This window comes from Lithobates pipiens, unplaced genomic scaffold, assembly GCF_037356315.1.
Source record: "Lithobates pipiens isolate NorthernLeopardFrog02 unplaced genomic scaffold, aLitPip1_a1.2 Scaffold_25, whole genome shotgun sequence".
Lineage (NCBI taxonomy): Eukaryota > Metazoa > Chordata > Amphibia > Anura > Ranidae > Lithobates > Lithobates pipiens.
The window spans coordinates 206,314,707-206,436,736 of NW_027507787.1; the positions used below are offsets into that span (position 1 = coordinate 206,314,707).

The 122,030-nt window shown below is 43.7% G+C and overlaps 2 protein-coding genes across 2 annotated transcripts in view; one reads left to right on the forward strand and one right to left on the reverse strand.

The window, feature by feature from the left end:
- The window catches only part of EDRF1 (erythroid differentiation regulatory factor 1), a 142,161-nt gene extending 129,701 nt beyond the window's left edge, over positions 1-12,460 (forward strand). Inside the window, exon 24 of the mRNA XM_077455495.1 lies at positions 7,085-12,460. Coding sequence (XP_077311621.1) covers positions 7,085-7,256 — 172 coding nt within the window. The 3' untranslated portion in view covers positions 7,257-12,460. The remainder of the gene's footprint in view (positions 1-7,084) is intronic.
- An 11,786-nt stretch (positions 12,461-24,246) lies between these two features.
- MMP21 (matrix metallopeptidase 21) lies at positions 24,247-87,934 on the reverse strand. The gene is made up of 7 exons (XM_077455497.1): positions 87,706-87,934; positions 73,498-74,128; positions 64,693-64,832; positions 58,189-58,330; positions 34,178-34,435; positions 29,786-29,958; positions 24,247-26,450 (listed from the first exon to the last, which is right to left on the reverse strand). Exons 1-7 carry the CDS (start codon positions 87,859-87,861, stop codon positions 26,151-26,153), a joined length of 1,800 nt encoding a protein of 599 aa, XP_077311623.1. The 5' UTR covers positions 87,862-87,934; the 3' UTR covers positions 24,247-26,150.
- Between the last annotated feature and the right edge of the window lie 34,096 nt (positions 87,935-122,030).

Sequence of the window (122,030 nt, forward strand, 5' to 3'; positions counted from 1 at the left end):
CTCTCGATCTCTCTCGATCTCTCTCTCTCTCGATCTCTCGATCTCTCTCTCTCTCGATCTCTCTCGATCTCTCGATCTCTCTCGATCTCTCTCTCTCGATCTCTCTCTCTCGATCTCTCGATCTCTCGATCTCGATCTCCGATCTCGATCTCTCGATCTCGATCTCGCTCTCTCTCTCTCTCTCTCTCTCTCTCTCTCTCTCTCGATCTCTCCTCTCTCTCGATCTCTCTCTCTCTCTCTCGATCTCTCGATCTCTCTCTCTCGATCTCTCGATCTCTCTCTCTCGATCTCTCTCTCTCGATCTCTCGATCTCGATCTCTCGATCTCGATCTCGATCTCTCGATCTCTCGATCTCGATCTCTCGATCTCTCGATCTCTCGATCTCTCGATCTCTCGATCTCGATCTCTCGATCTCTCGATCTCGATCTCTCTCTCTCGCTCTGATCTCTCTCTCTCTCTCGATCTCTCTCTCTCTCTCTCGATCTCTCTCTCTCTCTCTCTCGATCTCTCTCTCTCTCTCTCTCTCGATCTCTCTCTCTCTCGATCTCTCTCTCTCTCTCTCGATCTCTCTCTCTCTCTCGATCTCTCTCTCTCTCTCGATCTCTCTCTCTCTCTCGATCTCTCGATCTCTCTCGTCTCGATCTCTCTCGATCTCTCGATCTCTCTCTCTCTCTCGATCTCTCTCTCTCTCTCGATCTCTCTCTCTCTCGATCTCTCTCTCTCTCGATCTCTCTCTCTCTCTCGATCTCGATCTCTCTCGATCTCGATCTCTCTCGATCTCGATCTCTCTCGATCTCTCTCTCTCGATCTCTCTCTCTCGATCTCTCTCTCTCGATCTCTCTCTCTCCTCTCTCTCTCGATCTCTCTCTCTCGATCTCTCTCGATCTCTCTCGATCTCTCTCTCTCTCTCGATCTCTCTCTCTCTCTCGCTCTCTCTCTCTCTCTCTCGATCTCTCTCTCTCTCTCTCTCTCTCTCTCTCTCTCGATCTCTCTCTCTCTCTCTCGATCTCTCTCTCTCTCTCTCTCGATCTCTCTCTCTCTCTCGATCTCTCTCTCTTCGATCTCTCTCTCTCTCTCGATCTCTCTCTCCTCTCGATCTCTCTCTCTCTCGATCTCTCTCTCTCTCGATCTCTCTCTCCTCTCGATCTCTCTCTCTCTCCTCGATCTCTCTCTCTCGATCCTCTCTCTCTCTCTCTCGATCTCTCTCTCTCTCTCTCTCGATCTCTCTCTCTCTCTCTCGATCTCTCTCTCTCTCTCTCTCTCTCTCTCTCTCTCTCGATCTCTCTCTCTCTCTCTCTCTCTCTCTCTCTCTCTCTCGATCTCTCTCGATCTCTCTCTCTCTCGATCTCTCTCTCTCTCGATCTCTCTCTCTCTCGATCTCTCTCTCTCGAATCTCTCTCCCCGATCTCGATCTCTCTCGATCTCTCTCTCTCTCGATCTCTCTCGATCTCGATCTCTCTCTCTCGATCTCTCTCTCTCGATCTCTCTCTCTCGATCTCGATCTCGATCTCTCGATCTCGATCTCGATCTCTCTCTCTCGATCTCTCTCTCTCGATCTCTCTCTCTCGATCTCGATCTCGATCTCTCGATCTCGATCTCGATCTCGATCTCTCTCTCTCGATCTCTCTCGATCTCGATCTCTCTCGATCTCGATCTCTCTCTCTCTCTCTCGATCTCTCTCTCTCTCTCTCTCTCTCGTCTCTCTCTCTCTCTCTCGATCTCTCTCTCTCTCTCTCTCTGATCTCTCTCTCTCTCTCTCGATCTCTCTCGATCTCTCTCTCTCGATCTCTCTCTCGATCTCTCTCTCTCTCGATCTCTCTCTCTCTCTCTCTCGATCTCTCTCTCGATCTCTCTCTCTCGATCTCTCTCTCGATCTCTCTCTCGATCTCTCTCTCGATCTCTCTCTCTCTCTCTCTCTCGATCTCTCTCTCTATATATATTATAAAATTTAGGGTAACAAACAATTTAAATTTTTACATATTACCTTTTTTCTCCATCAGGCCTGCACTGATAAGTGATAGTTGGTGTGTTTTTTGGATCTGAATGTAAGTCTGAACATAAAACATCAGCAAAACAATGCTGCTGAAGTACATGCTCATTTTGGTGCCTGCATGTTCTTTCAGATTTGGAATCTTCAGCCACCTGGAGTTCAGTTATTTCCAGCACCAAGGTGTGCCAAGAATGTACACTGAGCTGAGCATGCACATCTCCATGTACATTCTAAATATTTCAAACAGGCAGGTACATTTTGTTTTATTGCAGAGGAGACATAGCATGTCTATTCTTCAGTAAAGAGCCTGCCTGTATATAACTTCTCATTCTATATCAAGTCAGCATAATTTAGGGTGAAAGTACATAATTTCATAAGCAGGATATGCGCCCCTTTTCTGCCTGTACACTAAGCAATCTCCTACAAATGGGACCAATTTTTTTTAAAGTGGCAATAAAAAGAAATAAAATCATAATGTGCTAGTATACATTGCAAGTATGAAATACTTACCTTAGCTCCCACAGTGCGCCCGGTCAGGGCTGAGATGGCTGACCTGCTCCCCCGGTGTTCCTTCCAGGATTGCTGGGTCCGGTGTTATGAGTGGCAGGAGTTGCGAAGATGTCACACCCACGCATGTGTGCAGGAGCCCTTTGTCCCGGCAAGTTTCAGCAGGATTCATTCTTTTCCTCAAAATTCTGCAAACAATTCCCCATAATGAAAATGTGAAAGAAGCTTGTTTTGAAATCTTTGCAAATTTATTAAAAATAAAAAAATTAAATCACATTTGTACAGAAGTATTTACAGCCTTTGCCATGATGCTCAAAGCTTAAGGTGCCTCCTGTTTCCACTGATCATCCTTGAGATGTTTCTATAACTTGATTGGAGTCCACCTGTGGTAAATTAAGTTGATTGGGCATGATTTGGAAAGGCACACACCTGTCTATGTGGTAAGTCCCACAGTTAACAGTGCATGTCAGAGCACAAACCAAGCCATAAAGTCCAAGGAATTGTCTGTAGACCTCCGAGAAAGGATTGTATCGAAGCACAGATCTGGGGAAGGGTACAGAAAAACTTCTGCAGTGGCCTCCATCATCCATAAATGAAAGACTTTTGGAACCACCAGGACTCTTCCTAGAGCAGGCCGCCCGACCAAACTAAGTGATTGGAGGGGAAGGACCTTAGTCAGGGAGGTGACCAAGAACCTGATGGTCACTCTGACAGAGCTCCAGCTTTTCTCTGTGGAGAGAGGAGAACCTTCCAGAAGAACAACCATCTCTGCAGGACTCCACCAGTCAGGCCTGTATGGTAGAGTGGCCAGATGGAAGCCACTCCTTAGTAAAAGGCACATGATGGCCCGTGTGGAGTTTGCCAAAAGGCACCTGAACGGCTCTCAGACCACGAGAAACCAAATTCTCTGGTCTGATGAAACAAAGATTGAACTCTTTGGCCTGAATGGCAAGTGTCATGTCTAGAGGAAACCAGGCACTGCTCATCACCTAGCCAATACCATTCCTACTGTGAAGCATGGTGGTGGCAGCATCATGCTGTGGGATGTTTTTTAGCAGCAGGAACTGAGAGACTAGTCAGGATCAAGTTGAATGCAGCAATGTACAGAGACCTCTTTAATGAAAACCTGATCCAGAGAGTTCTGGACTTCCAGACTGGGGCAAAGGTTCATCTTCCAACAGGACAACATCCCTAAGCACACAGACAAGATAACAAAGTAGTGGCTACGGGACAACGTTCTGTGAATGTCCTTGAGTGGCCCAGACTTTAACCTCTCTGGAGAGATCTTAAAATGGCTGTGCACTGATGCTCCCCATCCAAACCTGATGGAGCTTTAGAGGTCCTGCAAAGAAGAATGGGAGAAACTGACCAAAAATAGATGTGCCAAGCTTGTAACATCATACTCAAAAAGACTTGAGGCTGTAATTGGTGCCAAAGGTGTTTCAACAACGTATTGAGCAAAGGCTGTGAATACTTATGTACATGGGATTTTTTTTTTCCTTTTATTTTTAATAAGTTTGCAAAGATTTCAAACAAACTTCTTTCACATTGTCATTATGGGGAATTGTTTTGTAGAATTTATGAATGAATTTAATCCATTTTGGAGTAAGGCTGTAACATAAAATGTGGGAAAAGTGAATACTTTCCGGATGCACTATATCTGGTCTTATCAGTACACAGTAATGCAATTAGTTTAGTAAATATAAACTGCTAAATAACTTTTCTAATCCGTGTATAGCAGTCTTTTGACTTCTTCAGTGTAAGGCTGAGCACTGGTTAAAGTTCATAGGAGGTTATTTTTTATTTTTTTTTAAATATGGAATATTACACTTCAAAGAAAACATGAGGCATTAGCAGCAAACAGTAGTAATATATGCAATAATATAATAAACACAACATGACTTGTGAGTACACAAGGAACACTTGGGTAATATACTAAATAATCAAGAAAAATAAAATATTTATTAAAAAAAATAAACGTGACATGACGAGTGGTAAAGCTTATGAGGCTGCATGACCATTGACTTTGTCTGGACAGTGCCGATTGGCCCTCTCTAGCAATACACACCAAACTGAGCATGTGCAGCATGCCTCCAAGGCTCTGTTCTATCAGCATATGGATTGGGGACAGTAAAAAAATAGGAGAATCAGAAAAGACGGTATCAAACAGCCTTTTTACACAATGCAGAGGATTAATCCACAGTGAATATAACAAGCATGCTTTACTGCATATACAGACATAATTTACTGTTGTGAGTTTAGTAACACTTTAGGACTAGGACCAGCTTTGTGGATTTCCACTAATAATGAAAGTGCTTTTTATAAAGAATAATGTTTGACTTTTGTGTGTAGTCTAATATTTGGCGGATTTTGAATGTCCACATCCCTGGATGTAATTTCCAGGCCTCATAAAGTGGGAGAGACACACAATTTTTACACCATTAAGGCAAACGTTAATCCTTTTGGAAAGGAAATTAGGACAGTGGAAAGGGTTCCATTACTCCAGTATCGCTAATATATGTTTATTACCTTGAAATCCTTGTAACACTTTAGCCTAACCATGTATGGTCACCTAATACAACATGTGCCATGCATCCCTGTGTTTTCGATTTATGTATTATGAAAAGAAAATGGAAATCCTAGATAGCTTAGGTACAGATGTTCCCCATGGAGAGCCAGTGTACTGTGAAAAGTTCCCACAAGATGGCACTAGAGACACAGCGTATTCCGCAGACATCCAGGCTTGCATTCTAAATAGATGCTTGTTTAGTGTGATTGTCCACAACTGGTAATTGTTTCTGCTCTCCAGTGTCATGATATTTCATCAGCTTAACGCTTTATCCGGTGTAATATGAGGAAACCTGATCGTCTTTATCTCTTTATACACTGTATCAGCTACCTACGTGACTAATCTGCAGTGTCATGTTAGTTTTATGCTTCGACCTGACTGTAAATTTAGGTGGAGGTTTGTCAAGGGGAGGGGTTGGGGGAATTTATCAATAACAGCAGCGGGGGGGAAATATCTTTCCCCTGCTCTACAGGTCACTGTATAAAGCAACAAGCACATAGCTCATTTACAATCTCACCAGTGATCTCTACTGCTGATGAAAGAGCTGATGTTACTCACTGGATGAATAGGCAAATAAGGATCTTCAACAGCACATCTCAGCAGAGTGATGGGGGATCCTGCGAGTCCTGAAGCAACGACTTGTGATGCTTGTTTATGTGAATAGAGAACAAGATCATCACTATGCCAAGGTGTGCTGGTTTTCCTATGACTGCATGGTAGCATTATCCACCAGTTCATTACAGCACCCTGCATGAAATGTGGGCAAGCCTGTAATCTGTGCGATGGATACAGTACAACTTCTACGACTCACTAGATGGATTCTCCATTTTGGTTTCATTGCATTTTTAAAACTCATAATACTGCAAAGAAGGCTGGTCTTGGTTGTATTTGGAAGGAGTCATGTTGTAAGGTCTGTTTTTAGTTCTTGGCCTCATCCAATGCTGTATGTTACTATGGCAGTACTGGCAGATTATCCTGTGGAAGAGTTAGGTGTGACGGGCGCAACTCTCATTTAGCACCTTGGAACATCTCTCTACAGCTGGTTTCCTCTGCATTGCTTTTCAAATAATAGTGACACGCATGTATAGCGTTTATATTTTTATGGTCTATAATGTACAAAACCCGATTGCTTTCTCAGAAGTGGTGTTCAGATATTTATTCGATCAATTTTGCATGTTTAAAGGTCAAAATGGGGATTCTAGAATGCCAGCAAAGTTCAACTTTTCCAAAAGTCTTTCAATTAATAAAAAAATGGAGCTCTACAGCAATTGGCAGCTGGTGGGAGGTAGAGGAGAAAAAGCTGTCTTTCACCCTTCCTTCCCAGATATAAATCACCCTCCTTTCCCAGATACAATTCACCCTCCCTTCCCAGATGCACTTCACCCTCCCTTCCCAGATACAATTCACCCTCCCTACCCAGATACACTTCACCCTCCCTACCCAGATACACTTCACCCTCCCTTCCCATATGCACTTCACCCTCCCTCCCTTCCCAGATGCACTTCACCCTCCCTTCCCAGATGCACTTCACCCTCCCTTCCCAGATGCAATTCACCCTCCCTTCCCAGATGCACTTCACCCTCCCTTCCCAGATGCACTTCACCCTCCCTTCCCAGATGCAATTCACCCTGCTGCCTATGCCCAGTACAAGAGGACCGGTGGGTACCCTCTTATCCATGGCCCTAAGCAGAACAGAGGATGGAGAGAGTCCCTTTCTGAGGAGACTCCAGGGGGTGTTTTCTCTGCATTACTGTGGCATTCAGTGGCAGACATGGGTATTTTTTTTAAAGCAGCTCTTTTTTATTTTAATTTTATATATATTTTTGTCAAGGCTACAGGTGCATGTTAATTGTCTTTTTGAAATTTGAAAAAGTATTTTATCTCCAGCGTTTACAGTCAGAATGTGAGAACGTGGTATTTTCCTGCAGTAAGTGTGCAGATAAAACACGGGTAATGTCTGGGTTGACAGAGATTATGTTGTACTTAGTGTCTGAGCTTGGCTGATTTCTCTCCTCCAGTAACAGCACAGAAGAAGAAAGCTCTCTGAAAACCTACAAGCAAGTCTATTCCAACCTGCTGCGGGCTTCAGCCAGCAAGATTTCCACACTGTCCGAGAGACTGAGCGTGCTCATAAATTTACTGGATCAGCTCACCCCTAAGAGCCAGGCAAATGAGACTGTCATGCAGTGACACACGATGGTGTTTGGGATACAAAGCGGATGTTGTGCCTTGTTAAACCTACGATTGCTGCTTTGTTCCACTCGCTGCTCGGATCCATCTGTCATTAAATAGAATATGTGGCGTGCAAACCACCTGATGCTAGGGAAAGTAGTTCAAGGACGTCTCTGTCAGAAGAGAGCCAACGTTGCGCTTTTTTGCAGAATGTAGACCTGTGTCTGCAGAAGAATTGTAATTTGCCGCCCCCTTGCCACTTCCTGTAGACTTAACCCTGCCGCTGCCACGATGGAATCTAGGATGATTTATGCACGACTGCATACTGGCATTTTTTTTTTTTTTTTTTTACACCTCCTCTTCCGCTTTGGTTTAAAGGCACTACCTCTATTTTTATATTAACTTTGCCTTTGTATAATATAGAGACTACTGTAAATAATCCTATTTTTGTTTGCACTTTGTAAGCTTCTGAAGTGGTGTGGCAAGCTACGCTTTGACAGCACAGAACTGTTTTATTCCCTTTGTCCTCTAATCCCTTTACCTTCTCCAAGGGATCTTCAGTCAGGTGATGTCGTTGTTGGTGGAGCCAGGTATCACAACATGGGGGATAGAGGTCCTAAAACCTAGAGGGGGATATGAGAGCTAGTATAAGACCCCTTTCACACTGGAGGCATTTTTCAGGAGCTACAGCGCTAAAAATTGTGCCTGCCTAGCGCCTGAAAAAAGCCTCAGCTGCAAACCCAGTGTGAAAGCCCGAGTGCTTTCACACTGGGGCGGTGCGCTGGCAGGGCGTCACAAGAAGTCCTGCCAGCAGCTTCTTTGCAGCGGTGGAGGAGTGATGAATACACCGCTCCTGCCCATTGAAAACAATGGGGCAGCACCGGAAAAGCACCACTGCAGTGACATTTTGCAGGCGGATTTGACCCCTTTTCCTAATGGGGAAATATGAGAGCCAGAATAGAGGTCTAATATGGCTCTTGTATATCCAACGTAATATTCAACCTCTATCCTGGCTCCCATATATCCTCTGTTATTAAAGGTCTGATGATATGAGAGCCAGGATAGAGGTCTAATATGGCTCTTGTATAGCCACTATATTATTGTACTTCTCATATATTCTCCCATGTGATCAGACCTTTAATAATAAGGTGGGTATGTGATAGCCAGTGTAGAGGTCTAAAAACCTAGGTGAATATATGACAGCTAAGATAAAGGTATAACAACATGGTGCAATATATGAGCACCAGAACATAGATCTAATAGCAAGGAGGATATGAGATTCAGGATTGTGGTCTAATAACATGAGGGTATATATAAGAGCTAGGTTAGAGGTATTAAAACCTGGGGGGGGGGATATACGAGTTCTAGGATATATATAATAGTGTGGGGAAATATGAGTCGAGTTAGAAGTCTAATGCCAGAGAGAACATATGAAAGCCAGGGTAGAGTGCTAATAACATGGAGGAACATATGAGAGCCAGAATAGAGGTCTAATAACTTAACTAGGCCTCTATCCTGGCTCTCGTATATCCCCTTGGTTATTAAAGGTTTCCTGACATTGGAGAATATATGAAAGCCAGGATAGAGGTCTAATTCTGCTGGGAGATATGAAAGCCAGAATAATAACTTGGAATATATATGAGTGCCATGATAGAGGCTCTCCTATATTCTCCTATGTCATCACCTTTAATAACAGGGTGGATATATGAGAGCCAGGAAAGAGATCTAAAAACCTAGGTGATTATAAGACAGCTAGGATAAGGGTATAATGGCATTGGTGGAATATATGAGAGCCAGAATAGAGGTCCAATAACATGGAGGATATAAGAGTTAGGATTGAGGTCTAATATCGCGGGGAGATATATAGAAGACAGGATAGAGGTTTAATAACATGGGGAATGTATGAAAATGGGTTCACTGTTTACCAAATGTGAGACTTGTTATTGTATTGACTTACATTACTGACTTTTAATTTACAACCATTCTCGATGGTGAAGGCCAGGGGGAAAGTGTCCTTATCTTTCATAGATCTGTTACACCATACCAACTCTTTCTTTCCTTTCTACAGTTAAGTTTAAGCATAGCAAGACATACTGTACATTCTAAATCGGGGCACAGCCTAAGCCCCTGTACACACGATGGATAATCTGACCGTGTGTGGGCTCCATCTGACTTTTTCCGTTGGAATGTCCGACCAACAAAGTTTGAGAGCTGAATAATAAAATTTTCCCACAACATGATCGTTTGTAGAGAATTTCGATCGGACAAAGTTACGAGACCAAAGCTATTGGCTACTAGCCTGAACGTAGTCCCATCGTAACGAACGAACGTCATCACGTTACGAACCTTCGGATTTTCCAACAACTTTGTCTGACCGTGTGTATGCAACACCAGTTTCGGAAAAAATCTGACGGTTTTTGTGGTCGGAATGTCCGCCTGTGTGTACGGGGGCTTAAGCTGGCCATACATTATACAGTTGTGCAATTTCCATTTAAATTTACCAAAACCATATAATATGAGGTCAAATATAAACACTGTCAATTTGTATGCAATCAGGCAGGCCCTTGTACTACATAGTTGAAGGTAAATTTAGCAAGAAAATTGTATAATGCCAGCTTTAGCCTGTGTCTGGCCACGAGAGGGAAATTCACACAAAGGGCCAATAGCCAAGTTAAAAGGAATGTGTATTGGGAAAAATATCAAGGCTGACATTCCTAAACTCACTGATAATACTAGTTTCCTGGCTGTCTAACAGAATTAAAACTTACGTTTTTAGTGTTTTTTTTTATTTATTTTTATCAGCATTGGAGACAGTTCTTACATTGAATGAGAAGTATCCCTTATGCTGATGGCTGCCCCCTGCATTAAAATCTCTCATTCTCTGACCCCTGCCCCTTCCCCCAATACCCCACTGCTGTGATCTTCTGGTTCTGCATGTAGGTCCAACAGCTCATATTAACCCCTGCAGCGCCAGAATATCCCATCTACCGAGCAGTATCCCAGGGGGTAAGGGGTCAATGGGTAAGGAATGAAAGTTTTCAATTGACAAAGCAGCCACCAGCACAAGGGACACTTCCAATTCAATGTAATTACCTGGTGCTGATTTATATTTAACTAAACTTCAACATTAAAGACTTCTGGACTTTCTGGAAAATGGGTATTAGGACCTTCCACAGGGTGTCTGAACCTAAACTGCGGCCTGTTGGCTTCTGGATGCAACAGTGATAACACACAGATGGGTGCACTCTACAGCAAGGATGTCAAACTCGCAGCCCTCCAGCTGTTGCAGAACTACAAGTCCAATTATGCCTTGTTCTTTGGGAGTCATGCTTGTAAATGTCAGCCTTGCAATGCCTCATGGGACTTGGCATTCCTCAACAGCTGGGACGCCGGTTTGACACCCCTGTTCTACAGGAACAAGAGAAGCCACGCTGCAGCCAGATCTATAGAAGGTCTCCAAACTTTAACCAGTGATCATATAATTCTGCTTGGTATGGGCAGCAATGTACTCTCTGGCCAAATCAGCTGTGTGTGGGTACCAATTACATTGCAACGGACCTAATGCAGACATATAACACCATGCTGGAAGATGTTTTAACCAATGTTTCTTATTTATTTCCTTTTTTACCCAAGTTTTGTATGCATTGTTTTGGAAAGTAGCCTCTGTACATTCAAACATATATTGTTTGATATGGATTTTGGGTACAGCTGGGTATTCTCACAACTGTATTTAGGGCATATTGCCATCCAGAAGTGCCTCCATATTGTAGACACTTTTTTTTTTCTATGAAAAAAAAGACGGGTTGCATGTAAGATGTTAGACAAGAGTCATGAAACCTAGAAGAGTAACCACAAGAGAAGACCAAGTGATCCATTGAGTCTGTACCCTTAGAATTTTTTTTTCTTTTTAATAAAAAAAAAATCCAAATAAGAGAATGCTTAGCAGCAAAACGCCACAATTGGCAGGCTATGGCCTGTTTCACACAGGCTTCAGCTTTTATAAGAGCAGTGTCAACAGCAAGCTTTGACAAAAAGCATTTGCAGAGCCTTCAGCAAGCTGAAGCTTTTAAAGTGCCATTGGACTTTAGTTTGTATATGTTGAACACATATCCCAAGGGCGGGTTCACATATATGCACCCTCAGGTACGTACCTGGAATCAGATTCGTGTCTGTTCACTGGTTCAGGTGCGATTCAGGTCTGAATTTTTGCCTGAACTCCCAGCTGAACTGAACCCAAGCACGCACAGGACCCTTTTTCAATCCAGACCGTGCCCGTCCCAGACATGATAGGTTGGAGATTTTGGCAGGACACCGGCTCCATTGAGAGCCGGCCACACTCACGTTATGCGAATTGGATGCGGAGAAACTCTGCATCCAATTTGCATATGTGTGTGAACCCAGCCTAATGGGAATACTGATTGCTACTTTAAACAAGCGGCTAGCAGATTCAGCGCTTTTTGAAGCTTGTTGAAGATTGCCAGCAGCTTGTTTAAAGTGGCAATCAGTAATGCCATTAGGATCTATGTTCAACATATACAAACTGGAGTTGAACGGTACTTTAAAAGCTTCAACAAAGCTTGCTGAAAGCTCTGCAAATGCTTGGTGCTCACACTGCTACAAGCTGAAGCCCATGTGAACCAGGCCTATGTGCTTTGCTAGTTGTAGCATGACTTTCACATTGAGGGTTAGATTCCCCTTAGCTGTGGTGGGCGGATTTCTACTGCTTTGCTACTGTAACAGGAGGACTTGCCATTGTACAGCATTGCGTGCAATGGTTGTTATTTTATAGAGAATTCCTAGAAGGACATGGTTAAAGCCTTTACTACTTATTGGGCCAACCATTTACTGAGCATTTTCGATTTTCTTCTTGCATTCAGTTTCTAACAAACGTAGTGTTCAAAAGCCTTGTGATTTATTGGCAGCCACACGGAGTGTCTGACAGGACTGGCCAAGCTTTATTGAAACCTCAGGGCAGTGTATGTCTCCACTAGCAAGCGTAGCAGCCATCAACTTGTCAAAAACAACCAATCAACAGTCGCCTCTTTTGTTTCCTGTAAGAGATGATGAAAGCACACACGCCATTGGCTGATGAGGTTCAGTGACCCTACATGCAGTGTTAGCATATTTTTCTTATGCTCTGTTACTGGTACCATAATGTTTTTTTCAACCTGCAAATGTGAATAGCTTGTTAAATAAAGATGCAATATTTTATTTATTAAAAACTGAGTTCATGGCCTTTTTTTTTTAATTATCTGTCTGTTAATTAGAAGAATAATGCAATCAATGAGAATGTGTTTTGACTCGTTTATACTAATTAGAGCTGTTAGATTTGTTTATTACTTGTATTTACTGCTGAGATTTCTTATTGCAGAGAGGTCATCGCTTCACATTACCAAAACCTACTCAAATTATTTTCACACTAAAAAGAGATTATTTGTGCAAAGGAGATGATGGGAAAATCACTGGTTTAATTTACCGTATATACTCGAGTATAGGCCGACCCGAATATAAGCCGAGGCCCCCAATTTACCCCCAAAAAAACTGGCAAACTTATTGACTCGTGTATAAGCCGAGGGTGAGACATGCCTGTCCATCCCTGTGTGTGTGTCCGTCCATCCCTGTGTGTCCGTCCATCCCTGTGTGTCCGTCCATCCATCCCTGTGTGTGTGTGTGTCCATCCATCCATCCATCCCTGTGTGTGTGTGTCTCCATCCATCCATCCATCCATCCCTGTGTGTGTGTGTCTCCATCCATCCCTGTGTGTGTGTGTGTGTGTGTGTGTCCAGCCTACCTGTGTCCCGAGCCTTTGTCCCGAGAGCCTCCGTCCCGTGCCTTGCCTCCTTGCCTCCGTCCCGTGCCGTGCCTTGCATCCGTCCCGTGTCGTGCCTTGCCTTGGCTCCGCTCCGTCCCGTCCCGTCCCGTCCCGTGCCGTGCCGTGCCTTGCCTTGCCTCCGTCCCGTGCCCTCTTCGTCGGCGGCCATTGTAAAATTCAAAAGCTGCGCCGCCGCCTTCGCCTGTGATAGGCGGAACACTGAATTTCCCAGCAGCCTGTGTTCCGCCTATCACAGACTTCGTATCATCCTCGTCCGTAGTACGAGGATGATACGATGTCCGTGATAGGCGGAACACAGGCTGCTGGGAAATTCAGTGTTCCGCCTATCACAGGCGAAGGCGGAGCCGGAGGCGCGGCTTTTGAATAGAATGGCCGCTGTCTGTCTGCTCGACACGCTGATCGAGCGGGCAGACAGCGATGACTCGAGTATAAGCCGAGGGGGGCACTTTCAGCCTCAAAAAAGAGGCTGAAAATCTCGGCTTATACTCGAGTATATACGGTATATACTGTGCATTGGTCACAAAGCTATCTGAAAAACTAGATTTTTTTATTTATATATATATATATATATATATATATATATATATATATACATACATACCGTTCAATTTAATTGTGTGCTTTCTGTTGCGGTTGAGTCCCTCCACTTAAAACAAATTTCACAGTTGTGCATTAATATGTACAGTATATTTTGCACACACACTTATATAGCACTGATGGTGTGTGCTGCACATTACAATATAAAGTTAGACAATACAGTCACAATCCAATGTAAGACCAGAGGATTAGGCAGGCCCTGCTTGTGAGCATGTATAGGAATGCTGCTGCTAGACTAATACACTGACTGCTGGCTTCCCCTACCCCGCCGTATAAAATTTAATATACATATCGCAACACACAAGGCCATCCACAACGTCGCCCCCAGCTAAATCACCAACCTCATCTGCAGATCTCACCCTCTCCGCTCTTCCCGAGATCTCCTGCTCTCTGGCTCCCTTGTCATCTCCTCCAGGACTTCTCCAGAGTCTCTCCCATCCTCTGCAACTCCCTGCCCCAGTATGTCCGGTCAGCCCCCAACCTGTCTGCCTTTAGGCAATCCCCTGAAAACTCACTTATTCAGGAAAGCCTACTTCACCTCCATCTAAGAACTGTATTCAAGTCACCTCCATCAGAGCGAATGAAGATAAATTGGAAGAACCGGCACTCTGATATCCATCCATATTCTTTATTCCAATAAAATCAAATTACAAGGTAATTTCTGTCATGTTTCTGCGAGTAGCCTTGTTCACAGCATTGTTACCAACACAGATATATGTATAAAACAAAGTGACTGTGACCACTCCCATTCGTTAGTTGGTATAATTAGCAGTAAATCAGAAGTACTGCTGTAAAGAGTCTCTCTAGGAATAGAAACTTGTCACACAAATATATACAAAGATATATATGCTGATACACAAGCATAATATACATGAATGGAAAAGAGAAAAAATGTTGCAATTTCATAGAACCAAATTCTGTAATATGAAAAAATGTATATATAGATTTTCCAGCCATCGGTTGAAAACCCTGGAAGGTCGTCTGTTCCTGAGCAACTGAAGTGGAGTTATCAGTGATCTACCATATTTGAGAGTTCTCAGAGTCAGAGCAGTGCTTTTTTTATTTTATTTTTTTTGCACCTCCATCAGTTCATTCACCACAGCTATTACCTTTTGTACCACCTCCCCCTCTCTTTAGATTGTAAGCTCCATGAGCAGGGCCCTCCTAGTCGTCCTGTATTGAACTGTATTGTAATTGTACTGTCCCCTCTCTACACTGTAAAGTGCTGAATAAACTGTTGGCGCTATATAAATCTTGTATAATGTGTGTGTGTATGTATATATTCTGTCCCAGCAGGAATTACAAACATGATTGCAAGTAATCATCAGAAACTAAGCATCATCCTTCAGAGTTCTGTAGAAAAAAGAATAAATTGACATCTTCAATACCTATTTTTTTAACAGTTCACTTTCAAATGCAATCAAAACAGGGAAAACTGCAGCAATTTCACCAAAAGCAATCAGATTTTTACCGTAGGGCAATATCGATCCTATTTCCCTGCAGTCGATCAAGACCACCATTTTATGTTTCATGTCCTTGTGATTTTGACAATCAATGGAATCAAAAGTTTGATTGCCTTATCACAATTCCCACATGTATGGCCAGCTGTGAAGTGTGTCCCACAGGCTGTACTGTCTCTTGTCATAGTAAAGTCTGCTTAAAAACGTAAGTTTTAGCACACAATAAAAAAAAAAAAGTTTAAATAGGTTTTAGTTCTTTCAGACATAAAAGACTGTTTATAAATGGTTTCAAAACCCAAAATGGTCTACAAAAGAGCTGAACATAAGTGTGCCATTAAAGCTGGTTGTGCTTTTAATAGAATCCATTTCCCGGCTTGGCACAAGGGCATTGTTCTCAAGTGTTGTAGAACAATCACCGCTTTAAAAAAGCTTTCAAAAGCTCCAATGCAGCATTCAGTGTTCCCCCCGTCGCCCGGCTATGCAGGCATGCCATTAGCTCCTGTACGCCGACAACAGTAGTAACTGGTCACTAAGATGGCTTTCACAGAGACACTGCAGGAGTCAAATAAGTATTTTCTAAGGGAAAGTATTTTAACACCAGCAGGTTTTTTATTAAAAAAAAATATTATTTTATTTTTTTTTGGAATTATTTCTAAAAAGGATAAGTACTTTTGTACCTTGTATCTAGAAATGAAAAAGAAAAATCAGTAGAAATGCTTTTTTAAGCCTTTCTGTCATGTTTTCCCCACACTTAAACCGGCCATGTAACACCCTCAATGTAAAATACTCTTCCTACAAAAGAAAACCAAAAATGCTCCTCACATGGTTTTCCCTGTTTCTTCGCAGGTGGATGTTGAACTAGGACCTTTAGCTTTGCTTCTCCTGAGGGGATTTAAACCAGGGGTAGAAAAAAAGATTATCTCACACACATTCCCCATATTAGAATTCTTACACTGCATTGAGTTTGGGCAGAATGCTTGTATTTGGTTATAGTTAATGCTTTAACCACTTAAGCCCTGGAAGGATTTGCTACCTTAAGGACCAGGCCATTTTTGCGACACGTCACTACGTCGCTTTAACTGGCAACTGCGTGGTCGTGCGAGGCTGTACGCAAACAAAATTGACATCCTTTTTTCCCAACAAATAGCGCTTTCTTTTGGTGGTATTTGATCACCTCTGCTTTTTTTTTTTTTTTTTGCATTTATAAACAAAAAAAGGTGACAATTTTGAAAACCTATTTTTAACCTTTTGCTATAATAAATATCCAATAAACAAAAATGTCTTCATCAGTTTAGGCCAATATGTATTCTACATATTTTTGGTAAAAACAAAAATGGCAATAAGCATATATCAGTTTGTGCAAAAGTTATAGCGTCTACAAAATAGGGGATATATTTATGACGGCATAAGTTTTTGGGGTCTTTTTTTTTTTTTAGTAATGGTGGCGATCTGCAATTTTTATCGGGACTGCGGCGGATGCTTTTTTTTGGGATCATTGACATTTATACAGCAATCGGAGCTAAAAAAATAAAAAAGCGCACAGATTTACTGTATAAATGTCATTGGCAGGGGGTTAACACTGGGGGGGGGCGATCAAGGGATTAAATGTGTTACCTGGGGATGGGACTGCCTGGGGGAGGAGGCCGATTGTTGTTCCTAAGCATTAGGAACAACTGATCAGTCTCCTCTCCCCTGACGTAACGGAGATCTGTCTATTTGCACTGACAGATCTCCATTCTGTCTCTCAGGAGTGATTGCGGGTGCCCAGCAGACACCGCGACCAACGGGCACGTGCATCGGCTTTGTCGACACACCACCGCCGTGTGCGCCCCCTAGTGCTCTTAAAGTGGCTAACATACAACTGCGGCGGCTGGTCGGGAACCAGTTAAACAGTTCTCCATTCTACTGTAACCTTTCATTTTGTTACATGTCAGACCAGCAATGCTTACTGGAGATGAGCCTGGGCAACCTGTGAACTAGCAATCTTTTATTTTTTTAATCCAATAAATTGCAGACCAGGTCATCCCCACCTCACAGCTCACATAAACAAAGCGGTAGGTTTGGAATGACCCAGCCCGCAGCTCATTGCAGTAAAAAAAATCAGAGTGCAAATTTGGAGGATGCTCAAGGTCATCCCTAATGCTTGCCAACAACTGGGAATTGTGAGGTTCTACCAGATTTGGATGCAAGCTGAACAGATTGTTGCTTGCATAGTTGTATGTAAATGTTGTTGCACCAACATAGCCTTTCTCAAATGTATTACCCCAGAGGAACTCTTAGGTCTTGGGGAACCCCAGCTAACATCTCATAGGGGGTCAGTGGGAAGAATTCTTCCCTTTAAGACAGCTGAAAGGGTCATTGGTGTCATGCCACTGTGTTTTCCCAAGGGTCAATAGGTCAAGAACTATGCAGGCATGAATACATGGTAGTCTATCAGCCACAACTCAAAGCCCTAGCAACCTCTTCTGAAACCCTGCTTGAGAAGGACAGCTCTTGCAGATGAAATTTCCAAGAAAATGGGACAATGGGGTTTAAGTACTAAAACTGAAGAGTGCAAAATCTAGTGCAGCTGTGCATGGTAGCCAATGATTTCCTTTTAGATTTACCAAAAACCATGTAGTGCAAGGCCCTGCCTGATTGCATCCAGCTTTACTTGAGCTTGTGCAATTATGAAAAAAAAAAACTGGAAGCTGATTAGCTCCTATGCAGAGCTGCACCAGATTTTGCACAAACCAGTTTTAGTAAATCAACCCCAGGGTGTGGTCAGCTTTGGGTCTTTTCTTGAGAGCCCTTAAAACCCAATGAGCTAATCTCTTAAAAGCTTACATTCACCTCTGGTAGATATACCCCTGATTACTTATGATCGGTCTCTAAGGCCATCTATACACTTAAAGAGACAAACAAGGAGGTGCAGAAGACAGTTGGTCAAAGCAGAAAGGTTAATGATTGATCTTCCTGAGTAGGCTATATAAAGGCTAACGTGTGCTCTATGGGGTGCCTATGTTTCATGCCAGAAGCTTAAAGCCAGTCTGTTGTGGTGTTAAAAAAAAAAACTCTTTTACTCACCTCTCCAATGGCTTCTGTCTTCAACCTTTCTTTCGTTAAGTGCAGCAACTTTGGCATTTCAGCATCTGACACATCTGTGTGTCTGCCGTAGTTCCACTCTCCATTTGCTTTGTCACTAAAGATATCCAAAGTGAAATTACATTTTGGGGGAAGGAGGCCAGGTGTCTGACACTCCAAAAATTGACAAATGCTGAAGAGACTGAAACATCCTGCAGTGCTAGAATGGAGGAAAGGTAGGGCCTATGGACCATCTGAGAGGTGAGTATAAGTACTATTGTACTGCAGGACATTTTCAGCTCAAATGCTCACTTTCTGTGGAGTTTTACTAAATTTGTAAAAGTTAACTAATAAAGTTTTAGATTCTTGGGTATAAACAGACAGCCAAATGTCATGCAATAAATATCTTGGCAGACTAGAAGTGTGTCTTGGTTATATACTAAAGCGGGGAACTCATATTCCGAAGATCCAATAGAGCAGTGATGGCGAACCTTGGCACCCCAGATGTTTTGGAACTACATTTCCCATGATGTTCAACTACACTGCAGAGTGCATGATCATCATGGGAAATGTAGTTCCAAAACAAGGTTCGCCATCACTGCAATAGTGTTGCGTAAATGTGAGAGCGCTATATGCCAGATAATTCCATGACTAGATGTAATTCAGCTCACATTTTGAAAGTAACTTTTAGGTTAGATTTATTATTTTCTGTGTGCATGCAGCTCACATGGTAATGCACATTTTTAGTTGTAAATTAGCTCATAGAGTTTCCCTTTGTCTTGCACACCAAATTGCAGTATATACAGTGGTGAGAAAAAGTATGTGATCCCTGCAGTATTTTGCCATAAAATATGAGCTGATCCTCATCTAAGTCACAATAGATAAACATGCTTGAGGAAAAGGTAAGTGAACCCATAGTCTAATTATTTCAAATAAAGCTAATTGGAGTCAGTAGTTTGCATACATGGAGTCCAAATAAAGAAATACGTTTGGAGATGTGTTTTAGAGCTACTCTGATAAAAGACACTCAAACATTGTAAGGCTGCTGTTCATAGTGCACATCAGCTCTTGTGAACCATGCCTCGCAAAAAAGTAGCTCTCTGAAGATATACAGTCAAGAGTAGTTGATCTGCATAAGGCTGGAAAAAGATACAAGGCAATCTCAAAGTATTTAGGCATCCATCAATCAACAGACAAATCGTCTATAATGGAGACAGTTTAGTACTGTGGCTACTCTTCCTAAAAGTAGGCTCCCAGAAAAGGTTACTCCCAAGGCACAATGCAGAATCCTTAAAGAGGAAGTAAACCCTGATGAGTTTACCTCCTCTTTCATTCCCTGCAATGGCAAAGCATAATGGACTACTATGCATCGCATAGTAGCACATTATGTGTCACTTACCTGACACAGGAGCCAGCGAAGTCGCCGCTGTCCCCTGTAGTCCGCCGCATCCATCTTGTTGGTGGGGTCTCGCAGCTCCGCCGCTGTCATTCGGCGAAGCCGCGATGACGTCACTCCGGCGCATGCGCACGGGAGCCGACACGCGCGGCATCTTCGTCTTTGACGATGCCGCGCTCAGTGCACCTGCGCGCCGCTGTCTACGGCGCATGCGCCATAGACAGCGGTGCCTGTTTTCGGGCAAATATCTCCTAAACCATATTTTGACCTACAGGTAAGCCTTAATCTAGGCTTACCTGTAGGTCAAAGTGGTTTGTAAGGGTTTACAACCACTTTAACACAAGGTAAGGAAGAACCACGAGTAACAACTAAAGGCTCGAAGACATTAATGGAACTGCCAAACATCCCTTCTCATGAGTCTACCATACAGTGGGGAAAATAATTATTTGATCTCCTGCAGATTTTGTAAGTTAACTGACTTACAAAGAAATGAAGGGTCTATAATTGTTATCATAGGTGTATTTTAAATGATAGAAACGTATCATAAACCAAAAATAACACATGATACTAATGTTATAAATTTAGTTGCAGTTCAGTGAGTAAAGTAAATATTTGATCTTTTACCAACCAACAATAATTCTGGCTCCCATAGACTAGCTACAGTATGTGCTCTTGTGGTACAGAGATTAGTCCTGTCAATTTAAGAAGGTGATCCTAACTACAGCTCGTTAAGGGTATACAAGACACCTGTCCACAGAATCTTTTTCTTCCATTCAAACCTCACCATCATGGGCAAAATCAAAGGGACTCAGGGACAAGATTGTAGACCTGCACAAGGCTGGAATGGGCTACAAGACCATCAGCAAGAAGCTTGGTGAGAAGGAGACAACTGTTGGAGTGATTATTCACAAATTGAAGAAATACAAAATAGCCATCGATCGCCCTCAGTCTGGAGCTCCATACAAGATTTTGCCTTATGGCGTAAGGATGATCAGCCCAGAAATACACAGGAGGAGCTGTTGAATGATCTCACAGCAGTTGGGACTACAGTTGCCAAACAAGCCATTGGTAACGCAATTCGCCGACATGGATTGAAATCCTGCAGAGCGTGCAAGGTCTTCCTCCTCAAAGGCCATCTGAAGTTTGCCAATGAACATCTAAATGATTCAGAGAAGGACTGGGGGAAAGTGCTGTGGTCAAATGAGACCAAAATTTTGCTCTTTGGCATTAACTCGACTTGCTGTACTTGAAGGAAGAAAAATGCTGACTCTGACCCTAAGAACACCATCCCTACAGTCAAGCACGGAGGTGAAAACATTAAGCTTTTGGGCTTTTTCTCTGCTAAAGGTACAGCCTGATTTTGCCACATTGAGGGGCCAATGGACGGGCCCATTATTGTAAAATCTTGGATGAAAACCTTCTTGCCTCAGCCAGAACACTGAAGATGGGTCGTGAATGGGTCATCTAGCATGACAATGACCCAAAAACATGTCTCAAAGCAACAAAGGAGTGGCTCAAGAAGAAACGCATTAAGGTCGCGGAGTGGCCTAGCCAGTCTCCAGACCATAATCTTATAGAAAATTCATGGAGGGAGCTGAAACTTCGAGTTACCAGATGACAGTCAAGAAAACTTAAGGATTTAGAGAAGATCTATAAAGAGTGGACCAAAATCCCTCCTGAGATGTGTGTAAACCTGGTAACCAACTATAAGAAGCGTCTTGCTTCAGTGGAGAAGCCCTTTGATGGCGAGCACAAAGTACGAAGTCATGTCTTGCTTGAGGATAAAATACTTATTTTACTCACTGAACTGCAACTCAATTTATAACATTTGTTTCATGTTTTTTTTTGGATTTTTGGTTGATAGTCTGTCTCTATCATTTAAAATACACCTATGATAAAAAATTATAGACCCTTCATTTTTTTTTTAAGTGGTCAAACTTATAAAATATATAAGTGCTCAAATAATTATTTTCCCCACTGTATGTAAGTCTTTGACTGGGCAGGGTGTCCATGGAAGAACACCACAGAGGAGGCCACTGCCCTCCAAAAAAAAGTGTAGTTTGCCAAAGAGCACCTTGGTGAAAGAAAAGCTGAATTGTTTTGGGAATAATAATAAGCGCTATGAGTGCTGCTTACCAAAATCAAAATATCATCCCAACGGTGGAGGGAACATCATGATTTAAAGTGGATGTAAACCCTCACATATACCCAGTGAAGTGGACAGTCTCAGATGATACACAGGGATGAAACAAATCATCTCACGTATGTTTTACATGTATAGCTGCTGTCTTCAGTTTTATATATCCTTTAGAAAGTGCACATCGTGTTACAGATTTTCTCTTCCCGTTCAGCAGATTGTGAAATCTGGGCTTAAAACCAAGACTGCTGATTGGAGGAAAGGCACACACCCCCACTCCATATAGGCAGAGACTTGCAGAGCTGTTTTGTGAATAGTTCAGTTCTCTGCTAATATATTTATAGCAACATTCTATAATACAAATTTCAGGCTGGCTTTTTTTCAGGTGTCGAGAACTTGTCAGAAGTTATCATACTGATAACAGAAGAATGGAGAAGGAGAAAGCCACGGGACTTAGTGCTTTGAAGAGAGATAAGAAAACACTGCAGCTCAAATTTCTTGAATCATTCAATTTAAGCTTGTTTCACTGCCTCAGGGCTTTGGCCTATTGCTATAATCGAGGGGAAAATGAATTTCCAAGTTTACCAAAATATACTGCCCCCCCGCCAGCTGAAGCTTAGTAGGCTTTGGCTAATGCAGCAGGACAATGACCATAAACATCTAAGTAAATTCACCACAGACTGACTTCAGAAAAACAAAATGCGCCTCTTGAAGTGGTCCAATGAGAGACCAGACCTTAACATCATAGGGATGCTGTGGCATGACATCAAAAGAGCCATTCACATCAGACATTCTACAAATGTGTCTCAGCTGAAGCAGTTTTGTACAGATGAAAGGTCAAAATTCCTCATGAATGTTGTGTAGGTCTGATCCAAAGCTACCAAAAGCTCTACCTTGAAGTCGTTGCTTCCAAATGAATTTCGACCAGCTCTTAAAGAGGAAGTAAAGGGGAAAAAAAAAAAAACACACCCTGCAAGGCAAAGGCATAATGAGCTAGTATGCATAGCATACTAGGTCATTATGAATAACTTACCTGAGAACAAAGCCTTCGAAGCGGTCCTCCGTCTTCCTCTTCGCCGCTGCCATAAAGTCTGGTCAGATGAGACCAAAATTTAACTCTTTGGATGCCATAATACACACCATGTTTGGAGGTCAAATGGCACTGCACATCACCCCAAAAACACCCCCCATACCAACAGTGAACATTTGGAGGTGGGAACATCATAGTGCGGGTATGTTTTTCAACATACGGTACTGGCAAACTTCCTGTCATTGAAGGAAGGATGAATGGAAAAATGTAACAAGACATAACAATTTGCTGACACCTACCAGGATGATGAAGATGAAACGAGGTTGGACATTTCAGCAAGATGATCCCAAACACAAAGCCAAGGAAACTTTCAACTGGTTTCAAATAAAGAAAACAAAGCTGCTAGAATGTCTCAGCCAATCACCTGACTTGAATTCAATGGAAAATCTATGGAAAGAACTGAAGATCAGAGTTCATAGAAAAGGCCCACCCAACCCTTAAGATTTGAAGACTGTGGAAGAATGGCCCAAAATCACACTTTAGCAATGCATGCGACTAGTTTCTCCATACAAGAGGCGTCTTGAAGCTGTCATTGCCAAGAAAAGTATTAAATAAATTTCAGTTAGCTTGTTCAATACTTTGTTCCTGTGTCATTCAATTTTATTACACATAACTTAATTTATGAACTTATTTGTTTTGGTTTCTTTGTATGTATGGATTGCATGGGTTGTTCCTGACATGTGATGAACATTTCATGTCAATAGCACCTTTTTACCTAGAAAAATGGTGACGTGTTCAATACTTATTTTACCTGCTGTATATTCTCTATATTTTAGAGTGAAGACAGACAACTATGTTCTTATCCAGTAGCAGCTTCTCTGTGATGATGGCCTGGACCTTCTCCCCTATTTGCATTTATATAACATATAAGTGATATGGAATGAACGTTCATGTTAAAATAACCTGAATTAAAACAATTAAAGATCAGATATTGCCCAGAAGTCCAGTTAGCAAGTAACATTTAAAGTGGAAATTCACCCAAAACCTAACTATAAATCTACTTGCATCCACATTATCAAACAATTCTATCTAGCCCTGTAAAGAAGAAATCGCTATACATGCCTTCTGGTCCGGTCTCCAGCGGCAGATGCTGAGTGAAGGAGAGAACCGACAACGGCTGGGAAGTGAGATCATCCATAGAGTTACTATGGGGGTTCTGCCGTTGGCTGCCTCTACTGCACATGCCTACACACTGAAGCCGCCACTGACAGCTCAGTGTGGGACCAGACCGGAGCGAAAGAGGTTAATAAAGCAACTGTTTCTTTGCAGAGCTAGATAGATTTGTTTTTGAATGTGGCTGCCAGTATGTTTAGAGTAAGTTAGATGTTGGCAATAGGGAAATAGGTTCAACATCAGACAAAAGGCTTTTAAAAAAAGAGAAACTCATTCATAGGGTTTTTTTTTTAAATCAAATTTATTGATAAATATACATTTAGCTATTTGAATATTTTGGGAAAAAAATATTTATTCAGAAAAAGGGCTGAAAAGTCTACAAATAAATTGTACCGTCACAGAATATTTTGACAAAGTTTCCAGATCGCCACAAAGTGGCACCTAGGAGAAGCTGAGTATAGGATGGGAGATATGTTAATCTGTGTGTCCCAATGCACCTTCACCAGGTTCCACTTTTATTGCCTTTAAATTGCATAAGTCTTAACAGCATTGGTTAGCTGTAGTGTCATTAAAGAGCAAGATAGGCAAGTATGTCCCATCTATTGTCCGCTTTATAAGAGACGTTGTGCTTTATCTTTTCATATATATACACATGTGTGTGTCTGTGTGTGATGTATATATATATACACACACACATATACACACTTTTAAATTACCAGAATTATCCCAGCTGTGTTATAGTTGGAAGCTCTCTTTAAACCTGAACTTCAGCCAAATGTTTCTTAAAAACTTTCAATGGTACAGGAGTTAGACATGTAGATACCTGTCTGATGTCTGTGCCCCCACTGTGGAGGTTTCCAGTGGTCACCAAAGATTTGACAGGTTGTTAACTTCCAAAACTTCAAAAAATTCTATGTTTTGGTAGGAGTTCCATCTAAAATGTATTCAGCGATGACCATGGAGCTGTGCTTTTAAATTCCAAAATAACCATTTTTGGTGAAGCCTAATTCCTGATAATGGAATTAGGATCTACATTGGGCCGTTGGGCCTTTACATAAAGCTATATTACCAGTCTTGCCAGGAAAGATGAGGAGTTGTAGGAGTTGTAGAATAAATTTTTTATATTCTGTCCTATCCTGGAAGTAATGCTACTGCAGGCTAAAGTGCCTGGGCATTCAAACATATGGCTAGTACTAGAAGGAACCTGGAGTAGCATTTTTTACCAGGAAAGGCTAAGTATTTCATTCCTTTGAAAAGTATATCAATCCCACAGTTTTATGTTCACAACTCATTATAGGTCTATAGTGAAAAGATTTTATGATTCCTGCTAAACCCTGCCTGAACAAGTACACCAGCAGCAGCAGACCCATGGATTTGCAACTCATTGTGAGTTCCAATTATGTGACAATACCCTCTAAACCATTTTTTCATTTCAAACAATTTGCATTAATGCCTTATAGCAGGAGTACAAACAAGTTATAAGAGCGCTAACCAAAATATTTAACCGCATAGCTCCTGGACTTGGACCCCTACCAAAATGAGCCTCAACTTAAGCACTACTGGGATCATTGATCAATTTAAGAAGTAAGTTCACAAACAGCATGAAAAATATAGAAACATAACAAATGGTGCAGTATTTTCTGTGCTTTGCAGTCTTTAGTAACTTGGTGCTCAACTTTGGCTCTCAATGTCCTCCACCAGCACATACTTGTCAGCTTTCTTTACAGACTTATATGTGGAATAAATACAGTTGTTCTAAATAGCGACTAAGCAATAGTTGAGCTGTTCTTGTATCCAGTCAATGTGCTGCTAATGAGGCGATAGCCAATAAGTAGTTAAATCACTCAGTAGAAGAATATAAAAATCAGCTGAGCAGTTTAGTAATTAATGGGACTTGAGGACTTCAGCTGAGCAACAGGGCTGCGAGGGAGCTCTATCTGAATTCTTGCAGTAATGAAGAACCATTAGTGGACCAAACCGTCCAAGCCAACCACAACATGATTTGTAGATTTCTGTGTACTTTTTTCTCTGAAGTAACCATCACTCTTTTAGCTAACGCAACTGTAAGTGCCTGCTCTTGCTGGCAATTCAAGCCGGAATTTCCTCAGCAGCTGCACGATGATGTCCAGAGTATAAATTTTTCTCAGTTTTCCTATAGTAGAATGCGTGGAGTGTAAATCCCCACTTGTCACTGTTTCCAAGCAATGCACAGTTATTCCATGGTTATAGCCTCAGAAGTGTTGTGTGCACATTACATATATCAAACCATTGCTCGGATATGGCTCGGCGTGGCAGCACTCCATTCTGGGGCAGGGAGGGATTTGATCTCCTGTCTTTATCGCTAAGCACTTTCCAGAAGTCCTTCCCTTTAAACAGGAAGAGGTTGTTGTGGGTGTATGAATAATATGCAGCATCCAGATGACCCATTGGGTGGTTATTCTTTATAACTGCTGGGAAGAAGTCAACAATTCTCTTAGGGAAATTTGGAGCAATGCGGTTTCTGTCGATGTCAAAGGCGTATACCTGTGAATGAGTTCAAGAATAAGTAAGATTTCTGATCAATATAAACTCCTATGGTAGTCCAGCAATCTAAATATCACCTTTAAGATAGTGACCTCATAGCAGCCAAATGTTTCTGGTTTTTGGGGACTGGGATTTGAAGGTTTTAAGTCCTTAGTTGTCAGTACCAGCCCAATGCATTTTTTTCTGTGTGTTACATTATTTTTACCTGATGTTATCTACTCCTTAGGTTGTTATTGAATGAAGATGAATATTTAAGGCATATCATATTATTTAAATAATAACAACCTTTTCTTGAAGTACAGTTGCATTTTAGGGACTCCTTATTGTAAAGGTTGTGTGCATTAGGCCCATGAAAAGCTGTATGCAACATCCATTTTGTTTGTCTCAGCTCATCTCAGCCATGTTCTCATGTGCAAGGCATAAGCACAGTAACCTTTTTCTCTCTCCTCCTCCTTTCATTTACCAGTTATTGGCATTCCTTTCCTCATGATGTCACAGCATGATACACAGAGACAGCATCTTGGTGGAATGTCTGCGTTAAATTACATTAGGCTATGGAGGGGTTTCTCTTTTGCTTTGTATTTTGCATTTTCTAGAAATAGGTAATGGAGTACAAAACTCTAGCTACAATGGTGCACCTGGATGAGACAACATTGTTCCTTCCTCTTATTGGCAATAGTTGCGCAGTTACATGACCCCAATGTGTGTTGTGATGGGCAGTTTTCTGAACCCACATCCATAAATGGGACGTGACTCAGTGGAAAGAGGTTCAACGTTATATAACAGATATTTAATATGTTTTGATCAATGCAGCACCCCTGCGACAGCCAAGGACTACTGTACAGGAGTTCAGATGAGGAACTGACAGTTGTAGGACTCCTCCGTGCTGAAGACGTGGTCTTTCACTCTGTCTCTTGCATATATGGAAGTGGACACAATAGATATATACAGTGCCTTGAAAAAGTATTCACATCCCTACAACCAAAAACCTAAATGTATTTTATTGGGATTTTATTTGATAGAGCAACACAAAGTGTCTCGTAATAGTGAAGTGGTAGTAAAAAGGTTTTCAAAATTTTCTACAAATAAAGATCTGTAATAAAGTGGGGCGTGCATATGTATGTATTCAGCCCCGTTAAGTCAATACTTTGTAGAACCACCTTTCCCTGCAATTACAGCTTTGCACATCCAAGTTTTTTTGGGGATGTCTCTACCAGCTTTGCACATCTATACAGTCACATTTTTGCCCATTCTTCTTTGCAAAATAGCTCAAGCTTTGTCAGATTGGATGGAAAGCATCTGTAAACAGCTATTTTCAAGTCCTGCCACAGATATTTAATTGGATTTAGGTCTAGACTTTGACTGGGCCATTCTAATACATGAATACTGTTTTACTTCCTCCATCAGCTCATCCCCCCACAGCTATTACCTTTTGTATCAATTGACCCTTCCTTTTTAGATTGTAAGCTCTAACGAGCAGGGCCCTCTGATTCCTCTTGTACCAAATTGTAATGTAACTGTAATGTCTGCCTTCATGTTGCAAAGCGCTGCCCAAACTGTTGGCGCTATATAAAACCTGTATAATAATAATAATGAATATGCTTTGATCTAAAACATTCCATTGTAGCTCTGGCTGTATGTTTAGAGTTGTTGTCCTGCTGGAAGGTGAACCTTCGCCTCAGTCTCAAGTCTTTTGCAGACTCTAATGCCGCGTACACACAACTGGACTTTCCAGCAGAAAAGGTCAGACGGTCTTCCCAACGGACTTATGCCATCGGCGTGATGACGTAATACGGGACTCAAAAAGGAAGTTCAGTAGCCAATAGCTTCCCTTGCGTCGTATTTGGTCCGTCAAACCAGCATACAGACAAACAGTTTTCCCGATAGGAATTGAGTCCTTCGGACAGATTTGAAACATGTTCTATTTCTAGGTCAGTTGTATTTTTTTATTTATGAAAAAACTATTGGATTAGCCCACACACGATTGGATTGTCTGACGGACTGATTTCGTCGGACCTAGTCTGCTGTAAAGTCCAGTCGTGTCTACGTGGCATTACAGGTTTCCTTCTAAGATTGCCTTGTATTTGGCTCCATCCATCTTACTTATCAACTCTGACCATCTTCCCTGTCCCTGCTGAAGAAAAGCATCACAACAGGATGCTGCCATCACCATGTTTCATGGTGGGGATGGTGTGTTCAGGGTGATGTGCAGTGTTAGTTTTCTGCCACACATGACAATTTACTTTTAGGCCAAAAAGTCAAAATATGATCTCATCTGACCAGAGCACCTTCTTCCGCATATTTGATGTGTCCCCCACATGGGTTCTCGCAAACTGCAAACAGGACTTCTTATGGCTTTTTTTCAACAATAGCTTTCTTCTTGCCACTCTTCCATAAAGGTCAGCTTTGTGGAGTGCACGACTAATAGTTGTCCTGTGGACAGATTCTCCCACCTGAGCTGAGGATCTCTGCATCTCCTCCAGAGTTACCATGGTCCTCTTGGCTGCTTCTCTGATTAATGCTCTCCTTGCCCGGCCTGTCAGTTTAGGTGGATGGACATGTCTTGGTAGGTTTGCAGTTGTGCCATACTCTTTCCATTTTCTGATGATGAATTGAAGAGTGCTCTGTGAGATGTTCAAAGCTTGGGGTATTTTCTCATAACTTAACCCTGCTTTAAACTTCACAACTTTATCCCTAACCTGTTTGGTGTGTTCCTTGGCCTTCATGGTGCTGTTTGTTCACCAAGGTTCTCTAATAAACCTCTGAGGGCTTCACAGAACAGCTGTATTATACTGAGGTTAAATTACACACATGTGGACTCTATTTACTAATTAGGTGACTTCTGAAGGCAGTTAGTTCCACTGGATTTTAGTTAGGGGTATCAGAGTAAAGGGGGCTGAATACAAATGCACGGCACACTATTCAGATATTTATGTGTAAAAAATGTTAAAAACCATTTATCATTTTCCTTCCACCTCACAATTATGTGCCACTTTGTGTTGGTCTATCACATAAAATACATTTACATTTTTGGTTGTAACGTGACAAAATGTGGAAAATGTAAAGGGGTGTGCATACTTTTTCAAGGCACTGTATACATAGGATGTTGTAAAAAAAATGTCTAATGATCATCTCTGAGACAGTTGTTTTAATGATGGCGGCACACACAAGCAATCTCGGGCAGGGAAGAATTGGTCTGTGTATCTCTACACTTACTGTAATTTTTACCCCAACCCTGCCAATAAACAGACGGAAAACCCCACAAGGTGAAAGGCACATCATGCTGGCCAACAAACAACTGACAATATGAGAGAATTATAGAAATTGACTCTCACCTGGAAGTCCTTAAAAAACAATATACGTTGAGTTCTTCTATCAAAATATGCAGCATTGATGGGACTGGGAATTCCAGGAAAGCCCTCGGAGATGAGTCTGGGGTAGGTCCTTCCCTGAGCATCCACAGCGTAGGCTTTATCATTTTCACCATCATATCGCCAGTACTGAGTTCCTATTAACACATGAAAGAAAATAATTGGATACCATTCTCCAGAGCAGCCAACACTGACTCGCAATTCTCATACAATGTGTTTCATAATAGATATCAAAGAGCTTCTGTGGACTGGGGACTCCACCATTAATTCACATTATAACACTCATAATATGTAACATTGGTCAAATGACCTGCAGTTACAAGATACAAACCATGTTATATAAAGCAGCAAGGAATGATGCTTAAGGATACACAAAATTATCTTCTTTCCAGTACATTAAAGACGTGTTGTAATTTAACCCCTTACAGTAAACCTTTCCTAAGAGAAATACCAAGGCTGCCATTTCTGCTTTCCTTTCAAAAATCCTAGTTGCTTGGCTGTTTATGGTTGCAATGCTGAGTCACTGACTCAAAGCAAGTATACAGAAAGCAAGAATGAAGCTGCTGTGGATGGCACAGAATTCTGAGGCTCTGACATTGTAAGAACTGATAATTTTCTGAAAGTTGAGCAGCACTTATGAGTCTGCTTAGGCAACATGAATTGCTGCAGCAGGTAGGGACACTGTATTTAAATTTGTGCAGGTTGCACACTTTCTAGTGATTATCAGTTCATGGCAGATGTGGTGACAGGGTCTCTTTAAAGTAGGCTGACCAGACGTCACCAATTTCTGGGAGCATTCCCCAATTTTAAGATGCCATCCCTGGATGTGTCCCCATTTAATGGAGTCCTCAGCCTTGGAGCTGTATTGGAATCTACTTGGCAACAGTTCAAACCTCCTAATGCAGAAGTAAACCCATAGAGTTAACTTTTAAAAAAAGTTAAATTTCTGGATTACTGCCTTGCGCCGCACGTCCATTTACCCATTTCAAAAGACCTTTTTTGAACATGCATGTCAGCATGCCCCTGGGTCCCCCGGCCTCATTTCGGCTGTCTATGCATCTTTGAATGGACGCTCATCATTAGCACCCCTCTCTTATACGGCCCAATGGGAAAGGAACCTTCAGTCCCCCATAGACCTAGAATACTGGAGTAAGGCCTGGAAAATGGTGGCCAAATGCTCATTTAACACAAGCAGTATATAAGGTCCTATTCTGATGGAAATTGTCCTGGCCCGCACAGCTCATGCTTTCCCGGGAAGTACTGATAGATGTTTCCGCAACTGTGGACAGCGGAGGGATGTCATACATACCTGGTGATCCTGCCTAATACTGGTGGGGTTCTGGTCTAGGGTTTTTGGCTTTCTGCAGACCCTTTTCCATCTAACGGTCCGTAGGGATGCTAAGTTAGCTCTATTACATTGTCCAATATCTGGTTTATTGGCGCCACAGCTGACTACGTGCCTCTTTATAGTGGCTAAGCTGACTATAGCTGAAGCCTGGAAGACCCAACCCATAGCTTTCCAAGGGGTGAGGATGCGTATGACTGCTATGTTGCTTCAGGAACGAATGTCTAGTATTGTGAATGACTCGCGCCAAATTTTTCAAAATTTGGGAACCATGGATCTCTTATGAGTTCCCCACACTCCAAGCGTCCTGTTTGGGCCTTGTCTGATTCCCTTTTGTGGGGCTCCCGAGTCCAGGTTCTCCCTTTCCCCCTCTACTATCTATGACCCTCTCTCTCTGCCTTTTCACTCTTTTTGCTTTCTCTCTGGTTTCTCACTATCCTGGTTCCTGCCATTGCCTCATATGGAGGAGAGTTGCTGGAGAAGAGCCCCCCCTTAAGCGGCCATTTTGGGGATATGGCACGGTCATAGGATAATTGTGAAACAATATTAATAATTTTTAACACATTTCTAGCCCCTGCATGGGCGATCAAAGAGTTTGTTTTATGAATCTCTTGTTTATCCAAAAATTCAATAAACATATTGAAACAGAAAAAAGTTACATTCCGGCAAGTGCTGGGAATGTAAGGGTCACATTGGTTGTGCTCCCAACCAAACTGTCAAACCATCGAATGGCTGGTGTCATAACTGATCACATGTGCAGCATCATGGCAGTTCAAACAGAGGCTAAGATGGCAGCTTCCTTGGCTAAAAAAGATAGGAGGGGTTACTTCCACTTTAAATCAGTGGCTCATGTCATGTGCTGCTGGCAAACACCATACTTTTTCTGCATCCCAGGTCATGAGTACAGGTCTGGGATGTGAAACTCCATGTGGTTATCCGCTGCTATTGCTTGCTTGGTGTGGGAACTCGGTGAGCAGACTTCTAGTTTCCTCTGGATGAGCCCAGTGGTGGAAGACACAAGTGGATTTTACAACAGGGATGCATGTGTTGCACTTGAGCTTTTGGATTGGTAATGTACTTATCTGGATGGAAAACAAACTGCTCCATGCCTGGAAAGCTTCAATTTTACTTTCAAACTTTTTATTATTAAAGAAAGTCAAGATACAATTTTTTGAAAAAGAAACCACAAAGGCCAGAGCTCTGACCAATATATAGTAATAAAATGGTGTCAGCATCAGCAAATCCGTCATGGGTGAATTAGCAGGCAAACAAACAAGTAGACACTGTCCGAGTGGCCAATAGGGCCATCAGAGCTTACTGGCTGGCTTCACAAATAAAAAATAAAACGAGGTCTAGCCCAGACCGTAAGAAAATCGGTATATTGTTATTTTGATTCACATAATTCTCATGTACACTGGATGTTTAGCCCCGGGGATGAAATTCCAGAATTTTGGTGCTGTTCCATTCCTATAGACCTGTATCGACAGAAAAGAAGCAAACAAAAGCCCTTTGGCGCAGACTGTAAGTAACACTACCCTGTACTAATAAAGGGCATGCAATTGCAGCTATTCCTATATTATGTAGCCTGATTAAAAAAAAAAAGTTTGGTCTTGTCCTGGAGTACAGCACCTTAAGAATTCAGTTTTCCAGATGATCTCTGAACTTTCAGATATGACAGTCCCTTTTTTCAGCCCAATATGCCCTTTTGAATCTCAAGGCCCCAGGCATAGTCAAGTTATTTTAAGCCAGCTAAACAGACGCTTGCTAAGACCTGGAAAAAGTCAACTCTCTCTCTAAGCAAAACCAAGTCTAGGATTGATGCAGTTCTCCTGCATGAAAAAATAGAAACAAAACTCAGTGATAAATTAGAAAAGTTCCAGACTGTCTGGATAGCTCGCTCTCTTTCTGTGGGATTTGACCAAATACCTTCAGACTCTTTGAGAGGGTAGCCCACCAGTCTGTCCACCATTTATCCTCCATCCTTCTGCGCTTACCATTATGGCTTATTTTTTTTCCCCTCCAATACCTATTCCCTTCTTGTATTCAGACCCTGTCTACCACCTACCTGAACCTACCATTTGGATCATCTTCATTGTTTAAAATAACCTAACTCATTTGTCTAATATTGATTTTTTGTACCCTTTTTTTATAGACCTGTTATCCTAAGGTAATGGTACTCTGTTTAGCTCACTTGCCATTTAAAAACCACTTCAGCCCCCGAAGGTTTACCCCCCATCATGACCAGGCTATTTTTTGTGATAAGGCACTGCGGTACTTTAACTGACAATTGTACGATCGTGCGACGCTGTACCCAAATAAAATCAATGCCCTTTTTTTCCCCACAACTAGAGCTTTCTTTTGGTGGTATTTGATCACCTCAAATAAAAAAATAAAAAAAAATATTTTTTACTTACTTCATTTTTAGCAGGATTGTGGCAGACAAATCTGACACTAAGTGATACTTTTTGGGGATCAGTGACACTAATAAAGTGATCAGTGCTAAAAATAAATGCACTTTCACTGTACTAATGACACTGGCAGAGAAAGGACTAACAGGGGCAATCAAAGGGTTAAATGTGCTCCTAGGGAGTGCTTTCTAACTGTGTGGGAGATGCTTTAACTGGGGGAAGGCAGAGAACCATATTCCTGCTTAACACAAGATCTGCATCTTCCCCTCTCACAGAACAGCGGTCTGCCTTGTTTACATAGGCAGACCGCCTTTCTGCCCCTCCTGAGAACAGTTGGTGTGTCCTGGTGGACATCGTGTCCACCGGACCCGCTGATTGGCTCCCGCTGTGTCCAATCATGGTGGGAGCAGGTCACGGGCAGCGCATGCGCCCCAGACCCAGTGTGCGAAATCATGTACTGGATTTCATGTAGGAGGGCTGCCCTGCCACAGTATATCTGTGTGGGGTGGTCCATAACAGGTTAAAGTTCAAAATGTCTATTTGTATCTGCTCATGGAAATTGATAAACAGATTGAGCAAGAAAAAAAGAAATGTATGCCATACCTTTGAAGAAATAACAGTCATCCCTGGTCCAGGTCCAGACGTGTACAAAGGCGTCAATATTCTGCGTGGGTATTCCTTGCCAACCAGTGGAAACCGCCAGGGGATCTCCATACCGTGTTCTGTTATTTCTGTTTTCATACATCCAGTACCAGCTATTCCGGAAGAAGTATGTGTTGTATCGGACTGCCATCTCTCCGAACTGGTTCCTCTCCTTTCTCACCCAATCAAATACAGTGTCAAAGGGTCCTTCACATGAGCCTGAAATGGATAATGGATATAGAGGTATAATATCAGACTAGAAAATAATAGCTGGAATCTGAATGCTATGTGGAAATAGCTAAAGAAGGTCTTCACATATTACATACTAATAAATAAGGTAAATGAGATACAGTATCTGGTGCCATTGAGAACTTGACTAGAAATACCTTTACCTTGCATAATTACACCTTTAACTGTAGATATAACTCCATCAAAGCAGGAGACTACCGACCTGTAGATATTTGTAAAATAAGATTAAAAGATATTTCTATTTTTGCAACCAAATTGGAATAGCACCTACTTACATTTTTTTACATGCTCCCATTCACATAGCATAAATTTTAATAAAATGTAAAAATGGCTGCTTACCTATTTAACGACATTACCTTTGATGTAATGTTAAAGCTTTTTTTAAACACAAAAACAAAAATGTAATATATTGCACCTTAGCAATGATTATATGTGGTAGCTACATTAGTTTTCTTTTAAGGGTTTTTTTCCTTTATTTTCTCACCTGTTAAAACTGCCATTAATACACTTCCTGTCTTAAGCTGGAAACACAGTATACAATTTTCTGTAGATTTTTTTCCTTCAGATTCACCAAAACCATATAATAGGAGATCAAACCTTAAAGTGGTTGTAAACTCTTACAACACACTTTTTGCTACAGGTAAACCTATAATTGGGCTTACCTGTAGCTACCCTGTGTTTGCATGTGCCGACGTCATTGGCACATGCGCACTGAAGCGTACGTGCCGTTACCATCGCTGCTTCGGCCAATCAAAGCGCCAGAGCCCGCGATACCCAGAAGTAACTCCGGGAGGGATGTCGGCCATCGGAGCGGTGTACAAGGACAGCTGCGGGGGCTTCGATCTCAGGTAAGTAATTCATAATGAGCTAGTATGCTAAGCATACTAGCTCATTATTCCTTTGTCTTGCAAGTTTTTTTTTCTTGCGCTTTCAACCACTTTAAGACCCCTTTCACACTGGGGTGGTGCCAGCGTTAGCGGTAAAGCGCAGCTAGTTTTAGCAATACTTTACCGCTGTTAGAGTGGCTCTTTTCTGTTGCTAGCGGGGTGCTTTTAACCCCCACTAGTGGCAGAGGAAAGGGTTCAAAGCACCCATGTTGTGGCACTGCCGAAGTGCTTTTCCGGCACTTCGGCAGCACTGCACATTCATTTCAATGGTCAGGGGTGCTTTAGGAGCTGTGTATACACCACTCCTGCACCAGCTCAAAGATGCTGCTTGCAGGACTTTTTTTGCCGTCCTGCAAACGCACCGCCCCAGTGTGAAAGCACTCTGGCTTTCACACTGGGGAGGCTTGAGAGGCGCGTTACAGGTGCTATTTTTAGCGCTAATATGCCTGAAAAGTGCCTCAGTGTTAAAGGGATCTTATGCCTTGTACACAAGAGCGGATTTTCTGTCGGAATTCCGCTCAAGCTTGGCTTGCATACACACGGTCACACAAAAATTCTCTGAAGTTTCGTCCGCCAAGAACGCGGTGACGTACAACACTACGACAAGCCGAGAAAATGAAGTTCAATACTTCCGAGCATGCATAGGAATTTTGCTCGTCGGAATTTGTACAGATGATCTGTACTTTTTCCGACCTAAAAATAGAGAACGTGCTCTCAATCTTTTCTGGCAGGAATTCCGCCAGCAAAAGTCAGATGGACATACACACGGTCGGAATTTCCGACCAAAAGCTCACATCCGACTTTTGCTGGGGGAATTTCCGATCGTGTGTACGGGGCATAAGTGTTTCAATTTGCATGCAATCAGACAGGCTCCATGGTTTTGGTAAATCAGACAACAAAAGTTGTATAGTGTGCAGGGCCATTGATCATTTTTTTTTCTTTGGGGGGGGGGTTCAGGTCTTTCAAACTTAAAGGCATCATTTACACTTTTATGTCTAGGGAGGTAGGGTAAAAACAGCAGAGACAGCAGAGTGAGGCCATGAGGCTTTGCAATGCAGCGCAGCAAAAATTATCCCCATTCAACTGAATAGAATGCAATGCATACAGTTGTGGCGCAGTAGTGTACTCATTAGTACAGCGAGCTCCTCCTAAGCTCCCTAGTTTTTTTTTTCATTCAAGGTTGAATGAAAAAAAAACTTACCTTGTAAACCAAGCTTTAACTCTCATTCATATTCTAAATGCCTATGGAATGGCAAATATACCATAAATACCTACAGCCAGGATCCCAGATTTTTTTTTTGTCAGCTGCTCAGCCTGTTCACCTGAGTGATAGGCTGAAAAGAGATTGGGACATCTGAGATCCCGGGTGCAGGTATTTGCAGAATACTTGCTGCACCATGTAGGATGTATGAATGAGACCCAAGACTGGATTTGAGCAAACCTTACGTTGAAAGTTCAGTAGGTGCAAAGGGGCAAAATATTGTGGTAGGCAGTAAATTCAATGGTTTATTTAAACCTTAAAAAACTGTCCTAAGAAATTTTATGAAATGTTTTAAGAGATGAAAAGAAAAAAAAATGGTGGTGTTTAAGCCCTTGTACACACGGTCGGACATTCTGACAACCAAATGCGTTGGGTTTTGTCCGACGGATTTTGTCCGAAACTGTTGCATACACACAGTCGGACAAAGTTGTCGGAAAATCGTGCGTGGCAGTTTGTCCATCGGAATAGGCTACACATGATCGGAGTATGTCCGATCGGAGCATTTTGTCAGAAAATTTTACGGACAAGTTGGAAAACTTGGTCCGTCGGATACTCCGACGGAAACAGTCCGATGGAGACCACACACAGTCGCATTATCCGACAAAACGGTCCGATAGGACACACTCCGTCAGAATCTCCGACCGTGTGTACAAGGGCTTAGAGATATTCACATGGAAAGCAGCCGGTGATGTCACCGATGCAAGGGACGGCATACCGCTTGGTTGCACTTCTCCTGGGGAGTGCAGTTTGTTCTGCCCTTTTGTGACCCATTTTTAGCCGACAGCCAGCTATAGCCCGCTGTCAGCTGACATCGCTCAGCGGGTTCAGGCTGTGGAAAGATCCTAACTTTAAAGTCAGGAAACATCAGTCAGAAAACATCTCTTTTAAAGGAAAAAAAACCCGCTCCCTCCTTAGAACTCTCCCTCCCCAAGCAAAGATTCCCACTGTAAAATATCTCCCTCCCTGAAATATACCCCCAAAAATTAAAATGTCTCTAAACCGACCACCCAGAGCAAAAATATCTCCCTAAGTCAGCACCCGCTCCCACAGCAAAGATTCTTAATTGTGAAGAAAATCTCCCTTCATTCAATCAAACTCCCTCCCAGAAGCAAATCCCTGTCACTATCCACCCCCTGTAAACTTCTCTACAAGAAACTCCCACCTTTTCCAAAAGCAAACCCACCCCCCTTTGCTTAACCCCCCCACCAAAAGAAACTCCCCCAGGCTGGAATTCTCGCTTCCTCCTTCTCAAAACAGAAAATTCAGGCCTTCACAGTTACCAGACCTCAGATTCAGCACAAGAAAAAGTACAGGAAAAACTCCTGCATCCCCAGTCTCCCTTCGGCTGTGTGATATGATACCTGGAGGAGTCCAGAAGTTCCCTCAACTGTGCACTGTCAATTGCCAGCATCTGAGACCTTGCAGTAATTTCATGCTTTTCAGGGGGGCCTCTTATTATACTGAGAGGATGGGGCACAATAGAAGGCTGGCTGCTGCTTCTCCTCTGAAACCCTGATTGCTTCTACTGTGCTGATTCTGAGGTTAAATAGCAGGGACGCTGTCTGGTCATTTTTCAGTTTGAACACCCCTGACCCTCCTTATCTACGCCCCTGATCGTTTGTACAAAGCTTAAGACCCCATACACACTGTCGGATTTTTGCGCAGACAAAACCTCTGACTTTTGTCCAAAGGCGTGTGCTTGGATTTTGTCTTTCATATAAACGGCAAGGAATTGTTGGCCAACAAACACGAACATAGTGACATACTACGTGGTTTTTCAGCTCTTCTGCTAATTTTGTGTTAGTAGTAGTTTGGTGAGTGTTGATTTGTGCTTTTTATTTCACGCTTTTTATTTAGTGCTTTTCATTTGGTGCTTTTCAGTTCATTTCTGAACAGCCGTTCGTCAACCAGACATGTTACCTAATCAGAGGAGATGACATGTTATTTATTATTGGCCTTGGAGTTATTGCTTTGACCCAAGTCCAGTCCAGGAACAGAAGGAGTTCTTGGACCAAAAATTGGTTGCTTTATTAATCGTGACCAATTATGTCATATGCCTTTGCTGCAGGAGCTCCAGGAGAATAATCCAAATTATCTCCGAATGACGGACCCCTGCTTTTACCAACTCTTGGCATTGGTGACCCTCTATATTAAGAAGCAGGACACACGCATGAGGCTTTTATTTTGCTTTTTGGTTGAATAATGATTTGATTTGTTATTTTTTATATTTTTGGATGCATAGAATGCACTTTTTGGTTACGTTCTATTGGCAGATAGCACGTCTCATTTTATTTGCTTTCTTTTTTTAATGCACTTGGCTATGTGTTTTACTTCAAATGACAGTTTGGGAGTAGGCAGTTACATTTAAAACAATACAATATAAAATTGACAAGGGACACCAACATAGTTGTATCTTTGATCTTAAAAACTACGGGATAATTGTGTTGTGGCAACTTGCCCAGAAAAAAAAAAGCATAATAATATTATTCTTGATATCATTAGAAAAAAAGCCTTTGAAAATGAATTTGCAATAACACCATCAGTATCACCAGCAAAGCAGTTTCATTATTATCCCATTAAAGAAGAAGAGAATGTGCGCTGCATTTCGAGATTTCATAATTTGCCGCGTCACGAATGTTAATTCTCCATTACAAATGCTAGTTTACAAGATCGACCATTTCCAGCTCGTCCTTGCTTCTGAGCATGTGTGTTTGTACTTGGGACTTTTGTCTGACGGACTTGTGTACACATGCTTGGAAAAATCGGACAACAGACATTTGTCCATGGAAATTTTTAAAATCTGCCATCTAACATTTGTCCACGGAAAATCTGACAATTGTCTGATGGAGTGTACAAACGTTTTTCCGCCAACAGTGTGTCATAACACAATTCCCATCAGAAAATCTGATCGTGTGTATGAGACTTAAAGCGGGAGTCCACCGGGACTCCGCGTTTTTTTTTTTTTTTTAAAAGCCAGCAGCTACAAATACTGCAGCTGCTGACTTTTAAAATAGTGACACTTACCTGTCCAGCGCGCCCGCGATGTCGGCACCCGAAGCCGATCGCTAGGTCGTCTGTCGGGTCCTGCCGCCGCCATCTTGGGTATGGGAATCAGGAAATGGAGCCTTTCGGCTTCATTTCCCGGTTCCCTACTGCGAATGCGCGAATTGCGCTGCGCAATAAGGACGCTCCCCGCTGCCTCTGGGAGCTGTGTGTTTCCCAGCAGGCAGCGGGGCACTTGCGGGAAGGGGCGGGCACTTGCGGAAAGGGGCGTAAGTTACGCCCCTTTCCGCAGAGAGCTGTCCCGGAAGTGGGTGCAGTTACCTGGATTATCCAGGTAACTGCACCCCCCTCCCCCCTGAAAGGTGCCGATTGTGGCACCGGAGGGGGGGAGGGTTCCGATGAGCGGAAGGTCCACTTTAGGGTGGACCTCCGCTTTAAGTCTTTCCACATTCTGAATGGAGGAGCAAAGGACACACCTCTGGCCAGCAGCATTGTCAGTCTGGGGAGAGGGCAGTGTTAAGCCCCATACACAGATTTTCTGCTGATTTTTTTTCCTTCAGATTTACCAAAACCCAATAATATGAGATCAATCCTTAGGAGTTTCAATTTGTATGCAATCAGGCAGGGCCCTTCTACTACATGGTTTTGGTAAATCTGATGGAAAAAATCAGCAGAAAATCTGATAGTGTGTATGGGGCTTTAGATGCGCTAGCAGATTTAGATGGACTTGACTAATAAAGCCTAATTCCAGTTAACACTTTTTAAGCAATTACAGCAACAGTTTTCTTTGGATAAAGGTTTTAATAAAAAAATGAATACAAGAAGACCATTATAAGCACCCCTGTCAGTGTTAAATGGTTTGTACAACCCTCTAACTGCCACTTTTGGTCTGTTAAATGAAGTGGCGTGATCAAAATGTGAAAATAAAGGAGAAAAAGTAAAAAAAAAAAGAAGAAAAATATTCAACTATCACTTCTAAAAATTAGTAGGCTGCAATCGAATAAGTTTGTTTTTAGGTTTACTACTGCTTTTACCCCTTTCCGCCTCCAGCCCCCGACCCTTTAAGACGTTCTAAATGCCGGGAGGCGGGCATTCTTGTCCATGTGACCGCTGTGATTGGCAGTCACAGCGATCACATGATCGCAAAGCTCCCAATCGCAAGTATGCATCAGGGACTTTCCTGTATTCGCTGGTAACTGTTTTGGGAATGCACAGGAAGCGAGCTGTCAGTACAGAAATACGTTTAAATAGGGGCGCATATATGTGGCCTCTCAGTGTTGAAGCCCACCCGCTAAGAGACCACATACACCTAGATAGCAAGCAATTGTGCTGTAAGTTTGAAAATGACTTGCTAAGCTATTGCTAGACTTTCCAGGCTTCACAAGTTTGTTGCACAATCTCAGCATGTCCGCATTGCATGACTACAGATCAACTTTCTTTGCAAACATTCTGCAAGTCTGCTGTAAGTTCTGGTTCAGTTATGTTGTGCCATAGTCATCCCACCACAGGGGGGCACTGTGGCTGAATTTTCATGTTGTAGACTTGCAGAGCTCTTGCTGTAGAATCACCACTGCAACTTTGCTCTTGCTAGAGACTCTCCACGCAAAATTTGCTACAAATTGGAAAAGCGTCAACTAGAACTTGTGCTTCAAGTGCCCTGCGAGTGTACAACATGCCTGTGAAAATGTGTAGCAAGTTAACAGACTTACAATTCAACACTGTCACAAATTTGTGCCAAGTTATCCTTGCTATCTGGGCATGCAACCTTCCAGCAGGAACTGGATAAGAAGGAGCCAAAGTAGTATCAGACCCTCAGTGTTTTTAGTTTAACATATTAAGAACAATAATCTAAACCTTCCCCTATAAACTATTTGTTAAAATTCTTACTCTAGCATTTTCAGTTTACTTTCGTTACAAATTCTGACGGGTCGCCTAATCTGAATGAAACAACCCCAGTCTGTGATTGGGCAGTCACAGTGCAGCAAGTGACAGATAAGGCCATCTTACTGTTCTCTCCTGTCAGCATGATCTTTGCTGATACATTTGAAGGCAGCACACCCAATTAGCTACTAGCACACCCCTCCCCCTGCTTCTCTTCTTCCAGTCTGAATATACTGCTGTATCTGGGTTTACAAGAGAATTCATGTATTTACACCAGTTGCATTTAACCACTTGCCAACCAGCCGCCACAGTTTTACTGCAGCAGAATGGCACGGCTGGGCGAAACAGCGTTATGTTACGTCTCTTCACCCTGTGGCCACTAGAGTATAAAACCAATGGTCCCAAAAATGTGTCAAAAAGTGTCTGATGTGTCCGCCATAATGTTGCAGTCCGATAAAAATCGCAGATCACCGCCATTACTGTCCCCTATTTTGTAGATGCTCTAACTTTTGCGCAAAGCAATCAATATACACTTATTGCGATTTTTATTACCAAAAATATGTAGAAGAATACATATCGCCCTAAACTGATTAAAAAAAAAAGCTAGGGGGATATTATAGCAAAAGGTACAAAATATTTTTTATATTTTATTTTTTATTTTTTTTATATATAGGTAACTATTTAAAATAGTTTTCCTGGTGCCTCCATGGCAGCATACCTGTGACAAGCTCCGCCTTGGCTCCTCCCTCAGGACTAGTGAATATTATAAAAGAAAAGGTTAGTACAGCCCCCGCATTCTCCTTTTTTTCCTCATACCTCATGGCTTCCGTTTGGCCTCTGCACGTCACCCAGAGTCTTTACAAAAACCCTGATTGCCATCATAGCACCTCTGAGAGAATTGGGGCTCCGGGTGTATCACTATCTGGACGACCTTCTACTCCTGGCGAAGAACCCAACCCAGTTATTAGAACACAGGGATATCCTGTTAACAACACTAGTGGATTTCGGTTGGAAGATAAATTACGAGAAAAGTCTTCTCTCTCCGACCCAAGAGATGGTCTATCTGGGAGCCCTGTTCAATACAATGAAAGGATCAGTGTCTCTCCCTCCTCAGAAGGTATCTTCCATTATCCAACAGATGAAGAAGGTGAGCTTGAGATCCTACCTGACAGCCTCAAATTGTTTGAGCCTGATAGGTCGGATGTCATCATGCATCCCTATGGTCCCCTGGGCCCACTGGCATTTGAGACATTTTCAGCTGGAGTTCTTAAGAATGTGGAACAAACGATATCTATCCCAACCCATACACCTGACAACCCGGATGCTCAGGAGTCTACATTGGTGGATGAAGAGACAGTCGCTTCTGAAGTCTCGCCCGCTAGGGCATGTCGACTGGATCATAATTACTACCGATGCCAGCGCAGCTGGTTGGGGAGCACATTCCAACAAGACCTCAGTACAAGGGAGATGGTCCTTCAATGCAGCAGGCGTGGTGTCCAATGTCCTGGAGCTCAGAGCGGCCTATCTTGCACTGCTAGCCCTGGAGTTCGAGATTTCGGGCAAACCAGTTCTCCTCAGAATGGACAACAGGGCCGCGGTATCTTATGTGCACCGTCAAGGGGGAACGCGCAGCAGATCCCTCCTGAACGAGGTGGAGCCCATATTCCTCTGGGCCGAAAGGAATCTGAAGGACCTGAGGGCAGTCTATCTGCCCGGCCATCTCAACTCAAGGGCAGACAGCCTTTCCCGCAGGTTCGCAGACACCAACGAGTGGTCCTTACACCCGGAAATCTTCAACTGGATAATGATCCAGTGGGGGCCCCTCGAGCTAGATCTCTTTGCGACAGCATCCAACACCAAACTGCCAAGGTTTATCTCGAGATTTCCGCACCCCCAGGCGGAGGCAACAGATGCCCTATCAGCCCCGTGGGCATGCGATCGGGCCTACGCTTTTCCCCCTCGGCCCCTCATACCGAGGTTCCTGTCAAGACTCGTGAGGGAAACATCGACGGTGATAGCGGTTCTGCCATACTGGCCAAGAAGGCCTTGGTTCCCTACGGCAATGGATCTGAGCACCAGTCCTCCAGTCAAAGTTCCAATAGTACCCCTCCTCCTGTCGCAAGGATGTCACACCCACCCAGATCCCCGCAGGCTGGACCTTCACATCTGGCAACTGAAAGGGAAAGGTTCCAATCCCTAGGGTGCTCCGACAAGGTGATCGCAACCCTGCTCAAGGCAAGAAAACCATCCACAAACAACATATATGATAAAGTATGGAACAACTTCAAGACCTTCATGCTTGATAGAAACTGTGATCCAGGTTCCCCTTCGTCATCTCAAATTCTTGAGTTCCTGCAGGCAGGCCTGGACCTGGGTCTTGCATTGAGTACTTTGAAGGTACAGGTGTCAGCGATCTCAGCAGCAACCAGTAGAAGATGGGCGGAGGACCCATTGTTAATCCAATTTTTTAAGGCCTTCAGGAAGATCAGACCACCGTCTAAACAATCTTTTCCCACTTGGGACCTTACGGTCATCCTGGAGTCCTTAGCCAATCCACCCTTTGCCCCTTCGGACTCAATATCACTCTGGAACCTAACTTTAAAATTAGCCTTTCTGATAACCATAACCTCCGGCAGGCGGGTGTCAGAGCTCCAAGCTTTGGGAGCAGATCAGGATCATATTATTTTTTACCCAGATAGAGTGGAACTTAGAACAATACGAGGGTTCATTCCCAAGGTCACTTCATCCTTGAGCATGTCAGAACCCTGGGCACTCCCAACATTTTCTGAACAGGACTCTGTCACTCTTCATGAATTAGACATCGCCTCCACTCTGAAATGCTATCTCCAAGCCACAGCTCCATTCCGGGCTTCCATCAGACTGTTCATAATTCCCTGGGGAAAACGTAAAGGAAAGGAGGCATCAGCCAGAACGATCGCTTCATGGATCGTCAAACTCATCCACAAGGTGTACAGGACAAAGGGACTAGAGACCCCTTCAGCGGTCAGGGCGCACTCCACAAGAGCGGTCTCTGCCTCTTGGGCGGCAAGAGCGAATGTGTCGATCGAAACTATTTGTCGGGCAGCAACCTGGTCATCCCAACACACATTCCTGAAACATTACAGGGTGGACCCAGGAGCTCTCTCCTCAGTGGAGTTTGGCAGACAGGCAATCACTTCGGCCTTAGCCTCTTCTAAATAATAAATTCTTTAAATAAACCTCTAAGCATTATCCCACCCGTCTCAGCTAGTTATTTGTCACAGGTATGCTGCCATGGAGGCACCAGGAAAACAGAAAATTGTTCCATACTTACCGTAATTTTCTTTTCCTGGTGCCTATCCATGGCAGCATACATTCCCACCCTCGGTATTCTATATTAACGAGAATGCGGGGGCTGTACTAACCTTTTCTTTTATAATATTCACTAGTCCTGAGGGTGGAGCCAAGGCGGAGCTTGTCACAGGTATGCTGCCATGGATAGGCACCAGGAAAAGAAAATTACGGTAAGTATGGAACAATTTTCTGTTTTTTTCAAAATGGTCGCACTTTTTTTTGTTTATAGTGTAAAAATAAAAAACACAGAGATGATGAAATACCACCAAAGTTAAAATAAAAAGGCCATAAAACTATCCCCTATATTGTAGACGCTATAACTTTTGTGCAAACCAAGCAATATACGCTTATTGCAATTTTTTTTTTACCAAAAATATGTAGAAGAATACATATCAGCCTAAACTGAGGAAAAAAACGTTTTTTATATATTTTTGGGGGATATTTATTTATTATCAAAAAGTGTCTGATGTGTCCGCAATAATGTCGCAGTCCGATAAAAATCGCAGATCGCCATCATTACTACAAAAAAAAAAAAATAATACTAAAAATGCTATAAATCTATCTCCTATTTTGTAGACGCTATAACTTTTGCGCAAACCAATCAATATACACTTAGTGCGATTTGTATAACCAAAAATATGTAGAAGAATACATATCGGCCTAAACTGATAAAAAAAAATTGCTTTTTTTTTTTTTTTTTTTTTTAAAAGGGGATATTATAGCAAAAGGTACAAAATATTTTTAATTTTTTTTATAAATAGATAACTATATAAAATAATTTTTTTCAAAATGGTCGCTCTATTTTTGTTTATAGTGTAAAAATAAAAAACGCAGAGATGATCAAATACCACCAATTTAAAATAAAATGACCATAAAACTATCCCTTATATTGTAGACGCTATAACTTTTGTGCAAACCAAGCAATATAAGCTTATTGCTAATTTTTTTTACCAAAAATAAGTAGAATACATATCGGCCTAAACTGAGGAAAAAAAATTATATATTTTTGGGGGATATTTATTACAAAGTAAAAAAAAATGCGTTTTTTTCAGAATTGTCGCTCTTTTTTTGTTTATAGCGCAAAAAATAAAAACCGCAGAGGTGATCAAATACCACCCAAAGAAAGCTCTATTTGTGGGAAAAAAAGGGCGTCAATTTTGTTTGGGTGCTGCGCCGCACGACCACGCAACTGTCAGTTAAATCGTCGCAGCGCCGAATCGCAAAAAATGGCTTGGTCATTCAGCAGCCAAATCTTCCGGGGCTGAAGCAGTTAAAATACATTTTATAATATATTTTGTTATGAATAATAAAATAAAAAAAATAAAAATGTATTTTACTATCTGCCCGGAATTCATCTCTGAACACCTGGGAAATCACTCAATCACTTATAAACCATGATAACATTTTTACAAGATGTATTGCGTGATAAAAAAAAAAAAAAAAGAAAACCTGTGAAAAGCTGCGCCCGTCTCCGGCAGAACATTGCTCGTCCTGTCGCATTACATTGCGGTCACGTAGCAGCAGTGATCCCCCATGTAGCGTGTGAATCTCCGCTGAATTGGACCCCTCCAGCAGCTTTAATATTTCTACATTTACATCGTTATTATTAGTTACCTGCAGTCAGGAATATTACCTCGCCGCTTTCACCGCCAGTCATATGCTGTTTTTATGAGGTTTTTCGATTTTTATTTGTATGCATGATATTTTGATTAAGGTTACTCTTCCGAGGATTATTTTTCTATCTTATTACAGGAAGGCACTCCTGGATGTATTTCTACATGGAGAGACATTACCTCTGCGCTTTCTATGGCTATATAGTTTATATTCACTTTGCAGCCAAGCTTATTTATATTCACTTACACATCTGTTTATGTCCCTTCACAGATAGATAGACTGCCTCATCCCTGCACTATTGCTTTGTAAAAATTGTGTGTTTTTTTTTTTTTTTTTGTCTTTTGTTGCTTTTCATTTTCCACCTACTACAGCAAATCAGCTTTTGGTTACAGCAAGAGAAGTCAGATTTATCGCCTGGAATTTACATTTGGGTGCACAAATCTCTGCTTGGCATTTATATTTTTTATATTGACGTTTATATTTTTTATTATTATGTTTTTTACAATGGCATTTATTTATAAAGGGAAATCAGATATGAATGATCGCATTAATGTGCTGAAGAAAAAGAACTGTTCCTATGTGTAGTTTGTCATTACATACACTATATTGTCAAAAGTATTGGGACACCTGCCTTTACACACATGAACTTTGATGGCATCCCAGTCTTAAAGGGGTTGTAAAGGCTCGTGTTTTTTCACCTTAATGCATCCGCTCTAATTCCTCCACCCCAAACTCGCTCATCCATATCTTTATGGACTTTGCTTTGTGCACTGGTGCGCAGTCATGTTGGAACAGGAAGGGGCCATCCCCAAACTGTTCCCACAAAGTTGGGAGGATGAAATTGTCCAAAATGTCTTGGTATGCTGACGACTTAAGAGTTCCCTTCACTGGAACTAAGGAGCCAAACCCAACCCCTGAAAAACAAACCCCACACCATAATCCCCCCTCCACCAAATGATTTGGACCAGTGCACAAAGCAAGATCCATAAAGACATGGATGAGCGAGTTTGAAGTGGAGGAACTTGACTGGGCCTGCACAGAGTCCTGATCCCAACCCGAGAGAACACCTTTGGGATGAATTAGACCAGAGACTGCGAGACAGGCCTTCTTGTCCAACATCAGTGCCTGACCTCACCAATGGGCTTCTGGAAGAATGGTGAAACATTCCCATAGACACACTCCTAAACCTTGTGGACAGTCTTCCCAGAAGAGTTGACGCTATCATAGCTGCAAAGGGTGGGCCAACAGTGCAGCACTGTGATTTAAACCATTCATTTTGTATGGTTCAAATTGCTCTGCATCCGCACCAAAATCTTGCAAGACCCTTTTTTTTTTTGCCACACCAGAATTGGAACACCCATGCGATCCGATTCTGCAAATCGCATTTTGCAAACCGATTTTGGAGTGTCGTTAACTTAACATACACACCTGCAGCGGTTTGCATGAGCGGGGTACGATTTTGATGTGGCGCAGGAAAGCCAAGAAATCGCTGCAAATCCCGCACCACACCAGTGTAAACCGGACTTCAAAGTAAACTCCCCCATCCATGCTTTATTTATGAGAAATCACTTTGAAATCCACCGTCTAGCATTTCTGGCTGTGGCCATCTTGAGTAAGGGCAAATTGTTCATGTAGAAAATTGTTAATGTAGTTTGCTTCCTGGAATTCATCTGCTCTTAAAGTGGTGTTGCCACCAAAAAATAAAAAGTTGCTTAAAATTCTTAAAAAAAAAAAAAAAAAAAAAATAATTGTCAAAAAAATTTTTTTTACTCACCTCTAAATACCTGTTGCTAGGGGGTCCCTCGTAATCTGCCTTCTTCCTTGCCCGGGCTGGTGACATCACTTCCTCTCGCGCCGCACATTCACCTGGGTCCTGTCACATGTCCCAGGTGACTGTTTGGCGTATCACGGCAGCCTGCGCCGCTCGCGCATGCGCAGTGGGTGCCCGGCTGTGAAGCCACAGCCGGGTGCCCACAGTATGCATGATGGCGCCGCGAGCGGAGTGGGGAACGAGGGGGGGCTTCGTTCCCCCGCATCGCTGGACCCTGGGACAGGTAAGTGTCCGATTATTAAAAGTCAGCAGCTGCAGTAGTTGTAGACTTTTAATTTATTTTTTTAGGGGGTACCCCGCTTTAACTCAGGCATGCATGCAGGAGGGTGTACTTAGCTGAGAAAACCCCTCCTCCTCCCCTGAAGACTCCTGGGATGTATAACTGTATGACATAATTTGCCTAGGTAAGAAAACAGGAAGTAACTGAAACCGTAAGTAAACTCATCCATAAAACGCACGTGCCAGAAATGTAACACTCCCCTTGGTTGTGCTCCCCCCGCGCTTACGTGCAAATCTGAATGCATACATTACTTTTGCACGCATATGTAAACGGTTATCGCACCATATGTGAGGTATTGTTGCGACTGTCATGCCCCATACACGCGATCAGATTTTCTGTCAACAAATGTTGGATGTGAGCTTGTTGGCTGAAAGTCCAACCGTGTGTATGTTCTGTAGAACATTTGTTGTTGGACTTTCAACCAACAAATGTTGGCTAGCAGGTTCTCAAATTTTCCGCCAACAGAACTTTATTGTAGGAATTTCCGATCATGTGTACACAAGTCTGACGCACAAAAGTTCACGCATGCTCGGAATCAAGCAGAAGGAGCCGCGCTGGCTACTGAACTTCCTTTTTCTCGGCTCGTTGTACATCACCATGTTCCCGCGCTCTTAATTGTTGGCCAACAATTGTGTGACCGTGTGTATGCAAGACAAGTTGGAGCCAACAACTTTTGAACAAAAATCCACGGTTTTGTTGTCGGAAAGTCGGATCGTGTGTACGGGGCATAAGAGTGACAGAAATTCTAACACCAGATTCTAGCACCAGACTTCCTCTGTATGTCTTAACTGGTAACCTCTAAAGGCGTTTAAAGCGTTGCCTATGGAGGTTTTTAAAGGGGTTGTAAACCTTCGTGTTTTTTCACCTTAACGCATCCTATGCATTAAGGTGAAAAAACACCTGGCAGTGACCGGCCCCCGAGCCCCCCCCCCCCCCATTTTACTTACCTGAGCCCTAGAACCCACTGTCTCTCTGCCCGGGGTTCTCGGCTCTTGATTGGATAGATTGATAGCAGCGCAACTATTGGCTCCCGCTGCTGTCAATCAAATCCAATGGAGGGCCGAGTCCTGCATTCGGCCTCTATGGATGCCGAATGCAGGACTCGAGAGTTTGCCGGCAAGGTAACCCCCCGGGAGAACACTTCTTCCAGGGGGTTATCTGATTTGGGGAGGAGCCACCGAGGGACCCTAGAAGAGCAGGTGAGCAGCCCCCCCGTTTTACTTACCTGAGCCCTAGAACTTGACCCATGGGGATGTGCTGTCTCTCTCTGCCCGGGGTTCTCGGCTCTTGATTGGATAGATTGATAGCAGCGCAGCCATTGGCTCCCGGTGTTGTCAATCAAATCCAATGACGTGGGGGGCGGGGCGGAGTTCTGCATTCAGCCTCTATGGATGCCGAATGCTGAACTCAGGAGAGCGCCCGCAAGCACTTCTCCCGGGGGGGGGGGGGGTTATCCGATGTGCGGAGGAGCTGCGAGAGCCACCGGGGGACCCCAGAAGAGCACGTTCGGGGCCACTCTGTGCAAAACGAGCTGCACAGTGGACGTAAGTATATGTTTGTTATTTAAAAAAAAAAAAAAAAACAACCTTACATTCACTTTAAGCACCGTAATTTGCTGCCATTCCACGAGCGGAGGCAATTTTAAAACATGACGTGTTAGGTATCTATTTACTTGGCGTAACATCATCTTTTATATTTTACCAAAAAATTGGTATTATATTGTGTTTATGTGCAGTTAAATGCATGAAAATGTATTTCCTCACAAAAAATTGTGTTTGAAAAACTGCTGTGCAAATACCGTGTGACATAAAAAAATTGCAACACCCACCAATTTACCCTATAGGGGCTCTGCTAAAAAAAAAAAAAATACATACATATTTAAAATGTTTGGAGGTTCTTTTTCTAGAAAGTAATTTTCTAGCAAAAAAAAAAAAAATAGAGCGAAGTGTCAGCATTGCCCCGGATGGCAAGTACTTAAAGGGGTTGTAAAGGTAAACATTTTTTCACCTTAATGTATTCTATGCATTAAGGTGAAAAAACATCTGACAGTGCCGGCCCCCCCGTTTTACTTACCTGACCCCTCCAAAGTCCCGCGTTCGCCCCCGACGTCCTCTTCGCTGCTCAGCCTGGTCGTTGATTGGCCAGAGTGGATGGATTGAAAGCAGCGCAGCCATTGGCTCGTGCTGCTGTCAATCACATCCAATGACGCAGCGCGCCGGGGGCGGGGCCAACTGATACAGTGAGCGGTTATGGCCGCCGGATGTATCACGGGAGCGCGCCCGCAAGCACTTCTCACCATGCGAGGGAGCTCGCATGAACGTGAGAAGTACTTGCAGGGGAAAGCCGAGACAGCCGCCGAGGGACCCCCAAAAGAGCAGGTTCGGGGCCAATCTGTGCAAAACGAGCTGCACAGTGGAGGTAAGTATGACATGTTTGTTATTTAAAAAAAAAAAAATTCCTTTTACAATTACTTTAATCTGTCAGTGGTCCTAATGTTATGGCTGATCAGTGTGTATTAAGCTGTATCTGTATGGCTAGATCACTGACTTATATTTACACTAGATATATATTCCTCCTGCCTACTTTCTAAACTGCACCTTCTCTTTGTAGCTGCAGCACTCCCTAAGACTTCTGGGAGTTTTTGTTCATTTTATCGGAGACTGTTTCATTGCTTTCTGTACTTGGGGCAATTATCCCCCCTAGAATCAGCCGCGCCGTTCACGCAGCCTACTATATAAATGTTACTCTATGCCATTTCACATGAAACTGACTTGCATCTAAAATGAGTGTCATTGTGCTGTGGGCATGCACAGAATGCCGATGATACAGAGGAATGGTGTGTGGGACTAGGAGACTATTAGACGCCATCATCAGGTGCAAGCACCATTGTGAAATAGCTTGCCCATGCACAGCACCGCCGTGACTGCACTGCGTTACAGAGACATCACCCGCTGACTTAGGAAGAACAGAGGTCTCTACATGACACAGATCCAGCTCTCAGTCTGGGCCAACGTGCTGCCCACGGGCTAAACTGGCACAGGCAGCCAGCGCCGCTCACATCTTCGCTTTGTGTCAAGCGATGCTCAAGAAAGATTTCATCCCCGGAGGCTACAAATGAAAATGTCACACCTCGATGTGAGAACATCCAGATACAATGCTGTCCTAATTTACTGGCGGAAAGCTCAGAGCTGTGCCAGCTACATACGGGAAATCCGCGGATGGCAGACGCCGTGCCAGAGCAGATCTGCGGCGGAGCTAAAAATAAAAGCTTCCTGCAGGTAAATTGCGCTCATTTTTTATTTTTTTTTCCAAGGACAGTTTGACTTTTTCTTTTCTTGTATTCTTGAACTTCATCGGAAACAATTTTCTACAAAATGACAAAATGCAGAACATTTATCACCATAGTGAATAAGAATAATCAGCCTCTAAAAGTGCATTCGGAGCACAATCCTCCCATACAAAAGTAGACATCTAGTCCGATCCTGGTTCATGTACGGGGAATAGTTCAGGGGTCTCCAAACTATGACCCACTAAAAGATTTTATCCAGCCTGCAGTTAGGGTCAATGGTCCATGTGCACAGATCCTTTATTATAGGTCCTTATATAGCACCATCAATTTACACTACGCTTTACATATATATTGTAAAATCACATCACCCTCTAATTGTGATTCCCCAAAAGGGGGAGTTCCACTTATTTGCACCCACACTCCCCCCTCCAGTGCCACATTTGGCACTTTTTGGAGGGAACGGGTACCTGGTTTTGTCAGGTACCCGCTCCCACTTCCAGCTCGGACTATGTACTCGCAAGGCTTCACTTCCTGTTTCCCTTACCTCAGATGCCAGCACCTATTAACCACTTAAGGATCACCCCATAGCAGATATACTGCTACAAGGTGCCCCCCCCCTGTGCAGAATCATGTATATATGTGATTCTGCACTTCCGCCTAGAGGGCACGTGCCGCCGGCGGGCAATTTCTGTTGTGATTACTCAGAGCAGAAACCGATCTGCGGGAGCCAGGCAATGGATGTCCGCCGACACCCGTCAATCATCAGGCAGAGACACAGAACAGAGCTCTGGCTATGTAAACAAGGCATAGCTCCGTTCTGACAGGAGAGAAGTAATGGATTTTGGGTCCCTGCTGTCCCAAGTAGGAAAACAAAATCCATAATTTCCCTTAGCAAAGGCCTACAGTTAACCCTTTAACCACTTGGCGCCCAAACTACGTCATATGACGTCATGGGCTTTTTGGTGGTAAATCTGAATGATGCCTGAGGCCACAGACATCATTCAGATATCGTCATTTTCAGCCAGCGATTCCCTGCACCATAAAAATGATCATAACGGCCGTTCCGCCGCTTGATCGTTCTTACGGGCCCTGGGAGGGGACGCCCCCCTCCCGCCACCCTCCGGAGCTTGTACCGACTCACCGCTTCCATCGGTGAGTCGGTCACAGGATCCGCCGGACCCCGGATGATACCATAGAGATTTCCGGCGGACCAGATCGTCCCCGGAGTCTCTATGATCGTTCGGAGGCCAGGCGAGATGTTATGATGTCACGCCCGGCCTCTGTATTCAAATTAACAGCGCCGTTTTGGCTGGGAAGCCAGGATCGTTTTTTTTTTTATATTTTAGGCTTCCCAGCCTAGAGGTGAGATATGGGGTCTTATTGACCCCATATCTCACTGTAAATATGTCCGATCATGCCATATTCCTATTACAAGGGATGTTTACATTCCTTGTAATAGGAATAAAAGTAATCAATTTTTTTTTTTAAAGTGTCAAACTAAAAAAATAAAAATAAAATTAACAATAAAAAATAAAATTAAAGCACCCCTGTCCCCGTGAGCTCGTACGCAGAAGCGAACGCATATGTAAGTCCCGCCCACATATGAAAACGGTGTTCAAACCACACATGTCAGGTATCGCTGCGAACGTTAGAGTAACCAGTAAAAAAAATTAAAGCTTCGCCTATGGGGATTTTTAAATACCAACTTTGGCGCCATTCCACAAGCGTGTGCAATTTTGAAGCGTAACATGTTGGGTATCTATTTACTTGGCGTATCTTCCTCTTTCACATTATAAAAAAAAAATTGGGCTAACTTTAGTGTTTTTTGTTTTTTTTCTAAAGCAGGTAACTGTTTTATTTTCTGAAAAAAACGTGTTCGAAAAATTGCTGCGCAAATACCGTGCAACAACTGCCATTGTATTCTCTAGGGTCTTTGCTAAAAAAAAACATATATAATGTTTGGGGGTTCTATGTAATTTTCTAGCAAAAAAAATGATGTATTTTACATGTAGGAGAGAAATGTCAGAATTGGCCTGGATGCGAAGTGGTTAATTACCCTAGATGTTTAACCCCTTCCCAGCCAGTGTCATTAGTACAGTGACAGTGCATATTTTTGGCACCATTGATCACTGTATTAGTGTGACTGGTTTCCACAAAGCGTCAAAAGTGTCAGTTAGTGTCCGATTGTCCACCGCAGTCCCGATATAATTCGCTGATTGCCGGCATTACTAGTATAAGAAAAATAAATTCCCATCTATATCCCATAATTTCTAGATGCTATACCAATCAATATACGCTTATTGGGATTTTTTTTTTTACAAAAATATGTAGCAAAATACATATTGGCCTTAACGGATTAGGAAATTAGATATTTTTTTCAATTTTTTTTTATTGGATATGTTTTATAGCAGAAATTAAAAAAATATATTTTTTTTCTTCAAAATTGTCAGTCTTTTTTTGTTTATAAAAATGAAAACAGCAGAGGCAATCAAATACCACCAAAAGAAAGCTCTATTTGTGGGAAAATTACACCAATTTTATTTGGGTACAACATTGCATAACTGCATAATTGTCAGTTCAAGTAACGCAGTGCCGTATCGCAGAAAATGGCCTGGTCAGTAAGGGGGCAAATCTTTCAAAGGTCAAGTGGTATGAGAATCGGCTCTGGTGAGGACATCGCAGGATTCCTGGACAGGGAAGTGTCCTTATACTAAAGGTCAGCAACTACAGTATTTGTAGCTGCTGACTTTAATTTTTTTTTTTTGGGGGGGGGGGGGGGAGCCTGAAGCTCCTCTTTAACCACTTGCTGGCCATGCTATAGAAGAATGATTGCTACAGCGCTGCCGGACAGTTCTGGGAGGGCATCATATGATGTCCCTCCGTGATCGCGCCCGCTGCACACCCACAGTGCAACCTCATCAGTGCCCACCAGTGCAGCCTATCAGTGCCCATTAGTGCCACCACATCAGTGCTACCTCATCAGTGCAGCCTATCAGTGCCCATTAGTGCCACCACATCAGTGCTACCTCATCAGTGCAGCCTCATCAGAACACATTAGTGAAGGAGAAACATGACCTGTTTTCAAAATTTGCAAAACAAACTATGAAAACGTTTTTTGTTTTTATTTTCAAAGTTTTTGGTCTTTTTTTGTTTATTTAGCAAATAAAATAAAAAAAACCAGTGATGAATAAATGCCACCAAAAGAAACCTCTATTTGCGTGAAAAAAAAATGCTAAAAATTTTGTTTGGGCACCGTGTTGCATGACCGCGTAATTGTCATATAAAGTGTGACAGCGCTGAAAATTGGCCTGGGCAGGAAGGGAGTAAAAGTGCCCAGTAGGCAAGAGGTTAACCATTGCAATCCCATCAAGTAGGCCTTTGCACTGCATAGTCGTATTGTGTGGCCAGTTTTACAAAAAAACACTGAATGGTGATAGGCCAACTACATCTGCAGTGAACGATGAATTAGTCATTAAAAAAAGACCCCGAGCTGCAGAAATGACATAGACAGCCTTGGCTGGACAGCTTGGTGAGATGCACCCCAGGAAATGATGGTTAACATCGTTACCATTGTATCTCAATCCTTCATTCTGTGGAAGGGAATCTTATGAAAGCGCAGTGCTCAGGGTATAATTACAGCGGGTTGTTGATATGAAGTGAGCCCTGACATGCATCACAAATCATCTGCAATCTCTATCTAATTTCTATTCAAACACAGAGGCTCTGCTTTCTGTTCACAGCACATTAGGGGAAATGCAATTTATTGTGCATAAGGTGACTTTTCGGCTCCTGAATTTGTCAGACTCGGGAAACTTGTGTCCTCCCCTTACACTCTGTCTGCTACGTTAATCGGTTTGGGCACCTGTGAAAAATTACAGCCGTGTGAGGTTGTCAGGGTCCAATTCAGTGCTAAGTAAGCCATACCAAGCTGCCGTTCTGTTAATGTGGATTAGAATGGGAGACAGAGACTCCCGCAACCGAGACACCGGAAATCCCCAACTCGGGCACAGTCCACCTTTAGACTGCCTAAAGCCAACCATAGACGGGTCAAATCCCGGCCAGTTCAGCAGTGACTGGGTGAGATCCGAACCATGTATGGGCAGGCTGAGTTACTGATTTGAACAGGCTGAGTACCCAACTTGGGTACAACCAGAATGTCGGATTTTTTTAATGCGATTATTTCCAGCAGCTATAGCCGCTAGCAATAATCACTGTGTTCTCCCAGCAGTGACAGCTTTTCTCTCCTGCAACAGAGAAAATTGAGATGTATACTGCAGGGCGTGGCACTGCATCCAATAATATATGGGCAAAAAACAGAAAAAGAAAACAAAATGGATTTTAAAGGTTGCCACTATAATCCCAATTAGGAAAATAAATAGGTCTCAGATTAAGATAAAAAATATGAAATTGATTGAAATCACATAAAAAAACACGATAGAAAGAAGTACATTAGTACATGAAGATATCTATATGGTACATTGTCCCGCATGTTAAAATCAGAGCAAAGAGCTGATAAAGGAAAACCACATGGATGGCCCTGGAGTGATGATACTGAAGGTTTTTTTCTGGCTAGAGGCCAAACAGATGGAGTCACAAATATCAGCACAGATGGATCACTACGAGTTTCGCCAATAGCTTCTTCAGGGGGCAGCCTGAAGAAGCTATTGGGCGAAATGTATCATCACTCCAGGGCCCTCCATGTTGTTTCCCTTTATCAGCTCTTTGCTCTGATTTTTAACATGTGGGACAATGTACCATATAGACATGTTCATGTACTTCTTTCTGTCATGTTTTTTTTATGCGATTTCAATTGTTATCTTGACATGGAAGAAACAGCTATCTATGTTATCAGGATGGATCAAGGGTGACAATTAACACTAGACAGAAAGAGAAATTTTGATGTTAAGGTGCGATAGGGAGCGGGAAGACTGTAAAGGAAATTTGTAAGTTCTGTATATAATTGTATTCTATTTTGTATGTATTGCACACTGCCCTCACTATGCACACGGCACTAATAATGTTTTCAGTACATGTTTTTATTCTTTCGAGTGCTGACTAGAATTAGCCTGCCTATGTTACGCCCCTTGTTACCATAAACGTCCAATTGTAATATTAATGTGATACATTATACATTTTGCATCATAATAAATCAGTAGAATTATTTGGAAAGATGCGGAGTGTAGCTTCTGTCTGTTCTCTACTGCAGTAGTTATTGTAAATTTGGAACCGCTAATCAATATGAGGATAGGAGTTGCCTATCTATAAAATTCCATGTCAATCTTAATGTGAGACCAATTTCTTTTCCTAATTGGGATTATAGTGGCATCCTTTAAAGTCCATTCTTTTTTTTCGTTTTCTCCCCATGTTTGCAGGAAAGAAAATCACTCCATGTATTCCAGCTTTAGAGCTTGTTTACACCTGCAGTTGGGGGGGCGTAAAAATGCACGGCATAAAAAGGCACTACCCAACTGCTCCACCTTAAGCTGCAAAGCTAGCGGACAAGGATGTACACAGTACACATGCTGTGGCCATGATGCTTTTTAAACTAGCAGTACTGCCATAAAATGCACCCCATTCACCTGAATGGGGCATCACTGCAATGGTGGTGCGGGTTTTAAGAGTGAAAACAGGCGGTGAGGAGCACCATAACACGTCCCCGCTGCCTGCAAAATGACCTCCGAAGAGCAATCCCCCTTGGATCTCACTTAAAAGGGTACTGCAAGTGTAAACAGACCTTGTTAGTTCCCTAAAAACATCCAGTCCCTGCAATAGAAGAGGCCTATGGGGGTTATTTACTAAAACTGAAGAGTGCAAAATCTGGTGTAGCTCTGCATAGAAACAAATCATCTTCCAGGTTTTATTGTCAAAACTTAATTGAACAACCTGAAGTTGGAAGCTGATTGGCTACTATTCCCAGCTGCTTCGGGTTCTCCAGTTTTAGTAAATCAACCCCTATGTCTCCTATATTTACTCCATTCCAGTACTGTAGCCTCTATCAGACCAGTCCTCAGCATTCAACACGTCTGGAAGTGTCCGATGGGTGTGTTCCTCATCATGTACTGGGGTTTCTTCCTCTGATCCCTAAGTCTCTATAGGACTCAGCTGGGAGCAAAGAAAAAATAAGTCTCTGTAAGCTCCATTTCACTCTAGTCAGAGATTACACATGGCCGGGGACTGCCCCCATCTTTACTAAACAGAGCTGTGCCAATCCCTAAGCACCAGTGCTGTCACATGAGATGAAGGGGAGTGAGTCACATGCTCCTCCATACCTGGAAGTACGAGGTATTATCTGGGCATAGGGTAGAAGATACTGTAGTGTGAGATAGGATCTCAGTGCCTCTTACCGTATAGACTCTGCACTGCTCTCCTATCAGACCAGTCCAATTCAAAGCCAGACTCCTGCGGAATGTAATTGGGCTGCATAATGGATCCGGTCCTGTGGATATGAGATAGTCCAAGCACATGGCCAATTTCATGAACTGCCACCTGTTTGTTGGGAAGAGACCACCAATCACAAACATATAGATACAAATGTAGCCTATGCCAGAAAGTTCATTACTATATTTAAACCATACAAGAGTTTAAAGTGGTATTAAAACCCAAAAGCAAACATATTGCAGCTTACCAGTCCTTAGTTGTGATGGTTGCATTAGTTTTGTTTTTCAGTCTTTCTTTCTTTTATTTTCACCTGGTGATCTAGCCACTAAATCTGTTGTTTTTTAACAGAACAAGCTCTCCTGCAGATGTAGCAGTTTGTAGCAGTTAGGGGATTGAGAAACAATATTTAAAGTGATTGTAAGGGTTCGTTTTAAAAAAATAAAATGAAATAAAAAACATATCATATTTGCCTCCACTGTGCAGCTCGTTTTGCTCAGAGGGGTCCCTCGGCTGCTCCTCCCCACATCAGATAACCCCCTGGGAGAAGCGTGCTTCCGGGGGGTTACCTCACAAGCGCCCTCCTGAGTCCAGCATTCAACATCCATAGAGGCCGAATGCAGGACTCAGCCCCGCCCCTGGCACCTGCATCATTGGATTTAATTGCATAAAAAATATATAAAAAGTCAATAAATCAAAGTGAACACACCGATGTGTGAAAACAGTGAAAAGCAGGAGAAAAGACGGGACCAACTGTTCCAAAATTGGTAAATCCAGGCTCTCAGAACTCTCACCTCAATGATGGAATAATCAGGCAAAGTGAAATAACCCCAGAAGCTTCTCCTTAATTTTTCTCTATATAATGACCAAGGAATTGTAGATGAAGCCTGTAGTATATCTTTCTGCCACTAGAGGGCCATTTCCAATACTTGAATATAACACTGCTGCTTGTAATTCCGTGGTATAGAGCTTAAAAAGAACACAGAGGAGAGGGGGAGAGGGAGAGAGAGAGGGGACTCCGATCGTGTAGTGGTTTAATGAATGGACAAATTTATTAAGCATAAAAATGGACTCTCACATTAGCAAAAAAAGTTCACACAGAGAAGATAAAATGAAGACCTGGCGTTTTCGGCCAGTCTTACGCTGTTTCCGGTTTGTCCTGCGGCCACTCCCTACGCGTTACGTCACGTCATGTGACTTCTTCAATGGGGATCGCCATTGAAGAAGTCACATGACGTGACGTAACGCGTAGGGAGTGGCCGCAGGACAAACCGGAAACAGCGTAAGACTGGCCGAAAACGCCAGGTCTTCATTTTATCTTCTCTGTGTGAACTTTTTTTGCTAATGTGAGAGTCCATTTTTATGCTTAATAAATTTGTCCATTCATTAAACCACTACACGATCGGAGTCCCCTCTCTCTCTCCCTCTCCCCCTCTCCTCTGTGTTCTTTTTAAGCTCTATACCACGGAATTACAAGCAGCAGTGTTATATTCAAGTATTGGAAATGGCCCTCTAGTGGCAGAAAGATATACTACAGGCTTCATCTACAATTCCTTGGTCATTATATAGAGAAAAATTAAGGAGAAGCTTCTGGGGTTATTTCACTTTGCCTGATTATTCCATCATTGAGGTGAGAGTTCTGAGAGCCTGGATTTACCAATTTTGGAACAGTTGGTCCCGTCTTTTCTCCTGCTTTTCACTGTTTTCACACATCGGTGTGTTCACTTTGATTTATTGACTTTTTATATATTTTTTATGCATATATATTTTTTTATATATATATTCATTTTTTTAGTGGCACAATTTGCGCAGGACTTTATACTTTGTTTATTCTTATGTGATAGTTGGTGTTAACTATTTTGTCCCGCTGCATTTTTTAGCAACACTTGCACTTTTGTATCACTTTCACTGTGTATTATATATTGTTATAATTTCTACTTTTCCATTTTTATACGTATTTAGATATTTCTTCACATTTTAGCACTTAATAGCGCGAGGGTCCATTTTTCAAATTGGATTTAATTGACAGCAGCGGGAGCCAATAGCTGTGCTGCTATCAATCTATCCAATCAAGAGCCAAGAACCCCTGGCAGAGAGACAGTGGGTCAAGTTCTAGGGCTCAGGTAAGTAAAACAGAGGGGGCTGGGGGGCTGGTCACTGACAGGTGTTTTTTCACCTTAATGCATAGGATGCATTAAGGTGAAAAAATACGAAGGTTTACAACCCCTTTAACAATGGCAGGGGTGCTTAGGGTGTTCACCTTTTATTTAATTGTGTAAAGCATTTATCCTAAAAGTAAAACATTGCTTTAACCGTTTAAATCTAGGTTTCCACTATTGCGACCTGAAAGGCTTGCAATTTTTTGCTGCGATTTTTATGCGACTTGAAACAATGCCTGTGTATTCTTGAGGTCTATGGACCTCAAGTCACATCAAAGTTGGGACCAAAGTAGTGCCGGGACTACTTTGAAGTCGCACAGATATGAACTGTACTCATTGGAAATCATGGGGTACGACCTATCATGCAACTTTGCAGTCCCAAGTCGCATGGCAAATCCCACAAGTGGAAACCAAGCCTAAAAGGTATTAGCTGGAGCTTCAATTTTTTACTGTATTTGAATCTGGTAGTCTATCTCTCCCCAGACTGACAATGCTGCTGTCCACAAGTGCCCCTGTGCTTGGGGGGGGGGGGGTGCTCTAAAACAGGAGGTGTGTTACTAGACAGATGACAGGTGAAAAGAGAGGGGGAGAAAGGCTAAAAAAGGAAAACTAATGCAGCCACCACATCTAATGACTGATATACTGCAATATTCTAAAAATTTTGGTTTTGGGTTTAATATGTCTATACTTAGTATCAGTCGCATATGAAATGATTTGTGGCGGGGTTTATCCTTTAGCTAAAAATGTTGTAACTAAATAGGAATCCCACTTCCCCAGCTCAGATAATAGGAGGTTTGCAGGGCTATGTGATGGTAGGACCATAGCAAAGCCTTACCCCACCTCACTAGTCTCCACCTCAAAGGCAATTCCTCTAGTGATATAGAATACTAAATGCTATCAAAATTATTACCCAGCTTTCAAGCCAATCATTTTATCCCAATGCACAGTATTTGTCAAGTGCTATTGTGTGTATAAAGCCCGGCATCCCCAGACAGCTCTGGCCCCCCGGGTGCTCTTGGGCCTCCATAGCAGTTGTGTGGTCTCTTGTGGATATAGTTCATATAGTTGGACATAAGCTATAGTGAGCAGATTAGGTTTGAAGAAAGGATATCTAAACCTAAAAACAAAAATGTAACACATTGCAGCCTAAGGCCCCTTTCACACGGACGCCTCCGCCTTAAGGAATCCGCTTGCTCCGCAGATAAATCACTCTGCTGATCCCCTCTGAGCAGGCGGATGACAGGTCTGGGTCCGCTCCGCTGTGCAGAGCAGACACGGGCACAGTCCCACTCTCCTCTATGCGGAAAAGCACGTTGAAACGGACCGCCTGTTCGTTTTCATCTGATCCGCCAGACGGATGGATAATAGGACCACCGTCTGTCTGGGGTTTGCGGGCAGGATTGGATCGGAGAACGGCGGATGTCAGCGGACATCTCACCGCTCCATAGGGAAGGCTGAAAGGTCCGATCATGTCCGCCTGAAAAACTGACAGGCGGGCCCGACCGGAAAGTCTGTGTACAAAGACCCTAACAGTCCTTAGATGTGATGGCTGCATTACTTTAAATTTTTTAGGATAAAAACATTTTCCTTAATTTCTTTTTTAAATTTGTTACAATTCTTCAGTTTTTTTTTAATTGTATTTTTATTTTATTTTACAATTTTCCATGTTGGGGGGCCTTTGGTGAAGTTTCGGGGTTCTAAACAGATCCCGAAAATCTCACATTTGAGACAAAGAAACTGAGCGACACTGATTCCCTAGTTGCTTTCTCTGCAGCCTCAGCTGCACTGGACAGTGAATGAATGGGAAGTGTTCTGCTTCAGTGATGAATGGACACAGGAGGGATCAGTACCAGTCACTCACTGTGTTCATTCAGGAAAGGAAGGTAAATAAAATAGGACATATTTACCAGCCCCTTCCTAACTCTCCACCCTGAAACATCCAGCTTGTGTGCCAGCAGCAGCCTCCAGTGGTAGAGGAGAGGAGGGAAGCTGGCAATGCCACAGGGGAGGGGGTGCATACAGGGGAACCAGACAGCAGGGAGGTGGGGGTGCAGATACCAATCTACCTGCAGTGCAGCTGGAGGGAGAAAAAGGAGGAGAAGCCAAAAGTGCTACGAGGGGAGCCACAAGAGTTGGAAATAAGGCAGGCTGGCTGTACAGTGGAGGAGGATTGAGAGTAGCCACTTAGAGACAGGAGGTGTGTTATTTGCCGGATCACCAGTAGAAAAAAGGAGAAAAGCCTGAAAAAATGAGAACCCAGTATTGAATTAGCACAGTGGTCTCCAAATTGTGGCCTGGGGGGCAGGTTGCAGCCCTCTATTTGTCTTTATCTGGCCCTTGGGGCACTATTCCTCCCACTGTCGCCAATGATGGGGCACTATTTTACCTACTGACGCAAATGATGGGGCACTGTTCCTCCCACTGACGCCAATAATGGGGCACTATTCCTTCCACTGACGCCAATGATGGGGCACTATTCCTCCCACTGACGCCAATGATGGGGCACTATTCCTCCCACTGACGCCAATGATGGGGCAATATTTTGCCTACTGACGTCAATGATAGGGCACTAGTCCTCCCATTGACACCAATGTTGGGGCACTATTTTGCCTACTGACACCATTGATGGGGCACTGTTCCTCCCACTGACGCCAATGATGGAGCACTGTTCCTCCCACTGACGCCAATGATGGGGCACTATTCCTTCCACTACTTCTCCTTCTGACGCCAACAATGGGGCACTATTTCACCCACTGACGCCAATGATGGGGCACTATTTCCCCTACTGATGCCAATGATGGGGCACTGTTCTCCCACTGACGCAAAGGATGGGGCGTTGTTACCGACACCAAGACATTTTCTACTCCCACTGTCCACAATGCGGCCTCTCTAAAGTCTGAAGGATAGTAAACTGGGCCTTTGTTTAGAAAATGTGGACACCCCTGAGTTAGTAGCTGTGGGGCAGAACAGAACAATGTTTCTATGTCCTACAATGACGTTTTGCTGTTTTGCACCAGGGCCGTGTAAAATGTAGTTATTATTTTCCATTTTTTAGGATATGAGTTCTACAAGTTGTTAAGCACAGACGGTATTAGCTTTTGGCTCGTTAGACAAATCACAGAACATTTTGTCCAGGTTGTTTGTTCAGCCTCAATAAAATGCTCATTAGAGAGAACAGTAATCATAAAACGCCAGAGAGTTTTATATCCCAGCATATGCTTTTATCAGTCCGAAGATTCCTCTATGCAACACAAAACACCCATATTGATTTCTACTAGGGCCTTGTGTACATTTTGGGTTGGGGGGGGGGGGGGGGGGGGCTATGCTTGTGTTGCATTTTTACCAGTAGTTGGAACAAGTAGTTATAGCACATTATGAAAAATTTACCTGGAAACGAAGCCCTCCAGTGGTGCGCTGACACAGCTTCCATCTTCACCCAGTCTTTCTGCCAGGTTCGCGGTCTGCAGCCATTTGAATGGCCGAGCCATGCCGTGGTGATGTCATTCCTGTGCATGAATGCAGGTGTCACAGCTGCGGCACGGCTCTCTCAATGGACAGCATACCATCCATTGTGAGTGCAGTGCGCATGCGCCAGTGACAGCAGCGCTGCTATAGTAAATATCTCCTAAACTGCGCCTTAGTATAGGCTTACCGGTGGGTATCAATTAAGAAAAAGGACTTTACTACCACTTTAATGCACAGCGTGCCTGCACATTTTCAAGAGATGCTGAATTCCTGGAATTCAACTTTAAACCAAAAAACATTCTCAGGGACAAAGTGCCATCCCCTGGATTTTAAAGTGGTTGTAATCCTCAGATGTGAAATGTGAACAAAGCATATCCCTTTATAGTGTGTATTTGTCTCAATCCAGAGCACTAAGTGTCATTTCTGTCTGCTGCTTCATTCCTCTGCTATCAGAATGAGTCACGTCTGACAAGTTTTCCTGACACCAAGAGAAAAATGGTGACAGGGGAGGGATCTCCAGCTAATTCACAGCCTCAGCTCTGTTCCTGTTTGCTGTGTGGAAGGGGGGGTGTCCTTTCCCACCAATCAGCTCTCAGAGCTCTCCTCACTGAGCTCTGCAGAGTGTAATTTCAGCTCTCCAAGCCCTGTTTTCTGACAGCTTAGACAAGTTTAATAAGCTCTGCACTTGGAGTGGATGTAGAGAATAGAAGACTGCAGATAAACCGGTATAATTTATATAGGAGGATTTGTTTTATCTCTGTGTATTACCTGAGGCCAGTCACTTCACTGGGGTGTATGTGAGGCTTTACAACCACTTTATGACAGCTGGAAACTGCAGTAAAGACCTACCTTTAAAAGACTAATGCCATTGTCACTGCTCGGAGCTGTAAAATGCTCATCGTCATCAAAATGGATGTCCCCCAGGAACCAGGCATGAGCAAATTCTTGCCCGGACCCGTCAAATGCTCTGGAACAGCCCAAGTGACGACCTGAAGGAGAAGACACATTTACATTAAATGAGTGAATTCTCTACATACATTGCATATAGTCTCACACAGGAGAAGTCCATATATGGTAGGGGGTGGAGCCATGACCACTCACCTGCCAGCACCAGAAAGGACAGGTCAGGGGAGACCCATGTACTGTATTATTATATTATTTTGGGTGGTATCTGAACTCCTTGTCTTTCTGTTTAAAACTGGAATATGGCACCCCAACTGTTTTATTTTTACTCCTTTTAAACAAGGTTCCCGTGTTAGAAATGGTTTTATAGTCTTGCCTGTCTAGCCTCAGTTATGTCCAAAATAAATCACAAGGAAATATAAATGTATAACATTTGCATACTAAAGAGAATTGTATAATTACATGCTGTCTCAGCATATAATAATAGTGTGGAGTATCAATCCTCAGCCCTCTTACAACAAATAAAGGGTTTCCTGAGAGTGAAAAACGAATTAGGAACATTCTGTTTAGTCATTTTATTTTATTGGCACGTTGTACCTGTTATCCTCTAACTCATTATAATTTGCTGACAGTATTTACAAGGGGATATCTAAAGCAAATCTTACATTTTTCTTAAAACCCAACTTAACGATTCTAATTTTCATCCTTGAATTATATACTGCCTGGGTGGCAATGAATGTGAGCATGTGGCAATGTATGGTAGAGTGTGTTCTGTGGCTCTGGCAGCCACCCCCTAAATGCTTTGCCTACTCACCATGAGTGTAATCATATGGCAGGACACGGCTTCTCTGCCTTCTGCCTAAGATCAAGTGTAGTACCTGTTGTTATCAGTCTCCAGTAGGGATGAGCCGAACACCCCCCGGTTCGGTTCGCACCAGAACTTGCGAACGACCCCCGCGTTCGAAACGAACGTTAGAACCCCATTGAAGTCTATGGGACTCGAACGTTCGAAATGGAAAGTGCTAATTTTAACGGCTAATATGCAAGATAGTGTCCTAAAAAGGGTTTGGGGACCTGGCTCCTGCCTCAGGGGACATGGGTCACTGCAAAAAAAAGTTTTAAAAACTGCCGTTTTGGCGGGAGCACTGATTTTAATGACGATTAAAGTGAAAAAAAAGGTGAAATATTCCTTTAAATATGGTGCCTGGGGGGTGTCTGTAGTATACCTGTGAAGTGCCACGTGTTTCCCGTGTTTAGAACAGTCCCTGCACAAAATGACATTTAACGGAAATAACACCATTTAAAACTGCTTGCGGTTTTAATGTTATATCTGGTTCCTGCAATATGGTTGAAAATCATTGAGAAAAATGGCATGGGTAGCCCTCCCTGCCCATTACCAGCCTATTTGGGTCTTGTACGCATATTAAGGGGAACCCCGTACCCATATTAAAAAAAGGAAATGCGTGTGGCCCCCAGGCCCTATATACTCAGAACAGCAGTATACAGGCGGTGCAAACAAGACAGGGACTGTGTAGGTTTGTTGTGTTAAGTTGAATCTGTTTGTAATTTTCAACTGGTACATTTTTAAAGTGTAGCTCCAGTCAAAAAAAATATTTTTAAGCTTTTTGGAAAACATAGGGAAGGGTTATCACCCCTGTATAATTTGTTTTGTCGTCCATCTTTTTTCATCTCACTTGCTGCTGTCTCCTTGCGTTTGCAAGTAGGAGATGTTTGTAAGTTGGATGTTTGAAAGTAGGGGCCTGCCCTATATTATAGCGGTATGTACTGGGTACAGAGCACGCAGACAGCACGCACTATCTCCTAACACTACTGACTGCAAGCTCTATTATTAACCACTTGACCACTGGGCACTTAAACACCCTTAATAACCAGACCAATTTTCAGCTTTCGGTGCCCTCACATTTTGAATGACAATTACTCAGTCATGCAACACTGGACCTATAGGAAATATTTGTCCTTTTTTTCACACAAATAGAGCTTTCTTTTGGTGGTATTTAATCACCTCTCAGTTTTTTATTTTTTGTGCTATAAAAGAAAAAAGACCGAAAATTCTGCGAAAAAATGAATTTTTCTTTGTTTCTGTTATAAAATTTAGCAGATTAGTAATTTTTTCTTCATAAATTTTGGCCAAATTTCATACTACTACATATCTTTGGTAAAAATAAGTACAAATTGGTGGATATTATTTGGTCTTTGTGAAAGTTATAGAGTCCACAAGCTATGGTGCCAATATCTGAAAATTGATCACACCTGAAGTACTGACGGCCTATTTCCTTTTTTTTCCTCAAAATTGTCATATTATCAGGTTATTTCACACACACAGCATATGCATACCAAAAGACCCTGGAGAATACAATGGTGGTCGTTGCAAATTTTTATCTCACACGGTATTTGCACAGCAATTTTTCAAACGCGTTTTTTGGGGGGAAAAAACAGTTTTGTGTTTAAAAAACAAACAAAAAAAACAGTAAAGTTAGCCCAATGTTTGCATAAAGTGAAAGATGAAGTTATGCTGAGTAAATAGATATCAAACATGGCAATTTATGGCAGGGTATTGCAGAGTATTGGCGGGGTATTGGCGGGGTACTACAGAGTAATAGCAGGGTACTGCAGAGTAATGAGGGTTACTGCAGAGTAATGGGGGTACTGCAGAGTAATGGCAGGGTACTCCAGAGTAATGGCAGGGTACTGCACTGCAGAGTAATGGCGGGGTACTGCAGAGTAATGGCGGGTACTGCAGAGTATTGGGGGGTACTGCAGAGTAATGGGGGGTACTGCAGAGTAATGGCAGGGTACTGCAGAGTAATGGCAGGGTACTGCACTGCAGAGTAATGGCGGGGTACTGCAGAGTAATGGCGGGTACTGCAGAGTATTGGGGGGTACTGCAGAGTAATGGCAGGGTACTGCAGAGTAATGGCGGGGTACTGCAGAGTAATGGCAGGGTACTGCAGAGTATGCACTGGTATTGCAGAGTATTGGCAGGGAATTGAGGGGTTAAATTCGGTGAGCAGCGATGTGGGCACTGCAGATGCAGCCCACATCGCTGCTGACACCGATCTCTTTCCCCTCCGCTGTACCGATCGGTACAGAGAGGGGAGGGAGGAACCGGCGTCATAACATGATGCCGGTTTGTTTACCACGTGATCACTCCGTCATTTGACGGCGCGTTCACGTGGTAAACGGCCGCGACGAGCGGCCGTTTACCGTGATCCGTGATGCAGGACCCGGCGGTCACGGATGCTCTCGAGTGCGCGCCCCAGGGGGCGCGCGAGAGCAGAATTCTGGGAGGCCGTTAATTAACGGCCTCTCAGAGTTAAACAACCGCCCTGAAGCCGTTAATCGGCAATGGGCAGTTGTTAAGTGGTTAAAGCTAGATCACTAGCTATATAGGTGAGGTGAATATAGTGGTGTATACTGCAGTCAGGGCACAGACAACAACCACTACACAGCAGCAAGATAGGAAATCAGCCAAAAACGATCGGTGTGTACTGTGTTGAAGGTACACAGAACACCCACTGCTTCAGATGCTAACACACTACACGAGGCCGCCTCAAAGGCGGCCTTATATAGTGTGGGGCGTGCACTACACAGCCTGAGCTATGATTGGCCACAGGCAGGATGCCTGTGGCCAATCATGGCTCTCCTCGCTGCTGGCGCTACGATTGGCCAAGCATGCGGGGTCACAGTGCATGCTTGGCCAATCATGAGCCAGCAATGCACTGCGCCACCGCAGTGCATTGTGGTCCGCGCGCGCGCCACTCGAATTTTGACGCGAACGGCCCAAACGTTCGGAATTTGCCGAACGGCCGAACAGCCAATGTTCGAGTCGAATGTACGTTCGACTCGAACACGAAGCTCATCCCTAGTCTCCAGTAGGGGTACTACAGCACTATTCTGACCTCTTGGCAGGAATGGCTGGCTGTATAGTGTCCCTGCTGGTTTGATGGGGGCTAGTACCAGCTGGAACAGAAACCAGGGCGTCCATGGGATGTGGGGCACTGGAGTATTTTCCCTGGGAAGACTGGAGGGGCCAGTGCCTCCTGATTTGAATGGGTCTACCTTGTCTGACCAGTGTCTGTACCTCCTGGGAGTTGGTCCCCCCAGGGGTGTTCTTAGTAAGAATTGGGCTTTGAAAATCCACTGTGTGAAACGGCATATGGACCCTTTGCTAAGTTTTTTTTTGTACTGCACCAACTATGGGCTGGGCTGTTTTGACTAAGTCCAGTGCAATTCCTGCTACCAGACCGCAAGGCCTAGTCAGTACACTTGCACCAGCACTATTTAGTTATTTATTTATTTTTATTCACATTAAGCCAGTTTGCACTTTTGTCTGTGTTTCTTTTTCTCACTGGATGAAAGGTGTGGGTCCTCAGGCCTACGCTGAAGTCTAGGGGGAAGATGTGTGGCCATCAGGTTCCTTCCTCCCCCGAGCCAGGTGGAAGGGGGCTCTCACTTCAGGGGAGCCCCTCACCCAGGACTCATTGGTCGGCCTCAGCTGACCATCAGTGGGGTTCTTCAGGCCTATTGACGAGGTGGAGCCTTGGCCTTGTCAGGAGCCTTTCCCCACCCAGGGGGTCAGGGTAAAGTCCTACTCCTTCAGAGGGTGGGCTAGAGACAAACTATTAAGTGCACATTTTTGTGTGTGTTGTTCACGTGCACTCTTTCATGCACTTAGGTGTTTTGTGTATGCGCACTACTGTGCATTAAACAAAAAAAAATTTCAGTGCATGGCAGAGTTTGTTCTGTGGTTCCAAGGACCACCACCTGCTGCTTCACCTAGACACCATGAATGTGAGCATGTGGCAATGCATGGTAGAGTATATTATGTGGTTCTGAGGACCATCCCCCCACTGCTTCACCTAGACACCATGAATGTAAGAATGTGGCAATGCATGGTAGAGTATATTGTGTGGTTCTGAGGACCATCCCCCCACTGCTTCACCTAGACACCATGAATGTAAGAATGTGGCAATGCATGGTAGAGTATATTATGTGGTTCTGAGGACCATCCCCCCACTACTTCACCTAGACACCATGAATGTGAGCATGTGGCAATGCATGGTAGAGTATATTATGTGGTTCTGAGGACCATCCCCCCACTGCTTCACCTAGACACCATGAATGTAAGAATGTGGCAATGCATGGTAGAGTATATTGTGTGGTTCTGAGGACCATCCCCCCACTGCTTCACCTAGACACCATGAATGTAAGAATGTGGCAATGCATGGTAGAGTATATTATGTGGTTCTGAGGACCATCCCCCCACTGCTTCACCTAGACACCATGAATGTGAGCATGTGGCAATGCATGGTAGAGTATATTATGTGGTTCTGAGGACCATCCCCCCACTGCTTCACCTAGACACCATGAATGTGAGCATGTGGCAATGCATGGTAGAGTATATTATGTGGTTCTGAGGACCATCCCCCCACTGCTTCACCTAGACACCATGAATGTAAGAATGTGGCAATGCATGGTAGAGTATATTGTGTGGTTCTGAGGACCATCCCCCCACTGCTTCACCTAGACACCATGAATGTAAGAATGTGGCAATGCATGGTAGAGTATATTATGTGGTTCTGAGGACCATCCCCCCACTGCTTCACCTAGACACCATGAATGTGAGCATGTGGCAATGCATGGTAGAGTATATTATGTGGTTCTGAGGACCATCCCCCCACTGCTTCACCTAGACACTATGAATGTGAGCATGTGGCAATGCATGGTAGAGTATATTATGTGGTTCTGAGGACCATCCCCCCACTGCTTCACCTAGACACCATGAATGTAAGAATGTGGCAATGCATGGTAGAGTATATTATGTGGTTCTGAGGACCATCCCCCCACTACTTCACCTAGACACCATGAATGTAAGAATGTGGCAATGCATGGTAGAGTATATTATGTGGTTCTGAGGACCATCCCCCCACTGCTTCACCTAGACACCATGAATGTGAGCATGTGGCAATGCATGGTAGAGTATATTATGTGGTTCTGAGGACCATCCCCCCACTGCTTCACCTAGACACCATGAATGTGAGCATGTGGCAATGCATGGTAGAGTATATTATGTGGTTCTGAGGACCATCCCCCCACTGCTTCACCTAGACACCATGAATGTAAGAATGTGGCAATGCATGGTAGAGTATATTATGTGGTTCTGAGGACCATCCCCCCACTACTTCACCTAGACACCATGAATGTAAGAATGTGGCAATGCATGGTAGAGTATATTATGTGGTTCTGAGGACCATCCCCCCACTGCTTCACCTAGACACCATGAATGTGAGCATGTGGCAATGCATGGTAGAGTATATTATGTGGTTCTGAGGACCATCCCCCCACTGCTTCACCTAGACACCATGAATGTGAGCATGTGGCAATGCATGGTAGAGTATATTATGTGGTTCTGAGGACCATCCCCCCACTGCTTCACCTAGACACCATGAATGTGAGCATGTGGCAATGCATGGTAGAGTATATTATGTGGTTCTGAGGACCATCCCCCCACTGCTTCACCTAGACACCATGAATGTAAGAATGTGGCAATGCATGGTAGAGTATATTATGTGGTTCTGAGGACCATCCCCCCACTGCTTCACCTAGACACCATGAATGTAAGAATGTGGCAATGCATGGTAGAGTATATTATGTGGTTCTGAGGACCATCCCCCACTGCTTCACCTAGACACCATGAATGTAAGAATGTGGCAATGCATGGTAGAGTATATTATGTGGTTCTGAGGACCATCCCCCCACTGCTTCACCTAGACACCATGAATGTGAGCATGTGGCAATGCATGGTAGAGTATATTATGTGGTTCTGAGGACCATCCCCCCACTGCTTCACCTAGACACCATGAATGTGAGCATGTGGCAATGCATGGTAGAGTATATTATGTGGTTCTGCGGACCATCCCCCCACTGCTTCACCTAGACACCATGAATGTGAGCATGTGGCAATGCATGGTAGAGTATATTATGTGGTTCTGCGGACCATCCCCCCACTGCTTCACCTAGACACCATGAATGTAAGAATGTGGCAATGCATGGTAGAGTATATTATGTGGTTCTGAGGACCATCCCCCCACTACTTCACCTAGACACCATGAATGTAAGAATGTGGCAATGCATGGTAGAGTATATTATGTGGTTCTGAGGACCATCCCCACACTGCTTCACCTAGACACCATGAATGTAAGAATGTGGCAATGCATGGTAGAGTATATTATGTGGTTCTGAGGACCATCCCCCCACTGCTTCACCTAGACACCATGAATGTAAGAATGTGGCAATGCATGGTAGAGTATATTATGTGGTTCTGAGGACCATCCCCCACTGCTTCACCTAGACACCATGAATGTAAGAATGTGGCAATGCATGGTAGAGTATATTATGTGGTTCTGAGGACCATCCCCCCACTGCTTCACCTAGACACCATGAATGTAAGAATGTGGCAATGCATGGTAGAGTATATTATGTGGTTCTGAGGACCATCCCCCCACTGCTTCACCTAGACACCATGAATGTAAGAATGTGGCAATGCATGGTAGAGTATATTATGTGGTTCTGAGGACCATCCCCCACTGCTTCACCTAGACACCATGAATGTAAGAATGTGGCAATGCATGGTAGAGTATATTATGTGGTTCTGAGGACCATCCCCCCACTGCTTCACCTAGACACCATGAATGTAAGAATGTGGCATTGCATGGTAGAGTATATTATGTGGTTCTGAGGACCATCCCCCACTGCTTCACCTAGACACCATGAATGTGAGCATGTGGCAATGCATGGTAGAGTATATTATGTGGTTCTGAGGACCATCCCCCCACTGCTTCACCTAGACACCATGAATGTAAGAATGTGGCAATGCATGGTAGAGTATATTATGTGGTTCTGAGGACCATCCCCCCACTGCTTCACCTAGACACCATGAATGTAAGAATGTGGCAATGCATGGTAGAGTATATTATGTGGTTCTGAGGACCATCCCCCACTGCTTCACCTAGACACCATGAATGTGAGCATGTGGCAATGCATAGCACAGTGTGTTCTGTGGTTCTGAGGACCCCCCCCCCCCCCCTGCTTCTTTTTCTACTATTATGAATGTGAGCATGTGGCAATGCATGGTAGAGTGTGTTCTGTGGTTTTGATTACAACCACCCCCCCCCCCCCCCACTTCACCTACACACCATGAATGTGAGCATGTGGCAATGCTGTTGATGATGTGAGTATGTCTACCCTGTCCACCTTTAGGAGTTCCCTGAAAACTCATTTATTCAGGGAAGCCTATCCCACACCCACCTAACTGTCCCCGAGCCACCCCCATCAAATCATTCTCTGCAGCTATTACCTTTTGTACCCCCTCCCTTTAGAATGTAAGCTCTATGAGCGGGGCCCTCCTGTACCTTTTGTATTGTACTGTGATTGTGTTGTCCCCCGTATACATTGTAAAGCGCTGCGTAAACTGTTGGCGCTATATGAATCGTGAATAATAATATGTGGCAATGCTGTTGATGATGTGAAGCCAGCCTGAATATTTGTCAACTGTTTTCATAGTCAACCAGTTTATGGGCAGCCTGAGACTCCTGGATGAAAGGCTAGCTGAAAGGACAATTTGAAAAGCTCCCAGATGATGTTGGAGGTCACTGATTGACATTAGGTGCAAAGTATTGCAAAGTAATAGACCAAGTGCAGTAAGATCTCCCAATAAAATAAGATACATACCTCTTCCAAATCCAAGCTTGATGTCTATTTGTGATAAAGGGGATGTGTTGTCCTCTTCAAAATCCACAGGCATGACTTCACTCCACATACGGAAGGCTAACCTGAAGACATATCTCTGCTCATTGATGGACAACTGACTGCTGTACCCTTCTCCGATCATCCGCCACTTCAGCAGCTTTTTGTTGAACACTCTTCCTCCAGAATTCTGGAATGCCTCCTGTTCTTTTCTGTTCTTCTCCGAGTTCATTAACAAGTCCAAGAACCTTTTCCGGCGAGTTTTTGGAGCCTCGGCACCTTGGCTTGGCATGGTGCCTTTGTTTGGTGTTCTAGGAAAGCTAGGTTTTCCCTGACTGGGTTTTGAGACCTGGTTGTCTGGTACTCCACACCTTGGCTTATTCATAGCATTGATGGTGGCATCGTCAAGCCTTCCAGTGGTGGGCAAGTTATTGAGCTTCTGAAATTTTTTCAGCACTTCAACAAACTGGGGGCTTTTAGTAGGTTCTGCGGAGCGCTTTCCTGTACTTCTTACCGCCTCCTCCATAAGGCTGGTGTCTTTTAGTGGTTCGCTATTACTGGCTTGTGTTTCATCCCAAATTACTGGCTCTGTCCAGCCATATTTTGCCAGATATTGCTAAAGGATGTGTAAATAAATAAATAAATGATTATTATTCTATATATCAAGACTGAAGTAAGAATATAAACACTACAGCCTCATTTCATTAAGCTATACAAATCATTATTTGTCATAACAATCGTTATTTTTTTTTTAAGAGCGAACAATAATCACATGGGTGAAAATGATGGGTGTCAGGGCTAATAATCCATGCATTATAGTTTCTTGAATTGAGCCTTATGTAAGTTAAAGTATAACTATGAGCAAAATAAATAATGACATACATGATACGGCCTGTTAATAGCGACAACACAGCAGGTTTAGGGTGACAATGCTGCTGAAGATCATTATGACTCAAATTTAAAAGCCATTATGAGCTCAATTTAAATGCATGTAGAAATATTTACAAGACTAGTAATTGGATAAATACGGTTAACACTGATATGACTGATTACATATAGTTTTCGACATATTAAAACATGCAGTAGACGTTGATAAAAAGTGGGAAACAATGGTAAAATAGCTGGGAGGTATACATATTAGGCTGGGATATCATGAGTTAGGTGCTGTAATTAATAAATGTGGGTGCTAATTTCAATGGGGAGGGGCGATTTTGGAGCACTTTTTGCAGAACTCCAAACCCACCCCAAAGATGCTGCTTGCTGGACTTTTTCTAACATCCCGCAAGCGCACCACCCCAGTGTGAAAGCACTCATGCAAATGAATGGGAGGGAGTTTTCAGGGGCTTTTTAGCCGCTATTATGTAACGATAAAATGCCTGAAAACTGCCTCAGTTTTAAAGGGGCCCTAAAGTGGTTGTAAACAATCACCTTGTAAAATAACCCATTCAATTTTAAACAGAACTGAAAGGCAAAACATTTGTGTATAAATTAAAAAAATAAAACAATATAAATGTTCTCAGCTGCATAAGAGCTGGGAAGAAGAGAAACGGCAGCACACTGAGCTTCCCAGTGAAAGGCTGTGCGGGGGGGGGGGGGGGCGTGTCAGGACAAGTCTGTTCATTGGAGGAGAGCAGACTGAGTTCCCAGCATAGCTAGAGAACTGACCATGATGTGTTCTCCTGCCTAGTGTGGTCAGTTTATAATAGGAAAGCAGAGGGACTGACAGGAACACTGGGGATTTCACATAAAAGAAGCAGTAAAAAGAGAACAGGATACTTTTTCATACAAGTACACGATACAGCAGGCAGATATCAGGAATATGAAGTGTTGGGGTAACAAACACTTTAAATGTGATGGCTACATTCGTTTTTTTTTCTGGATTTTTTTCCTTTATTTTCACATGGTGATCCTTCCAGTAACACACCTACTGTCTTGGGATGGCGGCCCTCTATTAAAGCAGTAGTAAACCGCCAAACCCCCCCCCAAAAAAAAACCCTGCAAGACAATAGCATAATGTGTTAGTATGCTAGTGTATACTAGCACATTATGAAATACTTACCTTAGAACGAAGCTGCCGCAGCTCACCTGGCCACCGCTGCAGGGCCTGACATGTACCCTCGGCATTACTTCCGGGGGTTCACAGGCTCCGGCGCTGTGAGTGGCCAGAGCCACGATAATGTCACTCGTCACTACCGTGCATGAGCATTCTGGCAAGTTCCGTCACGAGCCGCCGGACCTTCAGCGTGCATGCGCCGCTGACATCAGCAGCTACATGAAGGGTGAATATCTGCTGAACCATGCAGGTTTAAGAGATATTAATTTTACCTACAAGTAAGCCTTATTGCAGGCTTACCTGTAGGTAAAAATGACCAAGCGGGCAATATAACTGCTTTAAGAAGCAACATAGACACCCTTAGGCCTGGTTCACACCTATGCAGGTTGCAGTTTGCATATTCCATGTGAGTTTTTCAATACACCTTTTTGATCCATTGAAGTTTATAGAACCAAAAACCAGAAAAAAGTCCCTGACCCTTTCCAAAAAAATGCACAGATGTGAACATGACCCGTAGGAAATCACGTTATATGTACTGTAGTGTGTTTCTACAAAACTGAAAAAGCACAAAAAAAAATGCATAGGTGTAAACCAGGCCTCGCGGCCCCCCCCTTCCCCAAGGCACCTTCCCATGTTGAGGGCACGCGGCCTGGTACGGCTCAGGAGGGGGGGGGGGTGCTTGCTCGTCCCCACCCCCTTTCCTGGCAGGCCGGGTAGCGTGCTCGGATAAGGGTCTGATATGAACTTAGGGAGGGACCCCCACCCCGTTTTTTCGGCGTAGGGATTCCCCTTTAAGTCCATACCAGGTGACGGGCCAGCGACGTTTCCTTCGCTGGTCCTGGCTACCTGGAGCTGCGCTCAAAATGAGCGGACTTTCCTCCGTGTGTGTGGGCGAGTCCGTTCATTTCAAAAGTACGGCATATAGTCTGGCGGACTTAGTCCGCCGTACCTAGTCCGCCGCAAAAGTACCGTGTGTGGGCAGGTAGCTCGTTCGAAAAGTCAGCCAGTCTAAGTCCGCCGGATAGTATGATACGTGTGTACGCGGCATAAGATGTACTAACAGATTGAGATTTGACTTGACTAACAAATTAAAGGGTGACTCCACTTTCATGGTAAAAAGATATAGCAAATAAATACAATATAATAGCATATACAATTGTGACACAAGCCATATTGTGATGTCATTAAAATTTCCTTTCCTTTTTAATCTGTAGCTTTGTAATGTTCTATGAAATTGAAAGAAATATGACAACCTGAAGGCGTTCTGTATACAAATAGTATACAGAACGCCCCCCAGAAATGGTAAGAGGATCCCAAAGGGTCAATCACTTCTAAAGGTGAACTAGCCTCAAACAATAGAGCCTTAAACACCTAGCCACTTGCATAATTCTTTTTATGGACTTTTTCTTGGCCCATTTTATTAAAAGAAAGACCTCCTCTGTCCTCCAGGATGGATCCCAGAACAAGGACCCAGGATTGGAGACTTCATCCCTCCCAAATCTCTATGAAGTCTCTGGACTCCAGGTCTCAAACCGAGTTTTATCAACCACTGAGGAATGAATGTAACAAGCACCCTGGATGAAAATCCTGAGCAATAAACTATTTTTGCACCAAGGCAGGGCACAGTATTGTCACAATATACAGGCCCTGCAACTTTCCTTCATAGAGCCCTGTAAATGCATCGATTGATTAATGACAAAATCACTCATATTCAAAACCAGTAACTAAAAGGCAAACGAACAGCTATTCCTTCAAGCAGAAACAGGTAGAGATCTCCAACAAAGTTAGTTAACATCCTTGTAATGTAACATTAATGCTCTGGAGGATCTAGTTCATACCACTCAAAACAGGAGAGAGCAATATACTAACACATGATCATTTTGGAACATGTTTGTATATTCAGACAAGGGTAAGGCACTTTTGGATAGCTACTCTGGAGATTGAAGTCCTCCTGCCCCTCTTGCTAATTTACAAGTACACCCCATCACCCTGGCTCCCCCCCTTTTTTTCACTTTTATTCCTCCCCTCCCCCCATTTTCTTTCTTTCTCTGAGTCCTCTCTTTCTGGCGCCTATAGGTGTCTCTTAAGCCGCGTACACACGGGCGGACTGTATGGCCTACTTAGTCCATCATACAATCCGACGGACAGTCCGTCATACTTTCGAATGAACGGACTTGACCACACACGGATGCACAAACAGTCCGTCGAAAGCTTGCGCGATGACGTGTACAGCACGTACGACGGGACTAGAAATAGGAAGTCCAATACACAACAAAGCACCCTTCCGCCGTGTAAATCCTTTCTGAGCATGCACCATTCTTAGTCCGTCGAACTAGCCTACTGACGAGCGGATTGTCCGCTGAAACCAAAGTATGACGGACAGAATTTCGAAAAATCCGAAATACTTAGTACGCCAGACTGCACGCTGAAAAAGTCCGCTGAAGCCCACACACGAGCGGACTGTCCGCTGAAATGTGTTTCGACGGACTAAGTAGGCCATACAGTCCGCCCGTGTGTACGCGGCATAAGTCTTCCTGTTTCTTTTATTCTCTCTTTAGAAAATTTGTCAATATCCATTCGAGTGAGCCCTGCCATATTTCCTACAGTTATTTTCTTGTCTTCGTAAAAAAGACTTTACAGTAATACCTTGGATTATGAGCATAATTTGTTCCAGAAGCATGGTGGTAATCCAAAGCACTATATCAAAGCGAGTTTCCCCATAAGAAATAATGGAAACTCAGGTGATTAGTTCAACAGCCACTTCTGGTGTATGCAGTACTGTATGTGCCAGAGGTGCAGGGGCACTTGTGTTTGCCGTACTGTATGTGGCCAGAGGTGCAGGGAATCTGCTGTATGCAGTACTGTATGTGGCCAGATGTGTGGGGGCGCTGGTGTATGCAGTACTGTATGTGGCCAGAGGTGTGGGGGCTCTGGTGTATGCAGTACTGTATGTGGCCAGAGGCATGGGGGCGCTGGTGAATGCAGTACTGTATATGGCCAGAGGTGCGGGGGGCACTGGTGTATGCAGTACTGTATGTGGCCAGAGGTGCGGGGGCTCTGGTGTATGCAGTACTGTATGTGGCCAGAGGTGCGGAGGCACTGGTGTATGCAGTAATGTATGTGGCCAGAGGTGCGGGGGCACTGGTGCATGCAGTACTGTATGTGGCCAGAGGTGCGGGGGGCTCTGGTGTATGCAGTACTGTATGTGGCCAGAGGTGAAGGGTTGCTGGTGTATGCAGTAATGTATGTGGCCAGAGGTGCAGGGGCGCTGGTGTATGCAATACTGTATGTGGCCATTGGTGCAGGGGCGCTGGTGTATGCAATACTATATGTGGCCAGAGGTGCAAGGGTGCTGGTGTCTCCCAGCACTTCCTGGAGAACTCGGAGACACTGTTGACACTTCTGGGTTCCAAGTGTCTCCAAGCGTCTCCAAGTTCTCCACGAAATACTGGGAGCCACCAGTGCCCCTGGACCTCTGGCCACATGCAGTAATGCTTACATCAGCAGCTTTACAACATGGGTTGTATTGCTCGCATATCAAGTAAAAAAAAAAAAAAAATGCTTGTCTTTCAAAACGCTCGTATACCGCATTACTCGTAATCCAAGGTATTACTGTATTTGTTTTACTCTTGATATCAGTAAACCTTGCTTTTTTTTAATATATCTCGCATTATGTTACCATGTCACACACACATATATATATATATATATATATATATATATATATATATATATATATATCAATAAAGAATTTGAAAAACAAATTGTTGTAATGTACATAGATCACCCAGAGGGGGCTGTTTTTTTTTTTTTTTTTTTTAAACAAAAGTGAGTTACTATTTATCCCCAGCTAACAATGTTTAAGCAGTTTCAGCAAAAGTTTGTTGTTTTGCTATTAGGACAAAGGTTTCACATATATGGAAAAAAATCTGACCATTGTAAGCACCCCCTGTTAATGGTAAATGGTTTGTCTCAACCATCTAACTGCTATTTTTTCTAGACAGCTTGGTCTGTTAAAGTGGTTGTAAACCCTTACAAACCACTTTGACCTACAGGTAAGCCTTGATTAAGGCTTACTTGTAGGTCCAAGAAATATCTCCTAAGCCTACACGGTTTAGGAGATATTTTCCGAAAGACAGGCACCGCTGTCTACGGCGCTTGCGCGGGAGTGACGTCATAGTGGCTCCAACGAATGACAGCGCCGGAGCAGTGAGACCCACCAAAAAGATGGAGGCTCCGGACTACAGGGGACAGCGGTGACTTCGCTGGCTCCTGTGTCAGGTGAGTGACACATAATGGACTACTATGTGTTGCATAGTAGTCCATTATGCTTTACCTTTGCAGGGAATCAAAGAGGAAGTAAACCCATCAGGGTTTACTTCCTCTTTAAAGGAAGTTGGAAAATAACACACTTACTGACCTTATCGCTAGGGTGAAAAATAAAGGAGAAAAGCCTAAAAAAACAAAAAAAACAAATGCAGCCGCTACATCTAAGCTCTCGTACACACGGTCAGAGAATCTGTCGGAATGTGTCCTATCGGACCATTTTGTCGGATATTCCGACTGTGTGTGGTATGCATCGGACTGTTTCCGTCGGAATATCCGTCGGACCCAATTTTCCAACTTGCTGGAAATATTTTCCGACAAACTGGTCCGATCGGACATACTCCGATCATGTGTAGAGAATTCCGATGGGACAAAGTGCCACGCATGCTCAGATCAAATTCCTACATCAAAGCTATTGGCTACTAGCCTGAACATAGTCCCATCGTAACAAAATGACGTCATCACGTTCTGAAAGATCGGATTTTCCGACAACTTTGTCCGACCGCGTGTATGCAACAGTTTCGGACACAAACCGTCAGACAAAATCCGTCGGACAAAATCCGGCGGATTTGGTTGTTGAAATTCCGACCGTGTGTACAAGGGCTAAGAATAGTTAAGCTGCAGTATATTACATTTTTGTTTTTTTGGGTTTAGATACACTTTAAGTTCATAGCCATATTTAGTAATGCAATGCGCTCAGACTGAGCAACCCATACCAGCCAGTAAGAACTCAATTTTTGATGGTCTATCAAAATCAAACTGAAAATTGTATGTTCAGTAAATAATGTTTTCTACATTGTAAATCCTCTTTGCTTTATTCTACTGGGTAAAGGATGAACAGACTGAATTCAGCAAAGCCGATTGAAAAATTAGCTTGACAACAAGAATCTTTTCACAGTTTTTTTTTCTCTTTCTGTGAAAAAAACTTTAAAATTATGAGACTAATGAGGTTGCTAAGAACTAGTGATGGACGAACGTTTCGCCCGGCGGTCGTTTCGCGGCGAATTTCCGACATTCGCGGTCCGCACGTTCGAACGCCTTTTTCCGTCGTTCGCCGCGGCGGACTTACGTGTTTAATGTATACAAGAACTTTAACCTTTGGTGACACGTTTATCATGTGATACAGGACAGCCAATTGAGACATGACAGCACATGGACACTTGGACATTCCCCCTAACCTATAAATACACCCGATCCGGTGGCCATTTTACATTCTTTCTTCTGTTACGATAGGGACAGGTTCCTGTGTGGAGTAGGGAGAGATAAACCACTAGCTATTTGGTACACAAAAGTTCTTTTCAGGACTGGTATAGGTGTTAGGTGTTGATAGGTTTGCTGTGCTGCTGATTCTTGCAGCAGCCTGAGTGTCTTTTGTTAGTTTAGAGAAAGGGAAAGGACGGTGTATGCTACAGGGACAGCCAGATTAGTCTTTCATCATCATCATCATCATCATCATCATTAGCTGTTACTATCAAGGTCCACAAAAGAGCTGTTCCAGTAACCACTAATCGTTCTCTTTTTTTGCCAATTTGTATAGGGACAGGAAGGAAGCAGTGTTGTCAGGCAGTGAGGGTAATTTTAAAGACTTGCTGTTATTATTAGTTCCACAAAGGTTCTTTTCAGGACTGGTATCAGTGGTACAGTAATAGGCTTGTACATGTATAATATTCTTTCTTCCAAATATAGAAAGGATATTATACTTGACTGCTGCCCTTCTGCTGCAGTCTGCTAAACATTCACAACTCACTTGTTCCACAAAAGTTCTTATAAGGACTGGTAACTTGGTATAGGGTGCTACGGTACATAGGCTTGAGTGCGGTACAGTCTGCTGTTCTGTAAGGACCGCTATCGGTCCACAATAGATAGGGTTGACGTGCACCACTGCTGACCGCTGCCCTATACTGCAGCAGTCCTTCAGCGGTATAGGGACTGACGTACAGTCTGCTAATCACTAACACACAACCTGCTTGTTCCACAAAAGTTCTTATAAGGACTGGTAACTTGGTATAGGGTGCTACGGTACATAGGCTTGAGTGCGGTACAGTCTGCTGTTCTGTAAGGACCGCTATCGGTCCACAATAGATAGGGTTGACGTGCACCACTGCTGACCGCTGCCCTATACTGCAGCAGTCCTTCAGCGGTATAGGGACTGACGTACAGTCTGCTAAACACTAATACACAACCTGCTTGGTCCACAAAAGTTCTTATAAGGACTGGTAACTTGGTATAGGGTGCTACGGTACATAGGCTTGAGTGCGGTACAGTCTGCTGTTCTGTAAGGACCGCTATAGGTCCACAATAGATAGGGTTGACGTGCACCACTGCTGACCGCTCACCTATACTGCAGCAGTCCTTCAGCGGTATAGGGACTGACGTACAGTCTGCTAATCACTAACACACAACCTGCTTGTTCCACAAAAGTTCTTATAAGGACTGGTAACTTGGTATAGGGTGCTACGGTACATAGGCTTGAGTGCGGTACAGTCTGCTGTTCTGTAAGGACCGCTATCGGTCCACAATAGATAGGGTTGACGTGCACCACTGCTGACCGCTGCCCTATACTGCAGCAGTCCTTCAGCGGTATAGGGACTGACGTACAGTCTGCTAAACACTAATACACAACCTGCTTGGTCCACAAAAGTTCTTATAAGGACTGGTAACTTGGTATAGGGTGCTACGGTACATAGGCTTGAGTGCGGTACAGTCTGCTGTTCTGTAAGGACCGCTATCGGTCCACAATAGATAGGGTTGACGTGCACCACTGCTGACCGCTGCCCTATACTGCAGCAGTCCTTCAGCGGTATAGGGACTGACGTACAGTCTGCTAAACACTAATACACAACCTGCTTGGTCCACAAAAGTTCTTATAAGGACTGGTAACTTGGTATAGGGTGCTACGGTACATAGGCTTGAGTGCGGTACAGTCTGCTGTTCTGTAAGGACCGCTATCGGTCCACAATAGATAGGGTTGACGTGCACCACTGCTGACCGCTGCCCTATACTGCAGCAGTCCTTCAGCGGTATAGGGACTGACGTACAGTCTGCTAAACACTAATACACAACCTGCTTGGTCCACAAAAGTTCTTATAAGGACTGGTAACTTGGTATAGGGTGCTACGGTACATAGGCTTGAGTGCGGTACAGTCTGCTGTTCTGTAAGGACCGCTATAGGTCCACAATAGATAGGGTTGACGTGCACCACTGCTGACCGCTCACCTATACTGCAGCAGTCCTTCAGCGGTATAGGGACTAAGAGTTTTGTCACAGGGTCATTTAAAAAATGACAGGCAGAGGAAGAGGCAGGCCCTTCCGCAGGGGTGGTAGGGGTAGGGCAGGAGCAACAGGCTTGAGCCAAAGTGGGAAGTTGCAGAAGGTGCGTTCAATTACTTTAAAGGATGCACCAGACTTGGTTGAGTGGCTCGCTCAGCCTTACTCTTCTGCACCCTCCTCATCCTCTCGATCTGCACCCTCTTCTTCACTCTCTGCTATGTGCACCCCCAAAGACACTACCACCAACAACACGACCACCACCACCACCACCACATACCTTCCGCTTGAGTCACTGGAATTATTTTCCGATCCATATCAAGAGGACATTTCTGATGCGCAGCCACTCTTGGTATTGGATCAGGAAGAGGAGGTAGCAACAAGCGCTACTCAGCAGTCTGACGCCAGTACCCAGATCAGCCCAAGGAGGAGGTTGGTCCCCGGTGTTGCTGCCTACTCCGAGATCTCTACTTATAGCGGTGGGGAAGGTGACGTTGATGATGACGTGTCTAGTGATGTCACGTGGGTGCCCACAAGAGAGGAAGAGGAGGGGAGTTCAGAGGGAGATATGGACCAGCAGATAGGGAGGAGAAGCAGCAATGACTTACATTGCACAGCAGGGACAAAGCAGACTGCAAATGTATCAGGAGCGAGTCATCGACCATGTACGGTCACATCTGGCGCTCCCAGGACACCGGCACATGGCTCCGCAGTGTGGGCTTTTTTTAACGTGTCCGCTGCTGACAATAGCGTTGCCATCTGCAATCTTTGCAGTCAACGCGTTAGTCGCGGTAAGCCCAATACTCACCTAGGGACGACCGCCTTAAGAAGGCACATGAGCAGCCATCACCGAGCCCAGTGGGAGCAACGGAACACACAAAGCCACACTGCAGGCTCTCACCGTCCAGCCTCGTCTTCTACTTCTCCTTCTCCTCTCTCCTCACAATTGTCCTCCACTCCACCTTCCATCACGCCAAGCTCACATTTTTCTGCAAAAAGGCAGGCTTCCGTGGGCCTAATGTTTGAGCGTAAAAAAATGATGATGCCGGATAACCCTCTTGCCCAACGGTTGGCGGCTGGCTTGTCAGAACTCATAGCCCGCCAACTACTGCCATATAAACTGGTGGACTCGGAGGCCTTTCGCAAATTTGTGGCCATTGGAACACCACAATGGAAGGTCCCAGGAAGGAAGTATTTCTCAGAGAAGGGCATCCCAGAGCTATATGGCCATGTTCAGCGGCAAGTGAATGTATCTCTGGCACACAGTGTCGGTGCCAAGATACATCTGACCACAGACACGTGGTCTAGCAAACACGGGCAGGGAAGGTATATCAGTTTTACTGCCCACTGGGTGAACCTTCTGACGGCCGTCAAGCATGTAACCCGTGGCACCCGTGTAGATTTGGTTTTACCGCCACGGATTGCATGCAGGCCTGACTCTTCTTCTCCTCCTCCTACTCCATCCTCCTCCCTCTCCTCCTCAGCTGCCTCCTCCTTTTCCGCTGCTAGCGTCTCTTCCACTGCACCGCCCAAGCTCCCCAGAACCTATTCCACATGCCAGGTGAGACGTTGCCATGCCGTGCTGCGTCTGTTGTGCCTGGAAGCAAAGAGCCACACTGGCCCGGCACTCCTTTCAGCTTTGCGTTCACAGGCAGATGAGTGGCTAACACCGCTCAATTTGACAGTTGGTAAAGTGGTGTGTGACAACGGTGCCAATCTGCTTAGCGCATTGAAACAGGGCAAAATCACGCACGTGCCGTGCATGGCACACGTCTTAAACTTGGTCGTGCAGCGATTCCTTGTCAAATACCCTGGGGTCCAGGACATCTTGCGGCAGGCAAGGAAAATCTCGGCCCATTTCAGAAGATCTTACACGGCCATGGCTCGCCTTGCTGACATTCAGCGGCGACACCATCTGCCGGTCAGACGTCTTATTTGCGATTGCCCGACGCGATGGAACTCAACCTTCTATATGCTTGATAGGCTGCTCCAGCAGAAACGTGCAGTTAACGTCTACCTGTATGAACTCTGCGAAAGAAACGGTTCTGGGGAGCTGGGTTTTTTTTCACCGCGCCAGTGGCTGCTCATGCGCGACACATGCAGACTTCTGCGGCCATTTGAGGAGATCACCAAACTGGTCAGTCGCAGCCATGGCGCCATCAGTGACATGGTACCTTATGCCTTCTTTCTGGAGCGTGCATTGCGTCGTGTCATTGATCAGGCTGTGGAGGAGCAGGAGCGGGAAGATGAGGAAGTCGCAATGCTGGATGAATTCCCAGGGGGGGCTACTCTATCTGAGACAAGTCAACAACAGGAGTCTGATGAGGAGTCAGAGGAGGATGGTGCCGGGGCGGATGAGCAGGAGCAAGAAGAGCATGCTTTAAACCTTTCTGGGATCCCTGTTGTGCGAGGATGGGGAGAGGAGAATGAAGAGGACGACATTATCCTGGATGATGAGCAGGAGCCAGGCCACCACACCGCTTCCACTTTAGTGCAAATGGGGGCCTTCATGCTCCAGTGTTTTAATAGGGACCCCCGTATAAAAAGCATGAGGGTCAAGGACCAGTACTGGGTGGCAACGTACTTAGACCCCCGGTACAAACACAAAATGGCGGAAATGTTACCGCCGTCGCAGAGGGCTGTCAGAATGCAGCACTTCCAGGCCTTGCTTCGAGAAATGCTGCATTCTGCTTTTGCGTGCGCTGGCAGAGGAGCAATTCCCACTCCCAGAGAAGGATTTGCGGGTACCAATCCAACAGCGCCTGCAAGAAGAGGCCGGTTTGAAGATGTGTTGGTGACTTCGGATATGAGGTCATTCTTTCAGCCGACCCATCGACAGGTGTCATCCGGATCCAGCATCAGGGAACGCCTAGACCGTCAGGTGTCCGACTACATTGGGTTAACGGCCGATGTGGACGCTCTGAGGAGTGATGAACCCCTAGACTACTGGGTGGGCAGGCTTGACCTCTGGCCAGAGCTTGCCCAATTTGCAATCGAACTGTTGGCTTGCCCCTCATCCAGTGTCCTGTCCGAAAGGACGTTCAGCGCAGCAGGGGGGATTGTGACCGATAAGCGTACTCGCCTAGCTCACCACAGTGTTAACTACCTCACATTTCTAAAAATGAATGAGGCATGGATCTCGGAGGAATTCAACACATGTGACCAGTAGACCATGTATATGTCTATAAACTATTTTTTTAATCAAGCACACAGACCTTCTTAATTCATTTGGCTCACTTCCTTGACCCAAAAAAGCACACCGTACTATATGCCCCTACCCTCCTCTTTGAAGAGGTTGAGCGGTGTCATATTTCTACTGGGGCTGCTTATGATATCCCTGTGCTGTGCTGACTTCCTCCTGGGGGTTCTTATTATGAAGGGATCACACTATCCCTGTGCTGTGCTGACTTCCTCCTGGGGGTTCTTATTATGAGGGGATCACACCATCCCTGTGCTGTGCTGACTTCCTCCTGGGGCTGCTTACGGTGCTGCTGTCAGTGCTGTATGTCACGGTGCTGCTGTCAGCGCTGTATGTCACGGTGCTGCTGTCAGCGCTGTATGTCACGGTGCTGCTGTCAGCGCTGTATGTCACGGTGCTGCTGTCAGCGCTGTATGTCACGGTGCTGCTGTCAGCGCTGTATGTCACGGTGCTGCTGTCAGCGCTGTATGTCACGGTGCTGCTGTCAGCGCTGTATGTCACGGTGCTGCTGTCAGCGCTGTATGTCACGGTGCTGCTGTCAGCGCTGTATGTCACGGTGCTGCTGTCAGCGCTGTATGTCACGGTGCTGCTGTCAGCGCTGTATGTCACGGTGCTGCTGTCAGCGCTGTATGTCACGGTGCTGCTGTCAGCGCTCTGTATTACGGTGCTGCTGTCAGATGCCTCTATCACGGTGCATGTGTCATTCCGGTATGTCACGCTGCTGGTGATCATCTCCTGCACCCTCTTCTTTGCCTACCCTGGTCCCTGACCTTCCCTCTCCTCCATTGCCTTCATTAGCTCCATAGTCCTGAATTGTTAGAACAATTTCCCAAATAAAATAAAAATGCTTGTAGTTATCGATCCCAAATTCACCTCATACATGTATTATGTCATTGTCCAGATGGTGGGACTACGTTTTACCCCCTAATAATTACCACGTGGCCGCAAATTCGACATGAAGGTTTGCAAAGTTCGCCTCCCATTGAAGTCAATGGGGCCCGCGGCGAACGTTCGGTTTCGCGAACGTTTGGGTCCGTTCGCATTTCGCTTTCGCGAAACGTCCCGTCGGAAGTTCGTCCATCACTACTAAGAACAGGTCCAGGATAGTTTAAAGGAACCACCAAAAACTACCCTAATTTTGTCTTCTCTATTGACTTGAATACATTTGACCAAAATGGTGAAATTACAATGCAGTCTCCATTTTTGCCAAATTATTGGGGAAATTAAAAGTGTAATTTCCACTTAGTCCTATTTCCTAAAAGCACATACCTACTATCTACTATACATCTTTATGGAAAAGAAGACAATCTCAAATGCATATAAGGACACTGAACAAAAGGCAGCTTACCTGTGCAGAGATGACATCTGTTACCAGCTCAGCCTGCTGGAAATTTGATGACTGTAAATCCAAATGGTCCCTACGGTAGAAGAGCTTCTCTGACAATGTTAACCTGATGACCACCAGGCAATAGCAGCACACAGTCAAAAACCAGGCACCCTGCATATCTGTAATACACAAGACTGACCCTACTTCTGTGGTTTTTCTGCTACTGTTGGAGGCAATGCCTTGATCATGGCCGTCTGGTTCCTTTTATGGATTGCTGACTTGTGACTAATGTGTTCTGCTTTTCTCACCCAACAACAAAGCTCTTACACTACTGTTTGCTCAACAAAGTGTGCCTGAGATGTGTTAGGTTATTACAAACAAACATGGGTCTCAGTGTGGTGACAACGTGTGCTCAATGGGGAAATTATTTGTCATCTGGTTTTATAGAGTATAGTTTAGAAACCTTAGTGCATGGTGTCCCCAAATGTCTCCATGGCCGAGACTGTTTTCTCTTCAGAGTTATTGTCCTGCTACCCTCTCTTTTAAGATATAAAAAAATATGCTTACAAAGAGGCAACCAAATCCATTCTACATGTAGACATGTTTTTTTTTTATGGTATCTTCCCCTATTGCTATATAAAGAACAGAGATTTTGAAATCAGACATCGACTCCAATACACTAGTTTGGGGTTACCTGATCATCACATCTATACCTTAGATCCAAAAGTATACGGTATTATTCAACATTTAGTACCTGACCACACAAATGCTCTTTTGGACAGAAAAACTCACAAAATCTTGTGAAAAAGGTGCACCAGAAGAGTAAAGGCCAACATTCCACCACCATGTCCTGTTCACTCAATACAGCTCTCAACATTGTATAATAGTAATTCCATTGCAATCAGTCACATACATCATTTACCTAAACAATTCATTTATTAATTTTTTTTCTAGTAGAGAGGAGATCTATTTAGTGAGAGGTGGAATGTGGAGCTACAGATGTGGACACCTTAACATCAAACCCACTATACAGCCAAAAGTATGTGGACACCCCGCTAAATTATTAGGTTTAGGCATATCCAGTGAAGAGTATTGCTCATCCAACAGCATACATAGACATTTTCACTTCCAGCCTCATGGCAAAAGTTTTGGGAAGGCCCTTTTCTGCTCCAGCATGATGGTGCCCCCTGTGCACAAAGCCAGCTCCATAATGACTTTGTGTGGTGAGCAGGAACTTGAATGGCCCGAACAAAGCCCTGACCTCAACCTTACTGCATTTGGATGTATTGGAAAGCCATACTCAGTACCTGACTTCCTAAATGCTCTTTTGGCTAAATTACCCCTATTACCTAGAGACACACTCCTAAGTCATGTGGAAAGCCCTCATGGAAGAGCGGAGGCTGATATAGTCACAAATGGTGAGTCAACTCTGTACTGATGACCGTTGTGAAATAGGATCTCTCATGTGGGACCAACTCAAGTGTAAAGGTACTGTATTAAGCCAGCTGTTCTAGACAGATATCCCAGGTGTCCCATCAGCAAAAAAATGAAAATTGTGTCAAATACTTACCGTAATTTTCCTTTCCTGGCGCCAATCCATGGCAGCATACATGTGATATAGCACTGCCCCTATATCCACCCACAGGACTTGTTTATAGCTATAAAAGGAAAGCAAAAGCAACCTCCCACATTCTCTGTAAAAATAAGATAAAAAAGGGATGGTTCGAATGCTGCCATTGATTAGCACCAGGAAAGGAAAATTACGGTAATTATCTAAAACATTTTTCCGTTTTCTTGAAACCAACATGGCAGCATACATGTAAATAACAAGCTAAACAGAGAGGGCTGAAAATGTATAATCAAAATTTATTACAAAATGTATTACAATGGACATGGAAGCCTGGACCATCATGCCATTGAAGTCCATTGACGTACGAGAATGTGGGAGATTGTTATATATGCTATATCACATGTATGCTGCCATATTGGTATCAGGAAAGCACCTTTATTCAGGTCCATTCTGTGTTGTGTTTGCTGCTCCTACTTTCAGGTTTGTATTGACTCAATAACCAGTAGGCTTGACATCTTGTTTGCGATTAACACCACCAGAAAATGAAAATATAAATAGAGAAAGATGAGCGGCTTCAAAACTTCCAAGAGAATCATTTTTCATGTTAAGCGCATCCCTAAAACACGGACATAAGCGGAGGCAAAAATAATCTGTACTGTATAACATCCTGCATACTCTAAATTAACTCTCCTACCATATTGAAAATAAATGGTTCAAAGATAAATTCGCCATACAGCATTTTATGGGAACACAGGATGTTATTTACTCCACAAATTAAAAGAAGATACAGGAGTTTTAAAATTAGGGAAGTTGTTCCATATATTATGAAAGCGTAGGACATTATTCACACTTTGCATTAGGAGAAGTTGCCTTGACCTTAAATTAGTTGAATGACCAGGAATAGAAGATAAGATTGTGTTCAAAATATCCTTTAGAGTAAGAATAGTAACTGTCCATGAGACCCCAAGAAAAGACCTTATCGCTTTGAATAATAATGAATAATAATGTACATAGAAGGTCCCATTTTTTTTTTTTTTCATTGCAATTAGTCTATATATGTACTCATAGATTATTAGACAAGTGGAAATCCTCCTTTTTTTCCATGTAAGCTTTCTCATGTTGAATGGGAAAGAAGATTGTTGGTTGTTCCACAAGGAAAGGACTGAATACAGTTGATCTGGGAGGCAAGAACAACAAAACTGAAAATTGTATTAAATACTTACCGCAACTTTCCTTTCCTGACACCAAACCATACCTGTATGTTGCCATGTTGGTGTCAGAAAACTCTTTTTAAGGGTAGCCCTGTGGACTACAGAAATTAAATCATACATAGTGTGCCACAGTGATTGTGGCCATGGTAAAAGGTGGCTACTGTATTTTAATAATATAATTTATCGTAACACACATTTTCACATAAATATGCTGAAAAACAAACAAACTTGGAATTGTAAATTAACCACTTTCAGACCGGACCATTTTGCTGGCTTAAGACCAGACCACTTTTTGCGATTCGGCACTGCGCCACTTTAACTGACAATTGCGCGGTCGTGTGACATGGCTCCCAAACAAAATTTTACGTCCTTTTTTCCCCACAAATAGAGCTTTCTTTTGGTGGTATTTGATCACCCCTGCGGTTTTTATTTTTTGCGCTATAAACAAAAATAGAGCGACAATTTTGAAAAAACGCATTATTTTTTCATTTTTGTTATAATAAATATCCCCCAAAAATATATAAAAAAACTTTTTTTTCCTCAGTTTAGGCCGATACGTATTTTTCTACATATTTTTGGGGAAAAAAAACGCAATAAGAGATTATTGATTGGTTTGCGCAAAATTTATAGCGTTTACAAAATAGGGGATAGTTTTATGGTATTTTTATTAATAATTTTTTTTTTACTAGTAATGGCAGTGATCAGCAAATTTTTTTTGTGACTGCGACATTATGGCGGACACATCAGACATTTTTGACACATTTTTGGGACCATTGTCATTTATACAGCAATCAGTGCTATACAAATGCACTGATTCCTGTGTAAATGACACTGACAGTGAAGGGGTTAACCAGGGGGTGGCAGTGTAGGGGTTAAGTGTTCCTAGGGGCGTGTTACTAACTGTGGGGGACTGGGCTTTGTGTTAGTGAACACTGATCTCTGAATCACCTGACGTCCTGCCAGCGCAACGCTGTAGTGTGAAAGCCCTCGGGGCTTTCACACTACAGACAATGGTGTAGCTTTTTTAGGGCGGATTGCAGGCGCTATTTCTAACGCTATAGTGCCTGCAAAACGCCCTGGTATGAAAGGGGTCTTAAACCCACAAGTGCTTTTTTACTACTACTTTTCTTTTAAATTGGCTTTTGGAACCTACAAATGCAGCGATTTAGAAATTGGATAAAAGATTTAACAATGGGAAACACTTTTTGATAGATAAGTAGTGCATTTTATATACAACTATATAGATCTGACCAAAATGAGGGACAAAATGAGGTGGGAAGAGGGACAGAGGGACTTTGTTCCCAATGCTTTCTGTATCTTTCTGTCATATAATATCTTAAAGCTACAAAGAAAATCAATGATGGAAGAGATTCCTCTGCCAGGGGTTGGATTTGTGAGTCTGAACAGGAAGCTACTATATACAGTATATAGATTAGGATCTAAAGTAGAGAGTTTCTCCACTCGGGGTCACCAGCAAAACATATATTATTTCTAATGGCCCCGGAGATGAATGCCCCCCAGCCCAGCCTTCCTTTGGGGCTCTGGGGGCATGATACTTATTTCATAAGATGCCCATCACTCTTTGTTTCTGGTGTAACATCTGCCTGTGCATGTTCAACCTTTAATGTTTATCTATGACCTCTTTAGCTACTGGCACTGTTGAGAAATTCAAGTACACAGCAGAAGCACTGAAATAATTTAAGTAGTTTTTTTTTCAGCAGCTCAGTTCCCAATGTTTACCCCTCCCAGAGCCTCTGCTCCATATTCAGAGTTTAGAAGGCTAAAAGGCTGATAAATCTCTGGTGGGAGGTGGTAGCAGGATAAGCTGATTCAGTGCTTCTGCTTTGAATTTTGAGGATGAATTACTCCACAGTGCCTGCAGCTACAAAGGTCAGTGAGGGCTTGTTTTTAGAGTTTGTAAAAATATTACGTCTGATCTGCAATATTGAATCTGCAATACTGTAATAATATAACTGCTCATTATAACTAAATGTGGACCTTTGAAATTGAAAAGTCTAAATAAATAAATTCCCAAGGCCACTATATACAGCAACCATATACATAATTAAAAAAAAAAAAAAACTATCATTAAAAAGCAGTCCTTGAGACACAGTATAAGGACTTTGCCTAAGCTGAGATGATGTCTTTAGTGTGCTGCAGGCAGGAGGAAGCATTGCCTCAGTCTCCTTTCCACCAGTGATCTGACTACAACATTGTAACTTGTGTACTACATAGAGCTGCACGATTAATCATTAAAAAATGAAGACCTCGATTCAACCCCCCTCACGATCTCTATACAGAATTTCCTGATTCATTCATGTTACAAGTGTAGAGAGTTCTCTGCTCACTCAGCTGTCAAAAGAAAAAAAATCTGCCAAGTTTTGTAGATAACTATGAACATTGTAACTTTTAAACATTGTAACTTTTCGTTCTTAGATCAAAGGGATGAACTTAATCTGTAGATGAGGTCAGCTTAACTACTTAAAGACTAAACCTTTTTCTGACATTTGTTTCTTACAAGTAGTGATGGACGAACTTCCGACGGGACGTTTCGCGAACGCGAAACGCGAACGGACACAAACGTTCGCGAAAACGACCGTTCGCCGCGGGCTCCATTGACTTCAATGGGAGGCGAATTTCGCAAACCTTTAGGTCGAATTTGCGGCCACGGGGTAATTATTAGGGGGTAGCACGTAGTCCCACCACCTGGACAATAGCATAATACATGTATGAGGTGAATTTGGGATCGATAACTACAAGCATTTTTTTTTTATTTGGGAAATTGTTCTGACAATTCAGGACTATGGAGCTAATGAAGGCAATGGAGGAGAGGGAAGGTCAGGGACCAGGGTAGGCAAACAAGAGGGTGCAGGAGATACAGAGCACTGACAGCAGCACCGTAATACAGAGCACTGACATCAGCACCGTGACATACAGCGCTGACAGCAGCTCCGTGACATACAGCGCTGACAGCAGCTCCGTGACATACAGCGCTGACAGCAGCTCCGTGACATACAGCGCTGACAGCAGCTCCGTGACATACAGCGCTGACAGCAGCTCCGTGACATACAGCGCTGACAGCAGCACCGTGACATACAGCGCTGACAGCAGCTCCGTGACATACAGCGCTGACAGCAGCTCCGTGACATACAGCGCTGACAGCAGCTCCGTGACATACAGCACTGACAGCAGCTCCGTGACATACAGCGCTGACAGCAGCTCCGTGACATACAGCGCTGACAGCAGCACCGTGACATACAGCGCTGACAGCAGCTCCGTGACATACAGCGCTGACAGCAGCTCCGTGACATACAGCGCTGACAGCAGCTCCGTGACATACAGCGCTGACAGCAGCTCCGTGACATACAGCGCTGACAGCAGCTCCGTGACATACAGCGCTGACAGCAGCTCCGTGACATACAGCGCTGACAGCAGCTCCGTGACATACAGCGCTGACAGCAGCTCCGTGACATACAGCGCTGACAGCAGCTCCGTGACATACAGCGCTGACAGCAGCTCCGTGACATACAGCGCTGACAGCAGCTCCGTGACATACAGCGCTGACAGCAGCACCGTAAGCAGCCCCAGGAGGAAGTCAGCACAGCACAGGGATGGTGTGATCCCCTCATAATAAGAACCCCCAGGAGGAAGTCAGCACAGCACAGGGATGGTGGGAGCCCCTCATAATAAGAACACCCAGGAGGAAGTCAGCACAGCACAGGGATGGTGGGAACCCCTCATAATAAGCAGCCCCAGTAGAAATATGACACCGCTCAACCTCTTCAAAGAGGAGGGTAGGGGCATATAGTACGGTGTGCTTTTTTGGGTCAGGGAAGTGAGCCAAATGAATTAAGAAGGTCTGTGTGCTTGATTCCAAAAATTGTTTATAGACATATACATGGTCTACTGATCACATGTGTTGAATTCCTCCGAGATCCATGCCTCATTCATTTTTAGAAATGTGAGGTAGTTAACACTGTGGTGAGCTAGGCGAGTACGCTTATCGGTCACAATCCCCCCTGCTGCGCTGAACGTCCTTTCGGACAGGACACTGGATGAGGGGCAAGCCAACAGTTCGATTGCAAATTGGGCAAGCTCTGGCCAGAGGTCAAGCCTGCCCACCCAGTAGTCTAGGGGTTCATCACTCCTCAGAGCGTCCACATCGGCCGTTAACCCAATGTAGTCGGACACCTGACGGTCTAGGCGTTCCCTGATGCTGGATCCGGATGACACCTGTCGATGGGTCGGCTGAAAGAATGACCTCATATCCGAAGTCACCAACACATCTTCAAACCGGCCTCTTCTTGCAGGCGCTGTTGGATTGGTACCCGCAAATCCTTCTCTGGGAGTGGGAATTGCTCCTCTGCCAGCGCACGCAAAAGCAGAATGCAGCATTTCTCGAAGCAAGGCCTGGAAGTGCTGCATTCTGACAGCCCTCTGCGACGGCGGTAACATTTCCGCCATTTTGTGTTTGTACCGGGGGTCTAAGTACGTTGCCACCCAGTACTGGTCCTTGACCCTCATGCTTTTTATACGGGGGTCCCTATTAAAACACTGGAGCATGAAGGCCCCCATTTGCACTAAAGTGGAAGCGGTGTGGTGGCCTGGCTCCTGCTCATCATCCAGGATAATGTCGTCCTCTTCATTCTCCTCTCCCCATCCTCGCACAACAGGGATCCCAGAAAGGTTTAAAGCATGCTCTTCTTGCTCCTGCTCATCCGCCCCGGCACCATCCTCCTCTGACTCCTCATCAGACTCCTGTTGTTGACTTGTCTCAGATAGAGTAGCCCCCCCTGGGAATTCATCCAGCATTGCGACTTCCTCATCTTCCCGCTCCTGCTCCTCCACAGCCTGATCAATGACACGACGCAATGCACGCTCCAGAAAGAAGGCATAAGGTACCATGTCACTGATGGCGCCATGGCTGCGACTGACCAGTTTGGTGATCTCCTCAAATGGCCGCAGAAGTCTGCATGTGTCGCGCATGAGCAGCCACTGGCGCGGTGAAAAAAAACCCAGCTCCCCAGAACCGTTTCTTTCGCAGAGTTCATACAGGTAGACGTTAACTGCACGTTTCTGCTGGAGCAGCCTATCAAGCATATAGAAGGTTGAGTTCCATCGCGTCGGGCAATCGCAAATAAGACGTCTGACCGGCAGATGGTGTCGCCGCTGAATGTCAGCAAGGCGAGCCATGGCCGTGTAAGATCTTCTGAAATGGGCCGAGATTTTCCTTGCCTGCCGCAAGATGTCCTGGACCCCAGGGTATTTGACAAGGAATCGCTGCACGACCAAGTTTAAGACGTGTGCCATGCACGGCACGTGCGTGATTTTGCCCTGTTTCAATGCGCTAAGCAGATTGGCACCGTTGTCACACACCACTTTACCAACTGTCAAATTGAGCGGTGTTAGCCACTCATCTGCCTGTGAACGCAAAGCTGAAAGGAGTGCCGGGCCAGTGTGGCTCTTTGCTTCCAGGCACAACAGACGCAGCACGGCATGGCAACGTCTCACCTGGCATGTGGAATAGGTTCTGGGGAGCTTGGGCGGTGCAGTGGAAGAGACGCTAGCAGCGGAAAAGGAGGAGGCAGCTGAGGAGGAGAGGGAGGAGGATGGAGTAGGAGGAGGAGAAGAAGAGTCAGGCCTGCATGCAATCCGTGGCGGTAAAACCAAATCTACACGGGTGCCACGGGTTACATGCTTGACGGCCGTCAGAAGGTTCACCCAGTGGGCAGTAAAACTGATATACCTTCCCTGCCCGTGTTTGCTAGACCACGTGTCTGTGGTCAGATGTATCTTGGCACCGACACTGTGTGCCAGAGATACATTCACTTGCCGCTGAACATGGCCATATAGCTCTGGGATGCCCTTCTCTGAGAAATACTTCCTTCCTGGGACCTTCCATTGTGGTGTTCCAATGGCCACAAATTTGCGAAAGGCCTCCGAGTCCACCAGTTTATATGGCAGTAGTTGGCGGGCTATGAGTTCTGACAAGCCAGCCGCCAACCGTTGGGCAAGAGGGTTATCCGGCGTCATCATTTTTTTACGCTCAAACATTAGGCCCACGGAAGCCTGCCTTTTTGCAGAAAAATGTGAGCTTGGCGTGATGGAAGGTGGAGTGGAGGACAATTGTGAGGAGAGAGGAGAAGGAGAAGTAGAAGACGAGGCTGGACGGTGAGAGCCTGCAGTGTGGCTTTGTGTGTTCCGTTGCTCCCACTGGGCTCGGTGATGGCTGCTCATGTGCCTTCTTAAGGCGGTCGTCCCTAGGTGAGTATTGGGCTTACCGCGACTAACGCGTTGACTGCAAAGATTGCAGATGGCAACGCTATTGTCAGCAGCGGACACGTTAAAAAAAGCCCACACTGCGGAGCCATGTGCCGGTGTCCTGGGAGCGCCAGATGTGACCGTACATGGTCGATGACTCGCTCCTGATACATTTGCAGTCTGCTTTGTCCCTGCTGTGCAATGTAAGTCATTGCTGCTTCTCCTCCCTATCTGCTGGTCCATATCTCCCTCTGAACTCCCCTCCTCTTCCTCTCTTGTGGGCACCCACGTGACATCACTAGACACGTCATCATCAACGTCACCTTCCCCACCGCTATAAGTAGAGTAGGCAGCAACACCGGGGACCAACCTCCTCCTTGGGCTGATCTGGGTACTGGCGTCAGACTGCTGAGTAGCGCTTGTTGCTACCTCCTCTTCCTGATCCAATACCAAGAGTGGCTGCGCATCAGAAATGTCCTCTTGATATGGATCGGAAAATAATTCCAGTGACTCAAGCGGAAGGTATGTGGTGGTGGTGGTGGTGGTCGTGTTGTTGGTGGTAGTGTCTTTGGGGGTGCACATAGCAGAGAGTGAAGAAGAGGGTGCAGATCGAGAGGATGAGGAGGGTGCAGAAGAGTAAGGCTGAGCGAGCCACTCAACCAAGTCTGGTGCATCCTTTAAAGTAATTGAACGCACCTTCTGCAACTTCCCACTTTGGCTCAAGCCTGTTGCTCCTGCCCTACCCCTACCACCCCTGCGGAAGGGCCTGCCTCTTCCTCTGCATGTCATTTTTTAAATGACCCTGTGACAAAACTCTTAGTCCCTATACCGCTGAAGGACTGCTGCAGTATAGGTGAGCGGTCAGCAGTGGTGCACGTCAACCCTATCTATTGTGGACCTATAGCGGTCCTTACAGAACAGCAGACTGTACCGCACTCAAGCCTATGTACCGTAGCACCCTATACCAAGTTACCAGTCCTTATAAGAACTTTTGTGGACCAAGCAGGTTGTGTATTAGTGTTTAGCAGACTGTACGTCAGTCCCTATACCGCTGAAGGACTGCTGCAGTATAGGGCAGCGGTCAGCAGTGGTGCACGTCAACCCTATCTATTGTGGACCGATAGCGGTCCTTACAGAACAGCAGACTGTACCGCACTCAAGCCTATGTACCGTAGCACCCTATACCAAGTTACCAGTCCTTATAAGAACTTTTGTGGACCAAGCAGGTTGTGTATTAGTGTTTAGCAGACTGTACGTCAGTCCCTATACCGCTGAAGGACTGCTGCAGTATAGGGCAGCGGTCAGCAGTGGTGCACGTCAACCCTATCTATTGTGGACCGATAGCGGTCCTTACAGAACAGCAGACTGTACCGCACTCAAGCCTATGTACCGTAGCACCCTATACCAAGTTACCAGTCCTTATAAGAACTTTTGTGGAACAAGCAGGTTGTGTGTTAGTGATTAGCAGACTGTACGTCAGTCCCTATACCGCTGAAGGACTGCTGCAGTATAGGTGAGCGGTCAGCAGTGGTGCACGTCAACCCTATCTATTGTGGACCGATAGCGGTCCTTACAGAACAGCAGACTGTACCGCACTCAAGCCTATGTACCGTAGCACCCTATACCAAGTTACCAGTCCTTATAAGAACTTTTGTGGAACAAGCAGGTTGTGTGTTAGTGATTAGCAGACTGTACGTCAGTCCCTATACCGCTGAAGGACTGCTGCAGTATAGGTGAGCGGTCAGCAGTGGTGCACGTCAACCCTATCTATTGTGGACCGATAGCGGTCCTTACAGAACAGCAGACTGTACCGCACTCAAGCCTATGTACCGTAGCACCCTATACCAAGTTACCAGTCCTTATAAGAACTTTTGTGGACCAAGCAGGTTGTGTATTAGTGTTTAGCAGACTGTACGTCAGTCCCTATACCGCTGAAGGACTGCTGCAGTATAGGGCAGCGGTCAGCAGTGGTGCACGTCAACCCTATCTATTGTGGACCAATAGCGGTCCTTACAGAACAGCAGACTGTACCGCACTCAAGCCTATGTACCGTAGCACCCTATACCAAGTTACCAGTCCTTATAAGAACTTTTGTGGAACAAGCAGGTTGTGTGTTAGTGATTAGCAGACTGTACGTCAGTCCCTATACCGCTGAAGGACTGCTGCAGTATAGGGCAGCGGTCAGCAGTGGTGCACGTCAACCCTATCTATTGTGGACCGATAGCGGTCCTTACAGAACAGCAGACTGTACCGCACTCAAGCCTATGTACCGTAGCACCCTATACCAAGTTACCAGTCCTTATAAGAACTTTTGTGGAACAAGCAGGTTGTGTGTTAGTGATTAGCAGACTGTACGTCAGTCCCTATACCGCTGAAGGACTGCTGCAGTATAGGTGAGCGGTCAGCAGTGGTGCACGTCAACCCTATCTATTGTGGACCGATAGCGGTCCTTACAGAACAGCAGACTGTACCGCACTCAAGCCTATGTACCGTAGCACCCTATACCAAGTTACCAGTCCTTATAAGAACTTTTGTGGACCAAGCAGGTTGTGTATTAGTGTTTAGCAGACTGTACGTCAGTCCCTATACCGCTGAAGGACTGCTGCAGTATAGGGCAGCGGTCAGCAGTGGTGCACGTCAACCCTATCTATTGTGGACCGATAGCGGTCCTTACAGAACAGCAGACTGTACCGCACTCAAGCCTATGTACCGTAGCACCCTATACCAAGTTACCAGTCCTTATAAGAACTTTTGTGGAACAAGCAGGTTGTGTGTTAGTGATTAGCAGACTGTACGTCAGTCCCTATACCGCTGAAGGACTGCTGCAGTATAGGGCAGCGGTCAGCAGTGGTGCACGTCAACCCTATCTATTGTGGACCGATAGCGGTCCTTACAGAACAGCAGACTGTACCGCACTCAAGCCTATGTACCGTAGCACCCTATACCAAGTTACCAGTCCTTATAAGAACTTTTGTGGACCAAGCAGGTTGTGTATTAGTGTTTAGCAGACTGTACGTCAGTCCCTATACCGCTGAAGGACTGCTGCAGTATAGGGCAGCGGTCAGCAGTGGTGCACGTCAACCCTATCTATTGTGGACCGATAGCGGTCCTTACAGAACAGCAGACTGTACCGCACTCAAGCCTATGTACCGTAGCACCCTATACCAAGTTACCAGTCCTTATAAGAACTTTTGTGGAACAAGCAGGTTGTGTGTTAGTGATTAGCAGACTGTACGTCAGTCCCTATACCGCTGAAGGACTGCTGCAGTATAGGGCAGCGGTCAGCAGTGGTGCACGTCAACCCTATCTATTGTGGACCGATAGCGGTCCTTACAGAACAGCAGACTGTACCGCACTCAAGCCTATGTACCGTAGCACCCTATACCAAGTTACCAGTCCTTATAAGAACTTTTGTGGAACAAGCAGGTTGTGTGTTAGTGATTAGCAGACTGTACGTCAGTCCCTATACCGCTGAAGGACTGCTGCAGTATAGGTGAGCGGTCAGCAGTGGTGCACGTCAACCCTATCTATTGTGGACCGATAGCGGTCCTTACAGAACAGCAGACTGTACCGCACTCAAGCCTATGTACCGTAGCACCCTATACCAAGTTACCAGTCCTTATAAGAACTTTTGTGGACCAAGCAGGTTGTGTATTAGTGTTTAGCAGACTGTACGTCAGTCCCTATACCGCTGAAGGACTGCTGCAGTATAGGGCAGCGGTCAGCAGTGGTGCACGTCAACCCTATCTATTGTGGACCGATAGCGGTCCTTACAGAACAGCAGACTGTACCGCACTCAAGCCTATGTACCGTAGCACCCTATACCAAGTTACCAGTCCTTATAAGAACTTTTGTGGACCAAGCAGGTTGTGTATTAGTGTTTAGCAGACTGTACGTCAGTCCCTATACCGCTGAAGGACTGCTGCAGTATAGGGCAGCGGTCAGCAGTGGTGCACGTCAACCCTATCTATTGTGGACCGATAGCGGTCCTTACAGAACAGCAGACTGTACCGCACTCAAGCCTATGTACCGTAGCACCCTATACCAAGTTACCAGTCCTTATAAGAACTTTTGTGGAACAAGCAGGTTGTGTGTTAGTGATTAGCAGACTGTACGTCAGTCCCTATACCGCTGAAGGACTGCTGCAGTATAGGGCAGCGGTCAGCAGTGGTGCACGTCAACCCTATCTATTGTGGACCGATAGCGGTCCTTACAGAACAGCAGACTGTACCGCACTCAAGCCTATGTACCGTAGCACCCTATACCAAGTTACCAGTCCTTATAAGAACTTTTGTGGAACAAGTGAGTTGTGAATGTTTAGCAGACTGCAGCAGAAGGGCAGCAGTCAAGTATAATATCCTTTCTATATTTGGAAGAAAGAATATTATACATGTACAAGCCTATTACTGTACCACTGATACCAGTCCTGAAAAGAACCTTTGTGGAACTAATAATAACAGCAAGTCTTTAAAATTACCCTCACTGCCTGACAACACTGCTTCCTTCCTGTCCCTATACAAATTGGCAAAAAAAGAGAACGATTAGTGGTTACTGGAACAGCTCTTTTGTGGACCTTGATAGTAACAGCTAATGATGATGATGATGATGATGATGATGAAAGACTAATCTGGCTGTCCCTGTAGCATACACCGTCCTTTCCCTTTCTCTAAACTAACAAAAGACACTCAGGCTGCTGCAAGAATCAGCAGCACAGCAAACCTATCAACACCTAACACCTATACCAGTCCTGAAAAGAACTTTTGTGTACCAAATAGCTAGTGGTTTATCTCTCCCTACTCCACACAGGAACCTGTCCCTATCTTAACAGAAGAAAGAATGTAAAATGGCCACCGGATCGGGTGTATTTATAGGTTAGGGGGAATGTACAAGTGTCCATGTGCTGTCATGTCTCAATTGGCTGTCCTGTATCACATGATAAACGTGTCACCAAAGGTTAAAGTTCTTGTATACATTAAACACGTAAGTCCGCCGCGGCGAACGACGGAAAAAGGCGTTCGAACGTGCGGACCGCGAATGTCGGAAATTCGCCGCGAAACGACCGCCGGGCGAACCGTTCGGCCATCACTACTTACAAGTTAAAATCAGTATTTTTTGCTAGAAAATGACTTGGAACCCCCAAATATTATATACATATACATATATATATATATATATATATATATATATATATATATATATATATAATATATATATATATTAGCAGAGACCCTAGGGAATAAAATGACGATTGTTGCAATATTTTATGTCGCACTGTATTTGTGCAGTGGTTAGTCAAACGCATTTTCTTAGGAAAAAATACACTTCAATGAATAAAAAAAAAAACTAAACAGTAACATAAGCCCAATTTGTTTGTATAATGTGAAAGATGATGTTACGCTGCAAGAATTGTGATCTTTATTCTAACAAAACTGTGATTTTCATTTTAGCCAGAATCGTGCAGCTCTAGTACCACACAAGATGTGAGGTGGCATCTAATCTGTGTCAGACATATGAAAACATTGCCAAGGTTTTACATGCTTGTGTCACTTCTAAACAGGTATTTCAGTCCATAATGTAGATGTGACCCTGGATGATACTTGAACAAAGATGGCACTGCCCTTCTGAAGAAAAAAATAGATGAAGCCATTGTCAAGGTACTGAAGTACTGTCATCTCTGTGATAGGTAATACATATCTGGATGAACTTACACATTACTTGAATTATCATAAAAAAAATATATCTAATGTTGTGTACACTTTAACCACTTGCCGACCAGCCGCCGTCATTATACTGCAGCAGGTCGGCACAAAAATGAGTTAAAAGTGTCCGATGTGTTCGCCATAATGTCGCAGTCTCGATAAAGTCTGATCGCCGACATTACTAGTAAAAAAAAAAAATAATAATAAAAATGCCATAAATCTATCCCCTATTTGGTAGACGCTATAACTTTTGCGCAAACCAATCAATATACTCTTATGCCCTGTACACACGGTCGGACATTCCGACGACAAAATCCATCAGATTTTTTCTGACGGTATATAGCCCACTATCTGTGAATAATTAAGGATCCTACTCTGATTAGGATCTAAAGTAGAGAGTTTCTCCACTTAGGGTCACCAGCAAAACATATATTATTCACATGGCCCCGGAGATGACGTTTGGCACAAACTTGTCTTGTATAACACGGTCGCACAAAGTTGTCGGAAAATCTGATCGTTCTGAACACGGTGACAGAGAACACGTACAACGGGACTATAAATGGGTCAGTAGCCAAGAGCTTTCGTTTTCGTAATTTATTCTCAACATGCGTGGCACTTCCGTCGGAATTGTCTACACATGATCGGATTTTGTTGTTGGAAAATTTTAGATCCAGCTCTCAAACTTTGTGTGTTGGCAATTCCGATGGAAAATGTCCGATGGAGCCCACACACAATCAGGATTTTCTGACAACACGATCCGATCGCACATTTTCCATCAGAAAGTACGACCGTGTGTACAGGGCATAATTGCGATTTTTATTACCAAAAATATGTAGAAGAATACATATTGGCCTAAACTGAGGAAAAAATTTGCTTTTTTCAAAAAAATTGGGGCAATTTGTTACAGTAAAAAGTACAAAATATATATATATTTTTTTTCAAAATTGTTGCTCATTTTTGTTTATAGCGCAAAAAATAAAGGCCGCAGAGATGCCACCAAAAGAAAACTCTATTTGTGGGAACAAAAGGATGTCAATTTTGTTTGGCTACAGCGTTGCACGACTGCGCAATTGTCAGTTAAAGCGACACGGTGCCGTATCACAAGAAATGGCCTGGTCATTCAGCAGCCAATTCTTCCGGGGCTGAAGTGGTTAAGGAAAGACAACCTGATTTAGCAAGTGATACTCGAAATACAGGAACATGACAATTTTATAAATGAAAGAACTGCGCTAACCACGAATACCCAATGTGAGTAGGGTATGTATATGTGCCAGACCCACGATATGGGTCTTAGTATCTTAATGTCTCCAAGACCACCTCCAAAATATAATGCAAACCATATACAAATAAGTGCAATTTAAATACAAAAACAAACCATAAATGCGTGTCAAGAGTGTGAGTTCCCCAAACACAATATGAGTATATCAAACTCAGTACATATACCTCTAGAAAATAAAAAATTAAAAAATAGAATAGAATATGAAAAAAATGTTTGCAATTTTTTACATAAATGAACTATCAAGAAAAAAGATTGTATTTAGAGACACTCTATATAATGTCCATATAGTCATATGTCAAAAAATAATAATAGAATGTCCATATAGTAAACAAACACCAGTGAAGTAAAGCTTCAAGTGGAGTGCAGCAGTGAAGGACAAACTTCAAACAGCTGAGTTATAAGTACACAAATTAAAATCTTCTCCAAAGATGTACTGTGCTTTTCCCAACACCGAATGAATGAATTGGCTCCTTACCAGATCCAAGCGACCCCCCGTTACAGAGGGTCACCACAGGCGACAATAGTCAAAGGATATCCGGATAGCGATTCCTCCTCAAGCGATCCTGAATCTTTCACGCGATAGGGTTATGGCTGTTATTCCACATATCACTCCCAACTCAACGTGGTATCACATAGGGAAAAACATAGGCTCCAGATAGTGTAAAACCAAATGACTTTAATTTGCAAAAACGAACGTATACACTTACATAAAAGACTTTAAAAGCAGGTTCAAAACAGAAGCGTGCACCGGCCGGATGCACGCCAACGCAGAGACCGACCCGTCCTTCCTGGTCCAAAAAGAACGAACACGACTGGGGTGACGTCGACACGTTCGCACCGCCCTACGCGTTTCGTAATAATTTACGTCGTCCAGGGGCGCTGGACGACGTAAATTATTAAATCCGGCCGGTGCACGCTTCTGTTTTGAACCTGCTTTTAAAGTCTTTTATGTAAGTGTATACGTTCGTTTTTGCAAATTAAAGTCATTTGGTTTTACACTATCTGGAGCCTATGTTTTTCCCTATGTGATACCACGTTGAGTTGGGAGTGATATGTGGAATAACAGCCATAACCCTATCGCGTGAAAGATTCAGGATCGCTTGAGGAGGAATCGCTATCCGGATATCCTTTGACTATTGTCGCCTGTGGTGACCCTCTGTAACGGGGGGTCGCTTGGATCTGGTAAGGAGCCAATTCATTCATTCGGTGTTGGGAAAAGCACAGTACATCTTTGGAGAAGATTTTAATTTGTGTACTTATAACTCAGCTGTTTGAAGTTTGTCCTTCACTGCTGCACTCCACTTGAAGCTTTACTTCACTGGTGTTTGTTTACTATATGGACATTCTATTATTATTTTTTGACATATGACTATATGGACATTATATAGAGTGTCTCTAAATACAATCTTTTTTCTTGATAGTTCATTTATGTAAAAAATTGCAAACATTTTTTTCATATTCTATTCTATTTTTTAATTTTTTATTTTCTAGAGGTATATGTACTGAGTTTGATATACTCATATTGTGTTTGGGGAACTCACACTCTTGACACACATTTATGGTTTGTTTTTGTATTTAAATTGCACTTATTTGTATATGGTTTGCATTATATTTTGGAGGTGGTCTTGGAGACATTAAGATACTAAGACCCATATCGTGGGTCTGGCACATATACATACCCTACTCACATTGGGTATTCGTGGTTAGCGCAGTTCTTTCTTTTTTCTATTTCTGTTTGGTGTATTCTTGGTGTACATTTGAATTGCAGCTTCCGTTCAATACCATTTGTATTCCGTAGCGCAGTTTTTCCCTTTTTTTTTCGCTCCAATTTTATAAATGAGCTGAAACAATGTAATATATTTGACAAAATCGTGGAAAGAAGCTATATAAGGAAGCAGACTATATAGGTGAGGGTGTTTGACATGGAGTAAGAAATGAGGCAGTGCACGGAAGGTTATGTGATTGAGGAACGTCTTAACATGGCAATTTTGGTAAAAAAAAAAAAATATATATATATATATATATATATATATATATATATATATACAGTGCCTTGCGAAAGTATTCTGCCCCCTTGAACTTTTCAACCTTTTGCCACATTTCAGGCTTCAAACATAAAGATATAAAATTTTAATTTTTTGTGAAGAATCACCAACAAGTGGGACACAATTGTGAAGTGGAATGAAATCTATTGGATATTTTAACCTTTTTTAGCAAATAAAAAACTGAAAAGTGGTGCGTGCAAAATTATTCGGCCCCTTTACTTTCAGTGCAGCAAACTCACTCCAGAAGTTCAGCGAGGATCTCTGAATGATCCAATGTTGTCCTAAATGACTGATGGTGATAAATAGAATCCACCTGTGTGTAATCAAGTCTCTGTATAAATGCACCTGCTCTGTGATAGTCTCAGGGTTCTGTTGAAAGCGCAGAGAGCATCATGAAGACCAAGGAACACACCAGGCAGGTCCGTAATACTGTTGTGGAGAAGTTTAAAGCCGGATATGGATACAAAAAGATTTCCCAAGCTTTAAACATCCCAAGGAGCACTGTGCAAGCGATCATTTTGAAATGGAAGGAGTATCAGACCACTGCAAATCTACCAAGACCTGGCCGTCCCTCTAAACTTTCAGCTCAGACAAGGAGAAGACTGATCAGAGATGCAGCCAAGAGGCCCATGATCACTCTGGATGAACTGCAGAGAACTACAGCTGAGGTGGGAGAGTCTGTCCATAGGACAACAATCAGTCGTACACTGCACAAATCTGGCCTTTATGGAAGAGTGGCAAGAAGAAAGCCATTTCTCAAAGATATCCATAAAAAGTCTCATCTAAAGTTTGCCACAAGCCACCTGGGAAGAAGGTGCTCTGGTCAGATGAAACCAAATTCAAACTTTTTGCCCACAATGCAAAACGATATGTTTGGCGTAAAAGCAACACAGCTCATCACCCTCAACACACCATCCCCACTGTCAAACATGGTGGTGGCAGCATCATGGTTTGGGCCTGCTTTTCTTCAGCAGGGACAGGGAAGATGGTTAAAATTGAGGGGAAGATGGATGCAGCCAAATACAGGACCATTCTGGATGAAAACCTGCTGGAGTCTGCAAAAGACCTGAAACTGGGACGGAGATTTATCTTCCAACAAGACAATGATCCCAAACATACAGCAAAATCTACAAAGGAATGGTTCACAAATAAATGTATCCAGGTGTTAGAATGGCCAAGTCAAAGTCCAGACCTGAATCCAATCGAGAATCTGTGGAAAGAGCTAAAACTGCTGTTCACAAACGCTCTCCATCCAACCTCACTGAGCTTGAGCTGTTTTGCAAGGAAGAATGGGCTTGTCTCTCGATGTGCAAAACTGATAGAGACATACCCCAAGCGACTTGCAGCTGTAATCGCAGCAAAAGGTGGCTCTACAAAGTATTAACTTTAAGGGGGCCGAATAATTTTGCACGCCCCACTTTTCATTTTTTTATTAGTTAAAAAAGTTTCAAAAATCCAATAGATTTCGTTCCACTTCACAATTGTGTCCCACTTGTTGATGATTCTTCACAAAAAATAAAATTTTTATATCTTTATGTTTGAAGCCTGAAATGTGGCAAAAGGTTGAAAAGTTCAAGGGGGCCGAATACTTTCGCAAGACACTGTATATATATATATATATATATATATATATATTTCACAACCCACATATTGTAAGATATAAGAAGGCAGTTGTGGACTAAAATCTCCTGAGAAAGTGGGATTTGCTTAAAGCAGAACTTCACCCAAAAGGGGGTGTTACTTTTCTGTCTCCTCCCCTCTCCTCTACAGGTTTTGGCATATTACATTTTTTGGGGGCAGCGATTACCTAGTTTTGATGGGTACCCAGTCCCACTTCCGCTCGGACCACCTAGGTGATCCGAGAGAAAGTTCGCTCCCCCCTCTCCATCCGCAGCCTCTTGGGTCACATCACAGGTCTCAGAAAGCTGCAGGATTCACAAATAACAGCGCACCATTCACAAAGCACAGTGCAGCTCCTGCATGACTCCTTGCGGCTTTACAACCGGATTCCCACGCTAGAAGTGGTTATGACTAAGGCCTTATAGGCTGAAATGCGTCAACTGACTTACTCTGAATTGGTTCACTGTGGCTATTCAATAAAATGGTGGTTAGGACTAAGGCCTTATGGGCTAAAATGTGTCAACTGACTTCATCTGCGTTTGTTCACTTTGGCTATTCAATAAGATGAAGACATTTTAAGAGCAACAACCGGAGTGCGGATCATTTTTTCTACATTACTCTACTCCGCCAGGGACTGTGGAGCGAGCACCTGGGAGCTCTGCTATCTATGTGGTGTATGGGAGTTAAAACTGACTTTTCTGTTTATACAACACTAGAGATGTCCTTTTATTAAAAATCAGCAGCTAGAGTATTTGTAGCTGCTGACTTTAATTTTTTTTATTTCTAGGGTGAAGTTTCTCTTTAACTCGTTTAAGTGTGTCCAAATATTTTGGTGAATGACGTTGATTTGACATCTCTTGAGAGTTCAGTTAGGGAACTGACTTTAAAGAAAGAGAAGTGAAAGTACAAAAGGACGTAATACCTAAGAGAAGCAATATTTTCAGTTTTCCAAATAAGCATTACTATCAGTGGCAGGTCGTCCATTAGGGGTGCCCGGGCGCTACCCCCTTTCTTCATTCCACCCCTCTATATGCAATGGATAGATTCATGCATAGCATGAATCTATCCACAGCAGCCGTGGCCACCCTCTATTCATGCGACCGCTCCTTTTCAAGGCACTGGGTGCATGAATTACAGTGAAGTGTTTTTTTTAAACACCTGATTAGAGCCAGAGGCTGTAATAGGCTTAAAAATCAGGTGGGCTGGGATCGCAGAGGATGCGCTCCGATCCCACAAAGGTGTGTTACAACAGCGAATGAATATTTCGGCCGCCACTGATTACCATGAAAAAAAAAAAAAGATCAACAAGAAATACAAACTACATATGCAGATATAGATATGCCATTTCAAGCCCTGGTTCCCAATCTGTGGCCCGGTGGCCACATGGAGGAGCGCCTAGTACAGGGATATGCAATTAGTGGACCTCCAGCTGTTGCAGAACTACAACTCCCATGAGGCATAGCAAGACTCTGACAGCCACAAGCATGACACCCAGAGGCAGAGGCATGATGGGACTTGTAGTTTTGCAACAGCTGGAGGTCTGCTAATTGTAGATCCCTGGCCTAGTACAAGTTCATTTCACTTAAAGGCCTTTTGGCCTTTTTTAAGCACTTAATGGTTAAGAACATCAAATACAGCCAATGTGTTTTAGGGGAAGAAAGCCTCCCTATTCTTCTTCTGGGCTAACATACAAAAAAGAAATATAATTAAAAGTAAAACATACTGTAATCATCTTATGTAAGCAATGTAGTGATATACAGTATCTATAAAACCTATATAGCAATAAATTATTCATAAAATGTCCATGTCAATAAAATGGTGGTCAAGACAAATAGTCTGGTGATTAAGGGGTGTTGTGGTGCTGCCTTGCCAAAAACTCTTTAGGTTTACTTTGGTCTTCTTTTGCGCCTTAAAGCGGAGCTCCACCCAAAAGGGGAAGCTCCGCGTGTTCAAACCCTCCCCTCCTTCACTGCCACATTTGGCATTTTTAGGGGGTGGGGGGGAGGGCAGGTACCTGGTTTTGAGGGAGCGGGTACCTGGATTTGACACCACCACCACCATGGCATCATCATTCCGATAGAAACTTTTTCCATCTGAAAAATTGAGAACCTGCTCTCAGTCTTTTGCTGGCGGAAATTCGGCCAGCAAAATTCCGATGGAGCATACACACAGTCGCATTTTCTGACAAAAAGCTTTCATCTGTCTTTTGCTGGCCATACACTAATGCCGACCGTGTGTACGCGGCATTAGAGTTTTTTTTTATTATTATTATTATTCATCATTTAGATCCGCTCATCAATAAAACATTTTTTTAATTATTTGCACATTCCTGACTGATTGAGACACTGGGACCCCATATGTGCACAAGGTTTCCTTACAGAAAAGGTTAAACTGGCCATACGCTTTGCAATATGACAGAACAATTGTCTTTAGATCTACCAACATTATGTAGTACAGCAGCCTACTTGACTAGATACAAATTGAGTTAATTGTTTAGGTAGGTCTTCAACTATAAGGAAATCCTCCCCCCTGCTGAAATCCCCTCATCACAAACACCCCCAAAAAATCACCCTGCTAGCACAAATCATCTACCCTTCAAATCACTCAAATTACCTCTCTGAGTACACATGCCCCCCATCACAAAACACCCCCCCCCCCCCAGCACAAATCTCCCTTCTAGCTCAACCCCCCCAAAGAAAAGAAAAACATGCATCCTCACTAGCTCCCCCCCCCCAAAAAAAAAAACGATTTCCCTCCCCCTCTACCACATCACCTTTTCTAGCAAAAGCCCCCGTCCTAGCATAAATTCCCCACCCCCTCTGCAAACACAAATCCCTGTAGATCACCACTTCCCCAAATTTACCCTCCTAGAACAATTTTTAGCCCCTGCTGCCCCCAAATTCCCCCTCCCAACACAAATCCTTTCCCCGCCTCACATGATACCATAGTGCCCAGGGCAGCCGCCCCCCTTCCCACCTCTTGTTTTAGACCTGTAAGTGAGGTATTATAGCTGCCAAATAATTTATTATTTCATGTAACCCAGTTCTAACGCTGGCCATTCACATACAGATTTCTCTCATTCAGCCCAGCATCCAAAAGATTCCATAAATTCCTCCATCCACCCTAAATCTCCCTCTGACAGCTATTGTATTTTGACACTCGGCTCCCATGGCCGTCAGAATACCCAAACTGTCTGCAGCTTATTGTCTGCAATCACTGTTCAGCCAATTGTTTTTTTTCACCCAGCTCCTTCAATCTCTCAAAGTTTGTCCAGCTGGGTGGTCTTGGTAGGGCCACCCACGGCTCCAATTTTAGCTGATTCACAGGAATTGGCTATAATGTGAGTTGTGTATGGCCAGTTTTCTGTTTCAATATGTTTATTGGAAATTTAGTAAACAAGAAATAGAATCCGCTTCTTGGGCGCCCTCGCAGGGGCCGTATAATCAAAAACATAGTTCCAAATGGCTAAACACCACAATATCCAAACTGGAAAGTACTGATAGGGAATGGCATCAATACTAATTACAACATAAGCAATCTAAACCCTATTACTAATTCCGTGGTGGAAGCTCTTCACCCATGTATGGCCAGTTTTCGACTAAACCCAAGCAGGGCTGGAGACCTGTGTATTCTCTTTTGCACCTCCATAACAGTTACAGGTCCGGTCCCTCACCCAGCTTGTATCTGGACAGTGCAGCACACCGATGAGCTTCTGTCTCTCTGCTCTCTCCTCCTATCTGCTTGATCCTTGCACTGCAGAACAACTGTTAGGCTCCTCTTCCCTCCCCCAGTCTGAGCTCTGCTGTGTATGTATGGCAAGAGGCTGATACCTAGTCAAATTCAGGTACTTACACATTTAATGATGTATTAATGAATACAGTTCTGTTAATATGTGTCTTTTACATCTACCTGGGTTCAGCTTTGATAGTTTAAAGCTAAATTCCAGATAAAGATTTTATTTCATAGTTACATTGGTCCAGATTGGACATGCATATGCCACACTTGGACCCCTATGGAAGCTGAAAGTCACTGTAGTAGTCACTGCTACTAGAGTGATCACTGCTGTTCTCTGGGTCCTGTGCCAAGTGGCTGCCCTGCTGATTAGAGAACACGGAGTTGTTAATCCACCATTGGTGGCAATCACAGAATGCCTTGCATTTACCTGAATGGATACAAGGTGTTCTCTGAATGTACAAGGCGGGGATTGTGACATCACTGTGACATCACTGCTTCACCTCTCCACCTCATCCAGTTAAAGAACACTTTACATTCATTGAGAACAATGCAAGATGTTCTGTGAATGGTGCCCATGCCAAAGGCGTTCTGGATGGACCCTGTGCACACTGCTACACCCTTTCCAACAAACTATGCAATGAAAAACAGGGATATTTATATTGATATTCAAAGAGTCCATCCAGAATTTGTAATGTTAATATGTGGGATTTGAGCACAGGTATATCTTTTCTCAGTTGTAATGCAGGTCAGTGACCAGATCTAAACCAAGTCGCTCTCCCCCACCTTGGGGCTTTATGCCCATGTTTGCATGGTGTTCACTATAGCATTTTTAGTGGGGAGGCAGTCTAGGACTGGCCAGAAGAGGCATTACTTTGACCTAGTTGGTCAGCTTAAACATGTATTGCAATATATGTGAACTAAATATCCCTGTTTTTCATTGCATAGTTTGCTGGAAAGGGTGTAGCAGTGTGCAGAGGGTCCATCCAGAATTTGTTGTGTTACTGGGATTTGAGCACAGGTATATCTTTTTTATCTCATGCCAAGCAAGTGACACCCCCCCCCCCCCCCAACACGTTCATTATGCAGCAGGGCAGCCGCTGAGCATGGGATATGGAGGATAGTGGAGACTAGTGCAGTGCACATGTATGGCATATGCATATTTACATTGCTCCAAGCTAGACCACTGTAACTATTCTATAAAAAAATCAATACTTGGAAGTCACCTTTCAGTCGGGGGTACCCACTCCTTGGCCGCGAACCAATGCTGATCTGGTGCCTGTTTGCACCCAGGCCACGAAGGCTGCACTGTCAGAGGTGCGGTGGCGGGCGAGCAGAGAGATGACATCATCTCTCACTGCCCACCCTGCTTCACCACTGTTCTGCCCTCACAGCCAGGTTACAATTAGCATCTAGTGACAGGAAATGTGGCAAGTGTCAATTTGCATTTGGTGGCAGGCGACAGGGCAAGTGACAATCTGCATCTGGTGGGTGGCAGGCAACGTGGCAAGTGACAATCTGCATCTGGTCACAGGCAACGTGGCAAGTAACAATCCGCATCTAGTGACAGGCGATGTGGCAAGTGACAATCCGCATTTGGTGGCAGGCGACGTGGTGACACACTGCATCTGAAGGCAGGCGACGTGGCAAGTGACAATCTGCATCTGGTCGCAGGTGACATGGCAAGTAACAATCCTCATATAGTGACAGGCGATATGCAAGTGACAATCCACATTTGGTGGCAGGCGACATTGTAAGTGACACGCTGCATCTGAAGGCAGGCGACATGACAAACGGCAGACTGCATCTGGTGGCAGGTGACAGTGGCAAGTGACACGCTCAGGGCTCCCACTGATTCTGCATTATTAATAACTATTTTATTTTATATTATGTAATAATAGAAATAATGTGCTGCAAATCATCCTTGCACCATATCAACCTTGGTGCCGTGATGATTGAAGTGCCAACACCAGCCATTTTCCCGACAAATTGCCCACCAAAAATCGCATGTCCCCCCCCCCCGGTGCCGAAAAGGTTTGGGACCTTTAGCTGCTTTAAATGATATTGGGGAATGTGGTTTGTCTAGATGAAAATAGTGCTTACTGTAGTTATACACTCCTATTCTATTTGGGATATAGTACTGTAAAATCCCGCATCCACCTTTTTATGCTCAAGAAGAAAAATAAAAACAAAAAAGCATAGAACATGCAATGATAAGCTCTGTACAGAACCATCCCACAGATTCCTTCCCATCAGTCAGCCCTGTGTCTATTGCAGACAAACTCCTCTGGAAGTAAGTGTAAGCGTTCTGTTGCTCTTTTCATTTGGTTGACATTATGGTGACATTTCCGCTGCCGCGCAAACCTTCTTCTTGACCAGGACAAGTTCCATGCTTTTACCGCTTGTCATAACTCTTCCTAGGTGATCAAACACACCTCTGTTAGTATATTATTGTGACTGTCACCATCCCATCACATCCCAGCTGGCCTCATTTCCCCCGCTGACAAGGAGCATTCATACACCAGCAATCTCTGATCACACCACTGCTTACATCTCTCCAGCATGGCCTGCACACTGTTTTTCTGCTGCCTCAGGCAGGCTGGGTGTCTGTATAATACATGGCATTTAGCAGTAAATCTGTATTTGTGAGACAGGTGCTCCTTATTTAAGCACTTGAGTACCAGTAAACCCCTTCATTATCAAGCCATTTTTCAGTTTTCAGTGCTGTGACAGTTTGACTGACCATTACTCAGTCATGAGACACTGTACGTTTTTAGACAGAGCTTTCCTTTGGGGGAATTTAATAACCCTGTTTTTTTATTTTTTTTATTTATTGCTATAAAAAGGAGAAAAGACCAAAAATAATTTTTGCTTCAATTTATCTACCATTTCTTTACTTTACCAGTTCCCACCCAGGCCAATTCTGACATTTCTCTCCTACATGTAAAAAAACTGTTTTTTTTTGCTAGAAAATTACTCAGAACCCCCAAACATATATTTTTTAAGCAGGAGACCTAGAGAATTAATTGGTGAGTTTTGCAATTTTTATGTCACATGGTATTGGCGTGGCGATTTTTCAAACACTATTTAAAAAAAAACACACAATATATAAAGCATTTTTTGTGTAAAATATAAAAGATGATGTTACGCCAAGTACATAGATACCTTACATGTCATACTTTAAAATTGCGCACGCTCACGGAATGGAGCCAAACTACCATACTTAAAAATCTCCATAGGCGACACTTTAAACCCTGTAAACATTCCTTGTGATAGAAATAAGGCATGACAGGTCCTCTTTATGGTCTATAAGACCCCAGATATCTCCTCTACCTGGAATGCATGAGATTAAAGGAAAAAAAAACAATGATCTTTGCTTTCTAGGGAAATAAAATGGCAGTGTTTATGTCTGCCAGAGCCGTAAGTGATGTCGCTTCCAGACTCCCAGGGTCATAATGGAGTATGGCTGAAAATCTTCAGTATAGAGACGGCACCTCATCCCAGTTAATTTAAATAAAGGGGATTATGACGGTGCCAATGGACTAATAAATCTTAGAAAATTACATTAAAAAATAATTTATTATTTTATACAAGAATAAAAATATTGACATCGATTACATAGAAAAACATGGGTGTGCAGTCAAAAACAAACCACAAGAGTATAGCAAGAACAGTGGCCTAGTTGTATTGAAGGCCAATATGTAGTACAGGTAATCACATTTCTACATGTTTCGTCAAAAACATTGGCTTCCTCAGGGAAATGATATGAACCTATCCAAACTTGTAGACTCTAAATAAAGAATTAAAAACAAAAACATAAGATATACATTCTAATATGAAGAACAATCCCCATTACATTTAACACATTAAATCAGAATGGTTATTGAATGCATGGAGTGCTCCCAGGGTCATGGAGATGTTCGGGGACCACCAGTCAGCTCTGTGGTAGTTCATCGCAACCACCGGATTGGATCTCAGATTTCCTGATCAAATGGGAGAGTCCGGAGAGGCGCAGATGGGCAGTGCAGGGGGGGGGGGGGGTACGTCCCGCTGCCCGTAGAAGTAATCTGGGAGCTACTCAGCTGCTAGGATGGCTTATACATTGTACGGAATCGGTAGCTGAAAAAAAAATAGATATCTCTCTACGATGCCTGTAGCTGCAGGCATCATCTAGATATCGCCACTCAAAGTCCACAACACCATCTAACGTCATGCAGGCGGTATGTGAAAAATTCCTGATATTCGATCTCTGTTGAAGAGGCTGTGGACATTCTCTGACTTTTTTTGGGTGTAAGTCCTTAATCTCAAATCATGAAAACAGTATGTAAATAGAAAAATATAAAACAGTATTTGGTGTAGATCTGTACCATAGAACTTCTACATGTAGAACAGCATATATTTTCTCAGTTTTACTAACCAATAATGTATCAATAGTTAGTTCTGATGCAAATGTTTGTTTTAGAACCGCAAAGTAGATGGTGATTCCATAATATTTTTCCTCAGAATTTAGTGATTCCATTTTTTTTTTCCCTCTGCTTGATCTGCAAAAACAGTTGCAACTGACTACAGTTATCTTTCTTAATTTTTTTCAGTGTTTATAAAAAGCTAGAAGGTTGGAATGTTAAATGAAAATAGTTTTGAGGTATGTCTTTAATTAGTTTTTTTTCTACACAATTAAACAATTGATAGAACAGTTTCCAAGAGTGTCCATAGAAATGTTCATATTCTTGTATCTGTTTTAACCGCTTAAAGACTGGCCGCCGCCAAACGTTTGACGTCGCTACAATGGCTGTCCTGCGCGAATCGCCATAGGTGTATGCTGGCTCACCCAGGCTCAGTTGCCGGCGGGCACGCGGGTCGGGAGGACTCGATGTCCTCCGACGGCCCGCTATTGCCTTGTACACAGGCAGAAAGGATGTAAACAAGGCATTTCCTCATTCTGACAGGAGATATGTATGACAGGGATCTACTATTTCCCATGGTCAGTAACAGTGATCGCTATCATTTCCCAGTAAACCCATCCCCCCCCCCCCCCTCCAAGTTAGAAACACTTATAGGGAACACAGTTAACCCCTTGATTGCCCCCTAGTGTTAACCCCCTTCCCTGCCAGTGACATTTACACAGTAATCAGTAGCTATTTTTAAATTATAAAAATGCCATAAACCTATCGCCTATTTTGTAAACGCTATAACTTTTGCGCAAACCAATCAATATACGCTTATTGCGATTTTTTTTTTATACCATAAATATGTAGAATACATATCGGCCTAAACTGATGAAGAAATCTGTTTAATAAAAATAAATGTGGGATATTATACCAAAAAGTAAAACATTTTATTTTATTTTTTTTTCAAAATTGTCAGCCTTTCTTTGTTTATAGTGCAAAAAATAAAAAATCACAGAGGTGATCAAATACCACCAAAAGAAAGCTCTAATTGTTGGGGGGGGGGGGGGGGGGGGAAAGGACGTCAATTTTGTTTTGGGTACAGCATCGCACAACCGCGCAATTGTCAGTTAAAGCGAGGCAGTGCCCAATCGCAAAAAAATGCTCTGGTCATTAAGGGGGTAAAACCTTCCAGGCCGAAGTGGTTAATATGTGCAAATAAAGATTTTACGAAAAACAAAACAAAACAAAAACAAACAGTCATGTGGGAACAGGAAGAGGTCATCCCCAAACTGTTTCCACAAAGTTGGGAGCATGAATTTGTCCAAAATGTCTTGGTTTGCTGACGCCTGAAGAGTTCTGGTCACTGGAATCAGGGGGCCAAGCCCAACCCCTGAAAGACAACCCCGCACTATAACCCCCCCTCCACCAAATGATTTGGACCAGTGCACAAAGACATGGATGATCGCGTTTGGGGTGGAGGAATTTGACTGGCCAGTCCTGACCTCAACCCGATAGATCACCTTTGGGATGAATTGTGGAGTGGAGACTGTGAGCCAGGCCTTCTCATCCACATCTGTGCCTGACCTCACAAATGCGCTTCTGGAAGAATGGTCAAACATTCCCATAGACGCACTCCTAAACCTTCTGGACAGCCTTCCCAGAAGAGTTGAAGCGGTTAGGCTGGATTCACACCTATGCAACTTTAGTGCTTTTTGCATTTTGAAGATTTGCACTACAGCCCATTTAACATGGTTTCCTATGGAACATGTTCTGTAGTGCAAATCTGCAACATGAAAAAAAAGCACAAAAAATGCATAGGTTTGAATCCAGCCTCAGTCTATTGTCACCAGGAGAAGCTCAGAGTGTGAACCACTACAAGGACACAGACAGCAATGAAAACCCAACAAGAATGTAATCCTTTCCACCTCTAATCAATCAATAACAAGATTGGCTGGAATTCCATATATTTAACTTGGTTTATACATTCCATATTATAATATAGACCTGTCTTCCTGGTGGACGTTTGCAGTTTCCTAGAAATAGCCAATGTTATTAGTATCTTAGCCTAACTTCACATCGCTTCACTGCGCATCATCATAAAACTTAGCACATCTCACTTTGTTTTTGGCAGGATATTTCACACCTTTAGCACCTTGCAGCCTCGATAAATACGCTAAAAAGATACCCGTGAAGGAGACTCGAGAAGCTGTTAAAATGTAAATGTAAAATATTAAAGAACTTATCTGTTGTGCCTTCTTTTGGTCTCCTAAATATACTAAGAATTTTGATATAAGAAATACCTGTTGATCCTGCCAGAACTCTAGTGAGCTGATGACTGTGACGATCAGCATTTTTCCCAGTTCTCTCTGTGGACTAAACAATACCTCCCCTGATGTTATGGAAAAGAGGGGGGTCTTCTGCAGGCCTGGTCTACGCGACAAAGCTGCTCCTTCAGCACAAAGCATGAGTGTCGCTCTATAACAGGAAGTGTGTTATTGGCAGGATCACCAGGTAAACATAATAGGAAAAAAAGCTTCAAAAGAGAAAACAAATGTAGCCACTACATCTAAGCTCTTGTACACACGGTCGGAGATTCCGACGGAATGTGTCCTATCGGACCGTTTTGTCGGATAATCCGACTGTGTGTGGTATGCATCGGACTGATTCCGTCCGAATCTCCGTCAGACCCAATTTTCCGACATGTTGGAAATATTTCCCGACCAACTGGGCCGGTCGGACATATTCCGATCATGTGTACAGAATTTTGATCGGACCAAGTGCCACACTTGCTCAGATCAAATTCCTACATCAAAGCTATTGGCTACTAGCCAACAGTTTCGGACACAATCCGTCGTACAAAATCCGTCGGACAAAATCCAATGGATTTGGTTGGCAGAATGTCCGACTGTGTGTACAGGGGCTAATAAGTGGTAAACTGCCATATATTATATTTGGGTTCTCAACTTTAGGTATTTTTTAATTGAAAATATAAACTATTCATAAAGCTGAAAAAAGGCTCCTTAAGCTGGCCATGTACAGCTCAGATTTGGAGCCGAGTTTGGCCCAACTTGACTTGACAAAAGTACATTTCAAAATCAAAGAAGCCAGGTGGAAATTTGTCAGATGTATCAGATCTGGGCACGTGTGTACTGTGCTTTGCATTGGGTCTACCCCAGTGTTTCTCAACTCCAGTCCTCAAGGAGCCCCAACAGGTCATGTTTTCAGGCTCTCCATTATTTTGCACAGGTGATTTGACCGGTTTCACTGCCTTAGCAATTACCACAGCCGTTTCATCCTGAAAACATGACCTGTTGGGGACTGGAGTTGAGAAACACTGGTCTACCCAATAGACGTCTAAAGCCATTTGGCTGACTATAGTGGTTTTCAGGAGTGAGCAAGGGGCAGATGGGTACCAGGAGCTGGAATATTGATGATCATCCCAGGATAGGTGCCTGGGGTAGGAGATGACTGGAGCATCAATCGGCACCCTAGATGGTTGCACATTTCCTGTTGGAGTGGCTGACTATAGTGGTTTTCAGGAGGAGTGAGCAGGGGGCACATGGGTACCAAGAGCTGGAATATCTATGGTCCCCGATTGGACATTACTAGTGCCTGCATTTTTCTGATATAAAGGCCTCACCAGACCTTGACCCAGTTAATAGCTGACTCCTAAACGTTTCAGAAACCTCTGGTTGACCACTTGCCTTTCATTGACTGTCATCACGACATACAATGGAGAAAGAATTGCAAACGTTTACATGAAAGTGGCCTCCTGCCATGTGTGTGGCATACACAGCTTTGTGCGAACAAGTTCAATATTGGTTTCCTGTAGCTCAGTATGTGACGTTTACACACAGTACAGTTTCAGTGCCTCTGAGTTTCTACCATGAACCCAAATAAAACTGCAATCTACGTCGGCCACCTGACTCAAACACGACAGCCCATTGTCAGGAAGAAAATTCCATTATAAACAACACTATACGGTATGAACATTTGTTTTATTCATGTAGCTAATTTGTGATTCATTAGCCATAATGCAGAACAGACATTTAGAAGAAGAGGAGGTGATGGAGGTTATTCTATGACCTTGACCAACAATTCAAACAATTCACAATTAAACTTTAAATGATGTTTTTTTTTCATCTTTATTCTTTCTTTTTAATCACAAATTAAACATTAAATGCCAAAGCTGAATAAATTCTAGGACATAAAATAATGATATAAGACAAAACCAGAATGCAACTGCTACAATAATGCTCACACATACATTTTCACATTGCTGCACAGCAAACCTATATCATCCGTCTTACTACAGGATCATGCAGAACGGGTAAAAACGAGGGAATATCCCATCTTATCCCATCCCATGCAACAGTTTCGGACAAGATCTGACGGGCAAAATCCGACGGATTTGGTTGTGGAAATCTCCGACCGTGTGTACAGGGGCTTAGCCCACGTACACACGGTCGGAGATTTCGACAACCAAATCCGTCGGATTTTCTCTGTCGGATTTTGTCTGTCGGATCTTGTCCGAAACTGTTGCATACACACGGTCGGACTAAGTTGTCGAAAAATCCGATCTTTCAGAACGTGGTGACGTCATTTCGTTACGATGGGACTACATTCAGGCTAGTAGCCAATAGCTTTGATGTAGGAATTTGATCTGAGCATGCGTGGCACTTGGTCCAATCAAAATTCTCTACACATGATCGGAGTATGTCCGATCGGCCCAGTTGGTCGGGAAATATTTCCAACATGTTGGAAAATTGGGTCCGACGGATATTCCGACGGAATCAGTCCACACACAGTTGGATTATCCAACGACACGGTCCGATAGGACACATTCCGACGGATTCTCCGACCGTGTGTACGCGGCATTAGAGTGTCTAGCCCCTGTGCGTTCAGTCCTGGTGGTTTTTTTTTTCCAGGTTGGAAGTACGGGTTACATAATGACATTAGAATTTCAAACTGCTGTCTTAAGACATATCTGCACATACAAGAGTAGAGACCTTCTGAAAAGTAGCATGATAAAGACAAGTCCTGGCATTTCAGCATGCCCAGGAGGCACAGGGGCAGCAGCCAACCCGCAGTCTGTCATAATCTATAGCAGGCTGAAATATGCTGCAGCTGGATGCGGCTGAATTCTGTACCGAGTGGTACTGGGGTTAAGAGGCATATGTGTTCAGGGAGGTATTCTGCATTCTGGGGATTCGTTCCTGAATGCATAGGGGCTTGAATGCCAGTAGGACTCTGTACAGCATTCAGACCCATCCAACAGCAGCATATTGCAGCCTGTCTTAGGCTGGATTCACACCTGTGCAGTTTTAGTGCTTTTTGCATTTTGCAGGCTTGCACTACAGTCCATATAACATGGTTTCCTATGGAACACATTCTGTAGTGCAAATATGCAAAAAGCACTAAAAATGCATAGGTGTGATTCCAGCCTAAGAGCTTGACAGGCTGCTAGGGGCTAGACACCCTAGTATGCAAGGGGTCTTAGGCCTGATTCACACCTATGCATTTTTAGTGCTTTTTGCATATTTGCTCTACAGAACGTGTTCCATAGGAAATCATGTTAAATGGACTGTAGTACACATCTGCAAAAAGCATAGATGTGATTCAGGAATCAGGCCTTAAACATCAGTCAATGTGACCGGCTTCCCCACTGGATAGCAGTAAACCCGGTGTGAAGTTCAAACTCTTTCCCACTCTTTACAAAACTAAGACCTGGTTCACACCTATGGGTTTTTTTGTGTGCTTTTTGCAGAACCCACTGCAGTCCATTTAACATGTTCCTATGGGACACGTTCAAACATCTATGCTTTTTTTCATCCGCTGTGTTTTTTGAAAGGGTCAGGGACCTTTTTAAATGCAAAAAGGTATTTTTTTGGTTCAATAGACTTAATAGGAGAAGCCTATTTTAACGTGATTTGCATTTTTTTATTCTGACCAACAACAAATTGGGCAAAATTTTTTAAAATAATAAATGCAACACATTAAAAAACGCAGGGGAAAAAAGGTCAATAATGCATGTGTTAGGCTGGATTCACACCTATGCATTTTTAGTGCTTTTTGCATTTTGCAGATTTGCACTACAGAACGTGTTCCATAGGAAACTATGGTAAATGGACTGTAGTGAAAATCTGCAAAATGCAAAAAGCACTAAAAATGCATAGGTGTGAATCCAGCTAAAGAACACAAAAATGTGCTGCAGAAACGTATCAAAAGAAAACTGCATAGGTGTGAACAAGGCCTTAAAGTTTTGGTCTGGCATACATTTGCACATAGGGCCATGTAGAAGCAGTACTTCTCACCCAACGTTTTAGTATACCCGGGAGGAACAGGTGCAGCATCCAACACCGCACTGTGTTCTGGACCCTTGTCCCTGAATTATTAGGGTCCTAAACACAGGTATTGCTCAATAGAGCATTCAGCCCCATCCAGCTGCAGCCGGCCATTGCCTGCAGCAGGGCTGGACGTTGCACCGGTCCCTTCTGGGTGTATTAAAACAATGGAAGGAATCCACTGCTCCTAGACAGGC

Coding starts and splice junctions, on each gene's coding strand:
- MMP21 (XM_077455497.1), bottom strand. CDS start 87,861: ATGCAGGGTGCCTGGTTTTTGACTGTGTGCTGCTATTGCCTGGTGGTC. Junction 58,331..64,692: donor ATGGCATTAGTCTTTTAAAG/GTAGGTCTTTAC, acceptor CCCAACAAACAG/GTGGCAGTTCATGAAATTGG. Junction 26,451..29,785: donor TGTTTTTTAAGGACTTCCAG/GTGAGAGTCAAT, acceptor ACTCATTCACAG/GTATACGCCTTTGACATCGA.